The 121366-nt window shown below is 41.0% G+C and overlaps 9 protein-coding genes across 15 annotated transcripts; 1 reads left to right on the top strand and 8 right to left on the bottom strand.

The window, feature by feature from the left end:
- Positions 1–1779: 1779 nt before the first annotated feature.
- On the bottom strand, positions 1780–25750 carry inpp5l (inositol polyphosphate-5-phosphatase L). The gene is made up of 16 exons (XM_030416655.1): positions 25240–25750; positions 18708–18749; positions 18303–18403; positions 17839–17926; positions 13181–13244; positions 12500–12603; positions 12164–12216; positions 9650–9769; positions 8542–8626; positions 8351–8446; positions 8188–8262; positions 7846–7919; positions 7652–7763; positions 5172–5240; positions 5016–5076; positions 1780–4179 (listed from the first exon to the last, which is right to left on the bottom strand). Exons 1-15 carry the CDS (start codon positions 25297–25299, stop codon positions 5041–5043), a joined length of 1179 nt encoding a protein of 392 aa, XP_030272515.1. The 5' UTR covers positions 25300–25750; the 3' UTR covers positions 1780–4179; positions 5016–5040.
- A 2796-nt stretch (positions 25751–28546) lies between these two features.
- Positions 28547–43114, bottom strand: LOC115581514 (glycerol-3-phosphate acyltransferase 4). The gene is made up of 13 exons (XM_030416654.1): positions 42941–43114; positions 41521–42167; positions 38633–38702; positions 38222–38522; positions 36167–36241; positions 35952–36041; positions 32430–32523; positions 32176–32291; positions 31892–31947; positions 31690–31775; positions 31446–31574; positions 31096–31175; positions 28547–29915 (listed from the first exon to the last, which is right to left on the bottom strand). The coding sequence occupies exons 2-13, from the start codon at positions 41686–41688 to the stop codon at positions 29807–29809; spliced, it is 1374 nt and encodes a 457-aa protein (XP_030272514.1). The 5' UTR covers positions 41689–42167; positions 42941–43114; the 3' UTR covers positions 28547–29806.
- A 1361-nt stretch (positions 43115–44475) lies between these two features.
- Positions 44476–49926, bottom strand: polr3d (polymerase (RNA) III (DNA directed) polypeptide D). The gene is made up of 9 exons (XM_030415731.1): positions 49771–49926; positions 48387–48551; positions 48134–48177; positions 47899–48053; positions 47672–47796; positions 47438–47597; positions 45265–45512; positions 45029–45181; positions 44476–44921 (listed from the first exon to the last, which is right to left on the bottom strand). The coding sequence occupies exons 2-9, from the start codon at positions 48543–48545 to the stop codon at positions 44805–44807; spliced, it is 1161 nt and encodes a 386-aa protein (XP_030271591.1). The 5' UTR covers positions 48546–48551; positions 49771–49926; the 3' UTR covers positions 44476–44804.
- Positions 49927–53251: 3325 nt separating this feature from the next.
- On the top strand, positions 53252–62238 carry phyhip (phytanoyl-CoA 2-hydroxylase interacting protein). The gene is made up of 5 exons (XM_030417427.1): positions 53252–53541; positions 55913–56089; positions 58295–58469; positions 58690–58807; positions 60389–62238. Exons 2-5 carry the CDS (start codon positions 55913–55915, stop codon positions 60933–60935), a joined length of 1017 nt encoding a protein of 338 aa, XP_030273287.1. The 5' UTR covers positions 53252–53541; the 3' UTR covers positions 60936–62238.
- Positions 62239–62389: 151 nt separating this feature from the next.
- ppp1r3c2b (protein phosphatase 1 regulatory subunit 3C2, duplicate b) lies at positions 62390–64944 on the bottom strand. 2 transcript variants are annotated; one of them, XM_030417428.1, is made up of 3 exons: positions 63740–64944; positions 63550–63625; positions 62390–63345 (listed from the first exon to the last, which is right to left on the bottom strand). In XM_030417428.1, the coding sequence occupies exons 2-3, from the start codon at positions 63567–63569 to the stop codon at positions 62481–62483; spliced, it is 885 nt and encodes a 294-aa protein (XP_030273288.1). In that variant the 5' UTR covers positions 63570–63625; positions 63740–64944; the 3' UTR covers positions 62390–62480. The 2 variants fall into 2 exon arrangements, with proteins under 2 accessions (XP_030273288.1, XP_030273289.1); XM_030417429.1 differs by having other exon boundaries at positions 63550–64944.
- Positions 64945–65138: 194 nt separating this feature from the next.
- Positions 65139–70572, bottom strand: gins4 (GINS complex subunit 4 (Sld5 homolog)). The gene is made up of 8 exons (XM_030417430.1): positions 70274–70572; positions 70043–70129; positions 67936–68049; positions 67751–67848; positions 67571–67659; positions 67324–67414; positions 67079–67183; positions 65139–66806 (listed from the first exon to the last, which is right to left on the bottom strand). Exons 1-7 carry the CDS (start codon positions 70370–70372, stop codon positions 67087–67089), a joined length of 675 nt encoding a protein of 224 aa, XP_030273290.1. The 5' UTR covers positions 70373–70572; the 3' UTR covers positions 65139–66806; positions 67079–67086.
- A 2212-nt stretch (positions 70573–72784) lies between these two features.
- Positions 72785–80372, bottom strand: arid5a (AT-rich interactive domain 5A). Its single transcript, XM_030415906.1, has 7 exons — positions 80326–80372; positions 78792–78862; positions 76476–76644; positions 76331–76383; positions 75379–75476; positions 75136–75295; positions 72785–75048 (listed from the first exon to the last, which is right to left on the bottom strand). Exons 1-7 carry the CDS (start codon positions 80327–80329, stop codon positions 73795–73797), a joined length of 1809 nt encoding a protein of 602 aa, XP_030271766.1. The 5' UTR covers positions 80330–80372; the 3' UTR covers positions 72785–73794.
- A 5892-nt stretch (positions 80373–86264) lies between these two features.
- dbnlb (drebrin-like b) lies at positions 86265–95888 on the bottom strand. 6 transcript variants are annotated; one of them, XM_030417652.1, is made up of 15 exons: positions 95695–95888; positions 93522–93577; positions 93182–93294; positions 93020–93094; positions 92592–92741; positions 91362–91439; positions 90790–90941; positions 90650–90704; positions 90337–90408; positions 89954–90077; positions 89514–89630; positions 89120–89194; positions 88846–88904; positions 88675–88759; positions 86265–87619 (listed from the first exon to the last, which is right to left on the bottom strand). In XM_030417652.1, the coding sequence occupies exons 1-15, from the start codon at positions 95775–95777 to the stop codon at positions 87483–87485; spliced, it is 1431 nt and encodes a 476-aa protein (XP_030273512.1). In that variant the 5' UTR covers positions 95778–95888; the 3' UTR covers positions 86265–87482. The 6 variants fall into 6 exon arrangements, with proteins under 6 accessions (XP_030273512.1, XP_030273514.1, XP_030273513.1 ...); XM_030417654.1 differs by lacking the exon at positions 89120–89194; XM_030417653.1 differs by lacking the exon at positions 90337–90408.
- A 475-nt stretch (positions 95889–96363) lies between these two features.
- Positions 96364–103331, bottom strand: ube2d4 (ubiquitin conjugating enzyme E2 D4). Its single transcript, XM_030417533.1, has 7 exons — positions 103027–103331; positions 101249–101312; positions 101072–101103; positions 100880–100957; positions 100639–100744; positions 99208–99301; positions 96364–99100 (listed from the first exon to the last, which is right to left on the bottom strand). The coding sequence occupies exons 1-7, from the start codon at positions 103048–103050 to the stop codon at positions 99055–99057; spliced, it is 444 nt and encodes a 147-aa protein (XP_030273393.1). The 5' UTR covers positions 103051–103331; the 3' UTR covers positions 96364–99054.
- Between the last annotated feature and the right edge of the window lie 18035 nt (positions 103332–121366).

The following is a 121366-nucleotide window of genomic DNA, read 5'->3' as shown; positions in this document are numbered from 1 at the left end:
AGTTCCTTAGAAGTAGAATTAATATCAAATTCTATATGCTGATAAACCACAGGCCTGCTAACACTGAAATACAGGCTGTTTATAAGGCAGGAGTAACATTTTTTATAATATGAAATCAGTGCTGAGAAAGAAGTTAGCATGTGTGTCAAAAGGTAGTGGGAACATTTTTAGGTAAATAAGTGAGATTATCTAATTCTGCAAAATGCAGAAAGACTCGTGAATGTCATCCTGCAGCTGAGATACACATATTAAGGGGAATTATGTAAACAGAACACCTGAAACACTGCGAAATAAATGATTGTGAATCATTTGTCACACATGCTGGTAAACTGTCTTTTTACTTGGCTGCGGTCCCTCTGAGTGCATTCGCTGCCGAGCTGCGAGCCTAAAAAAGGCCCGAACAATGCAGGGGAGTGCAGAGGTCAAAGGTCTGATCTTGAGTGATTTACTGGTGTGGTCGGGCTTAATTGAAGACAATGACCCCCGCAACCCACTTCAACATGAAATCAATACCAACAGACCAGCTCATTCACCATTTAGGCTCGGAGTTTAGCCTCCATATGGCTCAGGCGGGCGGCCGACATCAGGCCGGCCGACCCTGTCAGAGAAGCTGAGGAGTCCATTCTGCTTCCATTGCACACGTCATCATTTACAGCCAAAGTCCGAACCAAAGCTGTGATCATGCAAATAATTGAGAATGGCCGAGCGTCAGTATCATCATATCATTGTGGTTTATGAATATTTTGGAAGCAATACATGTTTTGGTCTCCCTCCAACCTGCTGCTGCTGCAAAAAATCTGGATTTATCAGAGTAAAACCATCGAATCAACACAAGAATGAAATGCAATAAAGTGTAGAATCAGTCTCTTGATTTGTTGGCCCTCGAGGACGTTCAATTTGAACAAAATGTTCTAAATAGCGCAGCCAATTCCAGTTTTAGAGGGCAGCCTTAATACCTCCTCAGTTTTAAATGTAATCTGTCTTCTGCTGCTGCAAAGTACATGCAGCTCACCCCTCGGACGAGGGCTAAGACTGTGGAAGCTGAATGCATAACACAGACATACAGTCATATGGGTTGAGTGAGTGCTGGGTCAATCTCCATTTTGCATGAGTCTGGTTTTTATTCATGTAGAAGTTTTGCATTCTTAATGTGAGTACAACTGGGGCGACAGGTAATAATACTTCTAACTCATCAGGATCAATGTCCATAAAGCGCCCTATCTAACAATGCAAAAGAAAGTGAAACATATTCCGGATCTATTCTGGGCCATTCCCATCCACCATCCACGTTTCGAGGAAATCTGTTCAGCAGTTTTTTGTGTAATCCTGCTGACAAACCAACCGACAACCAACCAACAGATGACATGCAAAGACAATAACCTCCTTGACGTAAAATAATTATAGTCTTCATTCCTCTTTTGTAAGTCACTCATGCTGAGATCCACGTCTTCTCCTGGAGACAACTGACAGCAGCAGCATTCCTGTGGGCAGAAGGGCGTTCAGGTTTATCAGTGCCATGCGGGAAAAAGCAGCAGTGCTTTACCTTTCTGGTTAATCAGCTTAATGCTGGAAACACTTGTACAGCGTATGATTTGCAGCCATTGATCACATCTGACATGTATGATTTCCCCAAACGGGTGTGACTCAAGTTAAGTGTAAAGTGATGACTGTGGTTTTTCCCAAAAGCCGAAAGCTGCTGGTCTCAAATCATCATGTGTTGCAACATAGACTCCAAAAACACACAGTCCTGCAGCTGAAGCCAATCAATAACAATGCAACTTATTTATGAGGGTAATATTTTATTTACAAAAGTCAAATATCACAATGATGTAGTGTTTGACCAGAGATAATGTAAAGGTAATACTGGCCTTACAATGAACTCCACTCCCAAGACTGGTCAACAGTGAACTGCTAAAAGTTAATTACTTAGAAACGGTTTAATCTGCACAAATATTTGCATCTGTGACTCTTAACTTGATCCCGTTACGGCGATGCATTACAGACAGTCCAAACGTGATATGATTATCTGTGAATTTATGCATGACAAGTATTTGTGTATACATTTTCTGACCACTGAGCTGTGTACAACCGATTCCAAAAAAGATAGTATAATCTGTGTGACATAAATAAAACAATGTGATCTTTTTTTTTTTTTTAATCCGTTGACACAAATGAATTAAAGACAGACAATATATTTAATTTTTTACCTCAACATCAACAAGTTAGGACAGGGGCAACAAAAGGCTGGGACAGTTGTAGAACGCCCCCGAAACACCTGTCTGCAACATTCCACAGGTAAACAGGTTCATTGTTCAAGAAACAGGCATCCTCAAAAGGATCAGTCACTCACAAGCAAAGACAGGATGTGGTTTGCCAATCTGATTGTATAAGGGATATCACTACTGTTGTCAGTACAGTTCATTTTCAAATGATGGCATTCTGTTTTTTAAATTTACTTTTAACACAGCGTCACAACTTTTTTGGAATCGTGGTAGTAATACAAAAGACGTTTGAGAAAACACACAATGCAATCCTCAAGGATGATCTGGTGATAATGGATGGAAGTAACAAAACCACAAACATATTTTAAAACTCTTTCAATTAGTCAATAAAAGGATCAAAAATAATGATAATCTAACCAATAATTCACACATTAAAAATATATAACAGCACTGGTGCTACAGTATGTGACTATGAACCAACCAACCAAAATAAGACAAAAATCAAAGAAATCCAAACAGTGCCTTCTGTGTTCACATGTTTTGATACAGAATTTTTTTGAAGTACGAGTGAGGCCACGTGTCGGAAACATCCAAACTCCTTAACCGCAGTTAGAAGCAAACACAATAGGCCGACAGCGTCAACTTTTGGCAATGAAATAAGGTCGATGCCAACCAGAACAGGGTGAGAACATTCTGAGAGATTTCTGTGCAGACTAACTGACAGATAACTAAAGGTGACTCTCTCTGAGTGAGGAGATCAAAACATGAGAACTGCTGAGTTATAGCTCGTGGAATAAAGCACTTGGTATTAATGTACAGTTGGTGGCAAACAGGAAAAGAATGCTACTTTATATTCAACAGGGTGAAACACACTGCTGCTGCGTTATATGAATTAAATCCTACCGTAACATTCATAAACAGAAAACTGCCGTAGTCGCTTTACAAATGATGTTGGCCTTTTGTACCCCGTGTAGTGTAATTTCTACAAATATTAAAATCATCCTTTACATCTATCAAAATCAATCCTGAAATAGATTTTTTCTTTTTTCTTTTTTTAATTTGACCCACTTAAAGCTGCTGTGAGGACGTGGCTACACATACGTTACATGAAAACAGGTCAGTAAGAAATTCATCATAAATGATGTTTTATCTACAGAGAACATCAAACAGGTTAACAGGAGACGGAGACAGCAGCATTCCTCTACTGTGTTTCCTGTTCTCCTGTACAACCTTCTTAAAGTCAAAGTAAACGACTTCAAGAAAAAGGAGACATGTGAACTAAAAATAAAAGCATGCATGCATAGTAAGTTTTCATCATTTAGTTTCGGCTCACAGCAACACTAACATTCTTCATTATGTTAACCCTTAAATTATTTACAATGGACATTCATAATACTGGACTCTGATTAGCTGATTTATAAACCCATCCAGCTAAGTTGCTAGAGACTAACGGAATGATTTGATAAATCACACAGGGCCCAAAAGAAATGACTACATTTATGTTGTCTTTACAGTTGTTTGCCTGACAATGCCTGTAAAAAAAACAAAGGGAATATTTTTAAAATCTAACAACTAAAATCAAAAATCTAAATCATAATTTAGTTTTGCATATATATTACATGTACACATCCATAAAAAGGGGCTGGTCCACAGTCACACTCTTCATTGTTTGGTCGTATTCAGAAAACAATCTTCACTGCTGTAAGCAGGAATTGTAGAAGCATCTTCAGTGACACTGAGCCTTCAGGGCCGGGGATTTAGCAGACTCAGAAAACACCAAAAGCTGCTGGTAAATATGTGCTATGGGCAGTGAGATCAGAGGTGAGACACTGGGAATTTGAAGAAGAGGATTTCACAGCAGCTGGCTGACGGGTGGGTTGTAGCGGCTGACCATTGTGCTGATTACCCTCCAGGCCTGTGGCTGTGGCAGAGCTCTGAGGATGGTGCAGTTATAGACCTGCAGACACACACACACACACACACACACACACACACAACACACACACACACACACACACACACACACACAGTCTTATTACAACACATGCCAACAGAAACAAAAGCAGAAGAATGACCCTGTGGGCAGAATTTGAAAGGAACCTGGAAGTCATTCAAAGCTGCAATCAAAGCGCACCCGCCTTCATTAATTAGGCTACCCAATGCCACATGATCAAAAATAAATCTGTTATGATGATATAAAATGTAGTCGAGCCACTTGTGTCCTGGAGTGAACTTTTTTGTGTCTCACAATGACAAAAAGCAGGCCGGTTGTCGCACCTTTATTGTGTGGATCTCATCATTTTGCCGCCCTCTGACAAAGGACCTTCATGAAAAAGCAGTCCATCCTTAAAAAAATACATTTAAACGGCAGCAAAACAAAATCATGGCCGTAAAAATGCCAATATGCTGTCCGGCACAATGCATGTCTCTCCAGCCGGCCATCCAGGTGGTAATTAATGAAAAGAGGGCCCGCAATGCACTTAGTGTGTAGCCACAGTGACAGTGGAGAGGATTCGATAGACATAGATCAGTGAAAGGTGCTGATCGCCTGTGGTCCTACTACGCTGGACACAAAGGAGCGCTCGCTCGTGTCCCGCAGGCACTTCATCTTAGTTCATAGCCCGACTCCAATGGGCCAGCTTGGGTTATGGCTCTCAGGGGAGTGGAGCAAGATTACTGTGATCGCTCTCACAAACTGAATCTCCCCCCCCCCCCCCGGAATAACCACATAGACATATAACACCTCTACATGCTGTATAGTACAGAAACACACTCACTGGCCCATGCTCTTACCATTCAGAAAGATCCAAGTCAATGTTCAGTCGTTCTTCAGTGAGAAGAACAAGAAAACCGGCTACGAGAAAACCACAAGAACACAGCAGAGTTACTCTACATGGCTGTTTGATGGTTGCCTGCACAATGTACAGTACATTCTATTCAAAGTGTTACCTTATGGTCCCCCATACAGACATTAGGACCCACTGTGTTGTAAACAACGGTCTTCTCACCATCATCACTCTGAAAAAAGAACAAACTTTGATGTCATCTTGACAAAATTAAAGCTTACATGTACCTTCTTTTGGTGAAATGTCTGTATCATAATGTATTACTGATTTTATATACATTCTTGTGCTGGTAGATGTTGAGACTGGCACATTTGACCAGGTGTGACTCCATGACAGCATTAAGACAAAGAGCTGGATAATACAGTCCTCAAATATAATGCAATCCTTAGTCTATGTTGTGATACACAAAATATATCGATATTTTGAAAACTCCTCAATAACACATCGTAAATGTTAGGACTGAATGAAAAAAATAACTTTTGACCTGTCAAACTCACTGAAGGCATCAAAACTATGAATGAACACATATGGAAATATGTAGTAAACAAAAAAAGTGAAATAACTCAAAACTTGTTTTATGTTTTAGATTCTTCAAAGTAGCCACCCTTTGCTTTTAATACTGCTTTGCACACTCTTGGCATTCTCTCGATGAGCTTCATGCGGTCGTCACCTAAAATGGTTTTTCAACAGTCTTGAAGGAGTTCCCAGAGATGCTGAGCACTTGTTGGCCCTTTTGCTTTCACTCTGCGGTCCATCTCATCCCAAACCATCTCGATTGGGTTTAGGTCAGGTGACTAGGTCAGGTGACTTGGTCAAATAGCCCTGTAGAGATGTGTCTGCTACTAGAACTCTGTGTGGCATTCATCTGGGCTCTAATCTGAGGTGCTGTTAACTTGTGATTTCTGAGGCCGGTGACTCGGATGAAATTATCTTCACCAGCAGAGGTGACTCTTGGTCTTCCTTTCCTGGGGTGGTCTTCATGTGAGCCAGTTTCGTCGAAGCACTTGATGGTTTTTGCGACTGCACTTGGGGACACATTCAAGTTTTTGCAATTTGCCGGACTGACTGACCTCCAGTTCTTAAAGTAATGATGGACTGTCGTTTCTCTTTACTCAGAAGTCATATTATGACAAGAATCAATCAGCTAAGAGCTGTCAAATAGGGCTGTCACCTGTGTACCAACCTGACTTCTGCACCACAAAACTGATGGTCCCAACACCATTAAGAGGGAAAAAAATTCCACACATGAACTCTGACAAGGCACACCAATGAAGTGAAAATCATTTCAGGTGACGACATCATGAAGCTCATTGAGAGAGGGCCAAGGGTTTGCAGCGCTGTCAACAACGCAAAGGGTGGCTACTTTGAGGAATCTAAAAGATGAAACATATTTAGAGTTATTTCACAATTTTGTTTACTACATAATTCCATATGTGTTCATTCATAGTTTTGATGCCTTCAGTGACAATCTACAATGTAAATAGTCGGGGGGAATAAAGACAAACCATTAAATGAGAAGGTGTCCAAACTTTTGACTGGTAGTGTAAATTTCAAAATGTTATCAGAATTTTGATTAATAATTAGCAATGAGGATTTAATGACGAGGTTGGTGAAAGCAATAATTAGAACAAGTAGAACAGTCTCAAAATATAATTTTACTGTGAAGCAGCCTTTAAAGCCTGGAACACCTATGTCATATCGCAATAAAACAATATTTGGAATCTAATACGAGGAATAGTCTCATATCACAATTAAGGTATAATAGTGACATATTGCCCAGGCCAAAAAAAAGAAAGAAACAGTCCAACCAGAGTGTCACATTAAAATCAACAGCATAATGCTATCACCTAAACAGGGTTTTGTTAGAGTGAAGTCACAGTTTGACAGTACATTCACCATATCATACATACAAGTCCTTTCATCTCACGACACATTTGTGTAAAAATGTTGTCCTAATTATCATATGAATTCTTGAGTGATGGCCAAAAGTGTGTTTTCGGAAGTCACCACAACACTTCATGACACAAATAGTCAGTGAGATTTAAGAGATATCACGTTTACAAGAATGCTGGAGAAGGCTGGAGGAAAAGCCGCAAACATCATGTCTCCTGCCACAGCTTTCGCCAGCATGGAAGCATACAACCGACCAGCAAAAAAACCAAAGCCCACACACCTATCTAAGGCAGCGATAGAGTCAAAAGGGCAGGGTAAAAGACGTCTCTCAAAACAAGGGTGAATATTCTATTAAAAGAAAGGTGAGAGATTTAAATACAGTGTGTTGTGGTCTTAATTCGAGTTGTAAAAGCAAATAATATAACTTTTGGCTATAAATTCTGTCATAAAAAATATTCACATTCTCACGTGGTTACAAAGGTATTAGAAAGCTGTACTTGCCAGGAACATTACCTGACAACACATAACCTGACAACACATAACCTATGAAGATTATTTCTTGTATTAAACGCTATGAGCTTTTCCCCAGAGAATATATTCTGCAAGCCAAGTGGAAATGTAAATACAAATAAATAACATGCAGAAGATTCAGCATTAACTGTGATACTGCAACCATAAGCATTGACTGACCTTGTGGATGAACTCTTGGGCGGTGTGTGACATGAGTATACGATCGCACCAGGCGGGACAGCGAGTGTTCATGTACTGGGTTGGTTTAGTGTACTCTTCACTGTAGGGGTAGCTGAGAGAGACAGAGTGTTTATTTGATATTGACAGAAGTGGGACTTTATACTATGAACAAGCAGCTCAGTTTGAGGTCTTACCTGGGTGGAAATTTTATGTCCTCTTCCCCAATAACATCATGAAAGCCTGCAGGTTCTTTGTCATATTTCAGAAGCTGAGGAAAAGAGGTCACTGATCAAAAACAAGCGCCAGGTGAGTGAGTACAACTTATGCAAGGGTTAAAACATGACGAGTTATCAGAGGTGGGTCACCTCCGAACTTTTGTATTTACTTTACTGTCATTCAGGACTGTACTTCCGCTGATAAGGTGTAATCTAAAATCTGTGAAGACATGTCAGATTGTTGCCAAGCAGGCTGGTGTATATAGGTCCCAGTTTCTCTGATTAGATCAGATTGGGTTAAAGTTGACATCTTGCTCTCACCGCTCTACCGTTGTCCTCCCTGAAAACCGCCTGATGTAGATATGTGAACAGCTTCTCCTCAATGTGAAGCAGCACCTGCCGGTGACATGAAGGCAGGTTAAGTGGAAAGCAGCAGGAAAAATAACATGTCAGTTGTCATCTCAACTGAGCTGGGTTTAATCACCCGGTGGTCATTGTCCTTTTCTTCGCAGATGATTTTCTCCACTTCGTTACTGCTGTCCTTTTTCACTGTCTGCACGTCTGCCGAAGTCGACAAATGCTGCTCACAGAAACACGAACACAAAAAAGGGTTTGTGTCAATGTGCCCGGCTGATACCCTCCTTATAACCTGAGCTTCAGGAGAAATTAAATTACCTGGACAAGACTTTGTGTGTCCAGACGGAAGTTGAAATCTCCAAACAGAAAGAAAGGCAGAGGGGGGAAGCGGCCGTCTGATATCCTGCAAGTTGATAACACTGTCAGGTACACACAGAGGCTGTTCACACACACTTTACCCCCATCTGCTGTTTTCCCCGCAAATAAACATCTTCATGTATATTGTTTGTCGAATTAACAAGAAGGCTCAAAGAGTTGAACATTTATTTTAGATAGCATTTCACAGTTTATAACATTTCTCCTAACTCCAACACTACAATTTTTTTTTCTTAAGAGAGTCTTAGAAGTTCTCCACGGACATCGAAGAAGTTGCCTATATTGGTTATTCGTTAACGTATTCTTAAAAAAAATTGAATGACTTCAAAAAATTATTGTCTTCTTTCACAAATTTGGGTTACTGATGAAACAAGTTAAACAGTGTTTAAACAGCTGCTAAATGTTAGCAGGTACGATGCAATTTAAACACAGAAGCAGACAAAATGACACTTTTTACAGGGAGAGAAACAACTTAATGTTCTGCACTTAAAGCACAATTGACAAAAAGGCATGAATAAAGTTTTACAAAGTTTCTCTTCACTCAACAACTCGTATAATCAAGCAGTTTGTAAAAGGAGTCTGGGGAAATTGTGGTTAATAGTTCAATTGTTAGATGAATCGACAAACATCTGCTGCTAACAATGGTAGGTTAAGAGAGGCCAAACATATAGTTTGGAAAGAGTGACTGGATCTAGAAAGCGCCCTCAATGTGTCTTGAGTTGTGTTCACTCCTGTACTCAGAGCTGTCTACTTGTGATCAGATAACTCAGGACAGATGGTGCAAGGAAATGTCAACAGCCTTACATATGTTTGGGTGTTCTCCACTAAAAAAAAAAAAAGCTTCCTTTGTGTGTGTACAAATTCATGAACATATAATATTTTTAGAATAGTAACATGGGAAAGGCTTTACAGTATTAGCCAATGTGAAATACACATTCATCTGAGATCATTCAGTCTAGAAAGGAGTCTTCTTTTGTTTTAATTTAGGCTATATTTGCTGTCATCTTGTACATTTTGCGCCTTAATTGTGGCTGGCAGCTGGAAGTCTGACCTGTTGATGACATATCTGAGCGCGTTCTTGCGGTTCGCTGAGTAAATGGAAGGACTTGAGTTGCAGGCAATGAGGTTGGAGGCATCATGGAACAGGTGGACATTGACCAGGTCCAGAGCTCTGTGAAGAACACACACAAACACGGGGGAAATATGGTGATTTGTGGCAGATGGAGATTAGAAGCAGGAAACACTGTGATAACACTAAAGCCTGACATCTGATAGGTGTGTACATGCATGTGTATGCACATGGGTGTCACTCATGAGAAGCTGTCTTATCAATGAGTGCACTTGTGTTAATACTGAGTCCACAAACAAGCACATTTGTCTTTTCTGCCGAGCTTTCACCCCTTTTCTTTGGCTGTCACTGGAAAACAATTAATGTGCATCCAACCAACGACCTGTGTTGACTCACAGTGGGATGTTGTGGCACACAGATTATGGGCTCCTTTTGTTTTTACCCCGAGGTAACAGCACAGCAGAGCAGATAGTGACTAATGTCCTCAGATAACACAGACTGTAGCAGGTTCATTTCAGGCTGTGTTAAGCTTTCAATTCAGTGGATTCAAAACATGGATATCATGTATTCTCTGATAATTACATTAAAAATGTGTACCAGGGCAGCGTGCTGAATTGTCTTTGTATATGTACAATAGTTCATAACTTTCACAAGACAGTTTAGTTTGCAAACTATATGAATAATTTTCACAGAGGCGAGAAAGCCCTAGATGAAAATAGTAACTGAGGTGATGTGAAAACAAAAGCTGTGAGTTAGAGTCACTGCCGCAGCGGTGAGTAATTGTTTCTGACCCTGGTGAAAGTTCAAACAACTCAGAGGGAGGGCTGGGTATTGTACCTCAGTATGATTTTTTGCACAAACTAAAATGTGGACACTGTCAAGTATCAAAAATGGATGAGATATTTACTGATCAAATCATAACATTTGCCAATTTTAGACCATTTCATTTAGATTAAAAGTTATTTTGTCCTCTTGTGCTTACAGAACATCTCACAGTTGAACTTTGGCTTTGGATAATCCTGCATTAAACTGTTGACCTCTTGTTGGCTGCAGAAACAAGCTGTACACACAACACTAACATACTATCACCAAGTTAAGCTGATATGGTGAACTTGTTAGCCAACAATTACAAAATACCTTTTAAGTGAAGTTGTGTGTCAGGCAACCTGATGACGTTTATCCTACCACTCATTCTCCTGTTAGCTCCATTTTGGTCTCAACCAACAGAGGAGGAAAAACACAGTTGCGAAATGCTCCATTAGCCAGTCACAAACTGTGTGTGTCTGCTGGTTGGTGTCTGGTGCAGAGCAGGTAGTGATCGTGGTTATTTAGAGGTTTTTTTTCTTGCAGCTGTATGCTGTGTCTAACACCAACACTGATAAGAAACATTAAAACTACAGGCTGTACAGCCAAAACAATTAGCTAATGCTGCTAAAGCACTGTAGAGCTGTTGTTTCTAAAGTCAGATGTTCTTGCACCAATATCGGTAAGTGATCCGATCAGATTTTTGTGTATAGACATCACCAATCAGCGTAGGTTGCTCAGGTAATGATGAAGGCGTCAATCACTATTTACGCTGGTGATGCTGCTTTTTAACAGGAAGGCATGAGATATGGAGTTCCAATATAAGGAGGAGAACATTTATTTCAGCGTGACTGTCCACAGACTGTTGTACTTCATGTTGTCGTCCATATCACTATTCTAGTAGCAGCATGGATTCTGCTCATCCATTCTGATGCACTTCCATAACTCCATAACTCCATAACTATTTGCCTGTATTTCTCCTTGTGTGTCTTGTTGCGAGTGACACAAAAGACACTTAAGTTTGATGCAAGCAGCCACAGCGTCCAGAGTGAAACACATCTATAGAAATATTAAGCCATATTAAACCACATCCACATCCTTCGATCCAATCTGCAAAAATTATATTTTAGGTGTTTGTTTTGGGTTTTTATTGCCATCTAGACTTCATATAATCAATCTGGATACAATCTGGGTATACCAAAAAAATAAATAAATAAAAGATTATGGCTGGCAGTCCCGAAAAGGCTAAAAATGGATCTCTGTCACACAGTAGTAATCCTGTGATCCAATGTGAATACAAACATTTTAATAACATGCTGCTTTTAATTTTAAAAAATGGTTATGCAGGAAACAGATATTTCTCAGATGAAGGTTTATATTTTCAAAAGTCACATGTATCAGCAACTGCTTCCTGGGTGGAGTCAGAATAAGAAGCAGAAAGACAAAAAAGCCTGCACCTTTGTTTAATGACAGATAAGATAATCATGATTTCCTTTATTTTATTTTCCACATTTCTGGAAAACTTTGACATCCCCTCCATGAGACTAATTTGTATTTGTATTGTAGGGACTTCAAAAGATGAACACACATTTTTTTCCCGCTTCAAAAAGGTCAACAAACAACTGGAAGTGAATGTGAGTCAAATCCAGCCTGGATGTTTTTATCAAGGTGAGTTTAGTGTAGAGTACATACTGGTTGTGTATGATCCAGCGGGTCCTCATGAAGCCCTTTCTGGACCACTTGAACTGCAACAAAGACAAACCAGAGTGAGTCACTGAACAGCAGTGAGCCGTGTCTTCGAAGGGCCGAACTGATAATTATTGATTCCGCCACATAATTTGTCTCATCTCCCTGTCAGAGCAGGCAGACAGCCCATACAGCCCCAGTAGACTCATTTGTCCTAACACCTCCCTTTGGCCCTTATGTACCCCTCCCCAAACCTGCACACGCACACACACAACACACAACACACACACACACACACACATGTAGGCATACAGAGACAGAGACTCATGCATACATACTCACATCAGGCCAGAAATTCTTTGGGAATTTTTCTTTTTCCACTGTGGTGACCCTGTCCAGAGAGCCCACATGCTTGTTCTGCCCCGACACTGCTTTAAAATCCTCAACTGTGAGAGATAGAGAGGGGGGAGAGAGAGTAAAAGAGTGAGAAAACATGCAAACACAAATCAATAAACTGGTGTTAACCTCATCAGAGCCGCATATGTGATGAGAGGATCTATAAGCGAGCCATTAGACTGTGTTTGGTGAACAACAATCGGTTTGGGCCACACAGCGAGTGGCAGCTGCAGGATGTTTATGGTTCTTCCATAAGCTTTTCTGAGGAGCTTTTTCACGCCTAACGTGACTGGACTATGCAGCAGGAAGATAACAGCTCCATTTTAAATTCAGGCTCTTTGCAAATACCTGGCCAGGAGTGGTGGCCATCAAACTGCCATTAGACACAGAGAAATGTTCTGGAACCATTGATATTAAAAAATGACAAAATCTGGCCAATAATATGCAACATCGCTCTTATGAGCCATTACCAAAACAGTACAGGATGCAGGGGGAGTGGTTCAGGTTGAGATCTGAAATCATTTCATTTTTTCAAGGAAAAAAGGCATTATGAATCCGTCAGCAGCTGAAGGACAACAAAATGATGAAAATCAATGCAAACATCATGCATAAAGAAGAAAGTTTTACCATTAAAATCATACTGATGGATGTCTTTCAGTGTCTTGTGGATGAAGTACATGCTCCCCAAAGCCTGTGGAGACAGAGAAATAATATTATCTGATAAATGTACCGGACAAAATAAATTAATAAATAAAAGCTTATAGAATTTAAAATCATTTTCAGTTTTAAAGCCAACACATCACAAAAATGCAAGTGTTTGAAATTCATTCTGAAAAAATTACACATTTAATGTTGTTGCAGACACATTAAGTTTCAGACACCAGAGTCATCTTTAGCTAAATATTGACATGTGTTGGTACCATTTTAATTTTCTTTGTAACGATATGCAATTTAGAGGGTAAATACTGACACCATTATAAGGTAGTAAAAAAACTGTGATATTGATAAATGTGGATGTGTGATATTTTCCAGTTTAATAAAATGTATTGTCTGAAGTGACATCACTGTACTTAAACAGTACACGGGAATTTAATCATTATAAAGTACTGCAAGAATCTTTTTTCTGCATAAGAATAAAAAAAATGAATATGAGGGAACATAAATAACGACAATATTAGTCAATAATATCTGCCAGCTGAGACCTTGGTCTGGCTCTAGAATAAGAACTCTAAGGCGTCACAGTTTGGCTTCAAAATGATGCTATCTCTATGCTAACTCCTTGCAAGCAAGCTATAGGGGATAACATTTGTTTTAGTATGGAATGATAGATAGACTGTTTTCAGTTAATACCAATAACAGACGCTTCTCACGGCCCATACGAATAACATAACCTATAACTTACTTTTGTATTTCAAAAAGGAAGTTCATATCCTGTGGTTTGTGCACAATTGAGTGTCATAAAGGCTCATCTCCTTTCCCTCCACTCAGAGCCTTCGTAGAACATGTGCTACAAATTGCTACCATGTCGTCTTTCTTTACAAAAGTTTTTAGTTTGTGTTTACTGGTGGATCGTAAACCAACTTCCAAGGTGAAATCAGCCCCTTGTTGTGTCTGAATGTGTAAATGCTGCCCTTTTTATATGTCAATGAAAGCAAGTTGGTTCCATTTATCGGCTACAATTTCACTGATACCCGATAAAAAACTGATAATATACATTTCCCAATATCTGGGTTTAGTTTTTAAAACCAAAATATCACATAAGTGCAAAAAAAGGGTAAGCTCCGTCTGTCTCATTTAGAGTGCTTTCACAGCAGTGATCGACAATCAAAACTTTAAACATCAAAAACAGGAAAAGTCAGCTCAATCCAGCCTCTGAGGTGATTAATTGAACTGTTCATTTCCCCATCATGTGAGCTGAATTACGAGCCTTGTATTGAACGATGCAGTGCGACACAGTTTATTGTTGCTCTCCCAAAGACACATGAAACTTTAAAGAATAGAGACGTTAAAGTGAACACGTAACTGCACGACACGTCCACACACTGCCCCTCTTGCACACACTTCAGCACCCAATCATCCCTGACATGGGGCTGACAATTTTTAATGTACTAACTGCCTGCTCCACTGATCTGATTAATCATGCCCTGTGAGATCAATAAAGACAGAAAATTAAAACAATTTAAAAGGTATTAAGCAGTAGGCCTGCTGTCTGCCAACGCTGCCACTGTGACTGGGGGCTGAAGAAAAATCTGCCGGCGCTCAGAGGGCTCGGGGCGTGACGGACCGCTGTGCAACCAACCCCCCCACACAAACATCCAGCCGGAGCATGAGAGATCTCTCCCTGAAGAGATCATTTATCTTCAGTGCCAAAGTCATCCTCATTTAATAAAATGGAAGTGTCTCCGTGGACGGCTCCAGTGAGCGGCAATTAGCGACCAACTTGTCCAAACTGAGGATAGAGCAGGGGAGCTATTCGAACGAGTCTGATAGGGTTGTAAACTAAAACCAGAATGTTTGTTTGAGAAGCACGTTCGTAACAAGTTTTAAGTTTAACATAAAAAATGACAGCAAAATGACAACTCTTAATGGGGTTTCAAGGACTGTATTCAGATAATTAGCTCAGGAAAACCGATCTAAATCTGGCCTAGTTTATGTTGGATGAGTAAAATTTAATGTTTAAACAGTACGGCAAAGCGCACACACTCTCGCACTCAAACACAGATGCACATTCTCCTCCACATACTCTGCCAAACACCTATCTTCATCAATCAGGTTTGTGCACAGTTTAATAAAAAAATATTGACTTACAAGTGATTTTTTATCAAAACACCATTTGTACTGGGAATGCATGCAAGTCTGCCCCCACTACTCCTGCAGCCCCTCTGAAAGGAGAACCCCCCAAACTCTCTCTTGGCCATATAACTGATGATCCGCAGCCAAGGGGAAACAAATTGAAAATCAATGCAGGTGGCACCAACGAAATGAGAATGAGGCATTAGGAGGGTTGGGTGTGAGGGGGGCCTGCAACCCTCTCAGGGCAAACAGTGGAGGGTGCGAGCGCTCGAGTGCAGGGGAAACTTAGTCCCAGCTGTCTTCCACACCCCCCCTCACACTTTATTTATCGTGCACAAATGGGCTGAAATCAATAGTTTTAATCTCGAGTTAAATGTATTGACTTTGGCCTGTCTCTCCCACACCTGGCCATTGACTTTCCCCTTTTTACTTTGCACACCTTCAGTGTACTGATGCAACCATTGACCCCTACTGTCAGACGTCCAGTGCGGAGGTATCACATGGGAGGAGTAAGGGTTAATAGTTTAAGAGATACTCAGCCACTTTTCTCAGATGGGGTTGTGGAGGTGTTAATCTCAACTAGGGCAGAGTTTTAGACAAATTAAACTGGCAAACTCATAATGAGCAGCTATGTGTACAAGGAAAAAGAGTGAAAATGTGCTTGTGCTGTGTGAGGGTCAACAAGAAGAAGTTAGAAGCAAGAAGTGGCTTTAAAGACAGGTGTGGAGATTGAACTTGAGCCCAAGACCCGAGCAGCCACTGGAGTGTGTGTCATGGAGACAGAATCTGGGTTCAACGATGATGACATTGAAGATGTAGGTTGTGGCATTATTTACTTAACAAACCTGTATTTAAGAGCATCTCTCTCATGTCTGTGTCCATGTCATCTTGGAGATCTTGCAAGTGGCTATGGATGGACACGCGAGGAAAGACAATTTGAAAATGGCTGTGGGCGGAGCAGGGGAGCCAAAGTCGATGGGCGTGATCCTACCCAAGAGTACTCAGTACTTAATGTAATAATGTTATAGTAGTCCCTTTCACACAGAGACACCACATTATCGCTGCAGCGTTGGTTCGCCAATTCTCCGTCATTGGTCATTCATACAGACTGCGGCTCCTAAAGACATGTGACAGTACACGTCATGATGATGACGTCTGTGTGTTTTCAAGGTGTTTCCCCAGGTGTCCTCCTGTCAATCTAAACCCTCTGATAGTTTATAATCATATGGATGATATGCTGTTATAATGTGTAGTGATTGAGATCCTAACCCATGAAAAATCCTGGAATGTGTCAAAGTTATGTTTTTCGCTCTGAATGATATAATTAAACGATCGCCATCAATAAACTGGAGGCTGTTTGACTCACTCATTGGGAGGGAGGCTATTTTCTGGTGGTTCACTGAGGTCTCGGTCGGGAGGGCTGACTGTAGCAGTGATTATTTTCCAACACAGACACTTGGTGAGTTAAAGTTTTTTGTCTGTGACAGACAGTTTTTTGGGCAGAAATGTGACGAAGAGTTGGTAGGATAGGCAAGAGGACAGACGCTTCTCTGTGGTATATTTTTCCTCACATAAGTTGCCAAAGACAGTTACTACGTTACTTTTGTTCGGTCATGTAACGTTGCTTTGTGGGACATTTCTCTTTATTTTGTTGAGTGAGGGACCTGTGTAGTTATCACACATCAGACCGTTAGCCCTCGATAAGCGCAGCTGGCTCATCCATTGACACTGGTTCGGTTCGCCAATACTGCGCCTCTGATACTACCTCCACTGGTGTATCAGTGCCAGCGACATTCATACAGAGGCAGAGGCGGAGAATTGGTGCAGGATCCCGCATCCAAACGGCAGTGTGAATGGGGCTAGTGACTAAGTCACTAAAGGGAATGTCAATATATTGACGACACCGCAGCTTGTGTGATCATTTTCCATTGAAAGATGATCTTTAGTTGATAAAATGTCAACTTTCTAACAGTCAGATTAGCCTAATGGTGAAAATTAAGACGTTTTATGAAACACTGAGTTAAACTCTAATCTCACTAATTTTCTATAACATATGAGATTATAAAATGTAAACCATCATGCTCAACCCCTTATTTATCACATACAATTAAATCTTGTATCAGGGCGCTCTACTACATTTATTTAGTTATTTATTCTAACAGTGAAAACACAACTTCTGTATAAACAAATCCAAGATTACAACGAGTAATGTATTTGTGCAGTAAAAAGGACATTATGGCATTCTTCGACAAGGCCAAAAATGCGGTCAGATGGTGGCTGTTTTCCAATCCAAAATGCACATTATATTGAATACTATAATAGGACGAATCCCCATTACTGATGCTCCACTGGGGTCTACAAACTCTGGCCCTTCCTAATGTGTTGGCCAGCAACACCACAGAGTATATCTGAAACCTCCAACTACCTATGAGCACTAACATGGAGGAGGACCCCATCTAGTGGAAGAACATGTGAACTTCTGTGTTTCTTACTGTGAAGCTGTTTTCTGCTTGGAACTGGTTGTCCACATAGATGCAGACCCTGTTAAAGTCTTTCATTTCCTCACTGGTCTCAATGCTCCTGGAAAAGAAAGAGCAGAACAGAGCTGTCATTAAGCAATTTTGAGCCGAAGAGATTAATTTATTTCATTTATTAAATTCTGACATAAATATGAATCTTTGTTAGTTTTCTTAATTTTCTGTGAATGTAATCTGAAATAATGGGTGTCTGGGACTGCTTGGTGGATAAAACAAACTAATATGTGAACTTGGGCAAACATTAATTCATTAATGGAAGAAATAATCAGGTAGATTAATCAATGTGGAAATTAATTTTTCGTAGCAGCTCATTTTGAATTACAAGGAAAAAACAAGACTTTCTTTGTATATGATAATATCAAGCACGTGTTGAGGAAAGAACTGAGCATCATGGATTTTGAGCAGTACACCTGTCCTACCTAAAGAAGTCTTCAGCATGGCCCATGTTGACCATGTAGTCCTTCCCTCCCACCTCCTGGAAGTGCAGGGCGATGAACTGCGGCTTGTAGTTGTGGATAGTCTGTAACAAAAGCAGCACAAACAGGTATTACTGTATGGGTTTTATATTACAGAGTAATGAGGAATAAAGAAGGTCAACATTGTGTGTTACAGTGTGAATTCCTGTTCTTGACATGATATGGTTACAGTACATTGCCAGTCATCCTCACAGTATCTGTTTTCCAAAGACACATGGAGCTTATGCGTATATTGGAATGTCACCATTGTAATGATTCTTTTTTTTTTTTATTAACTCCATCAAACTGTCTACAAACTGTCAGAGAACTATTAATCATTAATGTGAGACCCAGCCGGCCCAAACTTACCTTATACAATTCTTGTAACCATTCATTTTGAATTTCACCCACCTATAAAATAAGAAGAAAATCATCAAAGGCAAGACATTTCTGGAAAAAATGTTTCAAAGCAAATCATATGAAGCTTAAATGGAATTTTTGCCATTTACCGATGAAGTTATTTACATTATGCTTATCATTGTAAGCACTGCTAGGGGTTTGAAAGCCATAACAAAGTGTATAAAAAGTCTGCCATGTTAATCAAACATGATTATTCCTTCAACAGCCATTTTCAGCTTAAATCCGTTGCTACAGTTTTCAAGATGCTATCTGCACATGCTGGCATGGTGCTGCAGATCTCCAATAAACATTTTAAGTAAGAAGCAAGTGGAAACAACTTTTTGATTTCTCATGGTGAGGAATTGATCATGTTGTTATCAAGAAAACAAAGCTTGATTGACTTTTCATCTCAAGATAATTGTATAAAAAAGTATAATGTGAGCACAGCTCCATAGGTTAGGACTGTAACTAACAATTATTTTCAATCTTGAGTACTCTGCTTACATCATCAATATCAAAAAATTAAAAAGGAAAAAAATTACTCATCAAAATTTCTCAGAGCCCAAAGGGAGATATTCAAGTTGCTTATTTTATTCAACCAACAGTCTGAAACCCAAAGACTCTTCAATTACTCCCATAAATGACAAAGAAAAACATTAAATTCTTAAATTCAAGAAGTTGGAACCAGCCAATGTTAATCATTTTTCCTTGTACATCAATACTAAACTTGCATAACAACCTGCTCCATAACAACACTGTCATTCAGCATTGTTATATTGTAAAGATGTTATGGCTAATGTGTTAGCAGAGTTTAGGAGCGATGATGTATTCTTGGAGACTAACCTAGAAGTTAGCATTACCCTGGTTCCCTTGACAAAAAGCCTATGAGATTTTGGAACTAGATTTTGGAATATTACAGAGAATATGCCCTACACAGGCTACGTACATTGGGGTTGCATGACTTTCAACGTTGCCACCATTACACATCTGACTGTACAATCACTGTATAGGTTTTCTGTAAACTGAAGTTTGCCTGTAAAGAAGGACTAGTGAATAGATGAGTCTCTGCATTTGGTGTGTTGTCGTTTAATGTCTGAGACAACTTCTGTAGTCTCATTTAGCCACTTGTTCACTTTATAATTCAATTGTGGGACATTAAATGATGAATTGTATGTCTTAGAACAAACCCCGTAGATATCTTGGCATCTCTGGTTACCACAGAACTTATTTCAGGCATTTAACTGAAAACGTATTAAAAACCTCAGACGATGTGCAAAAATGCTAACCGATTTCCGTGTATTGGGACTACAAAACTCTATGATACTGCAGGCACAGAACAACATCAACATTCATTTAATGTCCCATTAAGTCCCTGGTTACTTAATAAGTCAGTTGCATGCAATATTAATAATCCAAATGCTGAGCTGACTACTGTTGCAACAACAGTGTATAAACTCTTTTGATAGAAGCTATCGCATTTTAGTAGGCAAGCTAACGTTAGATAGGTGACACTATTTCAAAGTTCACAGAAACCATGCCTCTATCCCCCTTACATTACCTTTATTTCTAAGTGCATGTCCCTTGTTCTAAACAAGGACCATTTATTGATTGATGTATTCCATTATATCTATCAGAGGTTTATGGCTAAAAACTGATATTTTCCTTAAAAAAAAAACTGTATAGCTTCTGGCTTAAAATGACATTTCCAGCTGATAAACAGGTCAAATGAAGGTCAGGGAGTCACCAATCACAGGGAGATAATACTGTGAGCTAACCTTAACCTTGAAAAGGTTCAAACAATAGACATTGTCCGGAAACATGATCCTGTACGTTTCCACTGTGTGTTCCAGGATGTAGTAGTGTAGTAAAATGTAGCTGCACCTGTCATAATCTGGCAGCAGTCCACATATCATTCCTGAAAGGGAGTATAGGATTGCATAGCTACTTGACAGCTGTATGAGAGTCAGTGTTATGATCTGATAACACTGTGCTGGTGCTGTTCCTTGGAAATCATAAGTAATGTTGTTCCAGGACTATTGTTAAAACTAACCCATCACATTTTTCTAATGCAAAAATACACGCGTAGAAGAAATGTTCCTTTAAAACAAATTTTTACTGTTGTAAAAAGGGTCTATTTGAACCCTAACCATCATTTCCTAAACTGAACCAAGAATTTTGATTGCCGAAGCCAAACTAAACAGCAGCAGATAACTATAAAAGAAATGGCAAATAACATGAAAAGTTAGAGTAAAAATATTAAATGAACAGTATAAAGTTTCGAAGTTTTTGATTGAGAGTCCTAGACTTTACCGACTCAGACAAGATAGCTCATTTCAGATGCAGTTATCGTCACAGTTTCCTGATGGTCGTGGAGCAACTTTAATCACGATGTTCCAGGAACAACACCAACAGATGTCAGATACACCACGCACGGTAGAGTATGTATGAGGAAGGCAGGCAGAAAAACCTTACACACATCAATCTGTCAGACACGATTGAGGCTCATCTTCAGCAGGCCCTTCTCTGTTAAATTCTATTCTATTTTTCGAGTAAGCATCGCAAATAGCAATCCAATATACTTGCTCTTTGCGATATTATTCCAATAATTGTCTAAGTATCTTTAAACTTTAAAATAAAAACAAGATATCATCATTTTAACCTTGCATTGTGATAGAAAAGCAATATTTTTATTGCATTACAGTGAGATGGGAACCCCATTTTTTGGTGAAAACCAATGAATCAAAGAATCTTAAATAAGTAATCATAAATCAAAAGGTCCTCCTGCACAAATAAAAGATTAATAAATGATGGAAACCTCATCTCCCTTTCATCCTTAATTTTGGAACCTTTAGTATTTACACACGGATTTAACTTGTTTTGGTGGGGGATACAATGTGCAGGCCATGGTGACAGACAATTCAAAATAATAAACCTGACCACAATCAACTTGATTGTTTATCTTGATGGGCGATAAAATATGTTATCCTCTGATTCCTAAGTGGGGAAGTCATAACCTCTTTTATATAAATGAACATTAGACACATGTTATTACTTGTTTTCATGATGTGAAATTGCTGTTCATTAGTTCCAACTTGATGCCTTGCGTAGCTGTAAAATAAGTTAATCTTTTGAATTGTGAGAGGGAAAGTTCAGGATCACAGGATCCTCTCCTATTTGAAAAACTATCCTGTAAACTTAACAGTGGTATTTGAACGTGTTGTTTCTTAACCACCTGTCAGAATTTGCCCCACATTTTAATCACAGAGTAATGTACAATCTTTCTCAATGCCAGGTGCATTCATACAGGCCCAGAAATGGCTTTGCATAATGTATTTGCATGGCAGGGGGGACAGGGATGACTGCAGCTCAGACACTGTAATCTAAAGGACTCTCAGATCATTTTGGATGCTTACATTCTGTATGCACTCATGACCATTGGCTCTGTCCAACAACCCCTGAGTCATTGAAATATAACACAATACAGTACAGCATATTCACATTAGGAGAAAACCCTGAAACACCCCCTCCAGCAACAAAATTGTATCTTTTTCTTCCTGTGGCAAACTAGCAGCACTGTGTCGGGCAACAAGACCAGACCTGCTGGATTAGAGAGGTCTTTAGTGATCGTCCACAGGATACAGGATAACAGTTCCAGGGAAACTATTAGCTTTAATGAATCCAGCATGGTGATTCAGATAATGTCTATGGTTTCAAGCTGCCTGATGATAATACTTGGAAAAGGGGCTGAAATGTGTCTTTGGCGATAATGTGGAGTCGACTGTCTAACTGGCTAAACTGCTCTGTAATGACAGTCTGCTGGTCCAGCACTGTAAAGCAATAGGATTTATCCTGTGATGTGCTTAAGCCCTTGCTCTTATCCCAAAGGCTGGGTGAATGTTTAGGAGTGTTTGTTTACAGAAAAAGGGGGGCTTAAATAAGTAGAAAAGCTCAAGTCCCCCGGGGAAGATATTCATCTGTTTACATATCTCCCACAATGGGATCTAACATGTTTTCATTGGAGCCAGATTTGGCAACCGGAAACATGGTCCTGAGCCAAATTTCCATGAACGTAAGAGCCCTCCCCCCTGCAGTGTCTTAAGTTTTGTCAGGCCAGCACAGGCCAAATATAATAACTACTTGTTATTTAGCTATGACTTTAAAATAGTTAAATTCCAGTCTAATCTCTTTAAATTCATGATAATAAAAGGTATTTTTTCTGTTATTTTGTAATAGAGAGAAACATCAAAGACTAGACAGTGAACTACAACTAACATTATGGAAATGCAGTGATGCCACTGGAGCTGGCAATTCCAAACGTCATACAGTATGACTATATACTGACATATGAATAACAAAGACCCTCCCTGATCTAACATGACAAACAGTGATTTTCAACAGGGATTGATTGTATATCATGAGGTTGCCAGTCTGGGGGGCCAAACCTGGACAAGAGTCCATTACAGGTACTGTGTGTAATAATATGATGCAATTAACAAACATGTATTACTATTTTCTGTGCAAAGTGAGACATGCAATGGCCTGTATTGATTTATATAGGACAGTGGAAGTTTTCTATCCAAAGGATGGAACATTTATGTGCACTCTCAACAATAATAGTGTGCAACATTAGCTTACATTAGCTTAGAAATGGAGAGTCCAAAGTCAAAGCTGGCATTATTGCAAACCAGATGAATTATATTGTTATATTGTGGCTTTATTTGCCTAATTACTTGGTAACATGGATGAACTGCTAGTTAGCTAACATAGCAAAATCCTGCATTGAGGGGATAGTGTTAGCTTATTGATCCAGACTTCCGGGCTGATCTGGCTGGTAAATTGGCTCGCTTGCTGTTTGCAAATTGCTTTATTACGCTAACATTATGGTCGCTTTTAACGTTAGCTGATAAATTGCAAACATCAAGCTAGTTAGAACATAACTTTACAGTGGAGCTAGATAGTAAATGCAAAGATGGTGCCCATTCTGTCAAATTAGAGCTGCTTGCCACAGTTTTCTGGGCTCGAGGAAAGTTTTACAAATATAACACCTCCTTGGATGAGAAGTTCATAAAAGAAAGAATCATAATTGACCTTGTTTGCTGTTCAAGGAGTTCATCAACAGTTTTACATATGCCTCTTTTCTAATGGTGGTCCGGGGGGAAATGCTTTTTGTGCTTCAGGGGAATCTTCACAAAGTTAGCTGGGTAAATGGAAAAACAGGCCAAATAAAAGAGTGATACTTATCCTGAATATGCTTTAAATTATTTCCCAGCATTCCGTGTTTATTCTAGGGTTAAGTCTCCTGTATGTATTGTCAGTGTTTTGGACAGTGCCCAGGGTGATGCTGGTTTGTGCCGCAGAGTGCGAGGAACAGGATGCTGACTACAGTTCACATTAAGGCCACTGGCGTCAGTGGAGTTTTTAGCCACTTAGTAGCAAACGCCATTTTTAAGACACGTATGCATTTTATAATTAAACTGTGGGACATTTAATGATGTATTTTATGTCAAAGAAAAAAAAAACATAAATATCTTATCTTTGTGCTAACCACAGACCCTATGTCAGGTATTTAACTGAAAACCAATTAAAAAAAGCTCACAGACTTCGAGAGGAGGGAACCAGATATGCAAAAATGCTAACTCATTTCCAGGTTTGAGGACTACAGACTACACAACCCAATGGGGATAATGCTTTTTGGGCTGCAGAGGAATGTTTCACTGCAATATGGCGAGAGGTCACCGGGCCAGTTTGGAAGCAAAGGCTGAGCGGCACCCTCCTTTATTTAAACATAAAATGTCCTGACAACAGAACCATTGAAGAGATAACATATGTTACAGAATTAAGCAATATCTAATTGTATAATCATAAATGAAATGGCCAAAAAGATTCATTAAAAAAATTTAAATGGTGCCATTATTAGTCAACCTGTGGAGACAATGTCAGAGCTGAGCCTTCAATGTCACAGTAGTAACTTTAGGGTCACAGATTAAGATGAGACAGCGGTCTCTCCACTCATTTCCAGACATTTATAGACGATCTGAAGTGTAAATGATGCGTTCACGCTCACTGGTCTGACTGGGAGCAGGCTACGTGGGCGGTGGGGCTGCGGTCCCCCGGGTAACAACTTCATACATCAACTTTGCCCGTGGCTTTTTCTTTTTCATCAAAAACAGCGGATAAACACTTCAGAGCGCACGACACTGACTTCTGACAGAGAAACACGGCTGCGTAATCCAGTACTGTGGTGTTCGATATAAAAGTAACGTTAGACAAACGTTACAGTTACAGTACCGTTAGCTCATTAAGCGCGTGCTAATTAGCACACTTGTTGCATCCTCTAAGTTAGCTACCACAGACTTATGCTAGCAGCGGAGCTCATTCAAGGTAAAACCCACCTCCTAAAGCCGCGCCACTAATTATTTCTCCATCACTCCTAACAGCATTAAGTACAAACCTCTGGCAGCACGTCAGCCCGGTGTAGTTTTAATGTTACCAGTCTACTTACATTGTCAAAGAGTGAGCCGACATTCGCGGTGACGAGCAGCACATCAGTGTGTGTTTCCATGTTAACGTCCACCTTGACAAACAGCTCGAGGAAACTCCGTCGCGTCGCCAGATGACGCGCGTCCAGGCCTGTCCTCTCTTCTAGAGCTTATAGAGGCTTACTGTGTGAGCCAACACCGCGACTATTAACGCTCAGAGCTCACCAGCATCTCACTGAGGACACTGTGTCGCTTCTGGTCCAACTTGTTCGTTGATGGCGGGTATCGGGTCGTCATCATATGCCGGAGCGGCGCTCATATCCATCGTCGAGCCGACTCGAGGTTAAGTAAGTTGGTTTGACGACCGACATGCGTGGATTTCCGCCTCCCCTTGGTTAATTGGACTAGTAGCTTCTTAACGGACTTGGCTTTGCCCGGCGCATCTGCTGCTGCCTTGTCAAACGCGCAGATAACCGGAGCGGGCGGTGCTGGGTGGCGTTAACCAACTCCGGGGCTCCGCCTCCGCCCTTTTGGGGTCAATTACAGTCTTCCTTATGTTGAGGTTGTCACCGGAGAGCCGACGTCGTGGCGATCAGTCCAAAGCGAAACCTCAAGATAATCCCATAATGTTTAATTACCATGCGAACCTGTGTGTGTTTTATTACCACAAGCATGTTTATTATTATTATTATTGTCACCACAACTTAAAACCCTTCTATTGTGTTAAAATGGCGCTATGTAGTTTTGGGGATGAAATCTTGATTCATTTAATGACTGAATAAAACAGCCATCAGTGGACAACACATTGTCACACTGTTTTACTGCGTTCATATTTGCCGGAACCTTCTGAAGACTCACCTTTCTGGTTTAAACAACATTCTGGGGACCTTGTTTCCCTCTGAGGACAGCTTGTTTATTCAGCTGTGCGAGTGGATCGTTTTTGAGTTTGTATTGTTTCCATATTCATTGTAAATGTGAAGATAGTCCCAGAATATTTGATTACCATGGAAACTTGACTTTTATCACCACAAACCTCTTTTTTTATTTATTTTTGTATTACCACAACCTAAACCCTTCTGCTGTGTTGAAAGGGAACTATATAGTTTTGGAGAGGAAATCTTAACCATATTTCCCTCTGAGGGTGGCTTGTTTATTCAGTTCGGAAATGTATAGTTTTGAGTTTGTATTATTAGCATGTAAATGCATGTAAATGTTAACGTTCTGAGTTTGAATTTCTTTTTTAAAAATGCATAGTGTCCCTTTAAAGGAATACTGTAGTTTTGAGACCAATTTAAAATTAGGAATTGAGTGTTTACAATATTAATGAGATGATTAATATCATAACAAACTCATAACTAACCCATAACTGCATAACAGTATGAACTTGTGTTGTCCTTTAAGATCAGCTTCTCTTCAGATAAAATGTTTTCCCCAGAACTACACACTCCTATACTAGTACAATGATAACTTGTAAAATGAAATCAAAACACCTTAATGTATTACTTAACTACTCGAGGACATCGGAAATACCTGACAGGTCTCAACTCACCACAGGCTTGCTCTGTGTGGTCTCAACACAACAGGAAGTTCGTCACTTTCTTTCTGTGAAATTCTTTTTCGTTCAATGGAATACCCCCTCACTGAAAGTTTGCTTCTTTTCTTCTCCCATGCTGGCTTACAACAGGCAAACCTCAAAAATGTATCTAATAGGGGGGTCTTATCTTTATCTGTGACTCTGCCTTAGGCGTGTGCTCATCAGTAATCACTGCAACCTTTGCTACCATTGCGGCAACTGCTCTTGTGTAAAGAAGTCCTGCAACCAGGAAAATACACTATGCCAGTGTTTTGTGTTTATATGCATGACCTGCAGCTTAGTCATTTTCTCCAGAACAGCCTGCCTCCCACAACTTCCAGTCATCGCAACAGCAGAGTTGCTATAATATATTACAGCGCATCTACAGTAGCTTTCTTATTCTGCCCAGTGAACCGCATAGCTGTAAAAATCTTTATTTGCAGTAGATGGATCTGTGCCATCCAGCAGTCTGAGCAAAGATTGCAGGGGGGCCTGACTTCAGCTCTCCATAGTGCTGCCAGTGAGCTGTTCAACCATGGCATGGTTTACACAGCCAACCTTTTGAGCTCCCTGCTTCCTCTTACTCCTCCCCTGAGCACTGTGTGCTTTATTCACCAACATCAACACATCTATTTGAAATGGCTACACCAGACATGCAAAAGAATGCTGCCATGTCCATCACCGGTTTGGAAACAAAGAGTGTGAAAGGGGGAAACCTCTCTGAAAGGAGACTGAGGCCGTTTACCACAGCCAGGAGGAGAGGCCTGGGCTTTGGATGAAGCAGTTGCAGGAGAATCAACAATAAACAATCACGGAAAGACATTTTGGACTGGGATCTTTATACATAATCAGCAAGGGAATAAACAGAAAATATATTACGTCCAAAAAAAGCTCTTAATCCCCATGCCAGACTGTGTTATAGCATTTTGGTGCCGACTGGACAGTAAATCAGACAGGAAATGTTACCAGACTCCAGGGTTGCATGCCAAGAATAGCACAGAAGACAAGATCTAATTAAGACAGAACTATTTGGAGCAAAACCTTCAGTTCTAAAAATAAAAATAAAAAATAAATAATAAAAATTGCTTTTTAGATTTGATTATTATTATTTTTTTTCAATAAAAGAAGGAGAACAAAAACTGAACTAGCTATGCTAAAATGGAAGTGTTATTTGGTAATATTTTCTGTACATTCATCTTAACATAAATGGTACATATTTAGTTGTGGGACACATTGCAGTTTGAATTTGTTCATTTACCCCAAACACTGAAGGTTACTGTAACATTGTAGTTGCTAATGGCTGCTTGTAGTTTAGTGTCTCACTTGAATTTAATGTTTTCCCTAGTAATTGCTTTATTCTACACATTTTTTTAAGATGCAACTTTAAAGTGCATAAACATAAAAATTAATATGTTGGAAGATGGGAGTCCCTTAAAAGACGGTATTTTGGCCAGGGACAGTGCCTGATGAGAGTTCTTCTCTGGAAACATTGGGCGTTTCATCACTTTTATGTTTTAAAGATTTTCTGTCATTTTGTGAGACCCCACTGAATACAGAAACGTTCCTCAAATACACTAAAATTACTCTGGAATCTCAAATGTGTACTTAAATACCCACATTGACCTGCAGCCTTGTTAGGAGGCTTCTACTTTCTCAGCCTCTATAAGAACACTTTCATAACTCTTTTATGCATCAAAGGAAAACAAATGTGATCCAGTGTGAAAAGAGCAGAAAAAAAAACCCCTTCAAGTCAAAGGTCGAATCACATTCTTGAACATTTATTTTTGATGAACAGATTTGACACTTTCTAAATGATGATCCCTGATAACAGCAAAATAGAGGGATGAGAGCCCTGAAGGCTGTCCACCTAGTTCCTCAACTCTTGCTTAAATGGGAGTCCAAACTACAGCTGCACTCTGTGGCTGCCAAGTGGAAGGGGGGGGGGGGGGGGGGGGGGGGATAAAGATAATAGCTTTAAGATTTCACTTAAAATAAATTGGGCAGAATGGTCACTGCACAAGCAGGAAGCCAATGAAAACATGATGCCTGTTAGGCAGTGTATTAGTATGGATGTGTATCAGCTTATTGTCATTCTGACCAATTGTGATGGTCATTATCCTACATCACTAACTGCACCATCGGCCTTAAGAGACAATGCTAAAAGCAAACCCCAAGTTAATTCTTAATGAATAGACTGTTAAATCCTTTTACTCCTGTCATGCTGCACTATTAGCTGAAACAGGAGTCCATCAGAGTAACTGTGGGTGCACAATTTCCACTTCATAATGTGAGGTTTTACACATTCCATGGAAATAACACAGAAACAGACCACATATCAAGAGCTCACCTGCATTGCATCTCCCATAGTGACCACATGTGTTGATATAAGTCTTAATGTAAAACACAAAGCATAAAATACATTGTTTTTTCTCTTGGAAAAAGCCCATAAAAATATCTGAAATGTAACAAAATCTGGCATTGTGCCCTAAATTATGGGCAGGAGCCAGACATGCAAAACCCCAACTCAGTTACAGGTTTAGCTTAAGAACAAGGTTTCATCTACAATAACTCTTCTACATCCCAGGTATAATCAGGTCTGTAACTTTAACACAGTGTGAAAAAAAACATGACAGTACAATCCAAATTAAAAAGTTGAAACTATCAAACAAAGACAGGAACTCAATGATGGATAATAATACAAGTTTTCCCTCAAAAGACTGCCACCAAGGAAGACAATGCTCCTGTACTGTGCATACCTTGCTTTTAGAAGCAAAAGGCTTCAGTCGAGCTTTTCCAACAAAGGGCAGCAGACTCAGAATGACCCGTAACAGCGACGCAAACTGAACATGCCGAGCTGAGGCAGTGACCGAGGAAGCCAAATGGAGTGCTGTTGACATCAGAGAGGGAATTTTCCAGTCCGGGAGCTCTGATAGAGAGGATGTGAGCCTTGCTGACTGCCTATTCAGTCAGAGGTGCCCAAGTGGGTTTCTGAGCCAGTTCACCTCCACTAAGGTCCTTCATGAGCGACTGCGGTCCTCTTGGGTTCCCACCAACATTTTACTGTACAGCTTCTGCTGCTCTTCTTTAAAGGTATCTTTAACCTTTCCACGCTTCAATCCTCCATCCCTAAAGAAAGAGTTTCAAATTAGTGAGAAGAATAGCTGTCTGCCTTATTTTTGACTCATTAACATTATACATGTGTACTTCTTCTGCAGTAACGTTAATGCTGGTGCTGATTGATTAACAGTAGGTGTCAATAAGCCAACATGCACAATAGAACACAACAGAAGTGTAATTGCAAGCATAATAAATCATATTAGATATACCTGTGATTGACAAGTCAAAATGTCAACTATAAAAATATTCTATTCTTCTGTAAGCTGCTTTTAATATTTTCATTCACCACATATGTCAATGATGTGGACATTTTGTTACAATATTAGGCAGAAATGTCTATAGTATTTGTGATTAGCATATAGAAGATATTTGCTGCTACTGTTTATATTAAGCACTTCATAAAGCTCAGATAATTTTAAAATGACTGCAAAGTTGTGGTGGTTGCATAACTAAAGAAAAGGAATTATATTGAATGTCAACACTGTGAAAACACTGTAACAGCTGCAGTGACCATTTGTGTCTCTGTATAGCAAACAAATCTGGCATATTTCTAGCGTTTGGCAGCAATGTGTAGGGGAGTCTGTAAGAACAGTGACAACAAGAGACTGAGCTTTTTCATGGCCAGGATTTTAACTTGTCATAACAGGAAAAGCTCAGATGGAAGTAAAAACATTAACGATGGCTCTGCAGTGGGTGAGCATACACGATACCAGGAACAGAACCAGTTCAGCACAGTTGAACTCCATGCTGTGACAGCTTTTGTGTACAACTTTTTATTTTATTTTATGAGGTGCCAGCCAGGAGACATCCTGTTTGTCTAGTGACACACACACAGCCACACAAAGGGTGTAAGCCATAAATGTAACACATTCTGTTCATAAATATCATAGAATGCATATCTGTAGAAAGAAAACCATAGTAAAAGGGTATCCCAGTTTCTGGCAGCAGCGGAAACGGGACCAATCAAAACAAGGCAAGGTGAGCTGGGTGACCGTATTACCCGCCTGTACTTTGTCGGTTTGTGACAACCTAAAGCGAAGTTGTCAATGCGAAAGATGCGTTATTAATGTTATTGATTACACCTTTGCTTTTCCCGCAATGTCATGTCAGAATGTTTCATAACTGCAGTCAGTCACAGTGTTTGCATGTGGAAGCATTATAAACATTGAGTCGAAGGGGTTTCTCTTACCACAAGAGGTCGACAAGTCCACCTTGTCTGGCTATGGCTGCCTTTACACGGTTGGCAAACTGTACAGCATCCTCACCCTCCTGTTGGAGTAGATTGAGATGAAGATAATAGGCAAACAAGCGGTCATAACAAATAAGTAGCACTATTTACATGTCTATATAAAGCTAATATCAACTATAACATCTTTATTTAGATATGGAGTGCAATGCGTATCACATTGTGTGTTGTGAACGATGGGTTCAGCTGAACAAATTTGAGTCGAATTGTAAGTGTTGAACGCAACAAAACAATTAGTTGTCCTGCTAATATGTTGGTTGTATCATTCATCACAGAAGACCACGAAGTCTCACCTCTCTAGACATGGGGGGAAGGTACCACACGCTGCAGACGATAGCCCAGCTGCTCATCATTCGCAACAGGTAGTTGACCATTCCAAATTTACTGCTATTCCAGAAGGCATCTCCAAATCGGGGATCATACTGTGAGGGTCAAGCACACCACAATGAACAGTCAAACCAGCATTATTTCAAACTTACTGTTGATAAAAAGTGTAATAACATGTAGCAGGTAAAAGTAACACAGTATCACTCTCACCTTGATGGCCACAGGGTAGACTGTGGCACCAATCTCAAAACTGCCCTTCTTAAACATCATAACTGATGTGTTGTTAATGCAGGTACCTGGAGATTTAGAGGAAAAACATAAATTGAGACTTTTGGGGCCTAGAAAAAAATGTATGACTTTCATGTAATTATGAAGTATTTCATTTCTGTACCAAATCGTTAAACTAATTCACCTTCTGGAAAAATAAGTATAGGCAGTTTTGATTTATCTTCTACGTGGTCACTCAATCTGCAAAACAAGAAGTAATAAGGTCATTACTAAAAATCTCATTATTAGATTCTTAAACAAAAAACAACAACATTTCTTCCAAGTTACAAACAAAAGTTACCACAGACACTCAATTTCAATATACAACATTTCTTTGCAATGGCTTGACCTGAAGTTCTCCCCAAATAGACTGAGGGGGGAAACTTCAACAGTAAAAATTCAATAAAATCAAAAAGGTAGTAATACTACCTTTTGGCCACTAGATGTCGGTCTTTGACTTCTGAGCGTTCGAACCACACATGTGGGCAAGCCTTGACCATGGATCTCTGAATGACTCCCATCAAACCACCATGAATTTGACCAACCTGACACCACACAAACATTAAAATAGCAACAAATCTTTTTCAGGGACAAAAATCATTACAACAGACAAGTAGCTGCCAGGGACAAAGTGATCGGTGTCTACTATTGTGTTGTTTTCTGGTAGGCATCAGTATAGTTACCATAGCATAGCAGCCATCACTGGCCAAGATGATAACATCGATCGGTGAGGTGTGGTTGGCAACACAGATTCCTCCATTTTTGGGTTTATTTTCACTGGAAAAGAGGAGACAGAAAGGCTAAGTGTGTTAATATCACAAAGGCACTTCCTGGAGGATTTATTAGCTGAAACAACGTTGAGTGTGGTAGCAGAGTGTCAAAATTCAAATTTAGTGCCCAGCATGACAAGTCTTCTTGGAAGAAACAAAGCAGCCCATAGGGATCTGTTAAAAGTTTGACCCTTGGAGCTTGCAGGACTTGAACATACATTCCAAAGATAGAGTTACAATTTTAAATAGAGAGAGAGAGCAACACTTCCTGTGTCACTTGTGTATTTTTAGCCCCAGACTAGAGAGGAATACATGTTGTAACAGCTAGTCCTAGCTGGCAAACATTGAGACATAAGAAATTATACAGATCTTCATCTGTATCAATGTGTTTTTTCCCCGAAGAAATTGAAGTGCGCCATTATTAAAACATACTTCTCCAATTTTCACAAAGTAACAGGAAGTAAAAATATAATGGTCATGCAAAGTCACGTTCTAAAAAGAAACTAGTTCTTTTTTTGGCTGGTGGCTAAAGATATGGGTTGATAAATTAATCAAACTTCCATCCACATAATAAGGGCAGTCTCACAAACAATGTGCCTCATTCATGAACCGTTCTTACAAACAAATTTGTTCTTAAGTCCCACTTACGAAGATTTTACGAAGATTGTGGCATTCATGAATTTTTTCTTATCTAGGATTTTTTCTTAGGCAAGAACAAATCCTACGAACACTCAGGAGTACTCTTACGCACATTTCAGTGCCGAAATGTTGGCATGGTTGTGTTTTCTTCTCTTGTGTAGTTCAATAAAATGCAATATTACAGTGATAATTCTGTCATATTTATTCATTTATTTATTTATTTCATATTTTTGGTAATTTACAAAGAATTTAAATTCTAAAATAAATTAAATGTGCCAATGATTTAAGATAAATCAAGTAAATTGGAAACATGCCATCAATTGGTAACCCCCCCTCCCTATTTATACGTGGCATTTCTCCATCCAAGGCCCGCAAAACAATGGCATATATATTGCTCCTGCGGCTTTCATCAATGTAAGAACACAGCTGCGAACAATTCTGAGGCTTACGAACGAGTTGGTGAATCTGACTTAGGGTTTTCTTAAGGAACCTCTTAAGAACACCTTAAGAAAGAATCTAAGAAGATTCTTAAGAAGATATTGGTGAATGAGGCCCAATGTCCCTTGATCTCATACTCACATGGCTTCTCAAACATGAATTTTAAATGTAGTCATGCCTGCACTAAGGCTAACCAGAAACAACACCAGCTGTTTCACAGACTAACTGATGCTTTTATCTACTGGTATTTGCCCATCAACTTCCTCCTCTACATCCTGTTGCATGTAGCATCCTCTCTATAAAAGTTGTCAATAGTTATTATGTTCCTCTTACATTCTTACTCTACCATATTTAAATAAAATGTATTCTTCAGCTTTACTGAGAACAAAATCCTCCCTACCAACAGCCACCTGGACCATAATACTACAGCACAATAGGGAATCCATTCAGGAAAATTAATCTTGTGCTTGCAAGACAGCCAAGTGCATTCAGCACCTCAAAGCATTGGGCTTTGTGTTTTAAAGTGACTGTAGCTTGACTGAATGTGCCTTGGCTTTGTGTATGAGAAAGCATTACTGACTAGTGCTTTGTGCTTCACCTGGGCTCATATGACTGCTGCAATGAATACGAATGTACAATCAATCAATACGAATGTACAATCAAGGCCCCAGTCACCCCATTTTATACCAACACTCTAGGTTCTCACATTTCAACTGCAAACACATGGTTTCTGTTCTCTAAGGATAACTCATCTGACATCATGTAATCCCACACAGACCCCTGTCCTGTCATGGAAAGAGATCTGCGGTGGATCATGTCTGAGAAAGAGGAACAATGGGACGGTGTGTGCAAGAAGAGCAGCATTTAAGTGGCTTAGTTCTTTTTCTATTTTATTATATGACCCTGGTTTCAAATTTTTGATAGCTTTAAATAAAAAAATGTACTGTTCTTATCTTCTGCTTAATGTCATGACATTTTAAAAGCTATCAGTTGTAACATGGTTCCTCTTGAAATGTTTGTGTCCTTGTAAAATGTAATGCTTTATAATACACAATTCGTAAGATTTTTAGGGATTGACCGATGTTGTTTTTCTGGGCCGATACAGAGACGCAATAACAGATAAAACGTTAGCAAATAAGGGGGAAAAAACTGCTTGTCAAATATTATTTTCAGAACAATGAGCATCAGTGCAGAGTTCTGCCAAGATAAAATTAGGTTTACTTGTGCTGCTTTTTCACCAAAATTAGCGGGTCTACACAGATTTTTTTTTTAACACGGGTCAACCCGCTAAAAATCACCTATTGACCCCATCCCCACTTCCCACAGGCAAAGCAGCCTGTCTGTAATTTTTATCATCACATTTCACAGCACAGATGCACTGGAAGCAGTTGTAACAGAACAGAAAACAACAGACCACACCCTAAATTCCTTCCTTATTTACCTGCCACCACCGGATGTTGATAATGCGTCATTACTTCATGTGGCACAATTTAGCATGTTCAACTGGGTATTACATTTAGATCAAAGCTGAGCCGAGCCGAGGTGATAAAAACCTGTGTCTACTGCAGAGTCAATTGACCCGGGTGTAAATGCTGAGTGTACACATTCCCATTGCACACAAAAGCCTGATTTTAGCGGCTTTAAGTGGGATTTTTGACCAGCGGGAAGAAAGGTATTAGTGATGTCAATAATCAACAGCAGCACTGCTATACTTTAACTGAATTTTAAGGTACAGACTTTAAACCAAGTGCTAGCGGTGTGGCTACATGCGTAACTTAATTAGTATAAAGGAAAAAGCATATTGCATATCTATTCGTATGTTTTGTGATAACTTGAGATAACTTGTCAGGGCACAGTATGCAAAAGCAGAAAAGAGATGAAGAAATTGACCAACAAGTTGAGAAACTGTATGAAAGTCCTAGGGGGAGCAAATAGAGAAGTAGTCAACCAGCAGCATAAAAAAATATACAGGGTATACCATTATGTTTTCATACTAGGGCTGTTAAATCATCACCTCCATGGCATAAAAATGACTATTCTTGCTGCTATGAACAGCACTGTGTGTAATGTCCTAGTGTTTGTGGCTGACTGCCAGTGCATGGGGTTTGAGGAAACCGGTCTGGCTGTGATGGGTCTCTTATGGATTATTGTTTTGCTTCTGTTATTTCTGTTGAAATTATTACAAAGTCATTTTCATTTGACTAGTTAAATCTTTCAGAGCCTGAACCAACTCTCCCACATATGCTCCATCTACCCTTTTTCACATCCTGTCCTTGTCTGATAGGGACTGTAAACGGGAAGTCTGCTGCAAAAAGTTTACTGTCAATAACAATGAAATTTACTTTGTAGGTCCATTACCTGTCATGGTAGGTTATAATGGCAGTCAGAGCTCTGACACATATTCTGTAGCACATCAAATGGACCTTTTCACTCAGGAAGTTTTTCAGCCTGCAAGAAGAAGTATACAACAGCATGATTTACTTTGTGTGTCAAGATAACAAAAGTAAGAGGATCACATATCACATCCAGGGATCTGATCTTATACTTTTGTACCGCTTGCCCATCTTTCTCACCTTCCATTCGGCAGTAGCCCAACAAGACAGGTGAGGAACACAAGGAGGCCTACGCCAGTAAAGGCCAGAGTTACCCTGGTGGAGAGACAGACAGGCAGGTTACACATAATCCTATACAGAGAGGAGGGATTCCATGTTTTGTTTCAACAATTTTATAAATAATTAGTCTTTCTTCTGACATTTAAATGCAAGAACATGAACCTTAGCCTGTCTGCGCTACAAGCTTTCACTTAACAGACTAACATCTCAGATAACATGTAAAAGCCATGAGTAATGTTATCCAGAAGGGCAGGGTTCTTGTTATTAATTCAAAGTATCACACTCCTCTCCATTTCCCGCTGTCACTGATAATAGACTCCAGAACCCGCATGAGGGCATTTCAGGCAATGGCCAACAGGTGGACTTAATCTGGGTGAACCAATCCTCCAGGGTTGGAGAAGGTGCTGATTAAATTGTGCAAGGATTATACCAACATTAGAGAGGTGAAGATTCCATGCTAGTGGGTGACTAACTGGACTCTGGACACTACTCAACTGGACAAGCACCGAATGAGAGAATCCATTAGGTGGATGGGAAATTAGAATGATGTCTGTCTGTGTGTCGGTGGCCTGATTCGTCTCCCCACTAGCAGCTGGAAATGAGCCAGGCAGGCTTAGTACTGAGTCACTGTCCCTGTGCCTCTCTAAGCTGACCCTGAATGAGGATCTCCCTCTTCAAACTCCCTGCATGTGCCAGCTTTTAAAGTTAGTCTCAAACCACATACAGTAAGCCACAATTTTCATATTCTTTAACAAGGCTGCATGCAGTCACCTTACAAATTTAATATAACATCAGAACTTCCCAGTGTCAGTTCACCACAACATTCATCTTATGACTAGGGCTCCACGTTTTTCATATTTATTTATATTTTGAGCTTTAATAGTGACCACACTACTAAACATAGGTCAGGCCAGCAGAAATAGGAGCACATCAGTCTCACATGTTATTACCAAGGGTGGCAAGTAAAATGTTTAATGAGGACTAATTTAATCACTGAAAAATATGGAATTCTAAAGCGGCTGACCTATACATTTTTGGGGAACAGTTCAATTTTGAATCATGTTTGAATTTTGCCTATTTTGTCATATTTGCTAAAATGTCATTATGATCCGACAGTAGAATAAGATTAGAGGTGGGTAAAAATATCGATTCATCAGTGCATTGCAATATATTTTTTCCCAGTTCAATATCGATATAGAAAATCCTCTGAATCGATTCAGGCAAGCAGCGCCCCCCGACCACCTGCTGTCCTGAAAAAATCCACTGTCTGTGGTTCCACCCAGTGGCTGTAATTTGGTTTGCAAAAATCCCTGCTCCCTCAACAGAACCAATCAGAGCCAAGGGGAGTGTCTGAGAAGTGTCAATCAGCCCCCCCTCCCTTGCGCAGTGCGTACTCAGCAGTGCCCCTCCCTGGTCAGTTTCACTCTATTTTTTAACGACAAGGCTAAGATGGTGGTGGTTACACTAATACTCGCAATAGTGCATATTGCCTTGCAATGTTGCAGTCGAGCTACGTAGCATGTTGCTAAATCTAGCTTGTTAGCTTGTAATGTTAGCTCCGGTGTTTAGCTTTGTCTTTATGGCTACTGGTTAGCAAAAGTGTCTTTCAAGTGAAGTCAATAAATATAAAAAATATTTTATAAATAAATAAAAAGCAGGGGTTTTTATCACTGAGATTTGGTATCAGACACACATCAGAGGATACTCTTGACGTTTGATAGTTGAATCCAAAAGTTAAATTTAGTTAAATGCAAAAAATAAAACAAATTGATATGGAGGACAAAGATGCTGCAGAATCCAAGAGCTGTGTTTTACTGATAAGAGCTTTGAATTACTGACATTCAATATGTGAACATGTGTCGATGTCAAGGCCACATTTTGCTATTATGCATTGTGGTGGTTTATACAGGAAGGCATATATTTCCACTCTAGGACCTCAGTTTTCCTAAATACTTGTGTTGAACAGGGTGCCCTTCTAATATCAAACAGGCTTTCTGTTTGAGGTACAGCTAATACCTGAGAGGCAGCAGGAAGCCATAGCGGATCAGCAGGCCCAGCCCCCATAGGACGGTCAGCCTCAGGCTGATGTAGTGGAAGTTGTTGTTGCTGCGGGTCAGCAGATTCCAGGACTCCAACTCCTCAGCAGAGAACCTCTTGGTCACCTCATCGTCCATGATGCTCTCCACTCCTCGCCGAGCAAAATAGAAGATGTCGGACATCTCAAACTCAGAGGCTGAGTCCAGGTCTCTGTTGCTGCCGCTCCGCCGTATCTCCTTTATCTCCTCCTCCAAAGAGGTGGGCTCCTTGGCAATAATAGCTAGAGTGGCCCAGACAGACAGGATGTCAGCAACACTTGCTCTACAACAAATATACCTTGAGATATATGCACGCACACACAAAAAGTAATCTTACTCTTACTCATCTTACCATTAGAGTAGGGTTTGTACAAAGGGTGATTCTTCTCTTTGGCTCCTCTCTCTATCCTAAGTGTGGCCCACTACAAAGGAAGAGCAAATATGTATAAATACACAAGAGTGACACAAAATACATGTCTCTTCATTAACAGACCTAACTATAACATAGATGTACTAATGTAAAAGGGTTCAGACTCACAGCTGCTTACCTCCAAGTTATCTACTGTTAAGTTAGTGTGGTAGTTAATGTTGTAAACTGTCTGGGTTCAAATTAAACAAAGTTGAGAAGACAAGATTATAAGTTAACCCACTTGGAGTTAATATTAATGGCTTCATCCAAAAAACACTATAATGTGCACTTCTCCTGCTCCCATATGTAGAATTTAGAGTGCACTCTCTGCATGCTAAGATGGGGGAAAAACAGGTTGTTTCAAGTGAGAGGCAGGAAAAGGACACAATGTTCTAGCTGGAAGACAAGCAGATCAGGAAATGATTTAACTGGATGGGTTTCACTTTTCCAACAGTCCCAGACTCATGATAACCTCTAGGTTTGTATGAATCAAACAGTGACAGGGGAAAACCTGACAGCTGATAGCAGATCTTACTCAGATAAAACTGGAATTAGCCTGGAGCACCTGGAAAAACCTTACAAGAATGTTTAGTGATGGTGCCTAGGCTGCAGGAGTCATGCTGAAACTAACACCTCTTTTCATACTTGTACTTACTTTATGTTAACTGAGGGTAAGACATGTTTTCTAACTTAGGGCAAAATAAAACCTGTTTTGTCTATAAAACAGGAGACATTTGTTTTGCAGGCTGGCTGTATCTGTGCTGTATGGTTTGCTTGTTTTTTTTGTAAAATCAATAAAATATATTGCAAAAAAAAAACAGGAGACATGACAGCTAAGTTGGAAAGAAAGACATTTTAACAACTTAAAGCACATACTATTTGAGGATTGACCATATTCAGCCCAGAGCTGTGATACGTCCATTTGATTGATCTACTCTAGTCATATTTACTCATGTCGAATTGGCACACATGGTACAAGCCAACTTAGCATTCATTTGTCTCTTTACAGAGACCTTTAAATCGTGTCTTGACAAGTCGTGTTACTGAGTCAGTGTATTAACATGCAGCTGTGGTTGACAGTTATGATACTTTGGGTGGAGAGAGGTGGAGCAAACAAGCTTGCAAGTGGCTCCAGAGCTGCATGTCAAAAAGGAAGTTTTTACTTATTTATCCCCCATGTAATATTACAGGTGTGGAATTACAGCACAACATCTTTTCACTTAAGTAATCAGGATAAACCGAAACAACTGTGATTCATGCGATTATACTGATATCAAAATAAGTTTAAAACTCTTAAAATGACACCAAAACATACTGGAATTACTTTACGTTTAATAATAACAAAGTTTTCTTTAATAAATCACAGAAAAGACGGCTTTTCTTTTTAGTCAATCTTTTATTGAAGGTGATCGTGAGGTCCACCTCCATAAATACATGGTGTGCAACTCCCTGTAGTTCTTTAGTTTGGAATCTATATTATTCCGCAATTCCAATACAACTTCTTTGTGGGGGATAAAATGGGAAGAAGGAGCATTTAAGTACTGTGACAGGTTTAGGATTTTGGAATGACAGGGAAGGGAAATCAATAGGATTGTATGTTATTAAGCTTGACCGCTGTTTCAAGTCACTCATGAGGATATTCACAATAACTGCGACTATGGAAATTCACCATGATTAACTTAACAAGTGTTTTAATTGCGATCTGCAATAAAACCGTACAACATCCCATCACTACCTGTCACAGTGTTGAGCTAACAGGGACACTCAATACAATACTTTGAGCAACTACTTGAAAAAACAAAATGCTGATGTAGGTAGGACAAATGAAATTGAAATTTTTAATTTAAGCCTGAAAGGGAGATCAAGCAATGAGACGTATGCAAATAGTTCAAACAAGAAATCATTGCTTTAGCTTTGCACAGTCTGTCCTTTGACCTTTTCTCTGAATCTAATAGTTGTGACTGGAATAACGACCTAAGAACGTCTCTCATGTCTCCCGCTGGTCCATTTATTTCTGGCAACAAGACCTGCTCTCAGAGGTACACGCTGGAAAGTGATGACAGCTTTACTCATAAAGATACACCAAAGACAGCAGAAAGAGAGAAACTGGATAACTGTGTCTGGAGTCACATAGGGGAGGAGACCATTAAATGGTAAACAACTAGCCTCATTGCACATTAACCTGATGCATTAATGCCATCACTCGTGATTCAAACTCATTTCTAGAAAGAAAAAACATGAATCAGTAAGCAATATTCCAGGCTGCTGGGGCCACGTCACAGACAACAGCTACTGACAAGGTCTGTGCCTCCGTTTTCTCCGGTTACATAACGAGGGAGAAATAGACCTGAGGCTGGGATGTTAATCTGTATCAGCCAGTGAATAATACAATGGCTGGCTGGATGCTAAAGGCAAACATAGAGCCTGCAGGTAACCAATGGCTTGAAATATGCATGAGAAGCCAGAGATTTCTTTTTATTAACTTAACCAGAAATTCAGCTTTAAATAACAGCTTTGCAGAAGCCAAACCTATTTGTACTGATTAATGGGGAGACAAACGGTGCAAAGACAGAGCAAACATAGGCTGGCCTTAAGGAACGAGGTCAACAACTTTGACAAACTAGTTTCTAACGAATCAGGATGTTTGGCAGAAGCAGGAACCTGGCAGTTAAAGTTGTATCTGTGCAAGAACACTAATGCACCTTCACACAAACTTTTATATTGTGTGTGTGTGTGCGTATGCTGTGTTTCCACTACATCCTCAGCTTCAACCCAAAAGTGATCATTTATGAGTGACACAACACATTAAATTGCAATTAAAACTCACATACCTCAAAGATCTTTAACAAGGTTTTCATGTAGAGACGTCGGATGCCAAAAGACACCCCAAAGATGGCAGGCACAATAATGAAGACCAGCAGCAGGGTGAACCACACGGTGAAGGAGATGCCGAGCAGGATACACACCAAGTTGTCAAAAGGGTTGAAGAAAAGCACCATTTTGACTTCAGGAGGGAGTTGAACTCTATCAAATAGTTGAAATCAGCGTGCAGAGCAAATGGCAGTGGAGGTACTGCTCTCCAACTCCTGGCCCCAAGTGGCCCTTATCTTTTGTCAGAAAAAGGCCTTCATGAAGATAACTAGGGGATGGAGCTTCTCCTCACACTGCTCACAGAATCAACACAAATAGATGAGGCCATCTTGAGGTTGCCCTCTTGGGCAATGTCACAGAATTTCATTGTTTTCACCATTAATCTGCCTCTGAAATTCAGGTGAATTTAATTCCAGGACAAGGGAAGTCTTCGAAGCAGCGGTGATGAAATACAGGCAGGTCTTGCAGCAGATGTCCTCTGCTGTTTGTGCAGGGCGTCCCGCTGGCAGAAGAAATGTAAACAATGAAACAAAAACAACTGTGCACAGCAGGTGGTTCTGTTGTCTGGGCCAGATCCAGGGGCTCCGCGGCTCGGTGTCACACAGATCTGCAAAGATGTAAAAACAAACGTTGAGGGTGATCCATGTCACGATATGTTCTCTATGACCCAAGTACTGAATCATGCAACACTGAAAACATATCCATCCCCTAGCATTCTCCTTAGTATGGATATTAAAACAGCTTTAAACAAAGTCAATGCAAGCCTTTGTCTGTTATGAAAAACTGACGTCCCCAGTCCAAAGTGGAAGGTTAATTATCAGTCATATATCCATGTTCAGTGAAGTTTACGTGCCAAAATTGCTGTTATCAGCCTCGGTGCAGAGATAACGTCAGAGGCCCTCTGTCCTCATCCCCTGTGATGATGCTGCAGGACGGCTAACGAGAGGCTCCATCCCGCCGCGTAAAAACCCCACCGAGTTAGCTAGGCGCATAATTAAAAACAGTTCCCGGCTAACACTTGCTAGGATAATTTAGCCACCACAGACACAATAGAGGAGGAGCACGACCTGAGCTAGCGACGGGTCGCGAGACTGAAGACTCCTGTACTCATACGGATGATTTAAAGTCTGAAGTTAGCTCGTGGCCTCCCAGCTAACGGTTGTGCTAAACGTTGTCTCCTGGCGCGCTCCGGCTCGAGCAGCTAGCTCCTCTCGCTCAGCCCTCCGGAGTAACGTTACCGTCCCGGGGGATACATGAAATGCTGAGCCGACCTTTTTGTTCTCAGCTTGGACTCGTAACGTGGATTAGGTGTCATACAGGCTGCCCTCCGAGCACACCGTTACCATGCATTTAGTTCAAAAGACTTGATAGTTAACGTACCTTCCGTCACGTTATGTTCCAGCGCCGGTACAGTAGGGTTCCTTTGGCCGGTCACTTGTCTTTGTCTTGCGGACTGTAGCCAAACTCCACCCGGCGGACAACATGGGCAGACAGCGGGCGGCTCGACGCTGCTACGTAATTAAAACGAGCAGCCCTCAGCCGGACCCACGTAGCAACGCTCAGTTGTGCTCTGACACCTGGCGGTCAAAGTGAGATACTACACTGACACTTTTAATTACAGCCGTAAAAACGTTTGACCACTAGAGGCGCTGTAGAGCAAATGTTTCGATAGATGGATATTTCAATGAAATGTAGTTAAATTCTTATATTAAATAACTTGGCAAAACAAAAATATGACCTAAAAGGTAACATAATACTTTAAAAGCTAATAATTGTAATTTGTAATACTGCCCAGGCATGCGACTAAAGTCATTTAGACCAAGGTCCAGCAAGACAAACGTTGTCAAGTCAAGAACCCTTTTAAAGTCACTTTTTTTCTCAATCCAGCCTGTATGAACAGAAAATACAAGACATCAGTACCTGTTTATTAATGGTACCTGTTTGTTAATTATATTATTGACTAGTAGTATTAGTATGACAATAAATTACATTATTATTTTAATGACTAATATCCAGTGCAATAAATACAATACAGCACAAAACTGTTCACTTCATTAAATTAAGTCTTTATTTCTACATTTCTACTGAGTACTCCCTCCCCTTCACCTTTAAACATTGACCGATTGATAGCAAAACAAGAAAAATCTCAAATAAATAAAGAGGTAAAATGAAAACTTAAAATATACACAGACAAGTTATTCAAGTCACAAGTCATTTAGTTTCTGCCATGTCAACTTGCAAATAATCACATCAATGACTCGAGGCATATTCAAGTATTTAATATATAGCCTAATGTTATTCTCAATTAAGACATATTTTAATCCCCAGGGTTAAACTTTACACCAGATCACCTACTCACAGTATTTAAGTCTTTTTCTACTACTAATTTGTACAATATAATAAAGAAATTGATCTACTGGACTGGACTTATATCTACTAAACAGCCAGTGTTATTGTCTTCAGAAATCCACTTTTAAGATATCTTTATTTGCCACTTCAAATATATGATGTGGGAAATTAGTAGATGTCATAAATTTAGTGTAGGTGGGTTAGAATCAGACAAGCGTGGAGACTATGCCTAAAATTTGATATCAATTTTAATTTCAAATTGCGAATAACTTCTTACTTTAACTAGTCATACCAGTACTGTAGTGTATTTATTTTAACAGATTTGATAAGAAAAACATTTGCATATCTAAAAAAAAAACAAAAAACACTTTATTAGTGCTCATGAGTGCATTCCAATGAGCATGGAACATTGATAACATGTTGTTAAATTCTTAACATGTAATGGTTGAAAAACAAAAGGCTTTTCATCTCCACTGCATTTGGGAGGTGGAAGAAATCTGATTACTGTCAGGTGCACAGCCCCTCCATGTAAGTTAAGCAATATCTAAAAGCATCTGACACCAACATCCTGAAATAACAAAAACTTTTTTATTCACACATTTACATCCATGTACAGTCATGTCAAGTAATTTCAACAGCACTTAAATTTGGCACAGCATTCAACCTTTGAACCCTGAATCAATTAACATGCCTGTTCCACAAGAAGAAAATAAATTTATATTTCATAGATAGTGTATTTCAATATGTCGTTACAGCAAGTCTGCACGCCATCGTTCTTGTATAACATGTCAGGTTCCAGGGACAGTCCATAGTAAGGGTAAACATCACGACCCACCACAAGTGCATCCACCTGTCAGACCTGAGGATGCTCAGGTCACCACCGCTCTGATGAACATCAAGAACAGCTCTCCAGCAGAGCCTCGAAGTCTGGGGAGCAAACCATCTTGTGTTTGACGTTCCCCAACACGGACATGTCGCCTGCTCTTCCCTCTGTACCAATAGAGACCAGCTCCTGAGGAAGGAGAGGAAGGCAAGTCAGAAATGTTAATAATTCGGATTCTGTAAGAAAAGATGATGTAACAGAGACAAGCATAGACGGGAGGAGGGACACCATCATACCTGGAGGAAAGAGCATGTTGTTCCTAGAGACACGTCAAGTGTCACCTGTCCCAGTATGAGCTGTACTCGGCCAGACTTCCTCACCAGCATCTTTCCCACCAGACCCTCCCGCAGGTCCTTCAGATTGCAGTTGTTCTCTTCAGCTTCCTGCTCCTGTTTCACATTTAAAAATCACGTTTAAACACATACCCTCAATATCGTCATGTATTTTACATGTAGACAAGAACTCCATCTACCTGAGTTTCTGTTTTCAGCAGCAGAGACTGTCCGTCCTCTGACTGCACCTCTGTCTTCACCGGCTTGTGCTCTACAGTAGGCGGCTGGCCGGGCAGCGAGTCGGGCAGCTGCATGAAGAACAGCTCCTCTCCTTTGCTCAGACTCCATTTATGCAGCAGGTCAGGAAGAACTTCAGGCTCGGGGAGAGGTGGAGGCTTGAAAGTTGCGTCCGTCTTCTTAATTTCAGTTTCCTCCGGCTCCTTTTTCACTGGAAAGAAGATAATTAGCATTTTGAGAGTGCATCAAGATGCTCATCATGGCTTTCCTGCTTTCACAAACTATCACAAATGATACACAAGCTGCTGCCTGGGACATTAGAGTTGTTATATTGTCGGACAATGTTAATAAAATAATCATTAATAATAATAATTAAAGCGTTTCTGGTACCAGTATGGCAGGTGCCTCAAAAACAGCCCATGGTGCTGGATCTGGTATCAGTGAGTACGCACATCCCATTAAGTGTCCCAGTAAAATTCATGTCAGTGAGTAAGCATACCAGCTCTGTAGAAGCACAGTAGTTTCTGGCACAACTTTGCTCACTTCTAAAGGTGCACAGAGAAGGGAAACAAATCTAAAGAGGTCAAAAAGTTCCAGCAACTCTTGCAGTATATAGACCAACTTTATTATTAGACACTACACGTGTTGCTGAAGCTTTTCCTGAATGGACAAGTCAAAATGTCCACCGAGAAAAGGGTCCAGTGCCCGTAATTTGGGAGCCTGGCACTTCTCAGTAGCAACTTGTACACCTGTATGCCAACAGATTTCCCACAGTACAAGTAATTAATATCCATCCATTAGGGCTGGGTATCACCAGGTACCTCGCGATACGATACTATCATGATATTTTGCCCACGATAACGATAATATCACGATACAGCGATAATCGATATATTGCAAGAAATTTCATCCACGATACATCATGATATCTGTGTCACTGAAGAAATTCAGAATTTATTGACTGCACTGAATCCATTTCACAGGAATTTCAAAACATTGTCAATCAATTTCACATGAATGACAGCCAAGTAAACAAAGAGTATATTGCACGGTGTCTCTTCTTAACACACACACTATCATTAAATATCTATATGTGTGGGTTTCAGAGCTACTTAAACCATTTTTTAAATTTTATTTGGTTGTATACCTATGTTTGAATAAAGATACAGCTGTCCTCCGAAGAGGGGTGGTGGTGGTGGGCCCAAAAAAAACAAATGTATTATTATTTTTTTTTACATTTTTAAATATCAATATTTGGCACCAGTGTATCGATAACGTACCTCAAGACGAAATATCGCGATATATCGTAGTATTGATATTTTGGCACACCCCTACCATCCATCTAACATGTTAGGGAGAGTACATCTGTCCTTTGCATAGCCGTTGGCTGAAATATATACGCGTAAGAAATATGCCATGTCAAAAGCGGGGAAAAACCCTTAAAAAACGTCTCACCCAATAAAACAACAGATTTCCCATAAATCAGTTATCTTTCGCTGCTCTCAAACAGCAGCCTGCACAGAAAGCTGCACTGCTGCCACCGGGGACAGCTGTTTCAAAGCGGCAATGAATAATTGTGTTTTTCTGGCAATTTACACTGCCAATAAGTTTTCTGCTTCAGCGGCTCATCATGAAGTAAACGCTGATTGCATAATATAATGGATAAAGGATAATGAAACTATCGGAGTTTAAACTGGATCCCTCTAAACTTTTCACTATTCAGTTGCGACAAGTGAGAGTAACAGTCCAGTTCTCTTGCAACGGCAGCGATAACAATATTACCACATGGGACGCTAGCTGGGAAAAGTTGTCTGTTGCCACTTTAAAGTAACATGATTCAGAGATGGCATGATGTCAACAATTTGGCAATTTGATTTGTGTTTTTGTAAGTTATGACTGACTGTTAAATTGGATAATAAAAGCCAGTTTTGTGGCGATAAGTCTACGGGTATGACTTCAACCGGAGCCAGGCCATGCAATAATAACAATCATATCACACCCATACATGGTGAGTAGTTTACAGCTGTTAAAAGAATAACAAAAATATGCGTATGTCTTTAACGCACTGTTATCTGATCCATACTCAGTGTTGACAGATACACAAGTACAGCAAATACAGCACAAGTCTGCAGTTACCTTCCACAGCAGAGTCCATGGGCTCAGCATCCTCCTCTACCTTTTCAATTTTAACTTCAGCTGCACTAAACTCCTCCTTGAATCCCCATCCTGACACAGCAAGAGGGAGCTGGACAGGGCAGCTCCTCTGCTCGCTCCTCAGGAAGGGGTCGTCTATGAACTGAAAAGAAAGCAAGAGGAAAGGTAAATTCGTGGAAAATGCAAAAATAAAGCCGCCGAATGAAGACGACCTACATTATCCCTCTCCAGATTGCGCAGAATCTCTTTGGTCTCCTCCTCGGTCTCTCTCTTCTCCTTCTTAATGTTGATAATGGGCGAGGGTCCCACGCTCGGTGCATCTCTCTCGTTTTCATAACCGGCTGCGTGCGATACAGAGAGACACTTATAGAAAGGTAAGATGACACAATGATGCACGTGTGAAGTATTATTCATAGCAAGCAGTTATCCGGCCGAACCAATACCTCTCTTTTTCATCGTCATCTCCGCGGGCCCCTGTTCAAAAATAGAGTGGGACTGGATGACCTCTGGGCGACCCCGGCCCCTGCCTCGCTCTCTCGGGCCGCGACCTCGCTCTCCATCTTTCCTATCTCTCCTGTGCCCACCATCGACTTTCGCACTGTTATGGCAGATGAAGTTATTAGTCAAGGGTCAGAATTTTTTTTTTTTTTCTCTTCTCAGCATCAATTATGAACTTACTCCTCTTTGACTTTACGTCCAATAATGTTGGGCGTGAAGGTTTTCTACAAGAAAAAACAGACAAATACAGCGATTAAGTATGAGAACAATTACAAAATGAAACTGATCACATATGTCACCATTCACCAAATATATATTTCAGATCCTATTCGTGTTGTGGCTGAGGGATTATTGAGAAGTTGGTTTTGTATTTAAAAATGTCATTTTCTACAACTCTCTGTAACATTGCAACACACACACACGCACACATTACCTTCTTCACTCCTCCCAGGGTGAGGTCCCTGGATCGCATTGAGGGGAGACGGCCCTGAGATATGGCTGTTGGCCGGCGGCCCGTCAGCAGCCCTGCATTGCTACCTCCAGGGGTCGGCGCACGTTGACCACTGGAGTCACCAGAGCCCGAATCTGCCATCCTACCCTGGAGACATTCGGGAAAAGGAATTAAAGACACGTCATTTGATGTCATCATGTCCTGAGTCAAGTCATCCAAATAGTGACTCGTCCACATCTCTGACATCAGCAATGATCAGTCACCACGGATTACGTCTTTGGATCTTTATCTTTTCAAATACAGCGAGTTGTTTTGTATAGAAAATAAGACAGCTTTTGTCGAGGTAACAGAATCAGAGTGACGATTCATTGTTTTTGTTCATCTTAACAGTGAAGCCTTCACGAGGAGGATATAAGAGTGCTATACTTGAGCAACCAAATCAAACTGTTTAGGAAAACAAAAACACGATACAAATGGATTTTTCTACAGCATTTATAAAGTATAATATCATCAAGAATACTTTCTTTTGTCTCAAAGGATTTAATTACCACAGAGCATATGAAGATGAGACTAACTATTATGGTCACTGTTGACTGATCTCTCACCAAAAGAAATGGTGAAAAAAATGTTGATCGGTGTTTCCAAAAGCCTGGGACAATGTCCTCAGATGTCTGGTTTTACCCACATGCAACATGTTTACTGTCACAGAGGAGAAAAGAAACCTGAACATATTCACATTTAAGAAACTGGATTCTGAGAATTATGAATTTTTGTCATGATAAATTATTCAAACCAATTAACTGATTATGAGAATAATTGCCAAATAATGTACCAGCTGACAGCTAACTGATCAAATGCTACAGCTCTATGTGGAAAATTGCCGTTACTAATCAATCACACTGGCACGATTTGCATGCCAGTACAGACAGGACTGTGATGGCGTGTATGTGTGTTATGGTTGTCTCATTTTTGTCTGTAGCCTACTTGAGCTAATATTATTCAACGACGTGTCAGTAGAACTTTTGCCTGAGCATGAACAGAAGAAGAAAAACAGTGTTCTTTTAACTGGAGGCGCCAGGTATCCCCACAGAATGGGCCTCTGCATGCTTGGAGTTCAGTGACATAAACAACAAAAACAACTGGAAGCCATTTTAAGCCTACGAGCCAAAACGACCGACTTAAACCTCTCGTTTGCGTCGGGACCGTGGCTCCGAACATTTAGACATTCTTTTCGTCAACAACACGGCAGAAATCCAGCAACACGTGGCCAAATGAAAACACGAAAGCGAGGGCTCAACACAGGCACGCGGACTTTTAACGCTGTCAGGCGGAACCTCCCACACACTCTGCCTCCCCACACACTCACCTTATGATTCCTCGGACGTCCTGGTTAGATATTGATCCCAAACGTGTGACAGAAGAGTCATCACACGTCGTTTTGTGCTAGTGCTGTTTCTGACACTGCAGGACGGGCGGCGCCATGACACTTCCGCAGTGTCATCAACCGGTGTGTTGACGCGGATCAAGCCTGCGCAGAAAGCCGCGCAGCGTCATCATTTAGCCCCAGTATGACTGTAATTGCACGTCATCTGGCTTGGTTTTTCCGGACTGCTTGTAAAATAATTACGAGTTCATATAAAGCAATGATGCTATGTTTAGAAATAAATCTGTAAACCAGAAATAATGAGACATTGCATCTTCTTAAGTGAGTGCATAGTTTACTAACACAATGTGAAGAAGGTAGGGTAAGTCACATGATACATTATTCAATCTACAGGATAAAGTCTGAGATTTATTAAAGACTACCCAGTCCCTGTTTATTCATTGTATACATACTCGGCCAATATAATGTGAATAAAGAGCCCATGGGGTCGGTGTACTACATTATAAGTGGGTTACAATATTGCTTTAACAGTACAGTTGCAATAACACAGTGCCAATGGAAATAATATATAAAGTACCATGTTATTGTCTAAGGAACACTGTTCAATAGTCCTACAACTTAGCTTTGAATGTACCAACTAAGGGTTTGTTTGTTTGTTTGTTTGTTTTCAACCACGTCTCACAGGTTTAGTATATCTGGGTCGGTCCTGGCTCCAGCACCTGAGAGCAGGCTGCAACAGTGCATCAACTTTTCATCAAGGACAACATTTTTCCATTCTCAACAGCTGCTAACATAGAAAAGCTTCATTGTCCTCCGAGAGGCAACTTGTGAAAAAGCGAAGAACATTGGCCCACAGACACATTAAAAACACATCAGGCAGACAAAAGCAACGATAGCTTAAAGCAACTTTTTAAAAACTTTTCTACCTTAAAAAAAGCAACTCATTGTGATGGCACAGTGTTTTCTAATGGGGTGAATGGTGTCTGTGTGTTTGTAGTGAGCACCCACATTACATCTGACAAACTGTTTTAGACCTATGATTTACCAGGGTGGCGTTCCACTCAAAAAACTGTAGGGGGTGCCAAAAACCTACAAAATCCCAATTTCTACGCAATGCAGCTTTAAGATCATCTATTGCAGACATCATCAAAGGCAGACATTACAAGTGCATGTTAACAATTGTCATGAAAAAATGTCTACAAAAAATGTCATGAAAATTATTAGCTAGAACATAAGTAAATCCCTACTTTCAAACAGCTGTAACAGAGACTGGAGACACCCATGTGGCAGGAGAAACCACAGAATCCGTTCTGAATATCTGAATACTTCGCCAGGTGTTTATATGTCTGTCTAGAATATGTATGTGTAGAGAGATTTGTGTCACAACTGTGCAAGGAGCTGGCCCACAACTTCACAGGATTGTGGTAGAGATGAAAATGAAGGCCAAGTTGTAAGGATTGGTCCAACCCATTAACACTGAGTGCTAATGTAGCCAAATAATGTCGTATTGATTGCTGTGTACTCGTATAATAATGTATCGGGCCTAATAACCGCCGAGTACTCATGAATTGGACCATAAAAATGTTGACATGTGACGCAACTGCTGTGAGCCCATCGCAAGATGGTCTCTAGTTTTCCACATATGTTTCAAAAATACATCGAAATATTTTGGTGGGGCAAAGAAATGTGTTGCTACTGCTATTTTTAAAAGATAAACACAAATGAAAGTTTCAATGAAGAGTATGATGACCAAAACACTTTTTTTTTTTACATCAAGATCCATGTTCTCTGAGAAATTAACAAAAACCTACAAAACCACCCGATTTTGCAATCTTTAAAAAATTTAGAAACAAATTCCTGGATCTAACCCTTTTATCCGGATCAGCACCATGACTTAATGAGGTCTATTCTGGGCCGAGACCCATCCTCCATTCAAGTTTTGTGAAAATCTGTTTAGTGGTTTTTGTGTAATCCTGCTGACAACACTAACCCTAACCCTAACAGCAACAGCAACATTAAAGCTAACGCTTATAAACTACACGTATAACTAGAATCAAAGAAATCATGTAGTTTTGTCACACAACACTTCCCATATGTGTATTTCCCAGTTGTGGCACAACAACTGATTTACAAATTTCATAAAAGAATTATAAATAAAAATGTGTGACCTTCTTGGATGGACACCGAGGTACTCATGACGGGAAATCCCATCATGAAAATCTCACCATAGCCCCAGAGAAGATTTACAAGCCGTTCATGTCATATCCACAGTCCTTGGGATTGATCTCCTAACATGCAGTGTGTGGGCTGTGATTAATAAACCTGCACAATTTCTGGAAAATGTGAAAATATGCTTGAAATACAAAGGATACTGTCCCTTTTTTAGGACATCACAAAGTTTAAATGAGGCCTCTCAACAGTTAACCAGCCCTCCTACGACAAACTCACTATTCCCACCTCTGGAGCAGAGAGGGGTTGTTTGGACAGAGGCAGACTGTCATGGCATGACTAATGATGGATGATTGCAGTTTAATTACACTCTGAGGGTATCACTTATCTGCGCCTGGGTAGAAATAAATGAAGCTTTTCACTACCGCACACAGCTGGCGGAATTATGGCGATTTATCTTTGTCATTTTTCAAATGCAGAATTGATGTGTTTGAGGGAGGACTCTGCTGTCGCTATCACTTCATCCCTTTGTTGTCTGGCTTTATTCTATGCACATATCCATTGTTTTAGCAGCAGATTACAGCCGTTAATCTGGGAGGGGTCCCTGTAATCTCTAATGAAATCCAAAATGAAGTTGCCCCCTGCGGTTGAATGAGTGCAAAAAAACCATCGCTCTGAAAATGAATTCCAGTGGAAATCTGCTTACTCTGGACCAACATAGTGGCATCCCTCCCCTCCGGATGAGCTGGAGGGAGATGGCCTGCGGGGTTAGTCCATATGGCATGACAGTTGGCACGTGTATATTTTTTGAGGTCTTGATGGTGCTCTATGTAATTTGCTGGGGCATAATCTCTTTAGCCAGCCGAGCGTGTGTAAAAGAAATAAATAAATAAAAAAAAAAAACAGCTTTATTTTTCTCCTCACAGCCCTCGTGTCCATACTGTCTCCATACCCGAGAGGTGACACGTAGGCACGCAGCTGAGTGTTCACTCTATGTTAGAGTGTGTGGATTTTGTGCCTCAGGGGCAGATTTTCCTCACTGTGATGTGATGTGTTTCAGTGGCCGGCGAGAGCATGATGCTGACGAGGTTGATGGAGCGTCTCACTGTGCTCACACTCCAGTTGCAAATAATTCCCTCTCTCTCTCTCTCTCTCTCTCTCTCTCTCTCTCTCTCTCTCTCTCTTTTAAATTCATTTCTCTCCTCTTTTTTTTTTTTTTTACGTTATTGCCTCTTTTAATTCGTCCCGTGTGGCTGCATCCATGAGTCAAGTAAACATCATCCTCAGAGCCCAGAGCGAAAAAAAAAAAAAGATTGGGAGGAAGGGAGGGAGGGAGAGAGGGGGTTAGAGTGTTTGTGTGTGACACAGAGAGCGAGAGAGAAACAGACGGAGAGGAGAAAGAGAAAAAGAGAGAGGGAAATAGAGAGTGGAGGCTGCGTGCTCGTTTCACCTCCTAATCAGTTTTCCTGGGGGATCTATCATCAGCTGCAGCGGAGGAGACAAGTAGGAAAAGCGGAAGAAGGAGACAGAAGCATTCGCCCGGGCTGCAATCTTCCCCCATCACCCAATTTGAGCCTCGCACAAGTAAGGAATTCTTTTACATCGGCCGACTTATGGATGCTCGTATAGTGCTCAGAGGATAAATCCCTTGCATGTGACTGTCAGGGTGTCAAGTTGTGATGGCGCGTCTCATTCTGTGCACACAAAGTGAGATATGGCCACAGTAGTTGGGATGTTGCTGCACGAGTTTGATGTGCATCCTCTGCTGAGCGCCTCATGACATTTAACTGCTTTTACTGCATCCCTCCCAGTGCCACTTCACACGGGACTGCGAGGATGTTTCACGCGGCAACGCGGGCTGTTTCGTCTAATGCGATTGGTGGCTCGTTTCCCCCACATTTCAACGCTTGCTTTAATTGTGCAAGGCAGTGCAGCTCGTCAAACTGTGTTAGTCATACTCCGTACAACAGCTTTTTTTTCTTTCTTTGTAAATTCACACAATATTACCCAGTGTGTCACACTGTATGATGTCCATTTCACCCTCTTCAGTGTCGATGTGCACTGAGGAAATTGTGCCTTTTCCTCCAGCCTACATGCGGCCGTCTAAACGTGCTTTAAAGTATTCTCCCTGGGAGGAGAGAGAGAAGAAAAAAAAGACTTTGAACCAAAGAGTTGCTCTCTCTGCCTGCCTTGCTCCATATATGCATGTATGCAGCAGCTTCCCTACTGATGCTCTCTCACGGAGATAACATCTCTGTAGTGCAACTGAGCTCTAAACAGCCCCGATGTGCACACTTCCACATACATTATGACTGAGGATGTGACTCCCCGTTCTAATTATTAGTTGGACCCAGTCGCCTGACTATCGAAGGGAGTTCTGCAGCAGCAGCCCCGATAATTGGCGCGCACTTCTCTCTACAGGCTGATTTATAAATGAGGGCGACTGGATTTGTGTGAATGGTGCGGGAACCTGCCCGTGAACCGTGCTCACATGTGGGCCGGTAGAACCAAAAGTGGAACACACACACACATGCACATACACAGACTAGGGGGGGGCTTTGATAACTTGTCCTGTGAGAATCTCCCTCTTGCCCCAGTTTCTCATCTCTGAGAAAGACACCGTGGTAAGAAATGAGAGCAGCAGCTGGGAAACAGACGTGTGGAAAAACACATGCGTGATGCAACAGCTCTCTCCCCTGGGCCCCCCCCGTGTGAACGAGCCACCGCACAAATTTCACAGTTCACAGGCTTTAATGAGCTGCTGCAGCCTGTCCATCACACCGACTGGAGAGCACCTTAGCAGACCTTCGCTGTGTCAGACAGCGACACTACAGCAAAGGCGTCTTTTAGGAGCGCAGAGACGGCAAAATGATTGTTGGTGCTGAAGTGCTATTTTGGGGGCACGTCTGTGATATAGCATGCGCTCGGCGAGAGCAGTTTTAATAAGGCGAAAGATGAATGTGCTCTCCTGGTCTTGAGATGCAGAAGACTGGAGGGAAAAAAAAAAAAAAAAGGCTTTTTGCAGGACCAGTGAGCAACGCTTGAGGAGGCGACCGCAGGAGCAAATTTACGATGGATGAAAATGACCATCAAACTGCGGTGGAAGGGATGTGCACCAAGTCCTCAGGGCAGAGAGGAAGATGACCGTTGTGCACAGGCTGCAGAGCCTCACAATCTGTTTATGAGGGGGAAGGTGACAGCTAATCAAACACAAACACAGGCTAACCAACAGATTGCCCCCTCAGCCCGGCACTCAGGGCCATGTGCAGCAGCCTGGATCGAAACCACTGATGGGCAACAAAGGAAATATGATCGTAAATCACCTGCAGCTGATAGCTAGGCTACTTAAACCCCGCTCATATAGAAGCCGCTGGAAGATTTCCCCCGAGCCGCGAGCAGTTCACTTGCTCGGCTGTTCTGTGAATGTTTGAGAAGTTACCCCGGGTTTAAACGGCTGCTGACCGGCGCAGCGCGGCGTTCTGGTGTTTGACCCCCTTCCTTGAGAAATCGCAGGAGGAGACTGAGGGAGGCTGCAGAAGTGCGGTTGCTGGGAGACTGCTGTAGGTGGATTATGAAATGAACAGGGGAAAGCAGAGGCCGGTCACTCAGCTGGGAGCGTATCGAGTTGTGTAATGACGGGAAAATGTCAGTTAAGGGCAAGACAAAAGGGGGGACGAGGGGGGGGGGGAACAGAGCAGGTTAGTTTAATAGAAAAAAAAGAAAAAAAGAAAACCTCAGACACAGGTCCCTAAATGAAAGGTTAATTGAATTCTGTCTGAGGTGGATTCAGCCTGGGATGTTCCTGAACTGCTGTATAGTGTCCACTTGTGATACAACTTAATCTCTCACAGCAGATGTTTTCCACTATCCAGCATTACACTCCCAGATTACACTCGTAACCTCTAACTAACCTCCTTTTTTTTTTTTTTTTTTTTATCTCTCGCTTTAATGGCAGATGACAGAAATGGACGCCCCTCTCGCCACCCCGTGCAACATCCAGATTTGTGAGGTGACCTGTGACTCCTTCCGCATCGTGTGGGACATGCCGCCCGAGGACACCGCCCGGGCCACGCACTTCTTCATCGACCTGAGCCGCAAAGAGAGCAGGGATCCCAACCGCTTCAAACACAGGGTCCGACCATCTCAGTCCGCTTCACCGCATCACGTGACACCCTCCACCCCTTTCCCCTGGTTTCATCCGTCCATCCCATGAAAAAATGTGCCTTTATTGAGGTCCAGTCAGGTTAAAAGATGGGTCTAACTCGCTTCGTGATATTCTGCGTTAATGTGAAAGCACGAAGCAGCGGTTGCGCCCTTTCAGTCACTTCCAATACAGGCGAAAAAGGAGAAACGAGTGCAGTCAACAGCTGCAGGCCATTGAGTCATTCTTTGTACATTGTTTCCTCCAAAAGTGGACAAAGGCTGAGAAAGTCGTGTGCAGCACGGAGCTGTTGTAAATTAGTATACAGCACGGATAGAAGGCATCAATAAAACGGTTCCCTTTTTACAAAAATCCATTTATTTGTCAGGGACCATTAATTTCAGTCAGTGGGAGGAGACAATCTGTACTGTGTTTCACTACCAGCCACCTTCCATCTGCAGCTCTGAGATTACTTTAAAGGATGGCAAATTTGGTGTGTTGGATAGTAAGTCGGTTCTGAGATATCTCCACAACTGTTAAATGGATTCCGGTGAAATTTTTTAAAGTCATTCATTGAAGTCTCACAGCTTTGCTGATCCTCAGACCTGTATCGCATTTTTGGCTTTGAGTTAAATATCTCGACAGCTCTTGGGGCGGACTGGTATGAAATTTATGCAAAGACATGCTCTCCCCAGGGTGAATCATAATAGCTTCGGTGACTCTCTGACTTTTCTAGCTCCATGAAGAGGTCAATTTAAATCTTTCAGGCAATACGTTGTGTTTTTTGGTATTTCAATAACTAGCTGCAGTGAATGTTAACAACATTCCGTTCGGCAGATACCATCTTGGGTTGACAGATCTGGTCATAAGCCTCCTGAACTGCTCCCACACTCATCGGAGCTGCCACGATAATATCAAACATGTTTCTTTTAATCTGGATGATTACATCGGTAGTTTCTGAGCCGATGGACAACTAATGGCAGCGGCTGATGGTGCTGCCAAGCAACAGTAAACATTGTAGCTCTTGATGCTAACATTAGCTAGCATAGTTTTGTTGGCAGAAACGTAAAAAAAAAGTCCTCCAGTTCCCGCGTACAAATAGAAAAGCCACGTTGACTACGTCTTCCTACTCACCCAGACTCTTTTAACCTTCTGCTTTTGCTGTTTTCTCACCGAATGCGTTCCTACAGCAAGGTCTTGTACCACGCTGATCTACATTTTGCACTCGAGCCCTTCAGGCTAACGTTAACTAGCACAAGGATAGAAAAATACGTTGAAGGATCGAAAAGCTGTGTTAGCCAAGTCTCACCACTCATCTAGACGTGTTTAACCGTCTGCTTTTTTCTCACTGAAACTTGTTACTACACAAAGCTGTTGCACCACGCTTGTCTCCGTTTTGTTTAAGTCTGCTTCCCCATGAGATCACGAGAGAAGGATCACCTGTGAGCCCCTCGGGTCTGCAAAGTTTTTCACTATGTATTAATATTGAACGTCTCGTGTGTCCAAAGTGCACCAAATTCGACACAGCACTTCTTCGAGTCTTGTGACCTGTAAAGTGTCAACAGCTGATGTGAGCATTTATGTATGTGGACGCGAAGCCTCAAGTCCTGTTTGAATAGCCTCTTGCATGAGGAAAACTTTTACTTTCTTACGCTGGCTGAATGGCCACAAATGACTGACGTTATCAGCATTTAAGTGATCAATTGAGTGTCTAAATGTAGCTCCAGTACCTGAAGACTAACATCATTTCAAAATCAAAATTCCGACTGTAATCAGGGCCTATTATTTCATCCGGCTTTCAACAGCTGAAAAAGTGCTTTTGTGGAGTCGAAGCCGAGTGAGTTGCTCCTGAACGGAAGATGTGTTCCCTCTCTCTGTGATACACAAAGCGGCACAAACAAACTTGCATCAGAGATGTTGCTATGGATATATGGGCCTGTGAGCCCCTGGTAATTAGCTGTGCTTCTCGGAGGCCTTGGCCAAAACAAAGCCGCTGATTTGATTAAATGTATCCTAGTTACAGTAGCTCGAGCTCGAAGTGGAACATCATGCTAATTAGGCAAAGTTCATGGAGGGAAATGGTTGACTTAACAATCGCATTTACATTTGCTTTGAAATGTTAATTCACCGCGCGGCAGCCTGTTACAGCCTTGCATCCTGTCCTTGATGTCAACTCCTTCCTGCTCCGTCCTCCAGGATGTGCCGACCAAGCTGGTGGCCAAGGCTGTGCCTCTCCCCATGGCAGTGAGGGGACACTGGTTCCTCAGCCCGAGGACAGAGTACTGTGTCGCTGTCCAAACTGCTGTCCGGCAGCCAGACGGCGACTACCTGGTGTCAGAGTGGAGCCAGGTGGTGGAGTTCTGCACCGGGGGTATGACACACACCGTGCCTGACAGCTAAAGCAACACTGATATTATACAGAGTATGACAGATTTAACTAAAGCATAACAAGAGAAGAACAGAGAACTGCAGTGCACAGAAGTGGAAAAAAAACAACAAAAAAAAACAATTCTGTCTCAGCACCCGGTAGTCATTAGCATTTCAAAGTAGAGCAGACTTTTGAAATGACAAAACTTCCATCCACTTTGCAGACTATGCCATGGAGCACCTGCAGCAGCTTCTTGACAAGGCCAAGGTCTCAGCAGGGAGGCTGCTCAAGTTCTCTGTGTTTTATCGAAACCAGCACCCGGAATACTTCGACTATGTCAGGTAAGTGCTGCGTATCTCTGCGTTGTTTATTAAAGCAATCCCAGCTGCAATTAAAAGAACAGTATTGCATATAGCCAAATATCTGTTTGCCTGCCTGCTTGCTGAGAGCTTGATAAGAGGATCAATACCACTCTCATGTTTGCGTGGTAAACAGGGAGGACCTGTCCAAAGGTAACGCAATCCACAACCTCCACTCCGGTTTACTGATCAAAATGTTGAATCTTTATTTAACATACAAACACAAAGTGTAAAAACAGCACGTTGTGGTTTGATGGAGGTTATGCTTGCTGTAGTTTATTTCATTTCACAGAAATGCCCCAAATCATTCACTCTGCGATGGCTTAGTGCTGTCACAGAGTCAAATCCTCAAGTGACAAATCATCAGAGACGTGTGGCCATGAACTATGACTTCTCTGTAAACTTGCATTTCCGAGGACTTTGCCTGAGGGAATTATAAAAATCAACGATAATCCACATGATGGCGCTCTTGAATATTAATTTCATAATTCCATAGGCAACGTTTTATTTTTTTTACTCGCAAACAGAAATGTTTGAAATCACTACCTTACTGTTTATCTAGAACTGATTCTCTATTTAAATCACCCAGTTAAATAAAAGAGTGAATAAGCCTGGACTTCATTTCTTCCCTGAAACCTCTGACTGAATATGTTTCCATTTGTTATTGTGTGCACTCGTAAAATATAAAAGTCCCAAAACCTCAAGGCAAACTGAAATGTTACAAAGAGCTGTCAAATCCACACTCTGGAAAAAATGACACCTCAAAAATAATAATGAGACGAAGAATGAATACATACAGTTTTTTTTTTTTTTGTGCATGCAAATTAAAAACCTGCCAGAGGAATAAAAGAAAATTGGCTCTTTAAGATTTCTTGAACAAATCCTTACATCTCACTGAAATGTTACTAGTCAGGTGACTGTGTCTGATATTATTTGTGACAAGATGTTTTACTAGAATTCAGCATCATACTTACAAGGTGAAGACAACTGAGTCCCCGAGTGTTCAGGGTTTGAGACCTCAGGGGGAAACCGGGCCCCAAGTCTTTCACTCGCTGCAATTTGGGTGTGGTGACCAAACCGCTGTATTGTTGGAGGTGCAAACGAAGAGGTCATTGGCATTCCGTTCAGACCATCACGCTTAAATACTTATTTTTTTGTCGGTGCCAGTGCATAAAAATTGAGAAGCGGTGAAGTGCAAGGACCTGCAGGGATCTGCCAGGACCATCAAGTGAAAAAATTAAATACCAGAGCTCCAAATTATTATTTTTTTTTAATTCTTGAGCCATGAAAAAAAAAAAAAGCCTGAGAGAAGAACGCTGTGGAAACCAATCAGTCTGTAAGGACGATCCTTCAGTCCACAATGTTTCAACTTTTGCTCCAACAGTTGGAGCGCAGACAGTCTAACTGAATAAAATGTTTACTGACAAGTTGTCCTGAAATAAAAAAAAAAAGGTAAACCTCCAACAGTAGGGTGGATTATTTGTGTCGTCACAGTATGTGAAAGAATAAGAGTGGTATTGAATAGTAGAATACTCTTCTTCTTGTCTTCATGTCTTGCTTTAGGAGGGAGTGTGGCAGCCTGATGCGTCCAGCCCTAAAAGATTGCAGTGGGAGTCACGGTTCTCCCATCAACGGCAAACTGCAGGGAGTCTTCTTCAGCTGCAACACCGAGTTTGACACAGGCCTCCCTCCCAGAGACTCCCCGTACGGCCCCCTGCGTTTCCAGATCCCAGCCGGACACCTGCTGAACCCCAACATCAGCCTGTACTTTGCAGACTTCTACTGTATGTACACAGCCTACCACTACGTGGTGTTGGTGCTGGCCCCTGTCGGCTCGGAGGGAGACACCTTCTGCCGCACCCGTCTCCCCATGCTGGACTTGGCCTCCAACCCCTTTCTGACGTACGCTGACCCCCAGAGGCCGGGGGAGGAGCCTCTGTTCTGCCACGCCAGTGACGTCATCCTCGAGGTGCTTTTCACAGAGCCGGTTCACCTGGATCAGGGCAGCGTGGAGCAGATCAGCGGCCACCACCAGCTCAAGAGTCTGACCACGGCCAACGCCAAGAAGGACCCGAGCTGCAAAGTGTGCAACATTAGTGTGGGACGCTGATTTTGGGGTCGTGCGAGCACACAGTACTGATAGAGTGTAGCACAGGACAAGACGGTTGAGCCCATCATGTGTAGGTCAGAGATCAGTGGAAACCTCTCAGGGTGTGCGCATGCTGCTGACCCTCTCCCCTCCCGCGTGGATTAGAATAGTACGTTTAAGTAGAAGACTTTTACAACGTGTATCGCAGAACTTCATCATGATCGCAGCTGGAAACGCAGCACGCATCCGTCCATGACAAAACTAAAGACATGATAGGCTTTAGAAGACTGGACTAAATCCCCGCTCCCTCTTCAGCCGAGAGTCGTCTCGGCTGTCTTTTGTCTTTGTGGCTTTTTCTGAACTTCCAACCTCCAAAACTTTGGAAATGTTTTCCTTAAAATGTGTTTGATTTAATTTTTCGTGTTTCATGCTGGACTACTCGTTGGATGGTATTTGTTTTTTTGTTGAAGAAACGTGCATTTGATACAGGCTGCAAATGCAAACACTAGGAGCATGCACCTTTTCAAAAGTCAGTGGTTTTAAAAAATATAAGATATTTTGCTATTTAAAAGTTCTTGCGATGCTCTCTTTATAAATCACTGCCAGATGTTCTTTTGTTTAAAAAAAAAAAAAGACTTCTGCCAAATGTACGAGATTAATGCTGCACTGTGGGTTTAACTTACATCCCTGCCAAAAACATAATGCTTCTTAAAAGAAAAAACAAGCTGTAGAGTTCTGTTTCTGAATTTATCACAATGCTTAATTACACACAGTGTCTAAATGCTGCACAGAACTCTCGCCACAGAAAAATATGCTGCAATCCGACTTTGGTAAGCAGGGCCAGTCAGTGTTTTGGGGTTTCGGGAAGGTAATGGGGAAGATGTTATCACAAAGTTCCCTGCAATCAGTCTGTGACAGCGAGCGCCGACTCTATAAACAGAGCTGCGCTAAGATTAGCTTCTCTCTTCCTATGGTGCTTCAGTTTGTCCCTGCTTTGTAATCTCTGACCTATATGGGAATCCCAAAAATGCCCGAAGTGAAAGGGATCCCCTCCCCGGCGCACGGCAGCAAGACAGGACGGGCTGGTGAGAGGCCAAAATGTAGCACGGGACGAGAGACTGTGGGCCCGAGACGCCTGCTAGATGTTGAATGTGAAAGAAGATGAAACGGAACAAAGCAGACCTGTTGTTAAAAATGTTTATACAAAGCAAGTTACGAAGACATTTAAACATTTCTAAAGATACAAGTACCGATTCTATGGAAGCCCATTTCTGCCAGTTAAAGACTAAAGAAGATGAACACTAAGCTTGATAAAAAAAAAAATATATATATATATCTATATATATATATATATCCCCATATTTAGTCATAATTATGAGATAAAAAAAACTGAAAATACAAAATCCAAAGTAAAAATTGACCAAATATTTTTTTGTCCCTAACTTGTGGAAATGGGCTCCATATAATTCGGAGTGCATATGAAAAAAAATAGACAATCCACTTCATCTCTCCCCAGGACTGATGCTTTATGTGACAAAAATAGGGATCCTATCTAGGTTGAGTAAGTCATGCCCTTTCACTTAGATACTTCCCGCGACAGAGATGTGAGCTCACACACACGGCGATGCTGTAATTCTGCCCGTTGTTGTTGTCCCAGAAAGGCTCGCTCTGCCCCGCAGGTATATAAATCAGACAGAATTCTATCTTCCGTTTGGCATCGAGCACTTTGGGAATATCAACGTAAAATTCGAAGATGTCCGTCTGAGGTCCTCCGAAGCGTTTCTGCAGGTACGTGCAGGGCACGTCTCTGTGGCTCTGCCATGAATCGAAGGTGATGCGTACACGCACGTCCTTCTGGAAGCTGATGTTCCTGACTCTGACAGTACCTTTGAGGGCCTGTTCGTTAACGCTGCAGTTCTCCAGGATAACCATGCTCTCTGCCAGCTTGGCACGGAAGGCCTGGAAATCTGCAGAGGGCGGCGGGAAGCCCAGTTTGAGCTGCGTTCCTGGGCAGCATGTGCTGACGGTGCAGCTGTAGCAGTCCTCTGTCAAGCTCCCAAAATCCGGCAGCGACGGCAGGAGGTCGAGGTCAGCGTGCTCCTCTTCATCCGAAAACACTCGCACGGCTGTGAGAGACAAGCCCTGGGAGTCAGCGAAAACCACGCGCTTGTTCTTCATCGGGAGGAAAACCTCGTCCTCATCCAGGTCGTCCAAGAAAAATGGGAGAGGCTGGGTCAGATAGGCCTGGCTCAAGAAGTCAGAGGGCAGCTGACCTGTAACCTGAGGACGGATGCAGGGGCGCTGGGGCTTCAGGATGGGAACCCAAACATGAGGACACAGTTGTTTACTTTGGTTCAAGAAGAGTCGGACAGCGATCTCTGCCAGTCCGGCCGACTGGGCTGCTGACCTGACGCCGACTTCCGGCAGGACACTTGTAAGAGACAGACAGCGATCAACAGCACACCCTAGATGTGTCATTCAACGCATGTATATACTGTTAACGGCTTGTGAGGTGCAATATCAAGCAATGCTTCCCACGATACCAAAAAATGGGATAACATTTACAAGTTAAATTGAAGAGAGTAGAGTAACATAAGGCACCTCGCCACGCATTTAGTTTGCATTAAGTACTTACATTGTGCTGGACATCTCCATACTGGCAGTCTGGCGTTGAGTGGTGGGAATGTTGTCCTCAGTGTTTGGTTGAAGTTCTAGAAAATAGGGAAACAGATGACATGTCTCTCTCTGTGTGCAATTCTGCTTTTATGATTCCACCAAAAGAAAGATACATCTATTCCGTCTTAAATGCTTTTTCAAAATCTTACCTACAAACTCCGGCGAGCAGCAAGTTGTCGTGTGTGGTCTCCGTCATCCCTTTCGCCTGCAGCAGAATGTGGCACAGGCTCCTATTTATACTACCTCAGTTAAGATGTCATGTTGTATCACTCCACCCTCACCGCTCTCCTGGCCAATCAGCCGAGTCTTGTGGTTTTATGGTCTTCTGCTGTTGTCCTAGGCCTCCATATATCGAGTCCCGGTCATTTACAGCAACATTTCTTGTGTTTCACCATGTGTAGGCGCGGCAACTAAGGACGGTTTTCACCAGTAATCGATTCATGGGTAGTCTATAAAAAGCGACACTTCAAATAGCTTCTTTTTCCCCTCCCCAAACCCCAAAACTATTCGTTGACTACAATCGCTGACAAAGAAAAGCAGCGAATCCTCAAATTAAAGATGCCGGAAACAATGTACGTTTTTTCAAAGTGGCTGGCAAGTAGTTTTCTTTCGATGGACATGTCCACCTATCGCTGCAGCTGTACGTATGTGTTACTTCTGCTCAGCCCGATTCCACGTCCAAGTATCAGGTAGAAACATGTCACAGCGCCAGTATGCTAGCTGTGAAGATTTAGGTCAAACCACATCTCTGTATACTTACCTCAGAATGTCCAGTGCTTACCGTGGGGATTAGAGACGTGCAGGTCTACTGTATGTAATACGACTCTGCATTGTGGAAACTATCCCAGTCATCCCAGGGCTCTATTCTCAGACCTGTCAATGGACACGGATCCCGCTGAGGCCTAGGCCCGGATCCAAATCCTCTGCTGGCTGACTCCCGTCTTTACGAGGCGTCTCAGTATGTGTTTGAAGCCGAGGAGGGCCAGATTACAAAACTGCTCCCAGCATGCCGAGGGAGACATTCAAGATTCAATCCAAGTACGTACATGCGCATATTGGGTTTCATTAAGGGTGCACCACACAAGGAGGTCCCTGAGTTAGTGAGGCGTATTTAAAATCCAAACAGAAGGGCATTTTGATGACCGAGGATCTCACACTCACTTATATGCAAGAGGTCACAAAGGTTGAAGCCAGGCGGCGTCTCTGTCATGATTGTTTCTGCACTGTGTAGCTTCAGTGAGAGGGTAGGATCGCAGCTTTACATACGTTTACTTCAACATACACGTTTTCAACACGACACTGTTATGATGTATTGAGCTTTGTCTGTAGCTAGCTCCTATGTTCTACATCCGACACACGGTTACAGACGTGGGATTTGGATTTACAACAGCGGTGCTGCACTCTGTCGGGGGCTCCAAATTGGAAAGAAATGCCAATTTCTTCATAATGTTGCTTTAAGATAAGACTATTTATGACACTGAAAGTTGACGGAGGTAAAACGAGAATGATGTTGCTGTGTTTAATAAAAATAAAATGCTATCATAGCCAGTCATTTACAGAGGTTTTTATTCTTCTCATATCATCATTTTCAAGGTCCAAGCCTGCTTTCATATTCTAACATTTTAATATAATAGAATTCATGTTAGGGCTGCAACATTTCTTTTTTTCATCGATTCATCTTTCGCGATTCATCGATCAAAAAAAAGGTACAGGAGGCAATCCTGGAGAAGGATGATTGTTTAGTCTCATTCCCAGGTTGACAAAACTGCAGCTTTGGGTTAGAATTTCAGGCTGAATATCGACCCAAAGCGTCACTATATGATGACCTGGGAATGAGACTGAACAATCAACTGTCTTTCTCATGAATTACCTCCCCTAGGTTTAATCGTTCAGTCTGTAAGATGAAAAAGATCAATTGAGTAAAATGCTCTTTACAAATTTCCAAAATCATCACGTCACAAAAGCCCAAAACTCTTCATTTACACTCACTGATGACAAACAGAAATCCACAAATCCTCACAGCTGAGATCTGGAAACAGCAAATGTTTGACATTTTTGCTTGAAAAAAGGCAGATTATCAAAACAGTTTTCTTTTGATCGACTAATAATTGCAGCTCTAATTCTTCGGGCATCTAAGCCAACTTGACCTTTCATGCTTTGATCATCTCTCTGTGATCTAGGAAAACAGGGAATGATTCATAATCCCTCAAAAAGACTGGGACCACTATAGACCATATCCATTAGCGTCCATTAGAGTCTGTATCAGCTCGATTAGCAGTGCATTTGAAGAGACAAAGAGTCTGAGGACTTGTGATTCTGTTTTGATAAGCTCACTCTCCCTCAGTCCCTTATTAGTTGCTGTTACTGGGCTATTTGCGAGGGCAAACAATGAGCACTGATTGCTCCCTCTGAAGCGCTTACATAACCATGCTATTACAACAATTATGTCTCAGAAAGACAATGTTCCACAGATCCTTTCAGGGCAAAACTAAAAACACAACCACCCCCAAAAAACCTGTACATTTGTTATGCAGAGCGTTGAAACAAATAATACACTGCTCTGGGTCTGGTAGCCAAGGTGAAGAGAATAAGTGATCCAAACATTAACAGGATTTCTATTATTTCTAATGACAGTAATGCACATTAGTTTAAGTCTGAATGTTATTAACATATAAAGAAACACGGTTCTTTCAAATGTGCATGCTCATAAACATGTGCACCACGGGAGAGAAAGCACTCGGATGCCAAGTCAACTGATGAAATTTCACCTTCCAGTCATTTGACGAAGCTTGTTATGGTGCGGTGGAGGAAAAAGGCCAATACTGTGAGTCATCTGGATAAGTAACTAGATTTGTATTTGCGCGTCACGCGGACACAAACACACCAGAATACATTACGATTATGTAACCAAACTTATGTTGTGACATGATTAAAAAGAGCCAAAAATAACATCGCAGCGCCGCAAAAGCTGCCTTGGTGAGCCGAGTTCATTCGTCAGCGGGAACTTTCTCACAATACCAGTAATGACTTGAAGACACGATGCCGCACATGTCTGCATTCGAGTCCCACAAATGAGTTCTCAATCCGGACAACTGGGTGCTTTTCCAGAAGTGATGTCTGCAGGCTGATCTTCCTCATTACTCCAATTTTACAAAAATTAAGCGTTGCTCATTTTCATACCTTCTGGAGCCAAAACATCCACACCAACAGTCAGACCTGGAAAAATTAAATTGACAATGTGTTAACTGTGATTCAAGTGAAATGACAAGCCTTCCTTATTGTAAACACAGTCTTAAACGAGACTGCTATAATCGGTTACCAAGAGACAATGCAAAAAAAGTGAGCTAAAAATACATCCAGATGTCTCTGCAAAGCAACTGCTTATGCAAGATCTGCAGAAATGATTAAGCAGATGTCTGTGCAAGAGGGTGTGAAGGCAGTGTTAAGGTAATTAGAAAGATGGCACGGTGAAACTCACACTCACTCACCTCGACATTCATATCAACTGCACAGCTCCACTTGAAACAAGTGGCGCTATAGTTCGATACCGCATTAGATGCTGAGAGCCCTCTTCCAGATCCACAACATACTCCCTGGTAGTAGAGAGCAGAGCAGAGATAATATCAGCTGTTTCAGTACCCATGCAGAAAAAAACCTCAGTGCTGAATGGAAAAAGGTAACGCTGCCACCTTGTGGGGTTTGAGAACAATAATTTCAAGTGGATGAAAAGTACCTCTGATCGTCTGTTTCAGGCTCCACCAAGATGTTTTCCTGCCTCTCCTTCACCCGCAGAAACACAAAGGAGTCCAAGCAAGGTTCAGGCACTGGGATTACATTAGAACACACAGGATGTAGTATGACGTTGAGTGGAAATGTCAGGGCAAATGCCACCCTCTGCCAGTGCATGCTAATATTAGTATTTCGGGCACAGGTCATCCAAGGCTATGAAGATGGGAGAATAAAAAGCAGAATAACTGTACCTGCTTTAAGCATATCCACTGTCTGTAGATTAGGGGGCATGCGCTTCAGTGCCACAGCCTTCAGGTAGGTTTCTGTGTTGGCATAGTACCTGTATAACAGTTGAACATGCGTTTTCACCTTCAAATGTCACAAAAACAGCAGCTGTTGAAATCACTCTGTCATTATTCTACTACACTCACTCTTTGGCGAAGGCAAACTCCTCAGGTGAAAGCAGCGACGGATCACCCTCGCCTCGAGACTTTTCTCTCTCCAGGACATGCGGGAAGAACTTTTCAATCTAGACGAAGATCAAGGAAATGTTGTCAGCAGGGGTTGAATGAGATGAGGGCTCCATTTTGCGCGGCGCACTATTAACCTGACCGACCTTCTGCAGACGAGAGCGCAGGTAGCTGCTGAGCATGAAGCGAATCCTGTCGATTTCCATGCGATGGATGCTGGCCTTGGCGTCACCCTTCTTCACCCGCTGCAGGTTGGCTTCCTGTTGGAGGAAAGGTCAGGACACTGTCAGGTCTCAACATGTTGTGTGTTATTAGGAGCCATGAGGAGAGCTTTTTTAATGACTGGCCTTTTAATCATTCGGCCATAATAATAAAAGCTTTTCTATTGTTCAATCCTAGTGTCATTTACACATTTTCTTGTATTTGGAATTAAATATATTTAATTAATTTATATATAACATTATGCAGACTTTAGATTTACAATGTATATACACTTTCCAGAATTACTTTAAAATGCTGATATTTTTGTGGGTCCTCTTATTACTATTTTTTTCCATATCATGTAAAGTGATAAATAATTAATGTTGCAAAAGAAACTAAATTAACCTAAAAAAAAAGAAAAGAAAAGTAGTTATTGCCACAGTCTAGGAAATTGATAAGTATGATGGGGTATTAGTGCCACTGTGCCAAAATCTGCAATAATGTCACGAGGAAGAAGCTGTGATAATTTGAGAATACATTTGTAATATTTCAAGAACAAAGTCCTAATTGTTTGAGGAAAATCATCAAAGACGCTGATGAAACCGCACCGGGCCTTGAAACATTAGTAAGACGGCTGAAGCTTGGTGAATCGTCCTTTCAAGAAAAAAGTCATAACAGAATAGCTTCTACGCGTATCGGTTGACTGGATTGCATGTGCATGTTAGAGCTATTGCGACGTACAGTGGTAAAATCTTGCCGCATCACATATCTTCTGTGTCCCACTCATTAACAAACAGGTTCCCTACTGAAGGACGTTTCCCACTTAAATGTCAAGGGAAGCATCTGTGCACTGTACTTCATCAGAGGTTACCATCTGTGCGGCGAAGAAGTCACACAATGACGAGATTTGTGCCTGATCAGAAGTGTTTTTTTTCAAACGGGTAGTTTCGATTTTCCACCTCCGATAACGAGAAGCGCACATCCGCTCTGCTATGCGTCTGTCAGAAGGTTGTCTGACTGTCTGACGGGGAGAGTACCACGTCAGCAGAGCAGTAATATAATGCACAGCTGAGCCGACTATAAGACAGGTAGATTCCAGATGCTTTTCATAATATTTACATAAAGCCCACTGAGCTGTAATCCTTCTGATGCCATGGCTGAGCTCTGGTCTCAGCTGCCCCCACTCTGCCAGTTCCAGCTGCTGCTTCAAAACACATTTGGTGACTGAGTCATGCATAATGTAACTGGCTTCAGTTTCTCTGATAATAAAATAAGATAAAATAAGGTGCTTATTGTTGAAACCTGTCCCCTTCAGGTCATCAACATCACTTATTCAACACATGATGGGATGCACTCAGTAGAGTATTACAATTCATGAGTATATTCTTGTAATATTACAACTTTTTCCTCTAAAACGTTATTTTTGTAATATCAGAAGTTAGTTTTTTGGCCCCAAGATATCCTTGTAATCTGTGCCATTTTTAAGTTATGGGTGTCTTTATCAATAATCGAGCACAAATGGTCAAATATGCTCCAGTGCCAGCTTCTAAAATGTACTGCTGTGTATTTTTGAGCTCTGGGTTACTGTCAGGGATCATTTCTAACATTTATAGACCAAATAAGTGATAGTTAAAAAGAGGTGGAGGAGTAAATTATTTCATTTCAATTTATACTTTCATACCATTACATTTCAGAGGGGGAAATTGTACTACTGAATTGTATAGCCACTGGAGTAATGTCCCTACATACTTGCCTTTTTAAAATATCTTTTCCGCTACCAATATTTGTATGTACAGTTGAATTATATTTTCCATGTAGGGCTTTGTAGTGGCTTTTTCTTTTGTGTGGCATTACTGCACGTATTAGACTGAATGAAGCACATGAACACTTCGACCGCCTCTGCAGTTAATAATTCATCAAAACAAAACAACCATTAATAGATCTGTATCACAATGTGTGTGCAGTCTCTGTCTGCTGACATTTAGACATGTAGGTAGAGACTTCTCTCAACATACAGCCCACAGAGCAGGAGGTATTCCCCGCTGAGTTTACCATGTGAGTCAGCTGCTCCATCACACACTCCACCACCTCAGACCTGTTCTCCAGCAGCTCCGGGGAGAACTTCTCGTTCAGCCAAGCCTGCGAGTGACACACAGGAACACACAACTGTGAGGACACTGCAGACAGCCTAATGGGAGCCATTACATGTCGTCGAGCCACTATGAGGGGTTCACGGCTCTCCGTGTGCTGTGAAATGGAATACTTTGGTTTAAATGAGCTCACTTCTTCCAGTTTGGCGATCAGCTCCGCCGGGGTCATAACATCCTCCTGACTTTCATCTTGGTTGATGTCGCTGCCGTCATCAGACAAAGCGTCCGACATATTTTATCTCTGCGAAGTGACGACAAAATACCGAGCTTCACCGGAACACAAGCTGTATGTTCAACTTGTCAACCGAAATGTTTATCGATTCAAATCGAATAATTCAGTAGAGTTTACTGAATAAACAACCACTAGCTACCCGGCAGCATGTACCTACTGGAGAAAGTCCTTGTTTATTCGCGCCATTGGAGCTCTTCTCGCGAGAAGTGTAATTTAGTATTTCGGCCCTGCGTAATATCTGTAAGGCACGGTTTCGCAAAGGCTGTTCATAGTGAACACCACACACGAACGACTTGTACAGTAAAAGCCATCGCTTCGCAGAAATAAAATTCGGATTTTCTATCATGGTTGGTGTGAGCGTCTGCCTCTCCAATAGTGGGAGGCGGACGTTAAACAGCCGAGGAGCAGTGTTTCCTGTGAGTCTCTACTCAGGGAAAATATTGGCAATGAGTACCCATTGTAATACAATGGACGCACAATAAGAATGATTATTCATTATTATATTATTAGGTGTAAAAAAAAATGCTATATTAATATGATTGAGTATTGAATACTACACATAGAGGGCAGAGAAATTTAAGGAAAACCCTGAATAAATGAGTTTAGAAACATAACAAAAGGTAGCTCTGGGGGAGAATTTGTTGGTATGGTTGGGTCCAATTGTTTCCCCCTAAAGACACAGGTGGATACAAACCAAAAAATGCAAAGCCAATACAAAACTGCCCTGGGTATCCATTCATCCCATATGAAACAAATCTAACCTGAGAGGAGTGACCTTAACATGCATAGAGGATAGTGTTCACTGAATCGTTTGATGAGTATGGAAAGGATGTTGCTGTCAAAAGATCTCAACCCAGTTGAACACATATCAGAGATTTTGGACTGTCGAGCTTGAAAATGTCCTCCAACAGCTTCATCAAAACACCAAGTGAGGGAACATCTTTTGGAAGAAAGAAAACTGTCCCATTCCTCCAGTAGAGTTGAGGAGGTGGCACACTGTGGCCTCACACCTAACTAAGACACTTTATATTATGTTGTTAACCAACTGTGGAGTTGATATATCATAGAAACACATGTTGTCCTGAAGAATATGCATGTAATACCCTTGCTTGATGGTGGCAGAGGTATGACGGTACAGAAAAACTTCTAGCCTATTTTAACTAAACTCTATTATTCACAGCTGCATGCCATGACATCATGGGATTTTAAGGAATTTGTAGAAAGTGAATGCAAAAAATAATATCATTTACACACACACAAAACTCATATACATGACTGCAGTCAATTCATGGGCACCATATTTCCCATAAAGTTTCCCAGAGTCAACATGCCATGCCCACTTGGGGGGGGGGCTTCACTTCAACCATGTGTATCTCTATCAGTTAGTGCGAATCCAACAGAAATACCATAATCTGCTTCGTTTGCTCCAGCTGTCTTGCTCAGACCACATTGTGGCCTGCAGCAGAATCTCATTTGTCAGACTTCCTCTTTCTCTTTCCTCCTCATTGCGCTTGCCACAGAATTCATTGTTATTTTCAACAGAAATGATCGAGCACTGATGTGGCAATGCCACAGTGACATTCGGTGTCGCACATTCTCACGGTTGCTTCTTCAGCCTGGGCTTATCATACCTGCAGGGTTGTGGTGGGAACTGCAGTCACTTTGTAAAGCAGATCAACAGATACTAATAACACAGCTGGCGTTTATGCCCAGAAGTAAAGTTTATGCCCCCAAACGACATGAAGTATAATGAGGTCAGAGTGAGTTCTTAGGAAGAGGAATTGCAATGTCACAACGGTTTTGGGACGGCTCAGATGTTTGGTGTGATTAATGACTGAGTTCAGAAAAGTTTGTTCTTGAACAACTGTGTATAGTGTCATGGAAACACAGGAAATACCTGCCCATTTTGTCTCCTTATTACAACTCATTAATGTCGTTTATTGCCTTATTCAGTTACGACCTTCTCAGAATATTACAATAATCATACTGGTGCCAGTCACTCATACATCAGGTGACCAAATAATTAGAAACTGTTTAAAAATCAACAGTTTCTTATCCAAATGTGTTGTTATCTTGATATGTATGTGTATGTATGACAGTTTCCACAATTTTGTAACTCAAAAAGCACTCGCTAGAGTGCATACCTCCACTAAGGCCCAACAGTCCCCTTTTGTATTTACTTTAGATACCAGCCACATGAATATGCCAGATTTGTTTTGATAATTCCATGCAATAGCCCCTGAGAAATGAACAAAAATGTCTAAAAATGCCCTATCATATCTGGACCAGCACCAATAATTGGGCCTGTTCTGGGCCAATACCCATCCTCTATCCAAGTTCCATGGTAATCCTTTCAGTAGTTTTTGTGTAATCCTGCTGACAAACCAACCAATCAAACAGACCAGTCAAAGGTTTAATTATGTTTTATGTTTATTTATGATCATTTACTTACTTTATGTTTAAATACAGTTGAATGACAATGAGATCTGCATATGAAATCAAAATATCATAACGCTAATACATGGAACGTGCAATACTCATACTCATTCACAAATGTGCAAGAACTGTAGTTTTGAATTCAACTTAACGGTGTCTGTTTGATCAATCTATGTGAATTTGTCACAGTCGTAAAAATCTGTCTTTACATTTGTATTTTTTTCCTGTACATGTACAATTGATTTGAGTGAATTTACAATAACTTTTATTATCTTGGGTAAGACAAAACATTTTCATTGTGTCACTTTAAAAGTGGAAATGTTACAAGTTATTATCCGGCACTGGAGTAGTACAATGGCTTCAATAATGCACATGTTTGATGCATTTGGGTTCAAGCTGTTTCCCTTTAGATCTTATCAGTGTCTTCAGCATCACTGCTGTGACTTCATTTCCCTTCAGTGTATTTTGGTCTTGGTCCTAGAAATTCACATGGGAACAGAGGCTATGTGTGAAGCCACAAAAGTTAAACATGTGTGTGTGTGTGTGTGTTGCATACTAATGCCAATGTTTACACAAGCACAAGTATGGCTTCATCATAAGTACACCAAGCAATGGAAAGGTGGTGCAATCATATTTGCACGGCGGCCATTTTCCTTTGACATCTCGGTCAGGATGGCCAATGTTACACTGCTGGTTGCTGGTTCTGGGTTACAGGTCGTATAAATGTAGAATCTGATAAACTGTTATCTTTTCGGGCCTCCCAATTCATCAGCAACCAAAAGACAAAAATTTGATGGCCCATTAGCTTCCATTAGACAACAACAGCTAACATTAGCGTTCAACCACTTTCTAGCTAACATTACTGTTTGACAGAGTAACTGAGCCTGATGTCATAAGAAAATGGCCACCGTGTGAAAATGGACTTTGGCTGCCTTCATTCTTTGTCAAGTAGCAATTATTTAAGTCTGGAGTTGAAAAACAAAGAATCACAGCTTGTGAGGATAAATGGGACTCATGGCAGGTAGGGTGTATCCAGTTTGGGGATTTAACAGAGGAAAGGTGTAAGGATACGGGTAAACAGCGGACCCAATGAAAGCAGAGTGAGCTGGGCTCACTGGGACATGATGGTACATAAGCTGAGAATGGGGTAGTCTCATTCTGCCGGAAAGAAACGCAGGGTGTAGAGGTTGGTGCCGAGAGTCTCTCCCTGATTTGTCATAACTTGACAGGACACACGACACCGGCAGGCTGGCGGGGGAATGGGATAGGCCCTGCTGAGCGGGAGGAGCTTTTTGAAGCATTGTCCTGGATTTATCCCTCTTCTCTGGCTGATAGGGCCACGGAGCCACGTTGTTCGGCTTCCTCGGACAAGTCAGAGAGTCGTCCTGCTGCATCAACCTGCCCTGGGGGCTTTTATAACCAGGTCGAATGGGAGCAGGCCGTGGAAGCTGAACAGACTTTGGAATAACTTTGGTGAAACTAGAGGTAGATGTCGGAGCCCAGCTTGATTTCACATTGAAAGAAGAGGTTGGGTATGGATAGGGGAAATATCTGCCACTCATTATATGGATTGGCTTCCCAGAAGAGTCTTTAATCTGGACTTTGATGGGGTCTACAGAGTGGGAGTGGGAGCTGATGTGAGAAACGTCTTTCTTCCGTCCTGCAGGGTCTTTGGATATCTGGCTACAGCTCACTGACTTGCTTTCCTCACTACTGCTGGATGTATTTTTCTCAGAGCTGGAACAGTTGCGGGCTAGCTCAGAGCCTGATGCGGGTTTGTCTTCATTCCCTGTTGCATCGTCCTCAGATGAAACAGACAATGGCGAAGGGCTGCGGGATGAGGACGAGGACAACGGGACAGGGGAGCCATCTGATGAGTTGCAGTTCTGGCTGGAAGAGGCCCGGGCTGGGGACTGGGAGCACTGAATGACGGAGGGCCTCTCTTTGTCCTCGCTCTGAGGGCTCAGGGGCAGTTTGAGGCTAGCCTGAGCCATTCGCTTTTTCTTCTCCAGAGGTGAGATGACCTCACCAGCAGCAGATGGGATATGAGCAGTCCAGGGGCTGGATGTGGGGACCTGGACAAGGCGGGCATAGACCGAAGTGCAAAGATTGGTGGCAGCTCTGGTTGGCTGAGAGCAGTCCGGATGGCATCTGTCAGAGTTGGCAGCCCAGAGAGCGTGGTGAGGATGCATCACTGCTTCACTTTGGCAGGCAGCCTCTGGACTTCTCTGGGTGAGTATCTATAAAATAAAACAGGGGATATTTTCAGTCACATCGTGTAATAATACAGATTTTCGTTTTTTTTAGGACTTTTTAACAGATGTTACCTCAGAGTCCATCTCTCTGTCCGACTGAGTCCTTTTCCTCTTCCTCTCAACCTTATGGACTTTGCCATCCAAATTTCTCTTGTAAGGCTTCCTTGGTTTGCTCGGAGGCAGCGGTTTGTCCTCCTCTCCTTTTATGTGTCTTTCAAAGGGCAGCACCAGCCTAAAAAAAGATACAGTTTAGATTATAGATCTGTCGTAAAGCGATTGAATCGGCATGTTAGTCGGAAACCGAATCATGCTCACTTCTCGTAGTGTCTGCGGGTGCAAGTAGCGGCGCTGGTGCTACCTGGACTTCCTCCAAGCTCATCATAAACCTTCTTCCAAAGACGTCGAGCCGTCACCTGTTGGACACGGCAATGGAGAAAATGTGCATGAGACAACCATTTACGGAAACGAAAGTAGTTAAGTAGATTTTGTGCAATCCTGCCGACAAACCAACCAACAAACGGATACGGGACAATCGTTCATTCATGAAAATAAAGGTTAGCTACTTTATTGACTAACTACACTTACAGTATTATTATTGTTTGGCTTGGAAATTGGGTCAGTTATTATGATACTATTTACTAACAAAGGTTCCATAAGAGGACTGGAAGTGTCAGCCACAATCGTGTGACTTTCACTTACCGAAGTAATACTTTAACACAATATGTTAACTTTTACTCAAGTATGACTTTTGGATACAACACTGGGGGAATGGGTACAATATACAGCACATCAGGCACTTTTACCGTGGCATACCTGCGTTAAAATCTAGTTTTAAAACTGTTTTTGGTGAAACGTGGCAGCTGGTTACCCTTTAAATGCCATGTCTGCTGGTTTTCAGTACTGAAAGAGCACTGTCTTTTTTTCTTTGTTTTTAGCTTTACTCATACGTGGGTGGCTTATATTGTTGTGATTACACCTTGGGGCGCAGTGGCAGAGGTGATGGTGGTGACCGGGGTCAACTCTGTTTCGAGCCCCAGGCCGGCCAAAGTGCCTTTTCTATATGAGTCGCACTCTCCGAGCGTCGACATCAAAGACAACAGAGTGACACGAGGCGCTGACGCTGAGAGCTCTGCTGCCTATGCGTCCTCCGTTGCGGTAGAAACCACCATGTCGCAGCACGTTGACCTACAGCTCATTTTCCACTTAGAAACCTGTAAACACTGAAGCTTTTTGCACCTAAGTAGTCGATGGGAGAACTTGTACTTACCGAATCATAGCCCCCGAGTTTCTCCACAGCTTTGTAGATTCTCCAGAGATTAACTGGGAGTGAAAAAGACGCAAGAAACTAATTATTTTCACTCAAGTTCCTTGCGAATGTTGTGTTCATGCAACAGCAGTGTTAATGAACTCACTCTGCTTGAAGCCCAGATGTGGGATCCTTTCTATGGGTGTAGCTCTGTCCTTCATGAAAGAGTGCAGACCTGATATGAAGGCCTTCTCCTCCATCTGCACTAGACTGGGCCTCGCTTCATCCTCACACTCAGTCATAGAGTCGTGAATCTCAATGACGGAGGGAGAAGCCTAGCGTAGAGAGAAAACGGATGCATTAGAGACGCAAAAAAAAAAGAAAAAGAAAAGTGTTTTGCATCAAAAGGGAGTAGCTCTTATAAATGCACAGTCCACTGCACCGCCATAGAAACCTGTTTTTACAGTTGACGGTATTATCACAGATGGGGGGGGGGGGGATAACACACAGAGTCATCTCATGGGATGCAAATGCTGAAATGAAACATCAAAATCAGAGGGTAGGGTTTTACCGCTACTTTCAATAGACAACCGCTACACATCCTGTCTGGAGAGAAAGCAGCAGACTTGTGGGGTTTTTGGTCTAGAGTTGTCTGTCACCAGTATCACAAATGTCACTTTTGAAAAACAAACATAAGACAAATAAACACCTAAAGTGTAGCGAACCATACTGTACATGTATCACTGATGACCGATGAGAGACGACACGGTGAATGAGGGTGATGCTTTAGTAATTGTTCTTCTGAAATCTAACCGGTTGCATGTTGGCTGTATTTTTTTTTTGTGCAACCCCAGTTACAGTAACTCTGGAGGAGGACTTTTAAGATACCAAGAAATTAGTTGTATCAAGAGTGACACTCTCCAGATTTCCAGTACAAGAAATTGGCAATGTCACTATTTGTGGTTTGCAAGAAAGGAGAAATGAAACAGTGAAGGCTTGCAGAAATAAAATCATCCGTTAGAGGGACTTCAACAAGAGAAGTACTAACCAACGACGACGTAACCAGAGAAACTGCTTACACTTATCTGGTAATATGTGTGAAGGCTTGACTCAAAAACCAATGAACTTTGACAAACTGACATCTGCTATTGCTGTGAAATCATAGATTACAGTATTTCACGAGAGCTGTGTCGATCAATTTCGATAGATTGGATGTCAGAAGGGACCACAATGGACTCGGCCAATATTTTATTTTGAATCACCGCACGTAGACGCTGCTATATTTCTAAGGCAGTCTTTGTACAACAAAACGGCTCGAGGTGGTTTCATATTGAATCAAGTTCCTCTATGTGGTTCCTGGTTCCGAGAAGTAGGCCTACATAGTGAGTAATAGTGAAGGTGCAGGCCTCTAACCAAGATAGCCCCGACTGAGTCACAGCTCAGCGGCTCTACGCTGCCGTTCCCAGCCAACAGCCACCAGCTCTGACTTTCCACTGTTTTTCTGTATCACCTGCGTTTCCTTCTCCTGATATTTTGATTGTGTTATGATCTCTAGATGTCTTTGAAAAAAAAAAAAAAAAATCGCATTTCACAAACATAGCTCCACACTGTGCTCGACTGGAAATCCTGCATCTCAAATAATGAAGAAGTTTGACAAATTTTCCTCGGAATCTTGCAGCAAAAAAAAGAAAAAAAAAGAAAAGAAAAAAAATCACCTGTATTCAGTGAAGGCCTTTCAACTTTCAGTTATTGTTTTCAGATGTGATTCACAAAACTTTCAGGTTCATGCATCAATGGTTGCCTACAGGAAACGTCTGCACTCGAAGCCACACACTGTAGCCCCTTTTGCAGCAGATCTCACTCGACACCAGAGAGCGAATATCATTGTGAAAGTTGATTTCCACTAGATGAAATTTTTTGGAAAACCGTGTGGGTAGGTGTTGATGTCAATGTGTTGATATGTGATTCTCGCAATGATTGTCAGTGGCGTGCTGGATTGATGCAATCGGCAGGCCAGAAGTCACCACAGAAACCACCGGGCTTTCAACTAACATCAGCTTTTGGAAATTCGGTGAGCTAATTTGTGTTTCTCATATTGTACCTCTCATTTCAGTTACCAGAATAGTGGCTTTGAAGACCTCCTGCAGTTTCTGTATGTGCAAATGAAATATTGCGTTGCGTCTTATGGCGTGAGATGTGCGTGTGATCCGTCTCGGTCCCTCTCAGAATTCAGAATCACTAATTCCTTGTTAGTCATTTCACGATCTGCCATCAAGATGAAACAACTGTACAAACAAGATTGGCGCTTCAAAAAATTGCCACTATCTCAAATTCACTTAAAAAGGGGAAATGAAACACAACCTATATCTCACTCTGAGTAATCATATGTGGAGTCACCAATTAACTGTAACTGATGGAAATTGCCCAAACTGTTGCCAGAAGGCCAACTGACATTTCTACGAGCCTGAGGTTGGTACAGTACCTGACTCTCCGGCCCCTTCTCGTCATCGCTGGCCGACGTCTGTTGTGACGTCTCGCTCTGGTCCTCTTGAGCTTCAAACATTGAGACACACAGAAATTAAAGGGGCGTCTTTACTTGTGGCTCTGGTGTAGAAAACTAACCCTGACCCATTTAAAATATTTACGAGGCGATAATACAAAGCCAGAGATGTTTTATTTGATTCCATGACTGAATAAACAAGTAAAATACGGCCCCTGAACACTGTTTGAGGCTAGAAAGGTGGCAGGGTCCGCCAAATATAAACAAAGTAGGACAGTGTGAGTGTTGTCCTTTAAGGTCGCTCTGTTTTTTCAGTTTATTCAATCATGTACACTAAGACGGGTTGTCACTTTAGTTCGTTTAGGCTTAAAAAAAAAATTTTTTTAAATCACCGTCTTACTCCAAATGAGTATGTGATTTGGATTTCGAAGAGTCAAGCACAAATTTAACGTTCAACAAAGAGTGTCCAAACTCATCGTCAGCGCTGCAGGATATGTAGCACTTCTGGTAATTTGTGTAACGGTCGTAAGATCGACCAGCACAAAAATAAAAATCTGTCGAACATATTGTCAACTGAGTGTGATATAAAACCACAGGTTGCAAAACCACTTCCTGCTCATGAACAAAACCGCTTGTATAGTTCACTGTATGATATTGTAACACGTAAGCTATCGTATTTGGCAATAGTGAGGTTATCGCAAGCAATAAATTACAATGTACCTTAGAGCTTAACAGCAAGTGAGGGAGGCTGATTAAAAACCAGTGCAATATGAGATATTAAGTAATGCTTTACATGTTGCTCTGACAGCTGTTACTGGGGGTGTTTTGGGATTTCTCGTTCATTTGTGAAGAAAATAAAACACAGATATTAAAAATAAAACGCTCTGGGGATGCAGTAGAGCCAGATTCTGAGAATGAAACGTTGTTCCTCACAAACCTCGTAGCCCTCCACCCACGGTGATATCATTTGTATGCAAAACCAATATGCTTCTCTTTTGAGATCACTTGTTTCCTGTGCTGTGGCTTGAACCTTTAATTCTGCTTTCAGTAGCCTCTAACTTCTCCATTTCAGATGTTGAAGACATATTTTTTTCATACAGTGCGTTTATTTTCATGCGCTTTCAAACATGCACTGAACATTGGACATCTAGTTTGTTTTTGTATAAATGCATTAACAAAGGTGTTTCCCGTTCTAGATATTGATCTAAGGCAAGATATTAATGTAGATTAGTTTCAGCACTTGCGTTACATCAAAAATGATGATAAATTACTGAGAAATTATGTTTTTCTTATAGATAAAAAGTGAATTTCTTTCACAAATGTGTGTAATGTACATTTATTAACTTTTGTAAAAGCAGATTTTTTTTTATACATACGTTAAAGAACAAGTTCATATAAAGTCACGTCCACAAACAATACTACTAAAACTATACAGCACTAAACATGTTACAGTAAACACATCAAACAGTAAAAATGAAGAGTATCTGCCCGTCATGAAGAGGAAAGCGACACTCACCCATTTCCAGACGTTGTCTTCAGTCTCTGGCTTGACTGTGTTTTGTGACAGTAATTCATGAGGCACCCTCCTCAACTTCACACCACGAAACAGGAAGGCGTCTCCACAGAACAGTTTCATTGGTCGAATCGTCGCTCATCAGCACTCAAGTCTGGGAAACAGAGTTTCTTTTTCTTCTGTTTTTCTGGTCACTCAAGTCTCACAATGTCTGTTCTCTGTTTCATCTCTTGAGTTTCAGGCTAAAGAAGATAGCAGCTGCGCTCATAACAGTCATTCAATTCGTAGTTTATTCATTATTTACAGATAATTAAATATGAAAATTAAGCTGGTGTCTTTTTTACGGCGTTGTTGGCGACTGTAATGTCACTGCTGCTTTTGTATGTGACATCACAAATGATTGTGCGAGAAAAGATATTATGTTGTGTTATAATAACTGAACTAAGTTTGTCAGTATGGTGATACAATGATTGAGACCTGGTCGGTAATACTTTATAATAACAATCGTTAATAAATGATATGTTTTAGTGAAATATAAAAGACAACAGTCCCCTTTAATTCAGTCAAGCCTTCTTCAAAAATCTGACTGGATAGACCTGTATCACTCGAAATAAACCACCCATAACTAATAACAACCATAATAATTAAGCAGATCCCTTTGGGTATGAGATATAAAACATTTATAAATGTTAAGCTGCTGAGTGTAGTTTACTCTTCCCACGGATCTGAATCTGCAACAGAATGCATCATATCCATTTGGATATACTTTTAAAACTAACTATACAACTGAAACTATAACAGATACATTAAAAACTGTTGGTACATTTCTGAATCCCCAGGATTTGTATTAGCATCCACATCAAATTGCACTCCCTCAGTTTGGTGAAAATCCATTCAATAGTTTTTGTGTAATCCTGCCCACAAACCAACCGACCAACAAACGGACGCTTGAGAAAACATCAACTTAACAGGCACTAGGCAACTTTTTTGCTTTAACTTGAACTTGAACTTGAACTTTAACTGATCACGTAGTAAATGTTGATCGCACAGCGTAATGGCTATAGAATAACGATACCCGCCGCGTTTAGATTTGATTCTTGCTTTCAGTAAACTATTTTGTCCGCTGCTGGGCACACAGTCGTGGCAACGCAGCCATGCTGGCAGCCCGGCGCCATTTCTGTTTGCTTCCACATCTCCATCGTGGACTAAATGATTGAATAAACTCATGTTTTGTCCTCTGTTGATGTTACTCGCCACTGCACGGGTGATACAGAGTGATCAGGTCGACTTCACAGCAGCCAACAATAACACTACTTGGAAACACAAGGAGGGGGAAGTTTCCACTGTAACTAAGTTTGTTGGTTTAGTGATAACAATCTTGGTATGTCACACTTTATAATAACCGTCATTAATGAATGGTAAATTTGTGTTTAATTAAACTTTACTTAATAGCTGTTTCACTGTTAAATTAACCATTTATTAAGAATCCTCAAGGTTCATAAACATCAGTTTCAACTTAATGACAGCATCATGTTTGCAGTTAAACACAGTATTTGCTACCTTGTAATTTATTAAGTTTTTTAAACATCATTTTGCAACTTACTGTTACAGTAAACAACTGCATAATCAATATATGGCATTTTATTGTTTGTTTTATTTTATCCTTTATAACAGATAAATCAGTGTTAACTAAAGTTGAATTGACTATAAAGGAATAAACATTTACTGAAGGTCAAATAAAGGCTTAAAGGTGACAAAGGGTAGAAAAAGTTAAATAACCAGATGTCTTCATTACTATTACATTTCTGAATTGATGGAATTTGACTGACCACTTCCTGTCAGTGTACACTGGTGCTTGAGTAAGCACCAAATTTGTCGTGGAAGATGATTAATCACGCAGCCGATCAGATAATGTGATTCAGAACGAAGTGACGCAGTTTTGTTTTGTTTTTTTTTTTTAAAGAAAGTGTTGCTGCCTGCTGCTGGAAGTTAATATTGTGTTCAGAAACAATTGTGTGGCCGTGTGCGAGAAGGCTGAGACATCTCCTCTGTCACAGAATATCTTTCAAGAAGCAGAACGTGAAGTAAAAAAAGATACCACAATGAATTAGCATTGTGAGAGCACTTTCCTTCCTTAATTTGACGTGAGTGTATGTAGGACGTTAAAATAAAACACTGAAGAGGGAAGGTTTGTTCAAAACGTAAGTACTACCATTGGAGGAGCACATCATGTTCTGTGACGTGCATGGCCCAGATCTGTTGCTTTTGATTGCATCGTTTAGTTTGAATGAAATCAAATTTTTCTGTGTAAAAAGAACTTTAAACTGGACTTAATGATCACATTGACTAACGGTTTATATGTCTGTTATCTAAAAAGAAAAGTGTTATAACAAGCTGGTAGCTGCAGGGATTATAGACCGATTTTCAGGAAGGGCAGAGTCACTACTTCTTTAAATCGGGTTTCTACTGCCCATTGCCTGAAAGGTGTTGGTTAAAAATAAAATGCCAGGACAATGCGGAAACAGCTTTTTCCACTAGAGATGAGTAAAAAAAACGGTCATCTATTTCTCTATTGCCAGTAATGAGTCAGAGGGAGTTGTCTTGAGATTTGATGTTCCTCATGGCCACATGCCGGGGACCTTGGAAAGCTTCAAGTTGCTTTTTTAAGGGACCTTATGGAAATATATATTAAAGAAGACAGTTTTTTTTTCTGATATTTTCTCATGAGTTCACATTTGAAACTTACTGTATTTCCCCTCCATTTTCCTTCAACTGTCCTACACTCAGTCAAATCACGCAGATCTCGTGATAAAAAAGCACTGACTGTGAGTGATGAGGCTGCTCTCGACTCTATCCACATTTCCTCCGCATGTTTTTGATCTGTTTCAAAAGGGGATGCCCTATTCCCCCATCTGGTGCGGATAGAGTGTGACATTTGAAAAATGATTAACATTTAAATGTCAAAATAACCAAATATCTGCAAACTGTCCGAGTCTCTGCGGGATTTTTTTTTTTCTGGGTTTGAAAAAAAACAAAGATTTTGTTTTGCTTTTTGAGAAATTGGCTCTCTGCAAAAATGGAAGAACAGTGATATTCACATATCTCATAGGAAGAAATTGACTCAGACAGAACTTAGATCTAAAAACTGATATGTAAATTACAACTGGTTGCCTATGAGTATTTACTTAGTTGAGAAATAAAGCATTTAATCTAGATTAGGTGTCTGATTCACCGCCTAAAGTGTGAGAAACAAACTCTCGATGCAGGAATTGCCTGCAGGGAGGCAGCCATGTGGTGAGATTTGAACTTTTATGCAATCATAGTTTATGTCACACTTGAGGCTTTATAGGAAATGTATTTTAATTCCATTTAAAACTGACAATTTGTTTTGCAGAACTCTTCCGTCTCCTGCAGCTGACAACAAATGCGATGAGCAAAAACATGGCTTGCGAGACTGAAAAAAATCCCCAGCGATTCATTTCAGACTTTCACTGACACGAACATACGAGGTTGAGGTGAGGGCAGCGCAATGTAAATGAGAGGGTGTGGAGAAAATATTGTGAATCCAACACAGAAAAGATTTCCAATCTGAAGTGAGTCACTATCCTGGGAACAACATGCAAACATGTAACATTCAAGTCATGGTGAGAAACTGTCACAGGCCGTGCGGCAGAGCAGGGTTTTCCACAATAAATGGGTTGTAGGATGCACCCGCACTCACAGAAGTCTATCTATGATCATTAGAAGCAGAGCTGTAAACTGATATAACTTGCGTAAGTGGGAGTTGATATTTTTCTAGATGGTGTGGGTGTGAAAGGAATTCATCCTGAAACTGGGTTACGTGAAAAAATCGTTATATATATATTTAAACATTTAAAGACATTTTCCATTGCAGTTTTAAAAAGGGGAAGTATTGAACAGATTGTTTTCACAGGATTTTTTTTTTTTTGCAGGTCAACAATGTGACCTAAAATGTCAAAGTCTGTTTCTTCTTCTTGAGCAATATTTAGCAGGAAAGCTTTTGCACAAAAAAAGATGTGCGTTTTGTGACAAATGTCCTTAAAGCGAAACTCTCGCCAAAATGCAACCTAGGCTTTTTTTGTGTGAATGCACCCGAGTCAGACCTGTGTGTGAAAGCATAATTATGATGAAAGAGGCGCTTTTAAGATTTACCGTATTTTCGTCTTCAGGTCAAACTCATTTTCAATGGGAGTGCTACGGGCACTTTTGCGATAGCATCAAAAGGGTGACAGGAACACAAGCATTGAGAACATTGTTTGTGTACACAGAGTTTACTAAAAAGAACGTTTTTGAACAACTTACGTTAACAGATGTTTCCTCCGCTCGCCGCCATCCTGCCAGTGGAGAAGTATCGATCTCCGAATGCAACGTAACATGGAGGACAGTTAAGGTGGACCGCTGCTAAAGCTTTGTTCCATATAAATGCACGGATCATTTTTGTTTTGTCGTTAGTGAAAAACAATATTGACCTTGAAGTTGAAAATGGAGCTTCATATAAGAAACAAAACTAAAATCAAAAGCCGGAAAAGTCATGTAAGATATCGCGTGGATAGTTGTTGCCGGAAGACAGTAGCGTTCCACCTTAATTCTCCTCCAGGTTACGCCGCATTCAGAGATCGATACTTCTCGGCTGGCAGGATGGAGGCGAGCGGAACAAGCAACTGCTAATGTGAGTTGTTAAAAAATCTTTCTTTTTAGTAAACCCTGTCTACACAAACAATGTTCTCAATGCTCGTGTTCATGTGTAGAGACCCTGGTGATACTACGAGTAAAGTTTCATGTTGTGTCAAGCCTTCTTAGTGTTTTAAAAATAGCCATTTCATGCTATCGTAAAAGTGCCCCTTGAACTCCCATTGGAAATGAGCTTGCCCGAAAAGCGAAAATACAGTAAAACTTAAAAGTGCCTCTTTCGTCGTAATTTTGCTTTTAAACGAAGGTTTGACTCATATACATTCACAAAAAAGCCTAGGTTGCATTTTGGCGAGAGTTTTGCTTTAAAGCTTAAGCATATTTAAGAATTTTTGTTGAAAACATTCAAAAATCAACTCAAACTATCTAAAGAATGTGAATAAACAGCAGGATTATGTCTATGTATTCAGTTGCAATGATATCTGATGAAGTTAGCATGCTAATCAGCCAGCCTCGTCACGGTCCAAAGCTCCTAACTAGCATATTAATGCTCAGTTACATTGCACTTGGAACAGGGAAAAAAAGAAAAAAAAAAACAACCTCCGACAAGGAAAAGTGCAATGGAACCGTTATTCAAGTCGGAATTCCAAGTCAGGAAGTCAGGCAAGTTGGTCCTTGGCCGCTGAGCTCCAAGTCCAAACCGCTAGCTGCATGGCTAACTGACACGGCCGCTGCAGTTAGAAGTTTCTGTTTGTTTTGAGTTTGAATCTAAAAGGTGGAAAATTCTTACATATTATTGCACCTTTAACACACGGTGGTAATCAAACTTAACATATGACCTGTCAGTCAAGTAAGTATATGGATAAACAAATATGTAGAGACATTTATGAAGTGAAAGTAAATTCAAATATTTTATAAATTTGCTGACGATGATGGAGGTTAGACTGAGTTTATTTAGAAAATGTAAGCTATCTGTTTTTAAAGCAGGTTTTTGTCAATCGTCTTAAACTGAAGTCTGCAGGGCAAATAATTTGCAATTCACCTGAACAAAGATTTAACTGAAGGATGTGGGAGAAGTAAAATCAGATTTTTCGTGTGAAAATGAAACCTATGCATTAGAGGTGAATTCCCCAGCTGTTGCCTCATTCCAGGAAACCGATTGTAGAGCACATACTGAGTCTGTGTATACGTCTGAGTTCCTGTTAGACCTCTGAAAATCCCTCATGGTGTTCTGTTATTTCAAACTTTTCTAAAACGTCTGCAGCCTGTGAAAGAAGCGATATGACGACACAGCTTGTTTATTTATTTTATTATGAAGAATGTCTGTGCATTACAATAGACTCTGGAGAAACAAAAACATGAACAATGTGTTGGAAAAGACGATGCCCTTTTCTATTCACGATCGATTCATTTTTCATTTTTTGTCGACTGACCTAAAAGCTTGAAAGAGCAAGTACGTTTTTTCCATGATTAAAACCCTGATCTTCTGCTGTTAAACTGTCCAAATGTTTGATTAAAAATGCCACCAATCACTGCGCTTCCTTCCCCTCATTATGGCACCATAATACCACATATTAGCTATCAGAGAAATCAACCTCAGACCAGTGAGATCAAAAAAAAAAAAAAAAGAAAAATGACGTAGAAATTGGATTTCTTCTCTTCAGCTCTTCCCTGGTTCAGATGATGAAGGACTTGAAATGAAAACAACTGTTCTATACTCACAGTTTAAAGGGAACTGAACCGTTTTATGCACCCCCCCCCCCACTAAAATCAGCCACCCACAGCACAGCAAACATCTGTTGTTTTTTTTTTGTTTTGTTATTTTTAAATATTCACTTCAAACACAGTCAGATCAGTAAAACATGGTTTGAAATTCACACAGGATGTAAGTTCAATCACATAAAAAAAAACAAAAAACAGGAAAATTCAGTCTGCCGGTAAAGAAAGGCAAAAGCAAGGCAAAAGATTATACTGTAGCTGGTACCACCATCTTTGATTTTTTTTTTTTTCTCAAATCCTGAAATCTACAGGAGCATTTGCTACAAATACAACAAAATCATACCTGAAATAGAACCAAAGTCACTTTGTAAGGAATGCTAACAAGAAGTGCCGTTAATGCTCACAACTGAATCGAAGACTTAACAAAGGCTGATACTGTACTGCATCACATTTACAGGTAAAGATGTATCATTGGGGCGAGTGGGAGGGAGTTTTGGTCGGCTATGGGTCTTCACAAATCCCTAAACTATGCCGTCATTTGGTCACAACATCAACGATTTAATGGAATTGCTTTCTTGAAATGAGGAGAGATTTCAAAAACTTCTGGCCCAACGATTACCATCCGTTCATTGGTCCATGGCGTGGAGGATCGTTTGCTCCGTTCCAGCCTGTTCAGCTCACTTGTGTGCGAGGTGCTGACTTTGCTGTGTGTTGTTTTACTGCAGAGGTCCTCTGCCAGGGCTGCCAGTGTGATAATCTTGGGTGGTGGGGGTTGGGAGAGCTGCGCTGGGCTACATGAGCTCCACGTAATTGGCCGGGAACATACCAAAGTTGCCGCCCGGTCCAAAGCCTCGCCACCAGCCCTCGTCGATCATCTCGATCCCGGTGATGATGTCGTCGGGATCGAATGAGATCTCTGTGTCGTCAGCTGGAGAAGAGGAGCAGAGTCTCATGAATGTCAGCAAAGTTACATCAGTGGTGAGCATTTTCAAAATGTTACACTGTTAGACTGTTGAAAAAGTCCATTAGACTATAATACAGGGTTCGTAGACATTTTTCAAGGTCAAATTCAAGCACTTTTCAAGCACTTCTAAGGGTCATTTACAAAATTTACCAGCACCTTATCGCAGGAGTAAAATACTTTTCTACAGGAATATATATACTCATGATTATTTATTTTCACTTTTTATCACAATTATGTACATTGTATTATGCTGTAAACTTCTATAATGATGTTTCATAATAGCAAAAACTTTAGAAATTAAAGGAGAACACAAAGTTTATCCAAAAAAAGGGAAGCCACTTGGCGTTCTTCAGGTACACTTGCAGCGAGACAAAGAGAGACCTGAGGGCACCCTGTAATTTTCTTTTTTGACATAAACTTTTATAAGCTGTTTGCTTATTCATCAAAGTTTATTAATATTGAACGTGTCATCAGTCCAAATTGCATCAAATTCACTTTCTCCTCAGCCATCCTTCTCTATTGCCCCCAGGCTGCATGTGTGACGATACACACACACACACACACACACAGGTTTTATTTCTGCTTGTAATAAGCAAACTATCCAGTCTGATCCCAATGTTGCCAAGACACAGAGTTATAATGTCAAGCACTTTCAAGCACTTAAACTAAAATCCAAGCACTTTTCAGACCTTGAAAACACAACATTGAAATTCAAGTACTTTCAAGGATTTCAAGCACCCGTACGAACCCTGAAAATACCTACACTGCAAACATTAAAAAACAATCTTATAACATTATTTAATCATTTTTACACAAAATGTGTATGTGCAGGTTTAAAACATGGGTACACCTGCCGTATTTATGTGATTGACTTTCAAGTTGCCTATAGGAAAGTTTACTTCTGTGATACTTTGTAGGATGGTTTTGATTCCATTCTTAGGTTGATTGACCATTATTGCTTTTATGTTGTAGTACTAAAAAAAACAAATAAAACAACAAAAAAAAAAAAAAACCCTCACCAGCCTGGTAGTCATACAAGGCTCTGGCACAGACGCCTCTGTCTGATGTCTCCTCAGCAGGCACCTCATCGTTATTCTCCTCCACCTGCGGGTGAAATAAGATTAAGAATCACTTACATGACGGAAAAAAACAGTCAAAGCATTTCCTGCTGAAGGGAAGTAAACAACTACCTGAGCTGGCTCTTCATAAGCCGGCTCTTGGACGTAGGAGTTGGCAGCTGGTGCTTCCTCTGTAAAGAGAGATTACCATCAGTGTGACTGTTGGTCTGTCTCTCTACCAGTAGGTGGCAGCAGCCGATCTCGACAGCCCAGTTTGGCTGCAGGGATTAATAAGTGCTCATGACTAATATAATAAAATAATACTAGCATTTTAAATGAGAAGCAGATGGGAGGGTTGGGAAGGTGGTGTGTAAAGGGATAACTTCTTGTGTGAAATGGGCCCCACCTTTAAGCGGCTCCTCGGGTGTCACCTCCTGCTCATCATACTCACACCTGGACTGCCCATCAGCCTCATCAGGCTCTTATCACCCAAAACACAAGCACAGACATGCATGTACACAGAGGAACACGTTCACATGTGCACACAGGCTGAACACCACCAGACATGAAGGCCACATTTCGCTCATGGAATAACAAACGAATTATCTGGGAGTTTCTTAGCGTACAGATAATACACTCAATGGAAGCATGACTAATGATGATTTTGAGGATTATGAAGATGATGACGCACAGAAACAACAATGAGAAATGAAGCATGCAGCTTTTAGCTGAGTATGAGACTGTAACCCAATAAGTTGTGTATGGATTCTTTGAGTGTGTGGGTGTTTTTAAGCTCACACCTGTGGCACGGACAGGAGAGGCGGAGCCTGCAGGCACAGGAGAAGCTTGGCGCTGAGGTGAGCTGGGTCGCTCACTTTCATACACTGTCTTAGACAGAAAAGGGCTTTGCAGACGCCCTGAGCGGAGACACATGGAAACCCCCAAAACATGCCAAAACAATGGACGAGAGAGAAGTGCAGAGAGGTTGAGCAGAAGAAGAGAAGACACCATAATGGAGACACAGTGTTATTAATGACTATGAGACCAGTAGACAGTCTGATGGAAAGTTAAAGCTCTGACAAAGACAGTAGTGGGAAACAATCTCCTCTAGAAAACAATCACCAGTTTTTACCTACCGCTACCTGACAGCGAGGCTAACAGAGCTTTGCAGTGATGCAGGAGGGACATTTAAAGCAAACAGATTTATATGGTGAGGTCAATGTGTAAGCAGGGGTGATACCTGGCTGGGGGCTGGCGGGGGCTGCGGCGGGCACGTCAGAGTCACTTGGAGTTATTCCTCTCTCTCTCTGCTTGAACATCTCTCTGGGGTTTACAGCACGCTGAGAAATGAGAGACGCTGCCTCCTAGATGTAGGAAAACAAATAATACGCACAATAAGCATAAGACAGCCATATCTTTTTAATAATGTAGTGACAAGTGTTGCTGAGAGAGCAGCTACAGAACTGACGTCTGTGAATGATCATAGAGAGAGGAGCGATCATGCAGTAAAGACTGGAAGATGTAACGCTGAGCTTGAAAGGGAAAGAAACAATCAATAGTTTGGAGAGAAGCAAGAAAAAGAGGTTTGGCCAGAGGAGGGCACTTTCCGGAAGGGGAACTCACGTTGACCTTTTCCACAGATTCACCTCTGTTGACTGCTTTCTTCTGGGCCGCCTTGGTCTCCTCCTGCTCCTCCTGATGGTGTCATATCAATGTTGGTACTGATGGCATTAGCTACCTCCCTGATTTAAGTGTTTACAAGTGGAGAGTACTACCCAGACTTGGGGTCAACATAATCAAAGAAAAGTGGCCAACACTCATTTCACACAAATCCACACTCATGCTGCTTTGAGCATCTGATCTTTACGCCTTCACATTAAAAACCCATTGATGTAAGGTGTAACCTAGTCAGCTGATGGGACAGCGAGATACTCACCCAGCGTTGTTTCTCCTGCTCTTTACTCTCAGCCTCCACCTGCTGCTGGTACTTCCTGTGAAACAAATGACATTTTAGACAACTATCAACAGCTGCCACAGGAAATGAACCCATGTGAATTTCCTTCAGTTGCTACCTACTTTTGTTGGTCGATTTGAGTGGCCCTCTCCTTGTCCCTTTTGTCCCTCTGAAGTGCCTCCTTGGCCTCTCTGTCTTTCCTATCTTTCTCCAGCTTCTGGCGCTCCTCTTCGGCCTTGCGTTGCTCCTCCAGGCGACGTTTCTCCTCCTCTTTCTGAAGGCCAAACATACCGGCAGGGTCAGTGTTGGTTTGACTGTCTTGCGAATATTACTTTCATTAAAAAGCGTGATTACAAAATAGTTTTTCTAAGAAAATTGCATGCAATGCGCACCAATTTCTGGGTGCAAGACAGTATGGTGATGAGCCAAAACTGCAAACAAAGGACAAATCTACAACAATGCCTTCGCTGACTATGGATACATTCATGATGCATAAAAACTGCCTGTCTTGGATTTTTATACAAGATTTACAAATAAATGGTGACATTTGTCAAATGTTTCAAAAGTGCTAACTCTTGCAATATTGAGGGAGGTTGGGGATTTAAAAAAAAAAAACTTGAATTAAAAAAAACAAAAGCTTTTTTAGGAGTTGCTTATGGCACAGTTGAAGTCAGCAAAGAGTTCAGTAGCCAACCTCTGCCTGAGCCCAGAAGTTGTCTTTGTTGGTCTTCCTGATTTCGGACATAGCGTTGGTCTTCTGGTACACGGAGCCCTACATGAAGAAAAGACCATTTATTAATGCACAAAAACAGACCAAAAATGGTTGTATCTAAATACCAGTTAGTTAGCATTCTTTAACTAAAGCTAACACATCTTGTGCCTTTTGGGGCTTTACAACGTTATTTTTGCCGCACTGAGTGAAACCGTGCCATGCTGATTTGCTTTCCCGTTACCAGTTTAACTGCACTGAGTGGAGCCAGGCTGTGCCCCGGATGGACCAACTCCCAGTTATTGTGGCTTCAAACTGAATCTCTGTGGTTTGAAGTTTAGTTTCTCTCCTGCTTCCCTGAAAGTTCAGTTTCATCATGTTCGCTTTCAGACATTTCAGGATTCCTGATAAGTGACAGCTGGTGAAAACCCAACATTTCCTGATTTTGCTGCTTCATAATAAAAAAAAAGCTCTCAAATAACTAAATCAGGGAGGGCTTTTATTGTGAAAATGTATGAGAAAATTCATGGATCTTTGTTAGCAGCTACTCTTTGAAAGTACTGCAGGGAGGAAGAGTATTTAGAGCAACCATTTCTCAAGACAAGAGCATCAGCAACTAAAGACACACCTTCAAGCAGGTAGCCATGTTGTTGTTGACATGCAAATCCCTGCTCCGCTGGCATGATGTGCCAAGTCAAACGGAGTCAAGCGGAGTCAGCAGATGTGTACGGAAAAGCTCCATTTCTTACTACTTGTTATTCAGTCATTAAAAATATGAAAATGATTGCTCCTCTCTAACTGATGAAATATACTGTATATTCCATTAAAGTATGAAGACATGATGCGTCTAATTTATACAGTGCATGTTATTCTGATTTTCTTTTATGATCAGATATGAACGAATGGTTGCTTTCTCGCATAAAGAAAGCATGATTATAAACAAACAAAAATAAACTAAATTCAGTGGGGTAAGGTTGTTCTTGGAGGTCGCCATTTTTCCAATTCTGCTTTTGGAGAGTTGGTTTGATAAATTGTTGTCAGAGCTAGAACTGTCTGTGTGAAAGGAAGGCCTTCACAAAGAAAAAACACAAACACTTTAAATGTATCCACATTTGGAGATTAAGAAGCCTACATAAGATCTTGCACTCTGCTTATCTTTCTAGCATGAAGCACAAACAAACAGGAGGGCATAAGCAGGAACTTGGTCATACATACCACAGGACCCTGAGGACCGCTGTCCTGGAAGCGGCTGGAAGATTCTTTGTGGAAGCTGTAGTTCGCTCCTGAGGCTTTGGCCACCTTTTGCATGATCGCCTCGGGTTCCACGTCGTCCTCTGCTCTGGCGTTTATCGTGACGTGGGCTCCCTGAAACGGCACGAAAGCTCATTTTAATGCTCACACAAATAGAGAAACACTTGCACTTATTTTGGTTTGTGCGTGCACCACCCAGCAGTCGGTTCACACGTGTGTTTTTTTTAGTATGATGAAAGGCAAAGCTTTGCCTGCAGCATGCTTTTAAGTATCGTAAGTGCTGCTCAAAGCCATCAATAGCAAACACATTAAATCCTCTGAAAGCACACGGGGTGTGTAGTAGAAATCCAAATGCATATTTAAACGAGACCAAAATACGAGTTAAGTGTTACCGTAAGAAAATTGGCCATGGAGCGGACATGATTTGCACATATTCCTTTCCTGGCGTCCTTCACTCCCTCTCCAGTCTGCAACACAAAGGATTGTTCAACAGTTCAAGGATGGCCACCACAAAGAGGACAAACCAACGCACAATAGTTAAATGTAGCACAAACCCAGTTGATGAGGACATATTTGGGCAGACCAGAATTGGGATCCTGGACCCTGCAGAAAGCATACATCACTTTTCCACTGTTCAGTTCCTCAACCAACTCCTCCAGTCCTCCATCTGAAACATAAACATTGTGGAAAAGTCGAATTACTGTGGTCGGTTGTGTAACGGCTGACATTTTTCCCTCTACAAATGATGGGGTGAGAAAGCAGAGGCACGCAGTCCCTTTGTGCCGATGTTCCAGTGCTGCAGCTGTATGCTGCTGACAATGAAATTCCTGCACGCATTTGATAATATCGTGTTGCGATCATAAAAAAAAACAAAAAACTGTAATATCTACTCACCTCCTTTTTCTGCCAGGCGAATATCATTACTGTTTCCCTCATAGGTGAACAAGGCCCTGTGGAAAACAACAGATTAAGGATATTAAAATACCAGCAATACAGATCACACTGGCGGACAGAAAGGCGTTTGTTCCAGAAGTTGATGCGTACCATTTCACACTAAACATAACAATGGATGTTTTGTTAACCCATTTTAACCTCCAACAGGATACATTTCACTTAGAGGAAGTAGGTGAGTATAAATATATGTAGAGCGTATCGCTGCAGATTCAATCCCATTTTATATCAGTCATGTCAGGAGCCTTTACAGGAGGACCAACTTTTCCTAAGTATTACACGCCCACGTCATCTTTTCTCTGGCATGTCATTAGCATGAGGGCATCTGAAAACCTCTTGGCTTCTGTGCTCTTTTAGTTAAAATCCAGTCTGTCTCCTTGATGTGTGGTTACGTTTGACAGAGGCCATTATATCGGGCTGAGAGTACTTTTTTATACACTGAATTTAAAGTAGTTACGAGATATTATAATCGTATTAATCAAAACATTATGCTGACAAACAGTGTCTTTTTTGTCTCATGTTTAGGTTAGTTGTTAAGGAAAGTATATAGGCCTATATAATAATGTATACACATCCTGTAGCCTTTATTGTTCTATTAGTGCGCTCAGTAGTCATTGGTGGGAATAAGGAGATGAGGCAGGGATAAAGCTATAAATAAACATAGAGCTGAGACCATTAGTCTACCGCCAGAAAGTTAATCTGCACCTATTTTTATACTTGATTAATAATTTCACTCAGTTTTTCAAACCTGCCAGCTCCAGCTTCGCAATCGAACCGATTTAATCCTTTCCTTTGATGCATATAATAGTAAACTGATAAAACGAGACATTTAAAAAATGTCACCCTGGGCTCTGTGAAACCATGGCGGGCATTTGAAATTATTTTTCAGATGTTTTACAGTCAAGGTAATTATTAAATTAATAGACAATCTGCAGATTAATCCGTGAATTGTAGCCCTAATTTAATGGTGCATAGAGAAGATTTAATTAAGATTGCAAATATTATCTGCACCTTTAGGTCGCATTTAATAGAAAACCATTGATGCTAAATGACTGAGACACAGAACAATCATAACTTGCTGCGCTCCAAAACAGATCTGCCCGTATTATCGTCGTTTGGCCATGACATGATGATCGCCTTGCATATTACAGTAAAGATCCCTTCTTGGAATGTCAATTTCAGATCAGTGTGTTTTAATGTTCTTTAAATTAAAACCCTGTGAAACAAGGTTAGGGTCAGTGGTCTTTGCTTGGTGTTTACCCTGGATTCATTGCATACTTTCGGGGCTATGTAAATGGAACTTACTCACACTGAAACTAGGCCGTGAACGATCACTTCTTTATTCTACCTAAGCATCTGAACTTTTTGCTGTCTGCAGCATGTCAGAAAAACTTCGATACCAGCAAGTTGTGATATTACGGGGCGGTGGCTGACTTAAATAGTTAAAAGTGAGAAACGACATTTACGGAAGAGATGGTGTGGGACCAGCGAGAGTCCCTGGCCAATTCCACCCTGGGATTAATTACCGGTAAATCAGGTCATCATTAAACACAGAAGACGTCATCAACAGGTCATTTTAACTTCAAGGCGTCACAAACACTCCTGTAATGTTAGACAACGCACAGAGGAAGTTCTTAGATTTGACTTTCACATCTTAACCATATTTAGCTAACTTCTGATATCTTACCAGGAAGTGGGTAAGGTAGCGAGCAACTTGCTCATTCAAATTTCGCCACACAAGTCAGAATATAGCCAAAAACACATGCAAAGCTTAAAGATGAAGTGTTTAACTTAGCCTGTTGGTTAGTTGGTGAGTGTATCTAGCTAATTGACAATGTAACTGGCTATTCAGTTAGCTCATCTTCAAGCGTTAATACACGTCAGACTGGCGATAAATGTGAGAAAGCTCCCAGATGAACAAAGCCGACTTTACCTTACATTATCGCTAATTTACCAGTTAAAAAGGCTGGTGTGGTACACGAAGTACCATTAGGTCTAAGGTTAAGTTCATGTAGTTAACGTTAGGTTGACGACTGGCTCAGTGCTAGCCAAAAACTGCAGCTAACATAACTGCTCCTACACAGGGCTGACCCTGTTTTTAAATGCTGCTCCTTACCAGTTGGTACTTGATTTTTCATCTACCACTTCTTTGAATGCAGCTGTTAATGCAGGGCCATTTTTGCTGAGGTTAACTGCCATCGTTGCGCTGAGTACAGCTAGCCAGCTAGCTATCCGGGATGCGCCCTTCCTACTGGGAGGAGTGGCGATGATGCTGCTGACTTTCAACCGCACAGGAAGCTAGTTAAGCTAGTGGCTGAGTGTAGTGGCTTCGTCTCAGCTCCATGGAGCGCTGCATATTCTCACCGCCTCACTCCGAACGCGCGGATGTTGTTTGCTTTTTTTACTTTTACAGATTCAGCTATCAATTCTGATGATCCTGCATTAATGATCATTAATCAGAGCCAAATTCACACTTTAGCAAATCGATATCGAAATAAAGATCGCTCTAGTCTTTGCAGATTGTTGTCTGCACCGCAAAACCTCGCATGAAATGGTGTCGAATCAAACGCACCCTGAAGTACAGCGCTCGGAGGTATAACATTCCCACATTTTTCTGAATATTTACAGTATTCTTTCTGGTTATGTTGGCATGTGCTCGGAAGTACAGTATATCCAATTTTTCTCGCATTTTTTTTTTTAAGGATTTTTCTGATCTCAGCTCATCCATTAATTATAATTATGGCCCAAACTACCTATTGTAAACACACAAAAAATGACTGCAGACAACAGTAAACCAAGATGAGTTTATTCATATGTTATGACACGGTCAATAGTTATCTTGTGTAGGCTATGTGAGGACATGTGGAGGTTCATGGTGGCAGTTCAAGCACACATATTTCAAATTTTAAGATGCATGAAGGCTGGTCCTGCATTCAGAGAAAGCCAGGCTGAAATTTTCAACAAAAATATTGGTGCTGTTCAAGCAGGATTTCATGTCTACTGATGAAGTGAATCACCCATTTCGGGGATACAGCCCTGATAGCAAATTTACAGTTCATGACAATGTTCTCTCTGTATATATACACAAAATGAGGGTTAAGGCTAAAATTTTAGTCAGAGGTGTTAGGCAAATGAATTGTAACGAAATCCCTGATATCTGGCAAATGGCTGTGAGAAGGTTCTCCAGAGTGCAAAGCATGCCAAGCTGCCTATATAAACTCTACTGAGCACACTGGACATAGGAAGTCAATGTCACATCACTCATGTGATGAATTGAGGCGGCATTCAATCGTACAGTTGGAAGATACTCAGCTTTCAAATAAATAAATAGCCAGATGAACAAACAACAACGCACACAAAGTTTTAACTAGTACTATAAACACACAAGTCATTTTCAATTGTGGTCTGGCAGCAGAGGGACTTTTCACTGCGTTTTGAGTATACGTCTTTAAACCTTTTAGTATATACTGTATTTCAGGACAACTTGTTTTAACAATTTTCTCTACAGCAGCTAACAATGATGCAAATCTATATTTGGTGCCTAAACCGTGGTGTTATTTCTACAATCAAAGCTTCTAAAATTTTCATGCTTTACTATGAACCTTTCTGGGTGAATCCACTCAATAATGTCTCAATAACAAAAATGTATCCCCTGTTATTATATCAAATAATTCCCTTTATATTGGCAGCATCCGCACATTATGAGCCAAGATAAAAAAATTAAACAAAATTATAGCATTTCCTAACTACTTTATCCAACGGTCACAATGGATTATATTAAAACTAATATTACATTATGACACATCACAATCATGATCAATTCTGGTGACATTAATGGAGAAAAAAAAAAACTGTTTAAACCTAAAGCTTTCAACGATACAATACAAAAGGTCACAAATGTATCACCCAGACTAACTGTTTTACTGTCAGTGTGGATTATTAATCCCCAAACAAAAGATGTGTTTGTAGACCTGATCATGAATATAAGAAATGTTGACAAACTGAAAATCACCTGATATTTAAAGCAGATTACATTGTCATGGCAATTACTGTATTTATTCACCTCAAGTAACCGGATGCACATGACTTGAACTTACTAGGTTCTGCAAAATGTCAAGAATGTTTAAGTTCCCATTTTGAGGATACTGAGTGACACTAGCTGTAACCAAAGGCCATTTCATTTCAAACAAACAGTAGCATGTTCAACAGCATCATTTAAAAGCTGTTCACATGCAGGTGTCTTCTGAAAATAAACTGACATGTTGATGAGAAGAACTGGAGAGAAATAATGACAAAAAAAATCCTCTCTGTGAAAAAAAATGACAGTACTTCTGGGACAGCATATTTTTGTGAGATACAGCCTATATGCATAAAGGACTTTCAGGAGTGCTTTGATCATTTTGCCTCTTCAGGAAGTGTAATATTTTCTTTTATGTGAACTAAACAATGAACTTAGATAAGTACCATTTTTTAGAAGCCTGATCATATGAGCCCTGGTCATTTTTCTCACCATGGGTCACTGCATGTAAAGGCTGATGAGTTGGTTAGATACCTGAGTAACTGTACTGAGGAAGTGGCACACAGCTTAGCTTTAGGCCAAAGAGTAGCTATGTTCATAGCTACACAACAAGTAACACGTCAAACAACAGTAGTATTTTGTGCACTATGGACACCAGCCATGGGTGGTTACTTATACAGGATATTAGGGCAATGACAACATGAGTGAGAAAAATGGAAGTTGACATTCACCCTAGTGAGACCAGGGCCCGCTGGCTCCTAAGAGCAGCTTTCCAGTGTCTTCAAAAACCTCTAAATACTGATGCAATTTGAAGTGACTCTTTATATCTTTCACATTGTTTCGGGGTAGAGACAGTGTGTGCCAACAGATCAGCTGCTGGTAATGGCACTGCACCATTTTGTGTTGGACAGGGAACATTCTGCCTCAATTGCACGTATACCGAAAAGAACAACACAGAAAGGCCACTAAATACATGGAAGTACAGTAATAACAAGAAATCCAGTGGGACACAGACAGTACCTCTGAAAAATGAAGGGACAACCAATCTCCTAAATAAAATTGAACATTTTCTGAGTAGCACAATGATATGAATCATGAACAGTGAAAATGATGCGTATGAATAGCAACAATGCTAGTGATAATCACAATAGCAGGAGTAACAGTTTAAAGTCTGAGTGTGGCGGTATGAACTGTGAAGAGTTTCCGGTATTCCATATGGGAGTGCTTTAAGGAGTCCATCAGGTCCTGCTCAGCAGATCCATACAAGTCATGAAGGACAGCACATGGTAGCAGCTCAGCACATGGAAAGCCAGGTGGCACTGTACCTCATTGTATCGCTTCCTCCTCCAAAAGATGGGCTGTTGACTAGTTTTTTTCCCTCTGTTGCTCATTTGCCTCAAGTTACAAATCAAATGTGTTTCTTTTGTTCTTAAATGTATTTTGATCTCCCTTGCATTCTCACATTGCATACTTCTGTGTCCAATCTCTTGCCAATTTGTTGTACCTGTAAAACACAACGTTTAGACAAGGTTTCAGGTTAACTTAATCTTCAAAAATACCAGTGAGCTAACTTGGATGATGTGGTAAGTCATATTATTGCTTTCCACTCACCTTTCCCTGTCAGCCTTGTATGTATGTGCGATCTCTGGTACCAGTGGGTCGTCCGGGTTTGGGTCACAAAGAAGAGAGCAGATAGACAATAATACTGTGGAAGAATAATTCAGAAAGAAGATTACAATTTACTCAATGTGACAATGACAGGGGGTTAATTGGCTATAGCTTTGAGAAGCAGGGTTGACAGATGTACAGTAATTATGATACTTGTATGGTAATTTTGCCTTCTTTAGGTTGCACGATCAATAATGCCAATATTGCCATAATGTATGATAATTTACCATTTTGTGACAATTACATCAGTATCGGTTTTTACCTACATAGTCTCATTTCAGTACATGTCCTGCCGTGCAAAAGATAGGAGAACATGGCAGAGCAATATTGACAAAAGTCAATCTCAATATGTTTTGTGCCTTTTTTCCTATATATGACACTTAATGCCATGGACCTGATTTGACATGGTCTTTCAAATTCGGTCTTAACACCTGACTTGAGACACAAGGTTGAAGACTGACATCAGCCTGGAGAAAGTTGGATTGCACAAATGAGGAGGAATGTATCAACATCACCTTTTCACATTATACAAACCTGCTCTTCCTGCTTTCAACAGGAAGAAAATCAATGCCAGGAGGAAAAGGTAAAGGCTACCAGAATGCAAATGATCTGTACAAAGTACTTGAGAGTAGCGTTGTCACGGTACTGGAATTTGACACAGTAAAATGACTGTAGTAAAAATAACATATCACACAAGACCAGCAGCCTTTGCATAGCAAGGCTGAAATAATTTGCCAATACAGAAAAGAGTGAGAAAGTGAAGCTAGTACATATGTGTCAATACTCATCGTCAAACTAAACTGTCATAACTAATTTGTATTGAAATAGTTTCAAATATTCAGAATTGATGTGTATTGGAAAATCAATGTTATACGATTACACTACTTGAGAGTCAGTGTTCTTTTGATACTGCAATGTGGCAAGAAATTCAATAATCTGACATATACAGTATGTCATCACTGGGGAAGTAAATGAAACAGCACCTGCAGGGATACAAGAGCCAAGGATTTCAGTCAGAATATAATCTAGTAGTCCATAAAATAATCTAAGGTATGATTTTCCCCCAAACTACCACATACTTACAATAAAATAGCACTTTATATTCAGCTATCCTAATTAGGATTGCAGCATTCCAACTGTCTATGCAGTTAAACTTGTATGTATTTTTATATATAGATGCTGAATATTTGAGTGATTTGACCTGTCAAACCTAGGCGTAGCTAATAACCAAAAACGCTTGAATCACATTTGACTGTGACAGAGTCAGGGATCTGGTAATGTGCATCTTAGTTAGTTCACAACTTAGTTAACAACTGTTTTAATAATAAAAAATAAAAATAAAAACTCTAGTATAAATCTTGTGACATCCCTTACCTTTTGATACTGTAAGTGCAGGTGACCACTGTGATCTCAGTATATCCAGACAAATACTTCCATTGCTGTTGATATTAGGGTGGTAAATTTTTGTTGTGAATGCAACCTGTGACAAAAGAGGAAAAGAATTCTGAAATTTTCCAGTGAAGCCAATTAACTTTACAACAGTAAAGTAAACGAATGAGAAGTGAGTTGAAGAATGTATGTCATTAGGTGACGCACAAAGCAGACCCTGACTCACTTTGGGTGGTTTGAAGGGGTAATCTGTCGGGAAGTGAATGGTGAGGAAAAACACTCCACTCTGATATGGGCTGTCACTCTGTTGAAGTAAAAATAGAAGCAAGATAAGTTTGATGACGTGCAAGTTTATTTATTTCAATTTCGGTTTTATTTCAATCATAGTTCAATGAGGTTGAGTTAGTGTTTTACTTACCGGACCCATTATTGTTGCCTGCCAATGAAACACTGGGGAAAAACAATTAAAGATGAGTTAGTATAAACATCTGGATGCAAACTTCTAACACACAATGGCATACTCACTGCTGATGTAATGTATTGATGTGAAAAATGTTCAGACTGACACTGATGCAACAATATTCTAAGTACTCACAATCATCTCCGACTGGTCCAGCGGAGCACTGAGCAGGTGGGTCCCTCTGCAGGTCAGACAGTTCCTAAAAACAAGACAATCACATTTCTGTAGTAAATAGTTGTTTGCCTTAACAATCGATTATCGGTTAACCATTAATAATATATGAAATATGTTGGTCATTTTTCTTCTAGAAAAACTGTTTTAAACATTGACATGATCCATGTTCAATCCAAGGTCAGAGAAAACAACAAATAGCTCAAAAACAAAACGAAACAAAACAAAACAGACAAAGTAAACACCAAGTTACTTGAATGATAACTAAATAACAGAAAATAATGCCATCATTTTTAAACTGGGGAGATTAAATCCCAAACTTAAACTGAAACTACTACATAATTGAAATGTAATGCATGTCTCCTTATGTCTATCATTTTTAAATCAAAATGTATTTAACTTACTTTATTTCAATAAAATACCTGTTCTCATACCAGCGTTATTTTGCTATATTCGATAAGAACACATTCGTAATTTGTACTTCTTTGTGTCCCTTTGTGATTGTTAGCTAATACTTTTTTAATTGGTTACATTGTTAACATCGATTGATCAGTTAATTATTAATCATTAACATCCTTTGCCTCAACATAAGGACAATTCACTAAATGTCAAAATAATGGCTACGGATGAACAATGTTTATTTTGGAATAACTTCCACTTATCCTGATGGATTTAGAAAAAAAGCATGACTATGGCTGTCTGGCTTTAAAGTAAAGAAGGCCAACTTAACCTTTTGAGGGGTTCGACCGCAAATTATTAACCAGGTTGTAATTACTACTAGGTTTTATTGGCAGCCATGTTTGCTGTGCATTCATGACCCGGGCCTGCTGACATGTACACGTTAGTTATGAGACAGATGACATCATAAACATTTCTGTCAACAGTGTCATTTAGCCCATAGATGTTGCCTACGGGGAGTAACGAGGCTCAAAAGAAAGACAAATATGTTATGCACGAAACTAGTTTGTAAAAATTCTCTATTACATCAACAATGTCTGTAAACACTATGGCCAAACCCCAATACATGCTAGCACGGATACGAAAACAACAGTTGGTTAAATAAAAATAAAGCCTGTTATTTAACATCTCTTGAAAGGAAGCGTATCTATTCTGTTATATAAATACACACCGTGGCCTGCTCCAGTGCCCCATTTACCATTCCATATATGGCAACACTGACACTAGGGTTCAATTTTGGCAACCAGCAAAGCAGCTGTCATTTAGCGACTAAACACATCGACAGCCGAACTGTTAGTGACCAAACACACGGATAAAGACAACTGACAAGCTACGAAATTAAAAGCCAGTCCTGTACATGTCAAACGGTCAAACCAAAGCAACGTTAGCTTGCTGCTAGCGAAGCGCTGCACTGCGACGAAATGACTTGTTTAGCTTGTTAGTTGACGCTAGCCACCTTTACTGAAGTTCCTTACTGACCAAGTGTCAGAAAGAGTGACGAAATGCTAAACACAAACAAAACAGAGCTGTCAGAATAATGGCGCTGATTGAATGGTTACCGATTGCTAACGTTACTGTAGCAATGCACCAACAGGGCCACCAGTTGTTAGCTCGTCTTTGTCTGAATTATTTTCAAAAGGAGCACAAAAAGCAGGAAAGTAAGGCTAAGTCGAGCGACACAAATGGGTACACACTGGTATTATCTGACCAGAGGATTCCACACCCAGAGAAATATGTCTGCAAGAAGGTATGGTTAGCACATGAAAGAAAAAACACATACTCACCTTCTGAATTCTCTTCAACGCCATTGCATCAATGGCTATGCTAGGTAGCCTGTCAGCTAACAGTTAGCACTTCACACATACAATTTGGCTTCTTTGGCCACGTACTTCCAAATCTCACTTCACGGTTAGTCAGGAAATTACGTCTAACATATAACAGGCTTGAAGATGTTGGTCTCTCGTTTAACCTAGACGAGAAACTGTTTGAGAAATCTTGTTTAGTTTTTTTTTCTTTAGCTAGCGCTACAGATCAACCAAGATATTTTGCTCTCTCCTCTCATCGCTGCTCCTCATCGTGCCTGGCAATCAGGTTGTGGTAATATCGCGAGACTTTTAGTGACATCGTGATTGTCAATTTCAACTTCCATAGTTGTAGTCCAGAAAACATTAAGATTATAATTAGGCTATTTTTTTTATGATTATTATTATTATTTTTGTTATTATTATTGACAGTTTTGACATGGTCTACTTAAAAAGATCGAATTCTGACAGCTTTTTACTATCAATGCATATCATCACAATAGTTATCATCAAAAACTGCATATGACCCACTTTTTGATCAAAGCTATAGTTATAGTATATACAACTAGGTCTATAGTTGTGTAGTTTTTGTTCATTTGTTTGTGCAGCTCAAGGAGCTAGAACTGACATTTCGTCATATAATGGTGTGTGGAATAATGACAATTAAATTCATCTTGAATCTTGCAAATTCAATATTATCATGATGTCACGCTCTGAAATGAAAATTTCACACAGCTGCTCTTTAGATATTGCTGGGTACCTACTTCTATTTTGTCTGTAGCTACCAATTCTGTCACTTCCGTTTGCCACTTTATTACATCCTGCTTTCGATCAAAAGTTGTTTTTATTGTAGTTGTCTTGAAGCGGTTAAAACCTCATCTTGATCAATGAAACATCATCCTCATCATCAAGCTGGCAAAAGTAGTGACACAGATAGGAAGGCAATGGTGTAACGTAAGGGTAATAAATGGCTTCAAACATATACAGTCTTCAACACAGTGACTGAGGCCAGGTGTCCACAAGATGTCACTATTTGAAAAGAGCAAAACACACACAGGAGCCAGAACAGATTATGCACAACTTCAACAGGAAAAAACGATTTTGCAATATTTACATTTGTCATTCATCAAGTCGAATGCTGCATGCCCAGAATCAATTAATTTACTCCAAAGTTCTGTTTACAAATTAATTGGTTCAAGTGCAGACGTGCATGACAATGGAGCAGCAAAGTACAATGGAGCCAAACACGTGTATTATTTACACGAACACAAGAATAAAGAAAAAGACTATAGAATTGTTCATTCAATACCCAATCATTGTAAAGGCATATTCATCTGAGTCAGCTGCATGCTCCGGTTTCTGCGCAGCCTTGTCTCGCAAAGCCTCATGAGCTTCCCTTTATATGTCTTAAACAAGAGTGAAAAAAGAGCTCTCATTATTTTAGTGAGTATGTATGAATGGGTCGCAGTGTTCATTCTTCTTAAATGGCTGATTCAGTGTCAGGTTGAGGATCCTATCGTCAATGTGACACTGAGAGGGACCATTTTCCTTTGGAAAGCTGAAGATTCCTTCAGATAATATCTTATTGTTTGCTCATCCCTGTGCTCTCAATGACCTGCCTGTCCTCAGGGCCTGTCTGTAATCAGATTCAGCCAGCAGCAGAGGTAGCAGTTTGGGTCTTGTGCAGCAGGGGCCTTGTGGTCTGAGTTTGTCTACTTGGAGAGGCCATTTATCAGCATGAGGTTTTCAGACACAGTCAAGCCCACACTTTGTTGGCTTGAAGCCTCAGTTCACAAAGCCTCCCACAGTCACCCACTGTAGAGTCCTCTGAAATCTCAAATCGCATTGCTTTTTCGTGCTACTGTGTACTTTTAAACCTATAGGGTTTGTTGCTGACACACGAGTGAGCCCCTCAGTTACAGGCTGATGCTACCTTGTAAACTTTTGAAGCAATAACCAAGTAATGTCTTTGTTTCCATCAGGCGACATATCACTGACCTGTATGGGGAATTTCCCACCTATATCCAGAAGTTCAGTTTTGAGTTACATGACTGGTGCCCTAAGTTCTGAATGATGTATGAGCCAAGGTGTGAATGTGTCAGAACTGGGATGATATGGGTGGGGGTAGGAGCTTAGCTGACCTGTCTCATGAGGACTATAGCCTATAGTCTTGTTATTTGAAACCATGGACTCAGCAGACTCGAGTGATCCATCTCTTTAGGTCACATGAATCATCATAAGTACAAGTTCTATTGTATAACAGAAAGCATTCCACTTATTGTGGCCAATTACGCCAAAGCTGTGTCTGAGCTTAAGTGTTTCCCTATCTGTGGCACTTTTCCCATGGTTTGCGACGACAAAGCACATATGCTCACTGTCATTTTCAAAATTAACTTAAATGGAACTCGCTAATGTCTGAATTATCCAATAAAAGCGCAACCAATTAATGCCGAGCACAAGCCGGGCTCACAGTCCCCAGAGGTGTTCTACCTTCGGTCAGTGTATTAGCTTTCTGAGGGCTCTCTTATGGAACAAAGATCCATTGTTCCCACATACTAAGAGATATTTGTTCACTCCTTGTATCAATGGTCTTGATTTGATTATACACTCAGGCAATATGTGCAAGCAGTGCTCATGTTTGCAGTGAAGTCAGCACTCTGCACAATCAAATAATTCTTGAGCTAAGCAACTGGAAAAAAAGGGTCATTATGTATGGAGCAATCAGCGTTTCATGGCTCATTTCCTTAGCTGTGATTTGATTTAGCTTGTCAGTGTTGAGGTGGCCTTTGACCTAAAAAAAAAAAAAAAAGAAAAAGAAAAAACAAAAGGATCATCCCTGAAACCTTCCCTTGCTTTCTTGTATCGGTATTTGTGAGCTGCGCAACTTGGATCGATAACTAGAAGTCCATTATAGGATCGCTCTGTAGCTTCTTCTCCTGTTTTGGGTATTAAAACAAGCTGGTGACTGCATGTTGTTTTTGGCTTACACGGCTTAAATGATGCAGTCATATAAACATTTACGGCTTCAAGGATGTGCTTATTAAAAGACATTATATGCTGTAGCCGTGGCTGTAGGGAACTCTGCAGGTTTTTATTTTTGGCTTAATTGCCAAGCCGGTTACGGGATGCCTCATTTACAAGCAGGGGTCCTACGGTACAAAAATCATACTGTAGCATTTTAGTGTTTTCAGAGAGCAGACGTGTTTAAAGTCAGAGGCTGGGAGATTTTAAACAAGAATCCAAAATACCAATCATATGTTTTGCATGTACCATCTGTATTGAGAAAGTACATTTAGCATTCTTAGAAATGTGTCTCCAGACTAACTTTTTACACTGGTTGTACTGGTGCGCGTAACTACTTCATTTTGGTGCCCCAGGAAATAATTCAGTGTGTGACCAAAAAAAACCCAAAACATTTCAATTTCAAACAACTCATGTAAATGGTTGTAAACAGAATACGGAGCATATAAGTGTTTTTTTTTCTGTTAAATCACATCACAGGCAACAAGAAATTATGATACATTTAAAAGTGCTGATGTTTGAAGTGTTTTCTGAATATCAGGCGCACTGATGCAACCAGTGAAAATGTTTATCTGCACGTGACAAATGTTTGAGCGCATGTGCGACCAAAATAGTCGCACCCTGGAGCCCCGTGAGGTGAAGCAAATGTGGACGATTTTCTTCTACAATGCACTAACTACAAGAAAAGAAACGAGTCTCATAAAATGTGAAAGTGCAGGTAAAACTAGAGCCCCAAACTGCACCCATGTAAAGTCCTTCTCCAAACACACTTCACATTCCACATTTGGACCAAACTAACATCACCAAACACTGTTATTATTACAACAGCAAGCATGAGTTATGGACTCATCATCACTAAAATGATTTACGTTTTTTTTTTGTGCGTGTGTTTTTTTTTTTCAACTCTTCTCTGATTATCAGGACTTAATGTCTCTCCAGAGAGAGCGAAGAGAATGAGCTCAGATCCCGTCCCCTGTGTCTGTCACCTCTGATCCACCCTTATCAGATGTGCATCATGTGGAGCACAGGCACAAACCACCCATATAGTCATAAAGAACCAGTAATCCTTTGGGGTTAAGCACTTAAAGAGCAATCCCCAGAGCCCCCTGTGTCTCTGTGTTGCAGCACAGTTCTGGCACGGTGATTGACAGCTCTGGAAACTGTTTTACTGTGCTGCTCTTGCAATGAGTAGTCTCCCGAGCCGAGGTAATAACTAGTCTGGAGTGTTGACTAATACATCTAGCGGTGACTCGTCGTAATCAAATGCGTTCCAGCTGTTTGAGTTCTGATGACAATTTCAGGTTTTCCGAGTTTGCTGAGCTTCCTTGAGAGACAAAGGAGGGATTTCCTCTGAAACAGACAGGCAGTGGCAGCACCAACAAACCACTTGGTACTGTTATCAAATAGAAAGTCTGACTAAATATAAACTTATCTCTGCCAGTGCAGACATGATGGAGAACCTAACAGCTGAAGCCATTTGTATGCGATTTCTACAGGCTGTGACAGACAGTCAGTTCATGTGAAACAAAAAAAAAAAAATCCTTTTAGTCACAGCATAAGGTCATATTTTGTGAAGGATGTAAAAAAGGAAATATCCTCTTTGCACTTTTGTTGCAGCCAAGCACACACGCTCAAACACACACACACAAGCAACCCCCTCACCTCAGATTTGAACCTTAATGTTGCCAGTCCGGTTCAGAAGTATTAAAGCTGCCACCTGTCGTTTGACAGGACTTTACTGTGCAGAGGTGTGTAGTTAGTGTCTGTGATTGTGTGTGAAAGCAAGTGACGGGGACACGGGGGGGTTGTCCATCCTGCCGCACAATAAACAGTTTGTTTCCCAGGAGCACCCCTCATGTTCCTGTTGTTGGCTCCATCGCTGCTCACTGGGAAACGTCCTGGCCTCTATTGTCCAAGAGGTCGGGGGTCACAGGATGCTCCTAAAGGCCCAAAAGGGGAGGTAAGAGGTTCGATAGTGAGGCATGATAAAGAGCTAACCCCCACCTCTCCTCCTCCACGAATGCACCCCTTAAAAAACAAAACATTAAAATTGCTTCTTTTTCTCCCCGCTCTTGTCACGCCGTCTTTCATTGGAGAGCCCAGTCACTATCGAGAGTTTCAGGAAATGAAATCAGGACAATGCTCCGACTGACTGTTTCATATTGAACATCCTGATCGCCTCTGTAGAGCTCTGTCCCTTGCGTGCGTTCTTTGCATATCTTTAATGGAGGACCACGAGCTTTCCCGTACAAAAAAAATTAAAAAATGGGACATTCAATCCATGCAGCTAACAGGCAGTAAGGCATATCGTTAAAGAAAGAAACAGCTAAGAAAGGAGGGGTTGTACCGGACCAGTCTCACCACACAAACGTTATATTTCAACCACAGACACTGAGAATGAGACTATGGAGCAGATACGTGCTTCTGATTGCAGTGACCTTTTAAACAGCAGAGCGAATAAACACTCATATAAATGCTGTTTTTGCCGCCCGATTAAACATGTCGCCTCGTGACAGCAGATGTTTATAATATTCAGACAGAGGCGCCGCGATGCCAAGAGGGAAACTTCTAGCACCTTTCTTAAAACTGCATTCAAACTCAGTTACAGTTTTGGTGTGCAATTATGTCCTGTGAGGTTAATATTTAAGGCTTCTGAGCAATAGTCTTGATTTTTTCGTTTTGTTTTGTTTTTTTCTACTGCACTTGAACCGAAGAGCTTTAGGGCCTGCAGTCTGTCCTGTGCCTCAGTGTACCAGAGGAATGGAATGAGTAGACATGCTATTCTCTAGACATTCACGGGGACACATTTATCTTTTTTATGGGGTTAAGCTAACTGGAGCTTTGAACAATATTCCAGATGCTTGTTGCACTGGATTTTATCTGCCTATTACTGATGGAATCACCGTCCGCAGCACCTCGACAGCAACAAAAATGCCCTGATCCTTTATGTGTATTCGTCCCTAAACTAATATTATTGTCAGTCTATGTGTTGCATCACATTCGAAGAAGCTGGAGTGCAAACAGATGATCTGTTTTCTCACTTTCAGAGGTAAAACATTTAACTGAATTATTTACCTTTATATTTGGTAGATGGTGAAGCAACAGATGAAGAGGTATTCACATCTTTGATTTAGTAAAAATACCAACAACAGTTCAGAGATACTCCATTACAAGTATTATCCTGTATGGTTGTTATTGTTAAGGTGGAAGCCTCCTCATAAATTTAAGATTTCCAAACAGGTGCTCTTATTATTAGACCTGATCTGTTTGGAGCTCTCTATAGCTCGGACCAGCAGCGTGAAGGGAAATACTGGAGACACCGGAAAAAATCAAATCACGTTATCTAACCCAGATGTGGAATGATGGCGGTGAAATGAACAGAACAGAAATGTTCATAACATTAAAAATAGATGGGCTGCGTACATTGTTTTTGACATTTATACTTGCTGTTTCCTTTAGAGATCTATGTACCAAATTCTAATAATTATATATATTTCTTTGTATATTTTGTATTTCAATGGATGTATAAGCAGTGATGGAATGTAACTATGTACAGATACTCAAGTTTTACTTTTACTTAAGTATGACTTTTGGGTACTTTTACACTGTGTATAAGTGTATGTATATATTTATAGATGGGTACTTTTTCACCTCTTATTATTTTGCAGTTGTCTTTCCCATGTGTCATTCAGGGTGGGGGCGGGAAGGAGGGGAAACTTTTAAGACCGGAGGGGCAAACAAGATCCCTTCTGTCAGTTATCTGATGAATGTCACAAAAACATGTAGGAAAACATATAGTGCAGTGTCAAATATTATAAATGTATGTATGCAGAGACTTGTGATTTGCTGTCCCACTCAACCTAACCTCAGTAACTAAAAAGTAAATGTTTGATTGCAAAAAGTGTTATCTTTCATTCAAAGTCTCACTAAAAGAAGCTATAATTAATATCTTTATTATACTAATATATAAAATGACCATGCCACAGTATGAAAATGTAAGTAAAGATAAAATAAGACAAAGACAAAATAAAGTGAATAAGTGAATATTAGATTTACATTCATCAGGCGGCCAGAAGTCATGTTTGTTTACAAGGTCATCATTTAAGCTTAAAATATAATCTTTCTGAAGTTTTACACATTATATTATAATTTAATTACAGTGGAAGTAATGGAAGTTATGTGGTGTTGAGTAGTTCAATCTGTAACAATGTGCCATATTTCATTATGTGGAGGTTTTGTGTGTTGCAAATGTTGACCTGAAAAATGTAACTACAGCAGTCACATAAATGTACTGTCATGGGGTAAAGGACAATGTTTGCCTGTGAAAGGTATAGGAGGAAGTATAAAATATCAAAATAACATGCGCAGTGCTGCATGAGTAATCTTACTTGTTGCATTCCACCACTGAATAATTGTGGTATTTCACTGTTCGTCTTCGTACGTATGAAGACTCGCAGCGTCTGATGTAAGATGAGAAGTTAATAAAGGTAACGTGAGAGACAATAGGCGCAGCACATGGCCATCTTCACTTTTCAACCACAGGCAATTATGAATATAATGCTCATAGTTTGAGTTACATGTCATGAATCTTCCTGGAGGCCTGACCCTCACCTCGTCCTGCCCTGTCATATCAGGTTAGGAGTTTTACTGGAGCGGGGACGTGACAGCTGGAAATGGTTTGAGGCTCTCTGGATAGTTTGTTTTCAGACCACGCTGCAGGGAATGGACGAGAGACACGTGTAGCTTCGCCTTTGGCTGTTGTGTCTCATGGTGATAAAACTGTAACTGTGAATGATATCACTGTAAAAAATCTGCACTGCAGCATATTTAGTCTGCTCTCAGTGTTCCCCCCTCGAAGTGTGACAGGCTGATCGGAGCCGTCCAGGTATCCCAGTAATGTGTCACTATCTGAGTTAATTAGACTCCTGTGTGCTCCGAGCACTTTGACCTGTTGGGGATTCATTTCCTGGCCTGTTGTGTTTCTAAGTCTGCAAGTAGGGTTCTGGCATAATTTGCGTTCTCACTTCCCAATCCTTCTCAGATGGTGGGGTGCTGTTCCTTTCTTTATGACCAAATAAATCTGACTGGTGCCAAAGAAAAAAAAAAAAAAAGAAAAAAAAATGGGATTAAAATTCCCCTTTCGCTGTCTTGAGGAGCCCAGCTGCACTGCACTGTTTGTTTTCCACAGCACGGTGCAGCTGCAGAGTCGAGCATTATTGAGAGGTGGGCCAGAGCAAAACAGAAATGACTTATTTTTATTGGCATGCGCCTTCCTATTCAGTGAGTGATAATTGTATTGTGGAATTAGAAAGTCTGGTTAAGATAATTTTAATGTGGTTAAACTTGCTCTCGGTGCACATGTAATATCTTCGAGGTGGTTTTCTTCCCTCGCAGGACTTTTACAGTAGCTCGGTTTTTTTTTTTTTCTTTCTTCTCACAACCAAACGCTCTTTTTCTCACAACACTCTATTTCGGAAGGCACACTGTACTCGCGCTTACTGTATGATGTCGAGGCGCAAGGGCTAACACAAATAGTGACTGTCGCCAGAACACAAAGGCGGCTTAAAGATGATGTAAAGTCTGCAGACGAAGCGTGTACAGTAGCCTCGGAGGATAAAAAAAAAGAAAAGAAAAGAGGCTGTGCTATTATTTCACACACACAAAGCTATTTTGACGAACGCACGCAAGCAGCCAGCCATTCACACAAGAAGGTCGACGAGAGCGAGGCAGACAGCAGTGGAGGGTTGATGCACCGCGAGATAACGCAGGAAGAAATGTGGTGCAGCAGGTAAGACTTGTCTGTGAGCAATATTATCTGGGCTGTGGCACTGTTCATGTGATTCTCGGTAAATAATGTCTGATGGTAAATGAGTGTGACCGCCCGGCAGGTTTATGTGAGCTCACTCCCTTGACTGAAGGTGATCGCTCGATACCTCCCCCTCACCTCGGAACAAAGTTCACCAGAGAATCGAGGGCGCTGGGCTCTGTGCTCTGCTTAATTATCGGAATCATCTCGGCCATTTCTTGACAGACAGGCCTCCGCAATCCCGTCCGTTCTCGGTGAGTGCAGACGCAGCTTCCCTGCTGAGATTACACTGCTGGGCACATCAGCTTACAACAAAACACGGCACCTATTTTACAGCAACAGGATCTGAAGTACCAGGGAAAATAGATGTTCACTTTCAAGAGAGTCCGCTCCCTCGCAGCTTAGACAAAAGAACACTATTTTCCCCACACAGCACAGCCTGTACAAATGGTTGAAAATAAATGAAATGTATCACATAATATAAAGGAGACCTATTAGATGGAGAACTTGAGTGTCTGTACCAACAGAAGCTCCTCTTTCCAACAGAAGAACACTGCTCCCGAAACACCTCGTCAGTAGTCCCGCCTTTTAATTCTGTGACTTCATGACATCACGAAGGCTCCTCTGCCGTTCCCTCCACATGGCTGCTGCAGCAACGCCCCTCGTCAGTTCTAGAATGTGAGACGAAAAATGCAGCTGCAGCGAAAGGGGCTCAAACAGAACGTTTCAGACAGCAGCACCAGACAGTATGAGAAAACAGTTTTTTGAGCATTTGAGCATGTCAACCTATGGATTAGTAACCCAAAAATAAAATGATGAACCTGAAAATAAACATAACAATATATGGATAATGGATAATGGATAATAATCCTTTAAATCCTAAATCTAGTCGGACATGGTACATCTCAATCTCTTAATTACTCGTTGTGTCAAAAGAATCCATTTAAAGTGTAAAGACTAAAAGAAATGCAACACATGCACATGTTTGCCTCAACAGCAACTCCCCCTCCTGTGCACACACTACCAGCTGTAGACATTCGGGTATGAGGCATCCACCAGCGGAGGGGTGTGCATTAATTCTACGGAGAAGAAAGATTTACAGACCGACACATAAAGATGATGGTTTCCAGACCCCGTGCCTTATTCTGAATGTGCACTGGACGTTGTCATTCTACAGCTAAGAGAGAATCCACCGAAAAGACTAATAATAAGCAATGCATGTGAAAAACAAAAGTCCTCATGGACTTGGAATAACTTTATCATCTCCTGTGGATACACACAGACAAAAGCCAGCAAGGACGCTAAAAATATGCAGAAGACTTGTGGTGCAGTTTCCCAAGGCCAGAGAAAGGAAATAGACTGACAGTTTCTCCCTGACCTCTTTACTACCCCCCTGTAACCTCCTAACAACCCCCACGGGGGATCCTGTCTCTATGTGTAAAACAGACAGTCAAAAAGCATCCTGGAAACTTTAGAGCCACGAAAACAAGGGGACATGAGGAAGTCCAATAAGCTTGTATGTAGAGGGCTCAGTCGGGAGATAATCTCGAGGACACACAGACCAGGCGCCAAGCCTATAGAGCCTAAAAGCTCCGTGGCGCAGCAGAGCAGCGTGGTCATTGTTGTCTTTGGAAAGTAAGCAGCTTCACTGAGGCCAGTGGTGTGAAAGCCACCTCTCTTCTTGAGTGTCTGCTCCAGACCCTGTTGTTGACATACAGGGCAGGTGCAGCTGCACTCTACAACTGCATCAAGTAGAACCCCCTCAACCCACACACACACACACACACAAAGCTTGGATGTCACAAGACAGGGTTATATGGACAAAGACAAATCTACCATTTTCTTTAATATCTCTGCAACAATCAGCCAGGCACTGCTGAGTTAACACAGGGCCCACAGAGATGAAAACAATGGCTGGATTCTTCTGGCTTGAAGATGGCTATGGGAAATGGCAGGGATGCCAGGGCTGATAAGTGACCGAGAGGCTCAAGTTACTTCCAGCTGTCTGCAGCCATGCATGCCTCCGCGGAATGTATGGTTCACGCATAATGCAAACCATTTCATTTGCGTAATGCTCGTAAAAATCTGGCGGACATATTAAATAAAGTCAACAGCCTCTCACTTGGGCAGGGTTTTCATCACAGGAAAGAATCTCCAATCCTCGGAGGAGCGGCGCGGTGCGTCCTCAGCTGAGAAAACACAGACAGTTGAAGACTCTGACCTTGTGCGCTATAATGTTAACTGGATCAATAAAGCCAGGCGATAGCAGAAAGCCTGGGTGCAGCATCTGGATAAAGTCTGACTCAGGTTTTGTGGACAATTATTGCAGTCACAGCCATGCATAGTTAATAGTGTCCACGAGGACCTGTTGGCATTGTTGGCGTGGCTTGTTTTTTTCCCCCTGAGCTGTAAAAGACAGATTTCCATATAGACACAGCAAAAAAATAAAGAGTATATTTGTCTTGTTGTAATTAAAATTACAGGAAATTAAAGTTAATATAAATGCAAGCCCGTAAAAAAGTTAATGATGTTTAATACAGGCTGTATTTCTGTGCTGTAAACCGAGTTACACTGAAAATACTAGCGCCACACTGCATTAGCATCACCTCAATACCAGTGAGGGCCTCTTCCTGTCCATTTGGAAAATATAAGTACTTTTTCAAGCTGCTGCACTCTCCAAAAAGAGAGTGCTTTTGGCAGGCTTTGAAGTTCTCAGAAATAATGCTCCTTAAAAGCATCCTCTGCAATACAGAAAAACATGAACATGTATTTCAGTAAAGAGGCCAGCGCTTCTTAGCAGCCATGTAAATCCACTCTGGAGGACATGGACATGTTTGATGTCTTTCAAGTCTTTTAATGTTATACTCTTTGGACAGGCGGCATTGTTAAGCGTGTTGCTACGGAATATCAGTGCGTTCATTCATTCACACATTCATTCATTATCTTTATTACAGTCTGTCTGAGGCACTGGACAGAAATATGTTGATTAATGTCTCAACTCTAACTGACTTTTCTGCGCGAGACAAACAGGAGGCTTTAGGGGAAAAAAAAAATACTACAGATGCAACAGAACACCAGAGAGATGGAGAAAGGCAGGAATAAAAACATTGCTCCCATTTCTTCTCCTCTCTCCTCTTTTCTTTTCACTTCTCTGCACAGTTTAGTGTTTCAGTTACACCCTTCAGGCTGTAAAAACTGTCATCTAATCATATCCTCGCAGTCTTAAATGCCATATACGCCCATACCAGCCTGGAAAGGGGACCTTTTCTGTGGATTAAAACGGATATGAGGTTATTTTTGTGAGATCCATGATTGCATGAGGCACTCCCATCCAGACTTAGCGTGATGACTGAGGAGGTGAGCTAATATGGCACAGCGGTGATGCAAACCAGTTGTGTAAGTTCATCTGCAAGGGATCCTGCCCTTTGGTTGAAAAGACTAATGTTTGGTCTGTTTAATCTGTTGATCCCACTGTAATGTCTGAAAGAAAGTTGGTACACACTTGATGTTTGTATAATGGGGTCATATGAGGGAAAAATGCATTCAGAGTGTCTAAAAAAAAATATCAAGGATGAATCACTGAAGGATTTGAAAACCTTGAATCAGTCTTTTTTTAATATATAAACAAGGACAGCTGAAGTGCTGAGGGGGCTGCAGCAAAAAACAAGGCGGTATAAAAACCGTCAATGGACTGTCCATGTTATAAAAACCTTCTTTGACCATGAAGTCTAATGTTACTCTACAATGGTTCGGTTTATCGCTGTTAACAGCGACAAACAGGCAGATATGCATTCTATATCCTCCTCTTCATGTATAACATATGCCGAACTTATGAAAAGGTCCAAATAATTAAGAATTGGTCATAAACAGTGTGTCATAAAGTTTGTAAAGTGTCCTCTCACTCACCAACTCACAAACTTGAGTGATTTCAAAAGGGAGCCTGGGGAATTCCTCTCCCTCTTCATGTGCTTGCTGTTGTCGTCTGCAGTTGCTGTGGCTGCTTTGACCCACTGACCACATTCACACAACAGCCATATTCATAAGGCGGCCATTTTCCTCCGACGTCACGCTCAGGGTGGAAAGTTCAACCGTGGTACTTCTGAACCTTTGCTGATCCAGATTGGTCAGCAAACCAAGGAAAGGCGATGGACAGTGAGAATCTGGAGGGACATGGTGCCATTTTTCAAGCTAAAGCAGCACATTGAAAAATTAGCTTCTCTTTGACATAAGCTAACGTTAGCATTCAACCACTAATGAGGGAAAATCACTATTTGATAGTGTACAATATAAAAGAAAGGGGCGTTAATTTGTTCTAAATTTAAATTTAGATTTATTTAAGCCAGGAATAGAAACACAATGGATGTAATCAAACAGTATGTTAGCTAGGAAGTGGCTGATGCTAACATTAGCTAATGAGTTATCATTTTGTTTTACCTTCATTGTCCGATAACTTTTCAGTTTCTGCTCAACTGGTAAGTGATGAAATGATAACAATTTGTTAGATTCCCCACGTTTATATGCATACAACCTGCAACACAGCAACATAGCATTACCCCAGCATTTCAAGCTGAGCACCACCTCAGAGGAAAATGGCCGTTGTGTGAATAGGGTCAATTGTATGTCGGTGTTTGCTGTGTGCTGAAACATTAATAACTAATAGAAAAACAGTAAGTAACTCTGGCCGTTTAAATAAGTACAACAAACTACAAGTTGCACACCATTTACTGTGACGTCATAATATAGCCTGCCCTTCAGCACCCCCAACTGTGACTGTGAATAACACACATTTTACATCATATCTATATAAAGATATGAGGCCATGTCTATTATAATCATGTCATATCTGTCTTGGCCATTTTCTTGCGCTCCATCACACAAGAGTTCCACAAAACCACATTCTGGAGGGCTCGTTGGATTAGTAATAGAAACATGATACATCTTGGTTACGCTTTAAAGACAATAAAGTGAAGCCTAAATCTCCTGAAGTGAGACAGATGGAAGTAGCAGTGTGTGTGTTTTTATACAAGGGAAGAAATAACTTAATGTGTAACATTTGCCGAATTTACAAGAAGGCCCAAATAATTAAGAATTTGTCATAGACATGGCTTTGCAAAGTGTAAGTTACCCCTAATTCAACAACTCGCACAGAATTTAGCGATTTTATAAGGGAGTCTGGGGAATGTCTCCCTCCTTTTCTCTCCTCCTCCATTTTTGTTAATGATTATCAGAATTAAGTTAAGATGGCCATTCAAATATCTATCTATCTATCTATCTATCTATCTATCTATCTATCTATCTATCTATCTATCTATATTTGTTATGTCAAATTTTGCGCTCCAACTCCCAAAATTCAAAGTTCTCAAAAAGCCAATGGAGACATTCTGGAGGGCTGGTTAGATTAATAAAAGGACATGACTTGGTTACGCTTCAAAGACGATAAAGTGGAACCTAAATCTCCTGAAGTGAGATGGATGGAAGCCGCAGTAGCACATTGTGTGATCTGACATGTCCTCCGCACACTTTAACTAGTATCATTAGAGAGGCTGACAGGGCGGGATTGGCCTGGCAAGACATGTTGGACACACTGCAGCAGATCAGAGGGAAGACAAGGGAAATGCTTTAACACCTCTGAAACAGTGGGGCGAGGACGTGATGCGCGGATGGGAATTACTGCTGAATTAAGCACCGCTTTGATTGGAAACTGATTGACCGATGGTTGGCAAAACATGAAAGAATGACCTTGAATTCTCCAAAGCGAGTATGGATTGGCACGCAGCATCTCTCCCTCTGCCTCTCCTCCCTCTCCTGCCTTCTCTCTTCCACTCAAACACACGCACACACACACACACACACACACTCTGAGAGGAGAAACACATACATGGGTATCGACACACACGAGTGCTCCATCTCTGCTTTTTTTTTTTTTTCGCACTCTCTTTAGCGGGTGGGGAGGGATGGGGGAGTGATGAACACACAGTCACGTACGACAAGCCAGAGTTGAGAGAGCAACTTCAAAGTAAGGCAGATGCAGGGACAGCACCCTCTGAATAAATTTTCTGGCCACCAGTCGATCTGCCCCCAGGCTAAGATTGTGGCTGTTCGCATCTCTCCTGACCCCTCATCAGCTCCCAGTTAGAACCGATCCCGCTCTAACAAGGCAGTCGTAGAGAGAAGGGATGGAGACATAGGTAAATCTAAAAGGAGATAAGAAAAAATGAATAAATAAAAAAGTCCTGTTGCAGCTGCGAGGAAATTAATTTTTCTTCAAATGCTCGATTGTCAGCTGCTTTGATGAATAAATCAGTGCGGGGGGCTTCGCACGAGCACAAAACACATAAAAGATACCTGAGCTGTATCAGTCAGTAATTATATATGAGGGATTGTTTCCACAAAATATAACAACAATCATTGTGTTTTTCAAGCAAAGCCTAAACAGGCGACCAATTAATTTCCACGCCAGCCGCCATTTTGAAACAATAGACATCCTTTTGTTTTGTGAAAAAAAACGTGGCTCTCTCGCATTGGAAAACATCTCAGATACGCTGTATTTTTTTTATTTATCACGTTAGTGTTATGTCTCACTGTGCTGTTACAGCTCTCCGTGAACAACAGTCTACTCACTGCATGCCAAGCGGGCTTAATAACACCCTGCTGAAACTTATGGGTGTGTGAGAAGTGTCAGTATTTAAGAGATATTCCTGTTCGGCGACTGCTTATGCACGTCATTATTATTTTTTCTGTGTTGACTTGTTTTAATATTTGATTTCTTTATTAATCATTCATGATACGGTGCATGAGCTCTGAATATTTGTAATTACACCTGCTGGGACAGGCACAGTCCATTACATCTCTGACATGCGGTTACAAAAAAAAACAACAGTATTTTCTTTGTCTTGTGCCGGCTTTGTATACAGGAAAATAAACATCTAAGTTCAGAGTCAAACTCAGGGGTTGCGTCATAAAACTGGATGAGCCAAACAAAATAATCTTGTCTAAGCATCATTTGGAAAACGCATTGTCTCGCATTCTCTCCATACTGTTGCCTAGAAAAACAATGATGTGCACCCTGAGGGCAAATATCCACCTGTGTGTGTGTGTGTGTGTGCAGGCAAGTGCAAACATGTGTATTTCTGTGTACAAGAAACCCACTATCCATAACTACCCCGTGTGCAATTCATACAAGATGCGGTATGCAACCGTATATATTTCTTTTAACTGAATACAAATACACACACGGACGTGCGCGCACACACAAACACCCAGGAGGAGTGAGGATCTAATGAGGCCCGTGGAGACACTGCTGAATTGTCAGTCAACCCTCAGCTTGCTGACACGCGGCCGACAACATCAATGACTTCTTCTCTCAAACAGGGAGAGCCTGTCGAATTGCATCAGAAGTAAAGAGAAGTCTGAGGTCCATGCGATGTGGACTGAGTAAGGCGGAGATGAGCTGTGGTGAGGAATTGCTCTAAAAGAACAGAACAGCTCACCGTTAGCAGCTGTGGCTACGCGGACAACAGTAAAGACATTCTCGTTCTTAACCGTTTGCATGGTTGCTCAGTCAAGTGATCCGATAAGATGTGTTTTTACACGCCCCGAAGAATTTTATCAGAATACGACTTATTTGCAATGTGTCAACAAGTTCTGCCATAGATTTGAACCCTGATGCCCATTCATTTCAATGAGACTTGCTCGTCTGGTGCGAACGGCCCAAAAAGTTTTCTAGCCTCGTGGTGATGTAGCCCGCTGAATACGCTCAGCGGGGTTCATTCTGCTGGCCCTGCCCGCGAGTTCCCGCTCAGCCCGAATATTTGACATTGTGATGACATCACAGATTTTTAAATTGCTTTTCTCAGCTCAAGGAAAGTTGCACAAATACAAAACCTCCACGGAGCAAGAATTCAGAACAGAAAGAATGATAGTTGACCTGGTTTGCAGTTTGCAGAAATGTCGTCAACAGTTTTATAGACTTCTCTCTTGAAACGTCGGTCTGGGGGAGAAATGCTTTTTCGGGGGCACAGGGACATTTTTTGCTGCAGTACTGCGAGTGGCCACTGGACAGAATTGGAAGGTCCATGACACGTTCATGGATTCCATCCGCTGTGAAGCATCTAATCTGCCAGTTCCTTTTTTTATTTTGAGAAAATGTAATTCATTCATTCAGTATTCGTTCCACCTATTTATGCGATTTTTAAGATGGACCCATGGGAATAATATTTGCCTTCATGGCTTGTTCACCTGTTGAACAAGTTGTTTTCAGCCAGCGACCGTCGAGCCGTTCAACAATCTTTACATTTTTTTAAGACCTCCGTCAAAACGTTTCAATTACAGACCGGCTCTGTTTTGCTACCGCCACGTTCCTGTCCCTCCTGGAAGCATTATCACCTAATGCTGGCCCCGGTGGAGGCAAACATGTGCAGAAAGAATACAATTACCAGAGAGACATGATCAGATTAAGCCTTTACATGGTTATACGGTGCTAATAACTTCCTATTGAGCAGATTCTGAAAGGTTTACACCACGCCACTCAACCCGATCAGGCTTGATTTGATCAGTCTCTTCCGACTGAGGTGGCTACACGAGGCATTTCTTTTGTCCTGCATTTAAAACACATCTCCAAGTCATCTTTAAGATTTATGTGCAGGAACAAAGAAAAAAGTTGTAACCACTTCCCTTGTTCTTCCAGGGCTGCTTGCCAAACCGGGCCTCCAATCCTGTTCCTCAAATCAACAATGGGGGCACGTCTTTCAGTCAAGAGAGAGAGAGAGAGAGAGAAAAGTGAGCCGGGCTCGTTCTGTCAGAGGAGGCCTGGACGTTCGGAGGCTTGTTGCCTGCCTCTGTCATGCCTATAGTTTTGCCATAATGAGCCATGCTTATCCCAGGTGTTATTGTCTTTTCCCAGCGTATTGTTTCAGGACACACAGACATGCAATTTGCATGGCAGTGTGTAATTATGACTTTCACGCTGGAGCCCGGCCTGTCATTTCCACACACATGGAGGCCGTGTGGTCTCTGGTGCTGGAGGTATCAGCTGGTGGCACCACATGATAGACTGCTCCTCAACTTTAATGAAACTCAATTAGGGAAACACATCATTTATACTCGTTTACAGCAGGCCCACACAGGCAACAGTGGCTCGTGGGAGGGAGCGCTCCTGATGCTACCAAAAACAATAACGATAATAAATTGAGAATCTCAGAACTCGGCAGAATAAATGTTGGCAACCGCGTTTTAGCAAGCCACAGATATGTTGCAAACTTTGGTCAGGATTAGGAAAAGATCATGTTTTGGCTTAAAATACCTTTTTGGTCACCACAAGCGATGTTTAATGCCCCAAGTAGGCATAAGATCTTATGAAAAATATATATCAAGATGACCCTGCCGAACATAACTGCGGTTCAAGATTATCAACTTAATAATCGTCAAATTGTTCTGAAAAAAAAAAAAATTGTAAAAACTAAAATTGCACTACAACATACTGGGATCACTTTACAT

This window comes from Sparus aurata, chromosome 5 (genome assembly GCF_900880675.1).
Source record: "Sparus aurata chromosome 5, fSpaAur1.1, whole genome shotgun sequence".
In the NCBI taxonomy this organism is placed as follows: Eukaryota; Metazoa; Chordata; class Actinopteri; order Spariformes; family Sparidae; genus Sparus; species Sparus aurata.
This window is presented reverse-complemented; position numbering and strand designations above follow the sequence as displayed.

Excerpts from the sequence above, each read along its gene's own strand:
- arid5a (XM_030415906.1), bottom strand. Across the intron at positions 76,384-76,475 it reads ACATCTGGGCTTCAAGCAGA|TTAATCTCTGGAGAATCTAC; the intron begins GTGAGTTCATTA and ends TTTCACTCCCAG. Across the intron at positions 75,049-75,135 it reads ACAGAGAGATGGACTCTGAG|ATACTCACCCAGAGAAGTCC; the intron begins GTAACATCTGTT and ends TTTATTTTATAG.
- gins4 (XM_030417430.1), bottom strand. The coding sequence starts at position 70,372 with ATGTCGGACGCTTTGTCTGATGACGGCAGCGACATCAACCAAGATGAA. Across the intron at positions 67,415-67,570 it reads AGTGGATATGCTTAAAGCAG|TGCCTGAACCTTGCTTGGAC; the intron begins GTACAGTTATTC and ends ATGTAATCCCAG. Across the intron at positions 67,184-67,323 it reads CCTGAAACAGACGATCAGAG|GGAGTATGTTGTGGATCTGG; the intron begins GTACTTTTCATC and ends CTCTACTACCAG.
- polr3d (XM_030415731.1), bottom strand. The coding sequence starts at position 48,545 with ATGGCAGATTCGGGCTCTGGTGACTCCAGTGGTCAACGTGCGCCGACC. Across the intron at positions 48,178-48,386 it reads CCCTGGGAGGAGTGAAGAAG|AAAACCTTCACGCCCAACAT; the intron begins GTAATGTGTGCG and ends TTTTTCTTGTAG. Across the intron at positions 45,182-45,264 it reads TGCTGAAAACAGAAACTCAG|GAGCAGGAAGCTGAAGAGAA; the intron begins GTAGATGGAGTT and ends AATGTGAAACAG.
- phyhip (XM_030417427.1), top strand. The coding sequence starts at position 55,913 with ATGACAGAAATGGACGCCCCTCTCGCCACCCCGTGCAACATCCAGATT. Across the intron at positions 58,470-58,689 it reads GGTGGAGTTCTGCACCGGGG|ACTATGCCATGGAGCACCTG; the intron begins GTATGACACACA and ends TCCACTTTGCAG. Across the intron at positions 58,808-60,388 it reads GAATACTTCGACTATGTCAG|GAGGGAGTGTGGCAGCCTGA; the intron begins GTAAGTGCTGCG and ends GTCTTGCTTTAG.
- ppp1r3c2b (XM_030417429.1), bottom strand. The coding sequence starts at position 63,569 with ATGGAGATGTCCAGCACAAT. Across the intron at positions 63,346-63,549 it reads ATGGAGATGTCCAGCACAAT|TGTCCTGCCGGAAGTCGGCG; the intron begins GTAAGTACTTAA and ends GTCTCTTACAAG.
- inpp5l (XM_030416655.1), bottom strand. The coding sequence starts at position 25,299 with ATGGAAACACACACTGATGTGCTGCTCGTCACCGCGAATGTCGGCTCA. Across the intron at positions 18,404-18,707 it reads GGTTACAAGAATTGTATAAG|ACTATCCACAACTACAAGCC; the intron begins GTAAGTTTGGGC and ends CTTTTGTTACAG. Across the intron at positions 7,764-7,845 it reads GACATAAAATTTCCACCCAG|CTACCCCTACAGTGAAGAGT; the intron begins GTAAGACCTCAA and ends TGTCTCTCTCAG.
- dbnlb (XM_030417652.1), bottom strand. The coding sequence starts at position 95,777 with ATGGCAGTTAACCTCAGCAAAAATGGCCCTGCATTAACAGCTGCATTC. Across the intron at positions 88,905-89,119 it reads ACCCGAGGAGCCGCTTAAAG|AGGAAGCACCAGCTGCCAAC; the intron begins GTGGGGCCCATT and ends CTCTCTTTACAG. Across the intron at positions 88,760-88,845 it reads CTTATGAAGAGCCAGCTCAG|GTGGAGGAGAATAACGATGA; the intron begins GTAGTTGTTTAC and ends TTTCACCCGCAG.
- LOC115581514 (XM_030416654.1), bottom strand. The coding sequence starts at position 41,688 with ATGGTGCTTTTCTTCAACCCTTTTGACAACTTGGTGTGTATCCTGCTC. Across the intron at positions 36,042-36,166 it reads GGGCTACTGCCGAATGGAAG|GCTGAAAAACTTCCTGAGTG; the intron begins GTGAGAAAGATG and ends TTCTTCTTGCAG. Across the intron at positions 29,916-31,095 it reads GGACTTGTCGACCTCTTGTG|GGATGGAGGATTGAAGCGTG; the intron begins GTAAGAGAAACC and ends CTCTTTCTTTAG.
- ube2d4 (XM_030417533.1), bottom strand. The coding sequence starts at position 103,050 with ATGGCGTTGAAGAGAATTCAGAAG. Across the intron at positions 99,302-100,638 it reads TGCACTTACAGTATCAAAAG|TATTATTGTCTATCTGCTCT; the intron begins GTAAGGGATGTC and ends ATTCTTCCACAG. Across the intron at positions 99,101-99,207 it reads TACAAGGCTGACAGGGAAAG|GTACAACAAATTGGCAAGAG; the intron begins GTGAGTGGAAAG and ends TGTGTTTTACAG.